A 141,147-nucleotide genomic window follows, 5' to 3' on the forward strand; every position below is an offset into this window, starting at 1 on the left:
CCCACTGATACTGTTATTACTCAGTGTCCTGTGTTCACCGGTAAACGCTTTCATTTCTTCAGTCATGTCCAAGCCACCTGCAGCATTTCCTCCACAGTCAGTAGTTTTTCTCTAGGTTTTCCGCTGGCTTCACCCCTCCTCATCTCCACGTTGTCTATCTTCTCCAAGTCTGCAAAAGTCACTGGTTTCACTCCTGCAAATGAGAGAATACAAATTGTTTTTTGGCATGTCGACCAAAATAAGATTTCAGAGAAGAACAATTGAAAGCGTTGCCAACATCTCAATCCCAGGGTGGTTTGGGAACTGTACTACTCAGGACAGGAAGGCTCTCCTGTTATAAAAGTCGCGTCGGCATAAACCGCCGTTTTTACTAACTGTGCATATGACAAACATCTTGAATCTTGTGCAACAGTCTTGAAATAAGGAAGTACAAGGACTTATTTAAATAGAAATTCGGTACGCTGCTGAACCAGAGTAAAGTAATACTTAACACACTGTTCACCCTTGTAAATTCAATCAAGATGACCATCCTTCCTTCCAGGCTCCACCACTCTTTATTCCTCGCCGCTGCCTTGAAAAGTACTGGAGGCATGTCTTCTACACACTATCCCTGGTGTTACACATTAAAATGGAACCAAATCTCACAATGCCTTTGTTTTGAGGTGGACGTGACCTTTTCAGGAGAATGGATCGTCTCTTCCACAACTGGACTCTTCGATTATTTAAGCTTTGTGGTGACTGGGGGATATTTTTCTCCCCTTGATGTGTGTCTGTTGTGGGTCGCTATTCATTTATACATTGTATTTCTGTAGAAACCACATAGCACTGCATTTTCTTTGTTGCTGGCTTCTTGTTGTATGACGTTTTAAAGCTCACTAAAAGGGATCTGAAATTAAAAGAAGTGTGCAATTAAGCAGTATTGTTGCAGACTCAGCAAACAGGTTTTCTGCAACAATATTCTTTTCAGTGGAAGTTGCCAGATAATGAAGGGATCTGTGTGTAATCCAAGTTAGAACTTGTAGTATTATTGTGTATAGGATTTAGGATTTTTTTTTATTCACATTATATCAATCCATTCTAATCTGTTTTTTAAAAAAAAGTGAATTTGAAAGAAATCCAAATCTTTTGTACACATGCACAAACGCAGAGTTGTTTTAAAGGTTTGCTAAAGTCGGTGTACTGCTACAAATTTTGGAATTACAAGGTCAAAATCTTATTACCCCAATCCGAGACGATATTTTGAACCTCTCTGTAGTCTTTTGTCACATATCTGTAGTCGTCTTGCGTGTCTCTGTAGAAGTTTAACCACTTTTTATCGTTGTTTTGAATATTTTTGCTTCTCTTATATAGTAGTATCATTAATGACCAAGCCCTGTGATAGACTGGCGACCTGCCCAGGGTGTACCCCGCCTCTCGCCCGATGACAGCTGGGATAGGCTCAAGCAGACCCCACGACCCTTAACAGGAATAAGCAGTTATAGAAGATGAATGAATGAATGAATGAATGAATGAATTAATGAATGAATGAATGAATGACCACAGTCCAGTTGCTTCCTCACAGGGAGGCACTGTAGAGTCTTATGACCTGAGGGACAAACGACCTCCTCAACCTGTCCGTGGAGCAGGACAGTTTTCCAACGACACATCTGTGAAATATGTCAGCATTTATATTAAGCTTGGTTCCCATTTAATCCTTAACCAAATAACTTAAGTTATTTTGCAGAACTACTCACATTCTCTTCAACTAAAACTAAGGCTATGAAAGTGGTCAACGTAACACCTGCTAAACATCTATAGAACATGCTACCTTCACCACTGTGGGCATGTTAGCACCCTGATGTTAGCGTTGGACCCTGGCAGCCCCTAACATGGCAGTGAACAGATTGATTTCATGTAAAATGAAAGCGGTGGAGTAAAACCTACAATATTTGTATCTGAAATGTAGTTGAGTTAAAGTGGAAATACTCAAGTGTAGTATAACCACCTCAGTTCACTCAAAATGTGTAAATGTGCTTCACCATATTGAATAGGACAGTTTGATCCATTACCTTGGAATATGGCCTTAGATACAGTTGACGTCACGAGAATTAGAGTTGGGTTCAGAGCCAGTGGGTGAAATGATAAAAATGTTCAGTGAGAACCTGTCCTTGTGCCTAACCCCAGGTTAATGGTAAGCTATTCAAATCACTGAAATAATCAAGAAATTACAAGTCTTATACATTACTATGAGTTTCAGAAAAGAAAAGTGACTTTAGCCAAGTGTCCGCTTGTTGCCTTGCCTCCTTTGCAATGATAAACACCTAAGTTTTGTCAGCGGCTTAAACAAGTTCTAGAAATCAGCAGCTGTACACAAGATAAGAGACTAATTCTGTAAGTAAAAGCAGCGCACGTTAATATTAACTTTATTTTTCTGAGAACAGGCACCACTGAAACCATTCCTGTTTTAAGACCCTGTTAATATTTAGCAGCCCCCCTCTTCTTAGATTCACGCTTACTTTTTCTCTGGACGGATAAATCAAGTACAATCAACTGGATACAAAGGAGTTTAGTAAAGTGATCGTTTCTATTCCATGCTCTACCAGATCTCTCTTCCTTTCAAGAGAGAGCCAATTAGTGGTGATGAGCAACAGTTGTGCAGCCTGCGTGATGAGCTTTTTAAACCCAGCATGATGGTTGCGTTCATACTTGGCAACTGGAACAATGGGAGCTGTTGGGGCCTTGGTTGTTTGCATGCTGACTGTTTTGCTTGCCAAAGGTTTTGTATGTTCTTTAAATCTGTTGGAAGGTTATGGGGAGTAAACTAGCAATGGGGAAAATGTATGATTAGGGTTGTATGGATTCAGCCAATATCTATAGGGTGAATGAAGGCTTTGGCTTAACTAGGAAAGTTCCTGAAAAGTCATTAAGCTCTAGCAATTAAGTGATTATGTTGCACGAAAAGTTTCCATTTTTATTAAAAGAAAATGCACTGTCTGCAGGTTCTTATTTGCCAGGTGGTGGTAAAAATCTAAGACATGACCAGAAGAGCGAGCAGGAAGGTAAGGACATTGCTGACAAGCTCTTTAGGTGCTACTATCTAATGCTAACTCCATATCTTCTGTCTTCTAGATGAGGATTCTGGTGTCTTCTCATGGATCGGTGCACTGATCAACTCAATAGGGTCCTTTCTTTCGGATGCTGAAGAAGGTAAGCATCTTCTGTGAAACCTTTTTAGCAAAATGGCAAATCCTTGTGAAGCCTTTGTCATCACAATAGCCACATGGAAACATCCATTTTTCTTTCAGTAAAACTGGAAAACAAACCCATTAAACTGATGCATCCGAAGAGCAAAGCCGAGAATCTAAAGTCTAAGAGTGATCTGGCGGCCAGCGACGTCCACGACCTGAACCTGAACGCCACGGCGGCCAGCGACGTCCAGGTCCCCAAGGCCACGGCGGCCACGGCGGCCACGGCGGCCAGCGACGTCCAGGTCCCCAAGGCCACGGCGGCCAGCGACGTCCAGGTCCCCAAGGCCACGGCGGCCACGGCGGCCACGGCGGCCAGCGACGTCCAGGTCCCCAAGGCCACGGCGGCCACGGCGGCCAGCGACGTCCAGGTCCCCAAGGCCACGGCGGCCACGGCGGCCAGCGACGTCCAGGTCCCCAAGGCCACGGCGGCCACGGCGGCCAGCGACGTCCAGGTCCCCAAGGCCACGGCGGCCACGGCGGCCAGCGACGTCCAGGTCCCCAAGGCCACGGCGGCCACGGCGGCCAGCGACGTCCAGGTCCCCAAGGCCACGGCGGCCACGGCGGCCAGCGACGTCCAGGTCCCCAAGGCCACGGCAGCCACGGCGGCCAGCGACGTCCAGGTCCCCAAGGCCACGGCAGCCAGCGACGTCCAGGTCCCCAAGGCCACGGCGGCCACGGCGGCCAGCGACGTCCAGGTCCCCAAGGCCACGGCGGCCACGGCGGCCAGCGACGTCCAGGTCCACAACCTCAACGCCACGGCAGCCAGCGATGCAGAATGGTTTTAAGAAACCACGCATGCCAGAAGTGCATCAAACATATTGGCATGTACCTGCTTTGAATAAAAGTCTTGACATACATTTGGTATTTGTGGTTTATTTATCTCAGAGCTAATGTAATTGAGGTAATTGTTTGACAGTCTGAACACAGAATATGGCTGTTGTCTAAAGTTTCTAAGGGGAAAATCATTCAAACGGCCAGCGTCGCATATGCGAGACCAGGATGGCATCTAAAGGCTACACACTGGCTGCAGCCTGGTCAAGTTGAGGCACCTTTAGACTTAAAACCTCGCACTGACTCAACTATGTCCATGTCATGGTCACATTGAGAGGAAGTAGAATGAAACTCCCATTTCTTCTTTTTGCATTTTGAAGCACTACTTACTAAGTAGTACTTAGAACCTTCTTAAGATCCAACAGTGCAAAATGTAAATTCTTGCAATTTTTCAACTGGTCTTAAAATTGTGATCAGGAGTGTATACACACACATACACACTGCCTGGCTAAAAAATAAAGTTGCCACCAAATAAAAAAGGTCAAGCACTCAAATATCTTGGATTACAGCACGCATTCACTGTGCCATTGTTTCGATAAGTTTCTGCAGTGTCACAAGATTTATTTCCATCCAGTGTTGCATTCATTTTTCACCAAGATCTTGTATTGATGATGGGAGAGTCCGACCACTGCACAAAGCCTTCTCCAGCACATCCCAAAGATTCTCAATGGGGTTAAGGTCTGGACTCTGTGGTGGCCAATCCATGTCTGACAATGATGTCTCATGCTCCCTGAACCACTCTTTCACAATTTGAGCCCCATGAATCCTGGCATTGTCAACTTGGAATATACCCGTGTCATCAGGGAAGAAAAAATCCATTGATGGAATAACCTGGTCATTCAGTATATTCAGGTAGTCAGCTGACCTCATTCTTTGGGCACATAATGTTGCTGAACCTAGACCTGAGCAACTGCAGCAACCCCAGATCATAGCACTGCCCCCACAGGCTTGTACAGTAGACACTAGGCATGATGGGTGCATCACTTCATCTGCCTCTCTTCTTACCCTGATGCCCCCATCACTCTGGAACAGGGTAAATCTGGACTCATCAGACCACATGACCTTCTTCCATTGCTCCAGAGTCCAATCTTTGTGCTCCCTAGCAAATTGAAGCCTTTTTTTCGGGTTAGCCTCACTGATGAGTGGTTTTCTTAAGGTTTACAGCTGTTCAGTCCCAATCCCTTGAGTTACCTTCACATTGCATGTGTGGAAATGCTCTTACTTTCACCATTAAACATAGTCCTGAACTCTACTGTTGTTTTTCTTCTATTTGATTTAACCAAATGTTTAAGTGATCACCAATCACGATGAGTCAGGAATTATTTTCCCATCAATATTAACTTTACTTTTCTGAGACCAGGCACCACTGAAACCATTCCTGTTTTAAGACCCTGTTAATAGTTTGCAGCCGTCCTCTTCTTAGATTCACGCTTATTTTTTGTCGGGACGGATAAATCAAGTACAATCAACTGGATACAAAGGAGTTTAGTAAAGTGATCGTTTCTATTCCATGCTCTACCAGATCTCTCTTCCTTTCAAGAGAGAGCCAATTAGTGGTGATGAGCAACAGTTGTGCAGCATGCATGATGAGCTTTTTAAACCCAGCATGATGGTTGCATTCATACTTGGCAACTGGAACAATGGGAGCTGTTGGAGCCTTGGTTGTTTGCATGCTGACTGTTTTGCTTGCCAAAGGTTTTGTATGTTCTTTAAATCTGTTGGAAGGTTATGGGGAGTGAACTAGAAATGAGGCAAATGTACGATTAGGGTTGTATGGATTCAGCCAATATCTTTGGGGTGAATGAAAGCTTTGGCTTAAGTAGGAAAGTTCCTGAAAAGTCATTAAGCTCTAGAAATTAAGTGATATGTTGGACAAAAAGTTTTCTTTTTTTATTAAAAGAAAATGCACTGTCTGCAGGTTCTTATTTGCCAGGTGGTGATAAAAATCAAAGACATGACCCGAAGAGCATGCAGAAAGGTAAGGACATTGCTGACAAGCTCTTTAGGTGCTACTATTTAATGCTAACTCCATATCTTCTGTCTTCCAGACCTGGCCACTGGTATCGCCACATTGGCCGCTTCAGTGTTCACGTCAGTATGGTCCTGGTTTTCGGATGCTGAAGAAGGTGAGCATCTTCTGTGAAACCTTTTTAGCAAAATGGCAAATCCTTGTGAAGCCTTTGTCATCACACTGGCCGCATGGAAACGTCCGTTTTTCTTTCAGTAAAACTGGAAAAAATGAAGTGGATGAGATATGTTGCCCACATTAAACTGATGCATCTGAAGAACAAATCAGAGAATCCAAAGTCTAAGAGTGACCTGGCGGCCAGCGACGTCCACGGCCTCGACGCCACGGCGGCCAGCGACGTCCGCAACCTCGTCCACGGCCTCAACGCCACGGCGGCCAGCGACGTCCACAACCTCAACGCCATAGCGGCAGCGACGTAGAATGGTTTTAAGAAGCCACACATGCCAGAAGTGCATCAAACATATTGGCATGTACCTGCTTTGAATAAAAGTTTCGACATGTATTTGTGTTATTTATGTCAGAGCTAATGTAATTGAGGTAATTGTTTGGAAGTCTGAACATGGAATATTGCTGTTCTCTAAAGTTTCTAAGGGAAAACATTCAAACACATGATGTGGCAGGGGTATGAAAGTCCTTGCACATGCAGTATTTAGAAAGTTTAATGCTAACATGTTAAGTAGCCTTGTCTAAGGTGAGAAACCACTGATTACAAGAAATGATGTTCAAAGACAAAAGGATAGTCAAGTTTTATTTTCTACAAAAGATATGCAAGATGGTAAAACATCTTGCATACAAATATTTCAGCCTTCAAATTGTTTATTTATTTTTTTTTTTATAAAGGTAAGCATCTAGTTTCTAACATGTGCCAAGGTTACAACATGAATTAAGTACACATTTGGCACTTCATAATACCGTTTCTATTCTGTGCATATTGCTGTAAGTAATATGGTCCCCACTGATACTGTTATTACTCAGTGTCCTGTGTTCACCGGTAAACGCTTTCATTTCTTCAGTCATGTCCAAGCCACCTGCAGCATTTCCTCCACAGTCAGTAGTTTTTCTCTAGGTTTTCCGCTGGCTTCACCCCTCCTCATCTCCACGTTGTCTATCTTCTCCAAGTCTGCAAAAGTCACTGGTTTCACTCCTGCAAATGAGAGAATACAAATTGTTTTTTGGCATGTCGACCAAAATAAGATTTCAGAGAAGAACAATTGAAAGCGTTGCCAACATCTCAATCCCAGGGTGGTTTGGGAACTGTACTACTCAGGACAGGAAGGCTCTCCTGTTATAAAAGTCGCGTCGGCATAAACCGCCGTTTTTACTAACTGTGCATATGACAAACATCTTGAATCTTGTGCAACAGTCTTGAAATAAGGAAGTACAAGGACTTATTTAAATAGAAATTCGGTACGCTGCTGAACCAGAGTAAAGTAATACTTAACACACTGTTCACCCTTGTAAATTCAATCAAGATGACCATCCTTCCTTCCAGGCTCCACCACTCTTTATTCCTCGCCGCTGCCTTGAAAAGTACTGGAGGCATGTCTTCTACACACTATCCCTGGTGTTACACATTAAAATGGAACCAAATCTCACAATGCCTTTGTTTTGAGGTGGACGTGACCTTTTCAGGAGAATGGATCGTCTCTTCCACAACTGGACTCTTCGATTATTTAAGCTTTGTGGTGACTGGGGGATATTTTTCTCCCCTTGATGTGTGTCTGTTGTGGGTCGCTATTCATTTATACATTGTATTTCTGTAGAAACCACATAGCACTGCATTTTCTTTGTTGCTGGCTTCTTGTTGTATGACGTTTTAAAGCTCACTAAAAGGGATCTGAAATTAAAAGAAGTGTGCAATTAAGCAGTATTGTTGCAGACTCAGCAAACAGGTTTTCTGCAACAATATTCTTTTCAGTGGAAGTTGCCAGATAATGAAGGGATCTGTGTGTAATCCAAGTTAGAACTTGTAGTATTATTGTGTATAGGATTTAGGATTTTTTTTTATTCACATTATATCAATCCATTCTAATCTGTTTTTTAAAAAAAAGTGAATTTGAAAGAAATCCAAATCTTTTGTACACATGCACAAACGCAGAGTTGTTTTAAAGGTTTGCTAAAGTCGGTGTACTGCTACAAATTTTGGAATTACAAGGTCAAAATCTTATTACCCCAATCCGAGACGATATTTTGAACCTCTCTGTAGTCTTTTGTCACATATCTGTAGTCGTCTTGCGTGTCTCTGTAGAAGTTTAACCACTTTTTATCGTTGTTTTGAATATTTTTGCTTCTCTTATATAGTAGTATCATTAATGACCAAGCCCTGTGATAGACTGGCGACCTGCCCAGGGTGTACCCCGCCTCTCGCCCGATGACAGCTGGGATAGGCTCAAGCAGACCCCACGACCCTTAACAGGAATAAGCAGTTATAGAAGATGAATGAATGAATGAATGAATGAATGAATTAATGAATGAATGAATGAATGACCACAGTCCAGTTGCTTCCTCACAGGGAGGCACTGTAGAGTCTTATGACCTGAGGGACAAACGACCTCCTCAACCTGTCCGTGGAGCAGGACAGTTTTCCAACGACACATCTGTGAAATATGTCAGCATTTATATTAAGCTTGGTTCCCATTTAATCCTTAACCAAATAACTTAAGTTATTTTGCAGAACTACTCACATTCTCTTCAACTAAAACTAAGGCTATGAAAGTGGTCAACGTAACACCTGCTAAACATCTATAGAACATGCTACCTTCACCACTGTGGGCATGTTAGCACCCTGATGTTAGCGTTGGACCCTGGCAGCCCCTAACATGGCAGTGAACAGATTGATTTCATGTAAAATGAAAGCGGTGGAGTAAAACCTACAATATTTGTATCTGAAATGTAGTTGAGTTAAAGTGGAAATACTCAAGTGTAGTATAACCACCTCAGTTCACTCAAAATGTGTAAATGTGCTTCACCATATTGAATAGGACAGTTTGATCCATTACCTTGGAATATGGCCTTAGATACAGTTGACGTCACGAGAATTAGAGTTGGGTTCAGAGCCAGTGGGTGAAATGATAAAAATGTTCAGTGAGAACCTGTCCTTGTGCCTAACCCCAGGTTAATGGTAAGCTATTCAAATCACTGAAATAATCAAGAAATTACAAGTCTTATACATTACTATGAGTTTCAGAAAAGAAAAGTGACTTTAGCCAAGTGTCCGCTTGTTGCCTTGCCTCCTTTGCAATGATAAACACCTAAGTTTTGTCAGCGGCTTAAACAAGTTCTAGAAATCAGCAGCTGTACACAAGATAAGAGACTAATTCTGTAAGTAAAAGCAGCGCACGTTAATATTAACTTTATTTTTCTGAGAACAGGCACCACTGAAACCATTCCTGTTTTAAGACCCTGTTAATATTTAGCAGCCCCCCTCTTCTTAGATTCACGCTTACTTTTTCTCTGGACGGATAAATCAAGTACAATCAACTGGATACAAAGGAGTTTAATAAAGTGATCGTTTCTATTCCATGCTCTACCAGATCTCTCTTCCTTTCAAGAGAGAGCCAATTAGTGGTGATGAGCAACAGTTGTGCAGCCTGCGTGATGAGCTTTTTAAACCCAGCATGATGGTTGCGTTCATACTTGGCAACTGGAACAATGGGAGCTGTTGGGGCCTTGGTTGTTTGCATGCTGACTGTTTTGCTTGCCAAAGGTTTTGTATGTTCTTTAAATCTGTTGGAAGGTTATGGGGAGTAAACTAGCAATGGGGAAAATGTATGATTAGGGTTGTATGGATTCAGCCAATATCTATAGGGTGAATGAAGGCTTTGGCTTAACTAGGAAAGTTCCTGAAAAGTCATTAAGCTCTAGCAATTAAGTGATTATGTTGCACGAAAAGTTTCCATTTTTATTAAAAGAAAATGCACTGTCTGCAGGTTCTTATTTGCCAGGTGGTGGTAAAAATCTAAGACATGACCAGAAGAGCGAGCAGGAAGGTAAGGACATTGCTGACAAGCTCTTTAGGTGCTACTATCTAATGCTAACTCCATATCTTCTGTCTTCTAGATGAGGATTCTGGTGTCTTCTCATGGATCGGTGCACTGATCAACTCAATAGGGTCCTTTCTTTCGGATGCTGAAGAAGGTAAGCATCTTCTGTGAAACCTTTTTAGCAAAATGGCAAATCCTTGTGAAGCCTTTGTCATCACAATAGCCACATGGAAACATCCATTTTTCTTTCAGTAAAACTGGAAAACAAACCCATTAAACTGATGCATCCGAAGAGCAAAGCCGAGAATCTAAAGTCTAAGAGTGATCTGGCGGCCAGCGACGTCCACGACCTGAACCTGAACGCCACGGCGGCCAGCGACGTCCAGGTCCCCAAGGCCACGGCGGCCACGGCGGCCACGGCGGCCAGCGACGTCCAGGTCCCCAAGGCCACGGCGGCCAGCGACGTCCAGGTCCCCAAGGCCACGGCGGCCACGGCGGCCACGGCGGCCAGCGACGTCCAGGTCCCCAAGGCCACGGCGGCCACGGCGGCCAGCGACGTCCAGGTCCCCAAGGCCACGGCGGCCACGGCGGCCAGCGACGTCCAGGTCCCCAAGGCCACGGCGGCCACGGCGGCCAGCGACGTCCAGGTCCCCAAGGCCACGGCGGCCAGCGACGTCCAGGTCCCCAAGGCCACGGCGGCCACGGCGGCCAGCGACGTCCAGGTCCCCAAGGCCACGGCGGCCAGCGACGTCCAGGTCCCCAAGGCCACGGCGGCCACGGCGGCCAGCGACGTCCAGGTCCCCAAGGCCACGGCGGCCACGGCGGCCAGCGACGTCCAGGTCCCCAAGGCCACGGCGGCCAGCGACGTCCAGGTCCCCAAGGCCACGGCGGCCACGGCGGCCACGGCGGCCAGCGACGTCCAGGTCCCCAAGGCCACGGCGGCCACGGCGGCCACGGCGGCCAGCGACGTCCAGGTCCCCAAGGCCACGGCGGCCACGGCGGCCACGGCGGCCACGGCGGCCACGGCGGCCACGGCGGCCACGGCGGCCAGCGACGTCCAGGTCCCCAAGGCCACGGCGGCCACGGCGGCCACGGCGGCCACGGCGGCCACGGCGGCCACGGCGGCCACGGCGGCCACGGCGGCCAGCGACGTCCAGGTCCCCAAGGCCACGCCGGCCACGGCGGCCAGCGACGTCCAGGTCCCCAAGGCCACGGCGGCCACGGCGGCCAGCGACGTCCAGGTCCCCAAGGCCACGGCGGCCACGGCGGCCAGCGACGTCCAGGTCCCCAAGGCCACGGCGGCCACGGCGGCCAGCGACGTCCAGGTCCCCAAGGCCACGGCAGCCAGCGACATCCAGGTCCCCAAGGCCACGGCGGCCACGGCGGCCACGGCGGCCACGGCGGCCAGCGATGTCCAGGTCCCCAAGGCCACGGCGGCCAGCGACGTCCAGGTCCCCAAGGCCACGGCAGCCACGGCGGCCAACGACGTCCAGGTCCCCAAGGCCACGGCGGCCAGCGACGTCCAGGTCCCCAAGGCCACGGCGGCCAGCGACGTCCAGGTCCCCAAGGCCACGGCGGCCAGCGACGTCCAGGTCCACAACCTCAACGCCACGGCAGCCAGCGATGCAGAATGGTTTTAAGAAACCACGCATGCCAGAAGTGCATCAAACATATTGGCATGTACCTGCTTTGAATAAAAGTCTTGACATACATTTGGTATTTGTGGTTTATTTATCTCAGAGCTAATGTAATTGAGGTAATTGTTTGACAGTCTGAACACAGAATATGGCTGTTGTCTAAAGTTTCTAAGGGGAAAATCATTCAAACGGCCAGCGTCGCATATGCGAGACCAGGATGGCATCTAAAGGCTACACACCGGCTGCAGCCTGGTCAAGTTGAGGCACCTTTAGACTTAAAACCTCGCACTGACTCAACTATGTCCATGTCATGGTCACATTGAGAGGAAGTAGAATGAAACTCCCATTTCTTCTTTTTGCATTTTGAAGCACTACTTACTAAGTAGTACTTAGAACCTTAAGATCCAACAGTGCAAAATGTAAATTCTTGCAATTTTTCAACTGGTCTTAAAATTGTGATCAGGAGTGTATACACACACATACACACTGCCTGGCTAAAAAATAAAGTTGCCACCAAATAAAAAAGGTCAAGCACTCTAATATCTTGGATTACAGCACGCATTCACTGTGCCATTGTTTCGATAAGTTTCTGCAGTGTCACAAGATTTATTTCCATCCAGTGTTGCATTCATTTTTCACCAAGATCTTGTATTGATGATGGGAGAGTCTGACTACTGCACAAAGCCTTCTCCAGCACATCCCAAAGATTCTCAATGGGGTTAAGGTCTGGACTCTGGTGGCCAATCCATGTCTGACAATGATGTCTCATGCTCCCTGAACCACTCTTTCACAATTTGAGCCCCATGAATCCTGGCATTGTCAACTTGGAATATACCCGTGTCATCAGGGAAGAAAAAATCCATTGATGGAATAACCTGGTCATTCAGTATATTCAGGTAGTCAGCTGACCTCATTCTTTGGGCACATAATGTTGCTGAACCTAGACCTGAGCAACTGCAGCAACCCCAGATCATAGCACTGCCCCCACAGGCTTGTACAGTAGACACTAGGCATGATGGGTGCATCACTTCATCTGCCTCTCTTCTTACCCTGATGCCCCCATCACTCTGGAACAGGGTAAATCTGGACTCATCAGACCACATGACCTTCTTCCATTGCTCCAGAGTCCAATCTTTGTGCTCCCTAGCAAATTGAAGCCTTTTTTTCGGGTTAGCCTCACTGATGAGTGGTTTTCTTAAGGTTTACAGCTGTTCAGTCCCAATCCCTTGAGTTACCTTCACATTGCATGTGTGGAAATGCTCTTACTTTCACCATTAAACATAGTCCTGAACTCTACTGTTGTTTTTCTTCTATTTGATTTAACCAAATGTTTAAGTGATCACCAATCACGATGAGTCAGGAATTATTTTCCCATCAATATTAACTTTACTTTTCTGAGACCAGGCACCACTGAAACCATTCCTGTTTTAAGACCCTGTTAATAGTTTGCAGCCGTCCTCTTCTTAGATTCACGCTTATTTTTTGTCGGGACGGATAAATCAAGTACAATCAACTGGATACAAAGGAGTTTAGTAAAGTGATCGTTTCTATTCCATGCTCTACCAGATCTCTCTTCCTTTCAAGAGAGAGCCAATTAGTGGTGATGAGCAACAGTTGTGCAGCCTGCATGATGAGCTTTTTAAACCCAGCATGATGGTTGCATTCATACTTGGCAACTGGAACAATGGGAGCTGTTGGAGCCTTGGTTGTTTGCATGCTGACTGTTTTGCTTGCCAAAGGTTTTGTATGTTCTTTAAATCTGTTGGAAGGTTATGGGGAGTGAACTAGAAATGAGGCAAATGTACGATTAGGGTTGTATGGATTTAGTCAATATCTTTGGGGTGAATGAAAGCTTTGGCTTAAGTAGGAAAGTTCCTGAAAAGTCATTAAGCTCTAGAAATTAAGTGATATGTTGGACAAAAAGTTTTCTTTTTTTATTAAAAGAAAATGCACTGTCTGCAGGTTCTTATTTGCCAGGTGGTGATAAAAATCAAAGACATGACCCGAAGAGCATGCAGAAAGGTAAGGACATTGCTGACAAGCTCTTTAGGTGCTACTATTTAATGCTAACTCCATATCTTCTGTCTTCCAGACCTGGCCACTGGTATCGCCACATTGGCCGCTTCAGTGTTCACGTCAGTATGGTCCTGGTTTTCGGATGCTGAAGAAGGTGAGCATCTTCTGTGAAACCTTTTTAGCAAAATGGCAAATCCTTGTGAAGCCTTTGTCATCACACTGGCCGCATGGAAACGTCCGTTTTTCTTTCAGTAAAACTGGAAAAAATGAAGTGGATGAGATATGTTGCCCACATTAAACTGATGCATCTGAAGAACAAATCAGAGAATCCAAAGTCTAAGAGTGACCTGGCGGCCAGCGACGTCCACGGCCTCGACGCCACGGCGGCCAGCGACGTCCGCAACCTCGTCCACGGCCTCAACGCCACGGCGGCCAGCGACGTCCGCAACCTCGTCCACGACCTCAACGCCACGGCGGCCAGCGACGTCCACAACCTCAACGCCACAGCGGCAGCGACGTAGAATGGTTTTAAGAAGCCACACATGCCAGAAGTGCATCAAACATATTGGCATGTACCTGCTTTGAATAAAAGTTTCGACATGTATTTGTGTTATTTATGTCAGAGCTAATGTAATTGAGGTAATTGTTTGGAAGTCTGAACATGGAATATTGCTGTTCTCTAAAGTTTCTAAGGGAAAACATTCAAACACATGATGTGGCAGGGGTATGAAAGTCCTTGCACATGCAGTATTTAGAAAGTTTAATGCTAACATGTTAAGTAGCCTTGTCTAAGGTGAGAAACCACTGATTACAAGAAATGATGTTCAAAGACAAAAGGATAGTCAAGTTTTATTTTCTACAAAAGATATGCAAGATGGTAAAACATCTTGCATACAAATATTTCAGCCTTCAAATTGTTTACTATTTTTTTTTTTTTTTTTTTTTAAAGGTAAGCATCTAGTTTCTAACATGTGCCAAGGTTACAACATGAATTAAGTACACATTTGGCACTTCATAATACCGTTTCTATTCTGTGCATATTGCTGTAAGTAATATGGTCCCCACTGATACTGTTATTACTCAGTGTCCTGTGTTCACCGGTAAACGCTTTCATTTCTTCAGTCATGTCCAAGCCACCTGCAGCATTTCCTCCACAGTCAGTAGTTTTTCTCTAGGTTTTCCGCTGGCTTCACCCCTCCTCATCTCCACGTTGTCTATCTTCTCCCAGTCTGCAAAAGTCACTGGTTTCACTCCTACAAATGAGAGAATACAAATTGTTTTTTGGCATGTCGACCAAAATAAGATTTCAGAGAAGAACAATTGAAAGCGTTGCCAACATCTCAATCCCAGGGTGGTTTGGGAACTGTACTACTCAGGACAGGAAGGCTCTCCTGTTATAAAAGTCGCGTCGGCATAAACCGCCGTTTTTACTAACTGTGCATATGACAAACATCTTGAATCTTGTGCAACAGTCTTGAAATAAGGAAGTACAAGGACTTATTTAAATAGAAATTCGGTACGCTGCTGAACCAGAGTAAAGTAATACTTAACACACTGTTCACCCTTGTAAATTCAATCAAGATGACCATCCTTCCTTCCAGGCTCCACCACTCTTTATTCCTTTCCAGCAGCTCGATTGTGTTATTTTTACATATGACGGGGTAAATGACCACATTTAACCAAGGGCCACTTTCAAAAGACAAACATTCCTTGAACATATGATCCCTTCTTTCAGCAACCGCATGGAAACAACCTTGTGTGGTTCAGAGATTTGTTTATTTGTTACGCACTGACATGATCTGCGCAACTATGTGAAACATTTCACCTCTCAAAGCCAGATTTCTTCAGACACCCCCAAGCAAGGCATTTCTTTTTTCCGCAAACTCCAACAGGCAACGCCATTGTCGATACAGTCATTTCTTTGAAACCATTTACGAAAAGCTTGAGTCACTTATTCTTGTGAGATAAAGTGCTGGAAATAAGCCGTCCCTTTGTTGAGAGGCTCAAATGGGAATGGCATGGGAGAAAACTCTTGTCTGAACTTGGGCTGACGCACTCAAGTCTATTTCTCTAAGTCCCTGCCACAGCTTGATTCAATTTAAAAAAGGTACTCGCCGCTGCCTTGAAAAGTACTGGAGGCATGTCTTCTACACACTATCCGTGGTGTTACAGATTAAAACGGAACCAAATCTCACAATGCCTTTCTTTTTTTTGGTGGACCTGACCTTTTCAGGAGAATGGATCGTCTCTTCCACAACTGGACTCTTTGATTATTTAAGCTTTGTGGTGACTGGGGGATATTTTTCTCCCCTTGATGTGTGTCTGTTGTGGGTCGCTATTCATTTATACATTGTATTTCTGTAGAAACCACATAGCACTGCATTTTCTTTGTTGCTGGTTTCTTGTTGTATGACGTTTTAAAGCTCACTAAAAGGGATCTGAAATTAAAAGAAGTGTGCAATTAAGCAGTATTGTTGCAGACTCAGCAAACAGGTTGTCTGCAACAATATTCCTTTCAGTGGAAGTTGCCGGATAATGAAGGGATCTGTGTGTAATCCAAGTTAGAACTTGTAGTATTATTGTGTATAGGATTTAGGATTTTTTTTTATTCACATTATATCAATCCATTTTAATCTGTTTTAAAAAAAAAAAAGTGAATTTGAAAGAAATGCAAATCTTTTGTACACATGCACAAACGCAGAGTTGTTTTAAAGGTTTGCTAAAGTCGGTGTACTGCTACAAATTTTGGAATTACAAGGTCAAAATCTTATTACCCCAATCCGAGACGATATTTTGAACCTCTCTGTAGTCTTTTGTCACATATCTGTAGTTGTCTTGCGTGTCTCTGTAGAAGTTTAACCACTTTTTATTGTTGTTTTGAATATTTTTGCTTCTCTTTCTAGTCAATTAATCAACTACCCAACTCCTACTTCAAAAATATGCCATTTGGTAGCCACTTGGGGGCATCCTTTCTCATTTTTTCCCCCTAACAACAGCTTGGCGTGACCGTCCTTACAAACAGTTAACAATCCCTTCAAAGAGAGCGGCTGGAGCCTCTGAAGATTTATTGGTGCACTGGAACGTTTCCAGACACTTTTTTTCTGTTGTGTTCATATAACGACAAACATGCACAAGCAGACTAACACGTTTTCTTTTTTTCCCCACTGACACAGATTAGTGGTAAGATAACAAGTCTCTACAAGGGATAACAAAAAAGCAAACAAGACGAGAAAGTACCTCTCTTTTCCAGCAGATTACTGATACTCTGTGAGCCAAGTCTGGCGGCAGATACATCCAACGTTCCCGTTTCCACGTCCTCCACCAGCGATCGTGCGGTGTCAAAGCTGTTGTTCATGGTGGTTGCTATCACACCTGTCGGGCCTGTTTTCAGCCAGCCACTGCAATAAAGACCTGAAGAGAAAGACGGATTTGTTGAATATTTTAAGCTAAGGAAAAATGTTCTTTAAGGTCTTATTTGAGTACCTGATGCTTGTTGAACCCGGCCATTAGTGCTTGGAACGATGGCTTTGTGGAGGTCAAATGGTAGAGAGGGGTCGATGGGGAGGCTTTTGTAACCGATACTGCTAATGACCAGGCCGCAGGGTACATCCTCTACTTCTCCAGTAAGCAGGGCCTTGGCTCGTTCACCTGAACCCTAGTTAGAGAGAGGTGCACTGAGTGGCTGCACGAGGCGACATCAACAGACAGGTTTTTAATTTTTTTTTGTTTACCTCCAGCTTGTTGACGGCCAGTCGGATGCCAGCTATTCTGTTGCGGTCGGGGTCGGCCAGAACTTCGATGGGGCTCCGGAAGAACCGAAAGCCCCACGTTCGGGTTGCCTGGTTTCGTCTCTCCTGTTCCTTCTCCCCGGGTGTCTCCAGGGCCGTCTTCAGCATCAGCTCCGTCAGACGCTTCCTGGGCCTTGGCAAGTCTGACACAGCAGAGACATTTCTGCTTCAAGTCCGCTTTGTTTTCATATCAGTTCTAGAAAACTTTCAAAAACTTGTTTTTGGCTATACCAGGACATGGATGACTGAGAACCTTCATAGACATCCTAACTTTCATCTTACATAAGTTACTGTCTATATCACTCTATAACTGTGTCTATATAAATGTCCATATTCATTCATTCATGTTCTGTAACCGCTTGTTCCTATGAAGGGTCGAGGCGTCTGCTGGAGCCTATCCCAGCTGTCATCGGGCGAGAGGCGGGTTACACCCTGGACAGGTTGACAGTCTATCGCAGGGCTAACACAGAGAGACAGACAACCACTCAAACTCACATTCACACCTACGGCCAGTTTAGAATCACCAATTAACCTAATGAGCATGTCTTGGGACGGTGGGAGGAAGCCAGAGTACCCGGAGAGAACCCACGCAGACACAGGGAGAACATGCAAACTCCACACAGAGAGTTAATAGCTGCGTACTGTACGTGCACATGTAAAAGCACACTTCTGCCAGATGTGTACATCTGTGACACTGAGCAAAGGAACAAATGGGTGAGAAATAAAACCTGTGTCAGGCTGCATCCTGCTGGGGATGGCTGCTGCCATCAAGCAGTGTCATTACTATGGGGTGGGGGTGCCCGGTCTGGTCTAGGTGGGTGGTACATGTCTAAGTAACATCCACATGAATGAATCCAAAAGTTTCCCAGTAGAACACTGAATTGTCACAAGACAGTCAAATTACTTCTTGCGTCATTCAGTGATCAGTGTATATAGTATTTGTGTGATACAACGGGCCACTGCATAGTGCATGCTTCTGATCAACCTCAATGGTGACACCAAAAAGCCACGAGTCGAGACTGAGCGAGCATGACATCTGGTTACCAAGCATTCACAAACAAATGGTTTAAATACATGGTGGCGTAATGGTTAGCACCGTTCCGTGTCCCCTGTTTTTAGGCAGATTACTCAAACTAAAACCAGTTGCCAAAATTACAAAAGTATTCATACATATTTTTAGCTGCGAACTGTACTTGCAGGTCGCTTCTGTCACGTATGCATCTGTGAAAATGTGTGAAGGTTAGGGTTAGGGTTAGGGTTTCCACGTAAGACAAACGTATTGAACGTCAGCTGTCTTCATAGATTTCCTGTCACTGCACTCTTTCTGATGTGGTGCTGTGACCACAACTCTGTCGGCCCAGCAGTGCAAGATTAGCAGCACTGACAACAGCGCGGACACGAATCTCCAGCTTCTAACATCTCCCCGTGGTCATTACTTTGAACAGACACAAGACCAAGGTTCTCATAATAACCTATGATAGAAGCAGGAACTGTTATCTGCACAAACGAGCACACGACCAGCACCATCAATCAACGCCTTGTGGCATCTTTGGCAAGGACGAGGACATCAAAAGGTCAACAGCACTGTGCATGGTGATGAGTAACTCTCAGAGTCAGGGTTACACTGTCACATGAAATCTGCTGTTTGACATCAGCTCAAAATGTAAAATAAATACACAAAATGTAGTGTCCTCCTTATCTAAGCATTAAAATGAGGAAAAATATTGAGATAAACTCCAATTTCATCCATTACCTTTAACAGCCTCTGTGACACCCTCAAAATCAGCCGCTAGCATCTCAGGTCTGGTGCCCGGCAGGTTCACCATTTCTCTGAGCTCCTGTAGACAGGAAGAGCATATTAGTTTGGAGAACATTCATATGTTAGTGAAGTTTCATGAGTTCACTCGGACTCAGCTCTAATCAGCTTTTTACCCTTATATCTGTCACTAATAAATAAGACCACCTTCCTAATATTGTGTACAGTTAGGTCCATATATATTTGGACACAGACCCAAGTTTTGTTATTTTAGCTGTTTACCAAAACATATAGAAGATACAGTTATATAATCAATATGGGCTAAAAGTGCAGACTCTCGGCTTCAATTTGATGGTATCCACATCCAAATTGGAGGAAGGGTTTAGGAATCACAGCTCTTTAATATGTAGCCACCCTTTTTCAAGGGACCAAAAGTAATTGGACAATTGACACAGAAGCTATTCCATGGGCTGCATGGACTATTCCCTCATTAGTCCTTCATCATTTAAACAGGCAAAAGATCTGGAGCTGATTCCAGGCGTGATGTTTTTATTCAGAAGCTGTTGCTGTGAACCCGCAACATGTGACTGCATCTCAGTGGAAGTGGCACAGACCATCCTTAGGCTGAAAAAAATCAGAAATCCTTCAGAGAGATCATGGAAATGTTAGGAGTGGCCATATCGCAGGATCGTTTCCATGGTGAAAAAAAAAACCCTTCACAACATCCACCCAAGTGAAGGACCCACTCCAGGAAGTAGGTGTATTTGTATCTAAGTCTAGAATAAACAGAAGACTTCATCACCGTAAATACAGAGGGTTCACCACAAGGAGCAAAGTTGATTAGACAGCAAACACTTTGCTGTACAAACACGCAGCAAAAGCAACCCAGGAGTGGAACATTCTGCAATGACCAAGTCAATCACCAGATGTCAACCTGAGGGAGCATGCATTTCACTTGCTTAAGACAAAACTTAGGGCAGAAACACCAACAAGCAAGGAACACAGCTGAAGACAGCTGCAGTAAAGGCCTGGCAAAGAATCACATAGGAGGAAACCTATTGTTTGGTGATGTCCGTGAGTCCCAGACTTCAGGCAGTCATTGTTTGCAAAGGATTATCAACAAATGATTACAAATAAACATTCTATTTATGGCAGTGTTAATTTGTCCAATTACTTTTGAGCCCCTGAAAGGAGGGGACTTTGTATAAAAACTGTTGCAATTCCTAAACGTTTCGTAGGATATTTTTGTTCAACCCCTTGAATTTGTGTCACTATTCAAATATTTCTGGGCCTAAGTGTAGGCCTCCTTTGTGGCTCCAAAACAGTTGTGACTCATCAGAGAATGGACATGGACCTTCTGAGGCTGTCCTGTGGTGTCTTCCAACAGGATGTCGTTAGTGGGGGCCTTTGGGTCCTATGGGTTGAGGAAAGCCGCCTCCGTGGATCAGGCTTGTTCCAGTGCATCCCACAGATACTTGATCAGTTTGGGATCTAGTGAATTTGGAGGCCAGGTCAACACCTGGTGCTGTTCTTTTATGTTTTTTTGAGTTGTTCTTAATGGGACTCCTGTCATCAAGGAGTGTCATTGCTATGGGGTGGGGGTGCCTGGTCTGGTCTAGGTGGGTGGTACATGTCTAAGTAACATCCACATGAATGCCAGGTCCAAAAGTTTCCCAGCAGAACATTGTGTATTGTCCCAAGATGGTCAATGTTAATACTTTTCCTATCAGTGGTTATAATGTTATGCTTGATGAGTGTATATAATATTTGTGTGTTACAACAGCCCACTACATGGTACATACTTCCGACCAACCTCAATAGTAACACCAGAAAGCCACGAGTCGTGACTGAGCGAGCATGACATCTGGTTTGCAAGCATTTACAAAAGTAAATGAACCAATAGTTTAAACACTTGGTGGTACAGTGGTTAGCTTTATTGGTGCACAGCAAGGATGTTCTTGGTTTCTGTGTGGTCCTTTTGGTGCTTCACACATTCCAAATAACCGTGGTTAACTGGTTTCTGTAAATTGCCTATTGGTCTGAATAACTGAAAAATGATTTGTCTCTATCCGCCTGTTACTGACTGGTGACCAGCCCTGGGTTCACACCACCTCTAGCCAAGTGTCAGCTGGAACTGCACCCCCAGAGACCCTATCATAGATAGCAGGTGTAGCTTATAGATGACAGCTACATCAAAGTGATTAACGTTTGAAATATTTATCCCCAAATTTCTGATCAGCTGATCAGCTGTAAAATTATGGCCACAGAAAGGTGAAGTGAATAACACTTATACCTTGTTATCATGCCACATGCCAGTAGGTGGAATTTATTAGGCAAGTAAGTATTTTTTCCACGATGATGTGTAACAAGCAGGGGAAATGGCCAAGTTGAAGGATTTGAGTGACTTTGACAAGAGCCACATTGTGATGACTAGACAACTGGGTCAAAGCATCTCCAACACTGCAGATCTTGTGGGCTGTTCCAGGTCGGCAGTGGTCAGTACCTATCAAAAGTGCTCCAAGGAAGGAGAAGTGGTGAACCAGTGCCAGGGTCATGGAAGACCATGGCTCTTTGATGACGTACTATACTATTAGTACTATAATGCACCCTGCCACAAAGCAAAAATGGTTTTAGGAATGGTTTGAGGGACACAACAACAATTCCCATGATTTCATTCCAATCCAGCATCTGCTGGATGAGCAAGTGCAATCCACCTTGCAATCTGCAGGGCTTAAAATTTTCTGCAGGTAAAGTCTTGGTGTCTAGAGGTCTAGAGGAGTCTATGTCTCTACAGGTCAGGGCTGTTTTGGTGGCAAAAGGAGGTCCTTCACAAAACAGTTAGGCCAGTAGGCAGGTCGTCATAATATTATGTCTGATCGGTTATCTAAATGTAATCGCTTCATAGTTGAAGTAATATGCTGAAACAAGACCAAACATGTCAAAGCATGTCAGAGTGACTTTAACAGAACATGATGATTTCAAAGTGAAGATGACCTTTCATAAAACAAGTCGTCACTTTATCCTACTTGACGTTTGTGTGAATTAGTGTACTGATTCTTGAGTAAGGGCTAAAAACTCGTTTTGTGAGTTAACAGTAACCTTTTACCATGACACTGTGATCAGTTTATCCTTAAATCTAGGATAAGGTTTGAGACATTCTTGAGTATCGCATTCACAACAATGGAATGGAGATGTCAAACAGACAACGCCTTCGGACTGTCGCTGTCAGATAATGACAGATATCTTGTGCAAAGATAGATGAATATATTAGCTGTGTGTTCAAGGAATCTCAAAGAAAACATGCCTGCATTGGCAGAGCTACAAAGGAGTAACACCTCAAAGATTTGGCCTTTCTCTTTAAAACTCCTCTGACACGTACCTTGATTGTGCAAGCGACCTGCATGGGTCCTCTCCTGCCAACAATAAGCACCCTGCGCACATGGCTCTTTGCCAGCACCTCCAGGGCAGGCTGGGTGATGTCCGTTTTCTGCAGAAGATAAAAAAAAAAGGTGAAAAGGGGAACAAAAAAGAAAAAAGAGAAAAGGTTCATATCAGCTTCTGGGCCACCACTTTGAAGCACTGCATTCGTGAGGTGAAGTTTATTTGATAACATCTGTGTCTGTGTATCTGTGTCATAGTCAGTGCTATATTGAAGTGGTGTAGCCAAACAAGGAATTGTGCTTTTCAAATTAATTCACTCGATAAGTCCATGAACAAACCGGCTTTTGTGCATGTTAGACCTATCACACCACTAACACACCACTAACACTAACACAAGGTGTGAGTTTCACCGGTAAACTCACACCTTTAGTTTTAGCCTCACCTTTAAAATGTCTATGGGGGATAGCAGGATTCTTGCTACATCCAAGGCCACGTTGCCTTGTCCCAGAATGACTGCCGTTTCACAACTCAGGTCTGGATTAAGCTGAATGAAAAATCACAGACATAAGATAAAATGAGCCTTTGTGAATCAAAACGCAGAACAGGGAGAAACATAATAAAACAACAGAAAGAATGAAATAACAGAAACAGCATGTGGAACAATAGAATAGTGGACATAGTAAAAAAAAATAAAGCTTTGTGTGCACACGTGCTAGAATATGTACAATCCTGTAAATCAGTGGTATTTTTATCAAAACCCAAAGCCATGGAGTGACAAAAGCTGCTGTTCCTCAAAAGGCCAAACAAGACTAGCTCCAAAAAAGAGTCAGTCGACACAGACCTCAATGTTAAAACATCCAGCTGAAATTAAATTTGTCAACAGCCTGGAACAAAAGCCTGTTTTATTAATGACCCCAACGACCAGGCCTGGCCAACCCACGGCTCCCTAGACGCATGCGGCTCTTTCTTTGAGCTTTTGGATGCCGTGAAACTGTTCATGGAAGAGAAGGACAAGCACTATCCCGAGCTTTCAGACCTCAAGTGGATTATGGATCTGGCTTTTTTGGTCGACATGCCGTGTCACTTGGACAGACTGAAGCTGTCTAAAATACTGCCTGACCTGGTGCAAAGTGCGTTTGTGTTTGCCAACAAACTGAAGCTGTTCAAGACGCATATTCAGAAGAGAGATTTAATGCATTTTCCCACTCTGTTCAGGCGCTGTCCTGAATAACCACATCCATGATATGCAACTATGGTTGAAAATCTGCACGAAAGCTTTGTGACCCGGTTCCGTGATCTTCAACTGAAAAGGCCACAGATTACATTCCTCATCAACCCGTTTAAGGCAGAGACAGGCTGTTTGAAAACCCCGCTGGTCACAGATGGCGCTGCGGCTGAGTTGGAGATGATTGATCTTTGTGAAGAGGACCAACTGAAATCTGCTTTGAGAGAAGGGACCATTGAATTCTGGAAAAGTGTGCCAATGGAAAAGTACCCAAATGTCAAACGGGCTGTGTTTAAGAAATTGTCAATGTTTGGATCAACATGCGCCTGCGAGTCTGCTTTTTCTACCCTGAAACACGTGAAATCAAAGCATCGATCTGTTCTGACAGACACACATGTGAAGGAATTGCTTCGAGTGGCAACAACTGACTAGAAACCAGATTTGAAAAGGATTGTTGAGGGCAAGGAATGCCAGAAGTCCCACTAAGCAACATGCATGGTAAGAGAAAAAATGCTATTGTAAATTATATTTTTGTTTGTAGACATGAACTGAACATTGAACTGAGAGTTTGTTTGTGAGACAGTGCACAAAGTGTTCATTGTTGAAAATGACTGGCCTGTGGTCTTACTTCTGTGGGAGTCAATTTTTGTCATTATCATGTTGATGTGTGACATTTACGGTAAATCTGGCTCTTTGCAGTAACACAGTAAAAATTGTGGCTCTTAGCCTCTGACTGGTTGGCTGAACCCTGCCCTAAGTGCATCTTTATACACAGTCAATAACTTGTACACATACGATATACAGTTGCAATCAAATTTCTTCAACCCCCACTGCAAATTATATTTACCGGCAAAATATACCAAGAGTTTTGCAATTTTGCAAATCAGGTGTGGTCTCAAGCACACCTAATGAAACCAATCAAGGACTTCATTAGTTGCATCTGGTGTGCTTGAGATAGAACACTTCAAATACCTGTACTGTTGGCGGTGACATTTGATCGCATGTTGGAAACGTGTCGAGAGAATTGTCAAAAAGGTCAGAGTAGAGATCATTGCCTTGCACAAACAAGGAAAAGGATACAAAAAGCTAGCAAAGACACTGAATGTTCCTAGAGATACAACTGGAAGCATATTTCGCAGTTTTATAGTTAAAGGAACAGTGGCTACACTACCTGGACGTGGCAGAAAAAGGAAGCTATCAACTGCTGCCACCAGATTGGGGAGGCAGGTGGTCAAAAACCCTCAAATGACCGCAAAAGATCTGCAGCAAGACTTGGTGGCAGCAGGTACTGAGGTAAGACGCATACTAAACGCTTAAGGGCTTCATGCCCGAACTCCAAGACATACACCACTACTGACCCAAAAGCAAAAGAAAAGACTTCTCGAATTTGCTCAAAACTATATAAATAAGCCAAAGAGATATTGGGATTCTGCTCTCTGGAGTGATGAAACAAAACTGTAACTTTTTGGGCCTATGGATCAGCGGTATGTCTGGAGGAGGAAGAATGAAGCACTGGAGATTGTTGATTTATTTATATTTGTTCTGCTTGTACAGCACTTTGGTTCAACTGAGGTTGCTTTTAAATGTGCTTTAGAAATTAACTTTGATTCAACTGCAGGACAGTGATCCCAAGTATACCTCAAAGTCCACCATTGCTTGGTTTCAGGAGAAGCTCTGGAAGGTACCAGAGCGGCCATCACAATGGCTTTGAAAAAGGCGGTTGCAGCTCCCAAGCCCGAGAATATTAGTGAACTGGAGGCCTTTGGCCATGAGGAATGGGCTCAGATTCCCCAGAGACACTCCCAGAAGCTGCTGTCCTGCTATGCATCACGTTCGCAGCGGGTCATAAAAGTAAAAGGGTGCTCTACCAAGTACTAAAAATGCTTGTCATGAAGGGGTTGAATCATTTTGAGACGACATTAGTCATTAAAAGTGGCATTTTGTGTTGAATTTGGAGAAACCTAATTGAAATTTGTGATATTAGTTGTGTTAGTTGCTATTTAAATTGTTCTTGTTTGTTTAGTGCAGACAGCTGCTAGTGGTGGTGAATGGGGTTGAACCATTTTGATTGCAACACATGTGCAACATCTGTGTTGTGTCATTTATTTGCAAGAAAGAGCCTTCAAAAAACGTGGCGTTGACCTTTCGGAGATAAAACCTCATTAGTGTATACATTCTTGAGCTTGGCTAAAAACATGTCTTGTGAGGTGACATTTTTATTTTTGAACTCCAAATTCAGATCAGCTCAAAACATTTTCCCAAAGAGTTCCTGAGACACTGTGTTTACAGGAACAGAACTGACAAATAGAAAGAAAAAGTAAATACATTACAGCTACGGTCACAGCTGGCGCCCGAGCAGAAGTATAAAGAGGAGACTGCTAATTCAGCAAATCGTGAAAACCAAAACAAGCAGAAGTAGTAGGAGGAAAAAGTACCCTCGGTAAGGAGAAACGAGGCAGACTGTAGATCAACAGACTGATTTTTGTTTCAGATTTACTTGTGCAAGCTGAGGCATACCTCTTGACAGCTGGGCAGCCCGTTGTACCAACCAACAAAGTCTTTGGCAGAGTAAACATCAGCTAAATCTTCCCCCGGTACTCCCATAGTCCTGTTTCCATCTGCCCCATAGCTCTGGGGAAAACAAAAGAAACGAAAGTGAGTAATGGAAGAATACACAAGCTGAAGACATGGAGATTATACAAGGTGCAGACATGGAGATTATACAAGGTGCAGACACGCCAGGGGGGTTTCATGTTCTCACCAGGATGACAGCATGGTAGGCTTGCTGTAGCTCCTTGATGCTCACGTCTCTCCCCACATTCACATTGCCATAGAAATGACAGCGTGAATGTTTCGCCGTCTGCGTGAATGTGTTGATGACGTTCTGGAGAGAAGTATAAAAATTTAAAAAAGAAAACAGTTTTATAGCTCTATTGGTGATGGTGATCACATGGTATTATATGACACTGTATTACAGTAGGAGCACAGATTTGTTATGGGCACACGATTTAAAGACTTCCCTACACCTTGGATGACTGCTGTGTAACCAAACCACTGAAAGTATGCCAGATTAGTCATCAGCTGTTCCGGTTTGTGTACATGCACAGACAACCGTCTATGACTTGAGTGAATACTGAAGAAAATGTGATTGTGTGATTTCAGTGCTCTGATTTCAAAATCGAAAGATGCTAGAAGATAAAGGGTTAGCTAGCTTAGTGGAAATGTCAGAGGAAGGCAGATACAGCTCATCTGTCTTCGTGGAAATTACTCATAAACACAATTAGAAAGCTCTTTGTTACCTGTCACACAAAAATGGAAAAACAACAAAATGTCGGTACAACTCGATACAAGTCAGTAGTACAACAAACCACAGCCTCCGACATGGTTTTATTTCAACAAATGCTTAGTATCATAAACTTCATGACGTTGAGATTTAGTGCAAGTCTGTTATATTATAATGCATTCCTTTTCAAAGGTGTACCTAATGAACTGGCAAGTGTGTGCACTACAGAGCTTTATAGATGTCTGTAGATGTGTTTTTTACTTGGCTAGCTGTTTTCTCAGGTAGTCTAACCACATCCTGGCTGGTGCTCTGTGTTAAGATAGAGCTACAGTGATTAGTTGATGGCATAAGTGACTCACAAGGAATTGGACTGCAAAAATGCAGATGACTGATCCGTTGGCGCCGACCAAAGACAGGCAGGATTGCCTCAAACTCTATAATCCATTTTCACCATATTTTCCACAGCAAGCCATAGATCTGCGTTCTTTCTCATGTCAGATGTCATGCAGGGTGAGGGAAAGTTGAGACATGTCTTTCATAAACACGTTTGCCTGAGGTGTTGACTGAGTTTATTTATAGTACTATTATTAGCTCAAAGCCAACAGGTATTCATGGCATCTTATTTACCAAAAGGTAGTTTATTTTCTCATTAGGAGCACACACCTTAACTTCAGGATGATCAGGGGCCACCCCAAACCTGACCAGGCCAAACGGGACAGGCAGGCGTTCATAAATGTCCACTTCAACATCTTGAAGAGCCTGGGGGGAAAAACAGACGCAAGATGTCAAATGGAGATCTTTTGTGCAACGATTGGAAAAATGTAACAGTGGTGTAGGTTGAGGATTTTGGAAGTGTTACAAAGAGCACAATCAGTTCTCAATGGAGCAACTCTGGACCACAGACTATATAAATATGGACAATGCGTCTCCACTTTGCGTTGGCAAAACTGGCGCCATTTTCCTGGGGACACTTGCAGCGCCGTTTTGCAACTTTGCAGCCAGAGTCTGCTCAGTACGGTCTGAGCAGCGATATCAATGACCCACCCACACTCGCATTTTCGTTTAATTAATACTACGCTCTGCTCTACCTCCACCAGTTAAAATGAAATGTTGGGTCAAAAATGAACGCTTGAATTTTCACCAGTATTATATTAACTACCTGAAATGACAGAAACCATCTTTGAAAAAAAATAATTTGAGTGTATTTTAGTGTTTTAGTTTGGCCTAAGTCCCGCCCACTAACATGGAGGAGGTGGAGCTTATGACCTATACTGCAGCCAGCCACCAGGGGGCGCTGTACTTGCTTTGGCTTCACTTTCAAGGAGCAGTTCAGCCGTCCATCTTTATACTGTTTATGCTCCGGAGGGGTTAAATGCAATGAACAAGCACATATTTAGATTTGATTTGGTTAGCACTGTTTTTGTAAGCTGTGCACACATTTAGAGTATGTAATCACCTAAATAGCTCACTGACTGCTACCGCTCACATCAGGCAGGTGCTTGTGCACTAGATGAAAATAAACACTTACCGCTGTCATGGCCACAACACAGATTCTATCTTCTAACACTTTATACCAGCCTACTCACTGACCAATAAACTACCATCATCACTGACATTTTTTATCTCAGTGCTCTTGTTTACCCTTATAACAGTAAATGTATGAGCACACTGCATACCAATCACCTGCTCTGAAATGAATAATGTTGAATGCCCATATAGCTCACCAGCCTGAGCCCTATAGAATGAGGCTATAGCCGTCACCGCAGCGGTGTAGGTTGCGCCATTACTTCCTGTCTCTCTCCGCTGAGAAGTATCTAGTACATGCAAACCAAATAACAGATGCATGTATGAATTTATCTGCCTGCATCTGCTGCTCTCTTCTCCTCTTCCCCTACTTCCTCTTTGGATTCTGTCTCTCCACATGGCCGGCCTCAAGTGGATCGTTCCACCATATAATCTGGGTTCTACTCAGTGTTTCCTCCGGTTAAAGGGGAGTCCCATCAAGGAGTGTCATTTCTATCGGGTGCGGGTGCCTGGTCTGGTCTAGGTGGGTGGTACATGACTATGTAACATCCACACAAATGCCAGGTCCAAAAGTTTCCCAGCAGAACATTGCATTGTCAGAAGTTCAAGTCAATATTTATTTATTTATTTCTACCTGTTTGTTGCTGTGGCCGATTGGTGTTTGTTAGACTGAGGATTACTTACAGTGGTGTATCAGATTCAGAATATATGAAGCTGTGAAATATTTATCCCTGCTTCTTGTTTTGGTATTTATTAAAGCGTATAAGTCACCAAATGCCTTCTGTTTCAACTGGCGAGAACCACGCTGCAATATGACAGAGACACGGGTCACAAGCAGGTAGGAGATACTGCCTAAGTAGAAAGCAACAAATCACTACACACCAAACACAACTTTAAAAGTGTTATGGGAGAGGGATTATAGTGAATATACAAAAAAAAAAAAAAACTTGAAGATGGGACTGAGAAACATTAAGTATTGCTGGGACACTCATTTGTCTGGTTGTGTGTGCACATATTTGTTGGGACAAAAAATAAATAAATCATCAAAATAGCCACATAAAACATCAAATAAAGGGACTTTATGCCTTGCTAACTCAAAAAACATCAATTATCCAACATCAAGGCAACTTTAAACATATGTGTTTGTTTACTGAGCGGGAAACATCAAACATCATCTCAAGGGTGCTTTATATATAATTATAGGGATTTTCCCCAGAGTGTGTCAAATCAGAGAAAATACTGCAATCGAATCCAGGCCAAATGGGGCCTTACTGGGTGGACTTTACATGTTCTCCCTCAGTCTGTGTGGGTTCTCTCCGTGTACCCAAGCTTCCTCCCACCATCCAAAGACATGATTGTTAGGTTAATAGGTGATTCTACATTGGCCATAGGTGTGAGTGTCTGTCTCTCTGTATTAGCCATGATAGACTGGCGACCTGTCCAAGGTGTACCCCGCCTGGGGTTGCCAACCGTCCCTTGAAAAACAAAAGGGGCTGCACTTTGTCCCGTATTACCATGAGAATCAAATAGAATCAAAATAGTTTGTAAAATGTCAATGGAATTAATGAATGACAGGGCGCTTTATATGAACATTTACGGTAAACTTATGCCCAGGCCGTCTCCTGCTCTGTGACCAATGAGCTGACAGTGGGAATCCCGCTGTCAGCTCATTGGTCGAGGTACTGGTGCTTGAGAAGAAGATACCGGAAGACAACAAAGCAACAACTTTTCCTCACACTTTATGTTTGCACTTATTATTCTTATTGCACTATTACAACAGGAATGTTCTGCTTTCTATTGTTTAATATTAATTTATACAGTTTTAAGTTAAGTAGGACAGGTTTCTGTTTAAGAAAGATATTTATTTTTTTTTCTGTTCATTTTGTTATTTGTATTAAAAATAAGTTGTTGAATAATAATTTGTTTTCCCTGTGATGTACTGGCGACCTGTCCAGGGTGTACCCCTGCCTCTCGCCCGATGACAGCTGGGATAGGCTCCAGCAGACCCCCGTGACCCTTAACAGGACTAAACGGGTATAGCAGATGAATGAATGAATGAATGAATTTGTTTTCCATGTGTTCACTCAAAATATTCATCTAATTCAATTCTGGTTCGAGTCAAATAGTTAAAAAATCGTTTCACACACACAAAAAAGGCCCTTTATTTATTTTTCAGGGAGTTGGCAACCCTAACCCCGCCTCTCCACCGATGACAGCTGAGATAGGCTCCAGGCTCCATAGGTTACAGAAGACGAATGAATGAAAGAATGAATGAATTAATGAAATTGTGTATCATGAGACGGTTAACCGGGATGCATGGGTGAAATTACACACACACAGGTGACAGATGCCACATCCACATAAAACAAGAACCATATACCTTGATGAGATGCTGCGCCGTGTAGAAACCGGCTGGTCCGCTTCCAACTACACACACCTTTGGGCTGCAAGGGGAAAAAGAAGCCTTCCCCCGCCCACTCATACCTGCAATGTAAATACAGCGAATCAAGTGGGTGGCACACGCCCAAGTCTGTCTGGAGTCACAGTTAATAATACAATTAAAGGAATGTGTGAACGTGTGAACTTTAATAAATTGGCTCAAACACTGCAATGGTAATCCTCCGAGCAGTGTTATGCTGCAGTGAGGGAAAGACTACCAGAGTCTGACATGAATACGTGTATTTGTTTATGAATGCTCTGTGGTGGTCTGGGACGTGTGCCGAATTGCTGAAGGAAGTCGGTTTTCCCAAACGGAAGCATATCTTCGAGCAGACGATGCGTTTTTTTCTGTGAGCGACTCCTGCGAATGTAAAACTAACCACGTTGTGTACTGGGTTTGGCTACGTGCACGTCGTTTGCGGGTGGCTCACCTGCTCGAAGTCGACCCATCCATCTGCTTCTTCCTGAGGTAAACAGCTTCAGCTCGGAGAACAGGAGTTTATAGCTCATCTTGTCCTGGATACAGACCACCCACAGACGAGCCGACCGGCGTGAAACGAATAAATACTTAAACCCTCAGCGTTGCTTTCTTGGTTCTGTGGGGCCGGCTGCGCATATCTGCCTCTGCCTTGAGCTTTGGACAGTCACTGAGCAGCACTGAGATCAAAAGCCAAGGTGGAAAACGTTTATAACTGGGTAGGTTTCACGGGCTGCGTGTCCTCGGCTCGCTGTGGCGTTAAGCGGTTCGTACCGCTTTTGGTTACTCTACAAATAAGAACTTAATTAACTTAATTACATGTTACGGTGCTGTTATAATAACAAACCCATTTCAAGGTTGCACTGTGTGTTACACACATAACAGCCCGTGGAGAGCCCATGATTCAAAGCGAAGGTTCCACACTCAACAACAGTATCACTAATAATATCTTCTTAGACTTTTTTTCGCCCTAAATATTTTGTCGAGGTGTTTCTCTGAATGTTTCAATATTATATATACACACAGATGAAGCATAACATTATGACCACTGTCAGGAGAAGTGAATAACATTGACCATCTTGTGACAATGCAGTGTTCTGCTGGGAAACTTTTGGGCCTGGCATTCATTCATGTGGGCTTTACTTAGACATGTAGCACAGACCTAGACCACACCAGGCACCCCCACCCCATAGCAATGACACTCCTTGATTGGCAGCAGCCATCCCCTGCAGTGGGATGCACTGGAACAAACCTGATCCACGGAGGCCCCTCCCCTTGATTCATAGCACCTAAAGGCCTCCACTAAACAACACTCTGTTACCACACACCACAGGACACCCATGTCCATTCTCCGATGAGTCGCAACTGTTTAAGTGGCACAATGAGGCCTACAGTTAGGCGCAGAAATATTTTTCTGCCAGGCATGACAAGGTCAGACTGCAGAGAACAGTCAGGTCTGCAGAGAGGATCATTGGTACCGATCTTCCCTCCATCCAGGACCTGTACCGGTCCCGGGTCGGGAAGCGGGCCAGGAAAATCACCACAGACCCCTCACACCCTGGTCACAACCTGTTTAGACTCCTCCCCTCAGGCCGGCGTTACAGAGCGCTGTACGCCAAAACCAGCCGTCACAAGGACAGTTTCTTCCCCCGGGCTGTCGCTCTGTTGAACTCTGAGCAGCCACAGAGTGTCAGACCATCCACATGAACATTAAACAATAACTCTGCACTGTTGTATATACTCACTGTACAATAATCCTTGGTGTATATATTATCCTATATTTTATGTGTACAGATTCAGATTTATTTGTATTTTTATCTTATTTTATTTTATTTTATTTATTTTAATTTTATTTCACTTATTTAAGCTGCTTCTGTACCAGAGAGAAAAGTTGCCGGAGTCAAATTCCTTGTATGTGTCATACTTGGCCATTAAAGCTGATTCTGATTCTGATTCTGATTCTGATTTGGACAGTGGCACAATCTTCTTGGGCTCTACATGCCACCACACTGGTTTTGAAAAGAAATCTCCTTTCAGGGGCTCAAAAATAATTGGACAAATTAACATAACCATAATCTTTGCAGACAATGACTGCCTGAAGTCTGGAACTCATCAACTCAACGCTGGGTTTCCTCCTATGTGATTCTTGGCCTTTACTGCAGCTGTCTGTCCCCATGTCCATTCTCTGATGAGTCAGAACTGTTTTAGAGGAACAAGGGAGACCTACACAATATTAGGAAGCTCGGTACAGATCGGTATAGCTAGAGACTGGAATAGACTGAAGCATTTAGAAGATACTGTAGATATTTCCTATTTCCCAGGGTAATGAACCATGGAATCTAATTATGTCACTAAAATATTAATAATAATATACTGTATAAATATTTTAAGTCATTTTTTTCTTCTTCCATTTTAAAATATGTATTTAAAAAGTCTTCAAAGAAACAATGAGACTGTGCAAAACCTTTTAGATTTAATGTGCTTATCAGATACATCAAAATACGTGTGTGAAAGTTCCACTTGTTCGTCATGAAAGGAACAGAAACAGCACAAAGCATCATGGAAACTCAGCAGGTCAGGACATCATCACAAAGAACAGGAAAAAACAAAACAAAAAAAATGCTTGCTTTTCAGTCTTTCTTCACCATTATCACAGCACGCCACATCAGCCAGGATGTGGTACCTGTACAGTTTTTCTGCAAACTAAACACTGATTTCTACAAAGCGTAGCACAAGGCGAGCTTCTTTATCGAAAGATCACTGCTGTCTCAGTCGACTGATACGGACCCCCTGTGAGGAAACTTTGCATTGTAAAAGTTCCAAGCATTACTCAATGTAGACAGTGCTCGCCGGTCTAACGGAGTATGGAGTGTGCAGGTGTTGATGCTGAGGATGGACACGGTGAGGCCTGCTAGGTCTTGGTGGATCTGGTGGAGCTCTGGCCGGTCTGAAGTTCTTATTAAACTGTAGGAACACATGGAAAGCATGCATTTGAGGATTTTTTTATTTATTGAATGGCTGCAGGATTGTCAGAGCGGGTTTCGTCTACTTAGCACTTACTCGCTTGCGCCTCTGAACCAGTGCTGCGATGGAGAGGAAAAATATGATGACAAATGCTGTAACGCTCAAGGCAATCAGGGTCAGATCCAATATGTAGTCTTTGCATTGGTTCTGGGGGACGGTCTCTGACAGGCAGAAACAGAGAAAGTTAAATAAAGGACAAAATAAGCTACTTTTTATGTGAGCAAACAAAAATACTCGACTCTTTCTCACCTCCGACGATGATGACGGTACCATTGCTGGACAGCTTTCCACTACTGTTTATCGTGAAGTAAGTCCAGCCGCAGTAATACAAGTCTGTGTCCTTCAGCCCCAGCAGAGACAGCTGCAAGGTGAAGGTAAGGCCCTCCTCAGTCTGCCCGGCAGGGGTTACATGAATTCGCCCCTTGAATTCCGTCGCTGTAGTATTTTTCTTGATTTGACCTTTATCCAAGGCCAGGTGCACAATGATCGTGTTGCTGCGGAAAAACCTGCGCAGTTCTAACCCCATTGGATCAGCCATGGTTGTGGAGCACGTGATTTCAGTAGATGAGTTGACACTCACATAAGAGATAGACGCAGGATTTTGAGAAGCTGTCAGGGAGAGATGGTGTTTTATTTTATACCTTTATTCCTTAACTCGACTACAAGTTCCCTGAAAATCATTTGATCACTTTTAGTTTTTACTTCATTTAATGTATTGTGTTGAATCAAGGAGGGTCACAAGTGTAAAGATTCAAATTGATCATCACATGATGCATCTCTGGACCACAGAAACAAGGAACCAAGCTACATGACAGTTCCTTGCTTCCCAAGCAAGTATTTACGAGCTGTGAGGAGCCAAAAAAACTCAAACTGTGCTCAGTAACTGTGTATAAATGGACTAAAACCATCTTTAGTTGCAAGAAAACACACACACACACGAAAATGCTAATATATCAGTCACAAAGTGCATTTTTTCTGAACGTGTACTGTAACTTTTGGCTTTGCTCGTAAAATTTATTTGAAACAAATAGGAATTTGAAATTTTTCCTGCAAGTCTTTGTTGTTTCTGTGCATTTACTTATCAAAAGACGCAAGTGTCATATTTTTTACTTTTCAAAGACAGCCGAACAGGATAAGGCTGCAGCAAGCAAACAGGAAAAGATGACTCAGTTTCATCTCTGAAGACGTCTATAATTTTTGCTTAAGTTCTTAAACGTAAAATGTATTCATCCCTTCTCTTACCCACGTAAACAAACTCACCTGTCCATGTGTGGTGTGTTGCCTCAGAAGGCATGCATAGTAATCCCAGCAAAAAGCTCCACCAGTGGCTCTTCATTCTGCAAGCCGGACCGCAGACGGTTCACCTCCACAGATGTAACAGACTGAGAGACTGACTGTAGCGTGAATGCGTGACAGCAGAAGTTTGTCTCACAAAGGAAATGTGGGTGGGTGTACATGGTACATGCTGTGCTTCTTGTTATTGACGAAATGTATTTGAAGAGATGATCCAGAAGGCAGGTTTACACGATTAGAGTCTGTTTCAGGTGTTAGGGGGTTGCCTCTGCACGTGTGGCTGCAACGGGAGCTCCACATTAGCCACTACTCTGCACACGTATTTCTGACTGGTCACGTTGCTATGCAAGTCACAAACTGTATGCTGATCAGCCACAACATTATGACCGCTTAGAAGGGAATAACATTGACCATCTAGTGACAATTCAGTGTTCTGCTGGGAAACTTTTGAACCTGGCACCCCCACCCCATAGCAATGACACTCCTTGATGGCAGCAGCCGTCCCCGGCAGGATGCAGCCTGACACAGGCACACACACAAAAACAGTTTAGAAACAACTAAAAAAAAAAAAATGAAAAAACAGGACAAGGTGTTGACCTGGCCTCCAAATTCACTCAAACCCAAACTGATCAAATATCTGTTTGATGATCCACAGAGGCCCCTCCCCTCAACCTATAGGAGCCAAAGGCCCCCCACTAACAACATCCTGTTGCCAGACACCACAGGACCCCCTCAGAAGGCCCACATCCATTCTCTGATGTGTCACAACTGTTTTGGAGGCACAAGGGAGACCTACGCAATATTGAGAATGTGGTCATAAAGTTATGCCTGAACCATGCAGTGGTAGTTTCTCAATGTACGTTGCAGTCACTTTTGCAGTCTCAAAGTAAATGCTGCAAGAGACGCAAACTGCAGCGTAGTTTAATGCTCAGGAAGGAAGACATGTCCCCCCCTTTCTCTTCCTCTACAGACCATGCAGCTCTACTCCTCTGCGTTCCCCCGCTGTCAAACCCACCCCATTTTCTCGACATCTGCGTCAGCACTCTCACCCACTAATCTCTTTATCTCGTCACCAATGCTTCACATTCGCAGTAAATCTGTCACTCTAATATCAGGCCATCTATTAAGCACCCCTCCTCCTCCCCATCTGCACCTCTTCCTGGTTGTCGCAGGAGTGTCAGCCACCTGCTAACTTCTTCTGCCCCCCCCCCCCCCCCCCCCACCTCCCCCAGTGCCCTGTCCCATCTACCCTGTCCCATCTACCCTCATCGCGTGTGACTACTCTCCACGATACCGTCTCTCCTGTCAGATTCAAACCGTTCTGTCCTCCCACTTGATTTTTTTAAATTTTTTTTAATCATTGAAACGAGATCTTGCGCTGGCATGATTTGCTCTGCTGCATCAGACTTAGACTTAGATAAACTTTATTCATCCACGAGGGAAATCGCTTGGTCACAGTAGCAGTAACACAACACATCTAACCGTTGTATTGTGATTGCTATTGGTCAGATGCACTTCAGGTGAGTTGTTTTGTGCTTTTTTTTTTTTTTTTTTTATTGAAAACAAATCATCACATTTACATGTACGTGGCTCAGCTCGTACAAACACACGTGGTTACATTTACAAGGATGTCAAAAAACTGGTGACTGAAAGGATCACAAAAGTTAAATAATAGACGGACGATGGTCTTCAGAAGTAAGAGGCTGCTGTCGTGAGGAGTACCCTTTAAAGACATCTCTGAAGTGCTTGTTGATTTTCGTCATTCTGTTGGTTTTAAACAGGAAAGCCAACATGCCCACAACAGTGACGACAAAAACACCCACTACGATGTATGACATGTGTGGCTTGGCCTCTGGGTCCATGTGCTGGTCGACATTGGATTGGATTGGGATTTGTTCTGTTGGGATTTCTGCAGTAAAACACACTTATTTTAATATGTGGATTAAATACAGCTGTAAGCCTGAACAAGACGTGCACAGACTAAGTAAGATGCTGAAAGCTTCTCACCAGTGACCTGCACTTCGATAGTTGATCCATCCATACCGCAGTCGGTCTGTAGAGTCACTGTCACGCTTTCTTCTTTCATCACTTTGTCCATGATTTCCGGCGACACATGGGTCTCATCATAACATGACCAGCTGTGGATTTCTGAGCCATTATTCAAGATAGAGCAGGGATGCTCCCAATCACTGCATTTGTTCTTCCAAATTACGAAGCAGTTTGGTTTGACCTGATCTCCACGTCTGACTGTGACATTTCTGGGGCAATCCAGGGAAACCGCTGAAAGAGAAAAGCAGCAACAGTTTACTGTATATGATTTAGATTCTTTCTTCTTATTATTATTATTGTATTTACAGTAGTTGCTCTCAATGTCTTTTCAGTGTCTTTCCGGGATGAAAATACCTTGGTCTCCTGAGACTCTGCACAGTAGAACATAGAGGACGCTCAAACACATCCACAGCTTGAACATCCCTGGTAGCTTTCACTTCACTCCTGAGAAACTGGAAGAATGAAGACCGGATATGAAGAAATGAGGGGAACCTGAATGGTTCACAGTCTGGTTGATTTATTGTGACATTGTTGTTTCTTTTCCAGTGATATTAACCTGCTCATCAGGAAATGACTCAGCAGTCCATTTACACCTAAAGGACAAAGGGCGCTCCTTTGAAGATACCGATGTCCATATCTTAGCCAGAGAAGGCCGGTGGTTTGAAAGAGGAGTAAAGGGAGCCAACTATGTCAGACTGGAAAAACCTTCTCTAAACAGAGGAGGTGGACTGAGATATAATCGGCCATTAATTTACAATCCTAACTTCTGTGCCCATGAAGTTTCAACCCCATTCACACTTTGAGACTGGTGTGAGACAGCCCCTGCCTGATAATGGCTCATTAGAGCACCAATCATAGATGACATGGACAAACAGTCCCCTCCTCAACGACAGGTAAGTATCGATTAAAGGACACTAGTTGTACCAGTTTCTGGTCATTAACAGGAACGAGTCAACAAGTTTTCCTATTTAAACCCCAGCTTCCCACCAGTCCCTTAGAACTGAAGAAGCTACTCAGATGAGTGGTGAAACGTCTTCTCAAGAAACTCCACGTCTCCACTTTTTTCAACAATTTCTGGATATACCATGACCTGGATGACTGAGAACCTTCACAGACATACCTTACAGGAGGCTATGAACTTTTGTAGAATTATTATCTATCTCCAAACATTATGCCAAAGATGTTGTATAAAAATTGTGGAAGTAAAAATGGTTTGTCTTTGAGCCCCTATAGGTTAAATTACACATGTGACAGAAGTGATTTGCAAATGAACAGTGCAATAACATGGGTCCTCACACGCATCTCCAGCTCCGATCTCGCTTTTGGGCCGCAGTAGAGTATTTTAACAGTGGACGTCTTTAACGGTTCTCTGCTTCTGTTTCAGAACCATGAACAGCGCTGTTTTGTGTGTGCGAGTCATGACTCTGGCACACAGGTTAAATAACTGACCCCCCCTTGTGACATTTTTGTTGTTTTTGAGACCTGCGCAAAACTCAGCTTATAACTCGAACCATGACAGTTTCCATACGCACCGCAATCTGCGTTATAAAAGGAAATAAAAGACATGGGTGATTGCTGAAATACTTAAGTTAACCACACTGGGCTCCTCATGTGTCATGATCATGTTAGTAAGGATCCACAGGCCAACAGCCTACGTTATTTAATGACAGAATCACACTCGTGGACTCCTACTCAGTCATTTCATTTGTTAATTTTTTTCTTTAGATTGATTCATTTTAGTTTTATATTTTAAAAGGCTCTCATTACCAATGAACAGACATCACCCATGGAGCCTTTTCCTTTGGAAGCGATCAGTCATGATAGCTGTAGTAGTTTATTGCTGAATGAATAATGAAAGAATCTGGTGATTCAAGAGCATCCTGTGAGTCAGGCGCAAGAGCCGTTGGGTGTTGACACCACAAAAGGAAAGCGATGTGTTCACACCCATGCTTTCATGCTTTCAGTGATTGGATTCCACAGGAGGAATGTCAATGCGAGGTCTGAACCATGTGCAGTAAATCGCTGCTGCATGAAAACAAAAACTGATTTGGCATATTTCCATATTTCCGTTATTCCCACAAGAACATGTACTGTATTCTTTACAAGACTAAAATGCAAAAACTACAGTGTTGGCTCCTGGAAAAGTTACCGCATATTTCCATTATTGCTACGATACTATGTACATTTAACAGCTACAAACTGTATTCTTTCTGAGAATTAAATGCAAATACTGCAGTATCTGCTACTAGAAAAAATTGCTGTATATATTTTTTGAAAGCAGTACAAGACTTTTATAACGGCAATTCCCCTGATTAACTTATTTATCGTGATTCAATGTTAAACAAACCGTTTTAAACCAATTTAGTTTACTTTTTTCTCTGTAAAATCTACAGATACTGACATAGTTTTATGCCACCCTGCTCCCGTTTATTCCTATAACTGTAACTTTATGAGCACTGCACACTAACATTCCTACAATTAATGCCTTGAATGTTACCTCGATCCATTCTTTATGTCCATTATCAACGCCCACTGTATCACCGAGTATCATGTCTGTGAAGGTTCTCAGTCATCCAGGTCATGGTACATCCAAAAAGGTTCAAAAAAGGCAAGTGGACTTGTAGAGTTTTTTGAGAAGACGTTTCACCACTCATCCGAGTGTTCTAGGGGACAGGTGGGAAGTTTTAGGTTTAAATAGGAACTCCTACTGACACTTCTTCGTTGCGTTAACAACCAGAAAACGGTTTCTGATTGTTAACACAACGAGCAAGTTTGTATCATGTTTATATGCTTTGTGTATGTTTTATCCAGATGGATGCATGAATTCATCTTCTCCTTATCTCACTCTTGAGACAGTAAAAGAGGATGCTTTTGCTTCTTGATAAACCGACACAGCGTAGTGACTTCTGCCATCCAAAACAATAGTTGGTCACATAAGCCAACCACAATATCTTGGAATGTGTTTATAAGTGAGCCAAGGAGGTTTGGCAGGAATATTTTGTCTCCTTCTGGGTGGTTAGTCCTAACCATACGTCTAATCTTGTATTTCTCTATGACGAGTACTCAGACTGGAGAGTGCAAGAAAACAAGCAGACAAGCCAGAATGGTTCACTAATAGACTAGATTTAGATTATGTAAATGCTGATTTAAATAGTCATCAAAAGATGAAGAAACTTATTAACAGAAGAAATATGCACCTGCAATGAATAAATGGAAAAAAATCAGCCCAAACACGTATGAGCAAGTATGAATAACTTACCAAAACTGTGACTAAGCAAAAGAAAACGAAAAAAAGTCCAAATAATTCCTCCAAAGCAGAAGAAAACAAGAGAAACTCAGAGAAGCCTCAACGCAGACAACTAATAGCTGTAGTAATTATTTTTTCTGAATGAATGACGCAAAATTCTGGATTCACAATCAATCTGTGCACGAACCACTTCATTATCAGGGTTTCACTTCCCCTGGACAAATCACAATGAGGCCTTTCAGCTCACCCAGAAACATGTAAGGGGAAGAAAAGAACTCATTAGAACATCATCAGGCAGACACGAGATAAAACAAAAACACCATCTATTCCAATTATTCGGGGCATTGTTGAGACACTAGGAGACAAGCGTTTTTCTTCTTTCCTTAAATGAAGCATGTTTTGTTACTTTGGTATTTTCCGAAACAGTGGCAAGCCTGAGCAGCTCCACGGAGACTGCTCAGACGGCATATGGCAAATATGTACTGATACATTGGAAACAGTGACTTCAGATTTGATTTAGAGTTACTGCGAAATTAATGTAGGACCTGTTTAGGTGTTTTTATTATGATACACTGACTCAATCTGATGTAACAATCTTGCCCTAAATCCTCCTTCATGACTGTTCAAATGTTCAGTTTATGTTGTAACGGCGCCAGAAAGGTGATGACTCAACTGGATGAGCACTTTGGAGGATGTAGTTTGTGAGGCTGTCAAACTGGATTGAATTAGATGACTTATATTTAGTATATACTGTGTGTGTGTGTGTGTGTGTGTGTGTCTATATATCTATATAAATATATAGATAAATATCTAGATATATATCTATATATTCAGTTCAATTCAATTCAATTTTATTTATATAGCGTCAATAACAATACAAATCGTCTCAAGACGCTTTACAAAAACCCGGCTTGAAACCCCCAGAGCAAGCCTGCAGGCGACGGTGGCAAGGAAAAACTCCCTTTTAACAGGAAGAAACCTGGAGCAGAACCCAGCTCATATGGAGGGACCCATCTGCCTAAGGCCAGCCAGGTAGAGACATATAGATATCTATCTATATCTATATCTCTATATACACACACACACACACAGACAGACAGACAGAGAGACAGACAGACAGACAGGGGTCCTAAGTTGAACATTATTACGCAACTTGGGTTTTACCCCCGCTCTAAGACAGCTGCTGCCTCTAATTTTATGCAGCCATTACCCAAACTGTGTCGACTCAAGGAGAACAAAGAGATTGCAGAAACTACTAAAACTGGGTCAAGAACGGTCCAAAAGTACTAAAAAAGTAAATTGTTGAACTTCCAAATACAAGAGTCATGGAAGCAAAACAGTTTGTAGAGTCAGCCGTTTACAGGTCAAGGTACTGGCTCGCCAAACCAGGAAGACCAAACCAGATGCACATCCAGACGACTTTAGTGTTATTATAATCTAATAGCTTCATGTGCTTCATTAACACTTTGAATCAGCAGGGATAATGCATCTGTAGCACAGTGAGGTTCCTTGTAGGGGTACAATATGTAAAGTCATTTCCAACAAGCCAGAATCCCAAGTTTGTTTCAAAAGGTAATATGGAAAAAAGATCCACTTTAGATAAAAGCTCCATCACTTAAGAACCATTTCGTTTATCTAAACTGACTTAACGATACGCCTTTCCATTATCCTGGCAAACCCATGCATCAAAAACATTCAAGGGACATCACATGTTCAGGTTTGTTTAATTTAGTTTTTAGTACTTACCACAGTTGATGGAGAACGTCTCCCTTAGGTGAGCATCGGTGAACGAGTGAAAATGACACTCACAATTCCCACACACGGAGAAAGTGTTTCTGCTGGAGCTGTCTGTATATAGAGGGAGACTGTCGCAAGGCAAAGCACCGCCTTGTACTTTCTCTTTCCTTTCGCTCAAAGATATACTGTGGACGTGTTTTGGAAAGTTGAAGTAATTGAAGAAAAAAAAAAACACAAAACAAACATCACTGGGTAAGTGGTATGCAGGTACGCAACAACGCACTGAGGCAGAACCTTGATCACCCACGAACAGAAAGTTACACAGTTCACTGGCGAGAGGAATGAGCAGACTTGTGGACTGGGAGACCTGCGCAAACCAAACAGGACGGCATGGCTCAATGCAGGAACACCTGCTCTCAATATGTCTAAAACTATCAGGATCATCGATCAGTGGGTTTCCACTGATTCTCCTGAGCAGTAACTTCAAAGCACGTGGTCACAGGACAATGATTTCTCTTATAACAAATTAGTCACCAGCTTTCCAGTTACGGAGCCGTTAAAGACTTGGTTAATCCACAGACTCTGTCTGAGAAGTGTCTATTATTAAATAGTGGGTTGGGTAAATAATTAGCAGGAAAAATGTCTGAAAGCTAATTACATACCTTCCAAAAATTCTTGCTGCCGCCTTGAACCTCGTAATCCTTTAACTCAAAGGTTTAGATATTAAAAGTTTTCATATCAGTCATCAACAGAGACTCTTCACAAAGGAGCCAACACTTTTAGTGTTTTACATTTATATGACATCTGAGCTTGTAAAACAAACAACAACAACAAAAACATATAAGTTAATAAAAATACTAGTCTGTAGAAGGGTGATAATACAAATGAAAGACGATCTCTCTCCCTCCACTGGGACGGGTAATCCAAACACAGGAGTCCAGTCATGCATACCGTCCAGTCCCTGTTGCATAGGTATCTGCTTTTTCATAATGGTGGATAGCAGTGGACATAAATTAGACGCAACGTAAAACAGAATGTTACGTAACGCACGATTAAGATTGGGAAAATATTAAACACACATTCAGGGTCCACAAGTTCAGCTCATGAGTTGTGACAATAGCATTTCATACATGAAGTGGCTTATTGCTCTTTAAATGTACACACAGGTAAGAAGTCCACACTTGCTACAGATGTTGTCATTTCTCATAACATCCGGCACATGAGGCCACTGTCTACATTACTCTTGTTTATTATTTTATTATCTGAACAACTCATTGACATTACTGCTACAATCAGCACAATGTTTTTGTGGACTCTGGACACTTATCTGTCTTCTCATGCTCAGGTTTAGGACGGCGCATCCACCACTTATTAAAATGCAGGCAGCGCTCTCTTGTGGTCAAATGGAAAAATGACTTTCACTCACTGGTCCATGAGATGCCCATCACAGGAGCAGCAGCAGCAGCATTAAAGATGAAATGGTCCAAGCAGAAAAACCATCACCAAACCATCACCAACCATTTGTTCATTCTACACCCCGTTTCTTCTCACCACTGCATGTGTGGGGGCTGTGTGTAGCTCTGACTCTGATTTCTGTACTCCGTGTGGAGCAGCTTGCTAGCCTGGCATGAGTCCTGGCCTTGCAGCCAGTCTTGGTAAAGGGTGTGCAGGGCAGGGTTGACCTCTGGGAGTCGGACCGGCAGGCTGCTGTAGGCTTCCTCCATCTGCTGGACCAGAGCTTTATCGACTCGCCCTCCTGCCTCGCTCTCTGCCTGACCGCGGCCGCTCAAGCACCCTGAACATGGGAGGAATGTATAAGGCTCAACACTGCATTTACAAATAATAATAAAAAAAAAAAACTGACACTAGTTTGAGCTGAAGGGTAAAACTAGGTGCTACCTCCTGGGCAGGACAGCACCTCCACCAGCTGGTAAGGCACCCGTCCTTTTCTCATACGATGCACCAGGGTCTGGATGTTCCTGAAACCGTAGACGGCAGCAAACTGCAGCAGAGTTTCTCCGTCCCGCTCCAGCGTCACTTCCTGGAAGTCCCGATTCCTGCAAAAACATATTAATTACATATTTGATGTCCTATTTAAAAATAATAAGCGGACACTACTGCAGTTAGTACAAAGAATTCATAAGAACAGATGACGACTCTACACCGAACTGTGCATCAGGTGAGGAAGATGCAGGTTAGGTGTAGTGTTACCAGAAGATGTTGGTATGTGCTAAGCTATGCGCGGCTATAAGAAATACACTAGAAAAAGGTAGAAGAAGAAGACACTGTAAGCAAAAAACAATGAAGAAGGAAAAACATGACCAAGCACCTTAGTCAAGTACATGAGACAAGTGGTAATTATTCTTTAAATTCAGGTAGCATGGGCCATGTTTAGCGTGGTCCAGGCCGCTGCCTCTCACCTGAGGGTCTTGTATGTGATCTCGTGGACGTCCAGACCAAAGAGCTCTTTAGCAGCATGTTTGAACACGTGTTCCAGGAAACCTTCAGAACCTCTTCCATCGTGCCTCACCAGCGCCACGTCTCCAGCGTCTCCCAGCCTGCAGTCACAAAATGAAAGCTACCGCAGTTATATTACTGCATCTACTACAAGCGTAATAGTTGCGTTAATAGTTTGAATACATTTTCAACTCACACTTGGTCCAGTGGAACCGAGTCCAGCTCCTCCACTGACACCTTCCTTTGCTCCATCAGGTAATAGATCTCCCCTGAAACATTAAACATCAGTGTTAATATCAACTGCTAGGTTTCACAGCCTTGCAAGAACAATCTTGGTACAGAGGAACTGAAAAAAGTGAAAGTAGAAGACATTTAGTTTTGTTTCTAGAGGGTGTCTTAGGGCACAGACACATCTGAAAACTAGTGGTAACAAAAGTCAACGGTGGCGTCACCTCACGTCTTCTGTGTCTGGACCACAAAGCTGTACTTGAATATACTGCAAAGACTACAACTAAAAGTCTAATAACTAAAAAGCATGTTCTGTGCATTTGTGAGAATGACTCTCCGTATGTTGCAGGTGGCGGTACTAAGTATTCATCAGTCAAAAGGACCAAGGACAGCAGAGGAGCTGGCCTCTCCTGATTCATGTTGATTCTATTTTTATTTTTTTTTTATTCCAGCCGGCTGTATCTTGAAAATGTTTGGCCCTGTCCCGATTTCAACATGCTCAAATGGTCAAAAAGTCGCCAGCAGGGGCCCGACTGGCGCCCACGGTGGAGCCAAAACCAAACTAGGGCCATATAAACCTGACAAACAGTCTGACTTCAGCTACCAACAGAGCGTGTGTGCAGAATTCTTTGTGTCACAGCTCTTCCCACATCACACTCTGATGTCAGGCATGAGCTGCAGTCAGTCCAGACGCAACGAGCTGGAACTCAACAGGACAGAAGAAATAGGGAATGCATCCTGTTGTGATGAAATATTAACTGGACCTGGATAGCGGGGTAGGAGATGGCCCTGCATGACTTACCTGAGGTGAGAACACAGTCCACGTCCCTGGTCTCCAGCAGACTGTTGTAAAACTCTTCTCTGACTGCCTCTAGTTTCTTATCGAAGCAGGGAGCCACCACCATGTGGTAGACTTTCTCTGGACTCAGCTTCTGTTAGGAGAGAAAGTAAAGAGGATAGACAACTTCAAAAGGCTGATTTCTTCTTAAGCAGAGGTAGAAGAGAACTGACAGTTGTCATGCGTTACGGATATTCCAGTGAGAGTGGTAAGCTTTTACTCAGTTAACATCTTCTTAAAAGACAGAGTTATATTATAAAACCACTTAGAGAACTGAAACTGATACAGGAAGGATGCTTCTTACTTTTTAGTGACGTGGGACTCGGTGTCCCCATCTAAAGGAGCTGCATACTTTTATTGTGTCTGTGTCAGTGATGAGCTGAAACCTTACCGACATGAAATAACAAGGGAGATGATGCTCTGTCACTTAGCACGTGGCAAGCTTAGCTACCGTGTAAAGCAGTGCAAATAAACACAGATTCATAATGCGGACACGTGGTTAACTGGTTGCAACCACTCAAAACAAAACAAGCACAGGCAAATCTGAACTGCAGCTAAACTGGTTGCATTCCTGCTAAAGACAAAAGGCATTCCTAAAGCATCTTAACTCTTAAGAGTGCTCCTAAGGTGAGATCTGTTAAGGGCAGAGAGGAGGACTTTTAAGTGGAATAAAATGGCAGAAAGGAAGCATTTATCTGTTGTGCTATATTTTCTCATACCTGCTTCTTGGCTTGTAGCGTGACACTGGGGCCAAATCTACCTCTCTCAAAACACTTTTATTCTCATTGACCAACTGAGCCAGAAGCAAACACTATTCCTCTCTCCAGTTGGGTTTCCTGCTTCTTTTCTTCTCCATTGCTGTTCGGCTTGTGGAAGATTTGAACGCCAACCAACACTGCTTCTTACAGGCCGGTTAGCAATCACGGAAACCGATGAAAGCTGAGCCACTTTACCCTTGTTAATATCAAAATTGCCAGCATTTTGTAGCATAATTTTAAAGTATAGCTCAGTATTTATTTAACAAAGAATTTTATCACCAAAAGTGTATTTTTATCTAGGATCAACCAGTCACACCTTTTGTAATGATGACTCATACCAAGCAACAGGGTCAACCACAACAACCACACCTCCTCACTAAGATAAGAGTTCCTATCCGTTCCTTGCTCAGAGTTCTCTGAGAACGTTCTGAAATCACCCCTAAGCCAAGACTCCTTGCTAGGAATTTTTAGGCTAAGTTAGGAGCTCTCTGAGAGGATTCTTACAGTCTTTAGAAATACGGGCCCAGATCCTTCCTTGAGGCTGTAACATGCTCTGCGAGAAGTGAGAAATTTGTTCTCGCAGCCCTCGTTTGGGAGTTCTCGCAGAAATTATGCCAATATTCGCAGCGTGACCACTAATCTCTCCTGGGTAGAGATCGGCATACTGTGTATGAGTGCATGCTGAATGAACGCCGTGATCCGACGGACATTGTCGGCAAAACGACTGGCCAATATCCATAAATAATAAGAAAAGTGCCTCTCGTTGTCTGTCTCCCGCATCTCCCACAATGCTTAGCGCGTGTGACGTGGGCTGCAATGAGAGGGGCCTAAAGGACTTCCCCTGAGTTTGGCACTTGAGCTTCTCGTGAAGTTACCTAGCCAGAACGAACTTTTTTCTTGTTCTCGCCTCTCACAGAGCAGCAGGTTTATGTTAGATTATGCTTCCATCAACAAAGGGTTAAACACAGCTAAGATAACAGCAAAGCAACGGCCTTTATCTGATGATTAAAGATGTCACCTTTGCAATATTAGAATCGGTACTGGGTCCAAGATGTCAGTCTATGTAAATAGTCGGACATTTTAAGTATTCTGTATGTCCTTACTCCTGCCATGGAGACATTGAGGGGTGGCTCAACCAGCCTCCAGAAAAATGTACGGACGTGGTGGAACGGCATGTAGTATTTAATAGCAGCATGATGCCATGTTCTCATCACAGCAAGTTTCGAGGTGTAATCACTTCAAGTTGATCATGTTAGAAAAAAAAAATGTTACTGCTGCAGCACTTGTGCCTCAAAGCAAGAAGATTTGGGTTCGAAACTGACTGGGGCTTTTGTTTGCATGTTCTCCCTGTGTCTGCGTGGGTTCTCTCAAGGTACTACGGCTTCCTCCCACCGTCCAGAGACATGCTCGTGATTCTAAATTGGCCGTAGGTGTGAGTGTGAATAGTTGTCCGTCTCTCTGTGTTAGCCCTGTGATAGACTGGCGACCTGTCCAGGGTTTGCCCTGCCTCATGCCCAGTGACAGCTGGGGTAGACTCCAGCCCCCCCGTAACCCTCCAGAGGACAAGCGGTTATAGAAAATGAATGAATGATTGTGACAGTGAAGAACACCTGCTCACCTGCTGTTTACAGAAGTAGTCTTTGACCAGACAGCCCATGATCTGTTGTGGAGACCTGGCTGTGCAGATATGAGGAGCGACCAGACTGCCCAGGACGCGCTCTGAATAGCGGATCCACCCTGTACACACAGAGGATTCAAATAATGAATAAAAAAAGCACGATGTGCTCCAGATCTTAAATGTTGCCACGTATTGTTTTGAAACAATACACTTCTTAAACGGTGAACACGTGAATTCAAGGTTGCCAAGTGCACATGACGTAACATTTTCAAAAACTTTCAAAAATCCTCCACACACAAATGTTTTATACTTTCACAGTTAGTTGTCATGATTGGTGAACATAAACACTGCCATTTCTTTTAAAAGAAACCACCAACAAGCACCAAACATTATTGATTTTAAACCAATTTTGGTATATTCCTGAAAGCTTGTCTATTACTAAACCTTCCTTACAAGCCCACTCGCCCAGAAATTGAAAGCAATTTCCCCGACATTCCCCAGTTGGTGCTGAACTGCGCCATCCTCCATAACAAACCATGAGTAACCTGAATGCGCATGAGTGTCGTGTTTTAACAGTATTGAAGGCAGAGAACGTTCTTGGGTCATATCTCAGATGAAGGGAGTGGTGAAGAAAGAAGTTTCTATCTTTCCCCACCAGCTCTCCTCTGCTATCTGTACTTCTAAAACAAGCTTGTTCTCCCCCTGTACAGCCCACGGGACACAAATGAACTCATTGTACCGTAAGAAACCTTAAGAGCAGGAGAATGATGCAAAAAAAAAAAAGCTGACTACAATATCAGTTGGGGGGAAACTGCGAGGAAAGAATATGATGGATGACAAGCGGTGAAGACGAAGGCAGTTTACCTGGGCAGGAGGAGGTGAACATGGGGAGGGCGTGGGAGTCATGGTGCCTCCTGCGGTACCTCTGAATAAACTCCTTCTGGCTCTCTAAGATGCTGAAGCCTGCCGCCAGAGTGGTGTCAAACACGTACTTCACTCCTGCAGGGAAAAGCCAGAAAAGTGGAGACAGTCAGTGGAAAAAGAAGAAAGGGAGAATGTTGAGCATCTGTGACAGATACCGATGAGTAGGTGGCGATTTCTACACACCAATGAAAGAATCACTTAAATTTTAAAAAGGTACATTTAAAAACTATTTAGCAGCAAAACATGTCCAGTTAAGAAAAGAAAAAGGTATGTACAGTCTGTCAGTCAGTCTGTTTCTTATTAAATGATGTAGAGGAGACTGTAAGAAACCAACTGTTAAGGGACAACTGTGATTAAACATGAAACCATCTCACCCAGGCTCTTGAGGAAACCGCAGAGTCTGTGGGTGGCTTCGGTGATGTCCACGCCAAACTTGACAGCGAAGAAAGGCAGAGACTGCGGACACACGGACGCAACCAGCACCTTGTGCTTCGACACGTCACACTTCTGAACAGGCACAGAGAAGGAATTCGGACAATGTGAGCTGTTGTTCAAAGTGCAACGAGGCAGCCCTCTGGCTTTCAAAGGCTTCTGATGCCAGCTTTGGGTGGAGCGCACCTTGTTGAGTGCCAAAACTCGCTCCACTTCCTCCAAGTTCTGCTGAGAGATCTTGAGGCTGTCTTCATCTGACAAACAGCCGTCACATGACAGACACGCGCTCAGCAACAACTGGGATCCTCCGTTCACCTGAAGGAAAAGAAAGAGTGTGTCAAGTGAAAGAGACTCAGTGGACTGAGACAAAAAAGACTTTAAAAACATTAAAGCTTGGTCAAGTCAAAGCAACAGATTCTTTTTCGACTAGATCCCGCATTAGTTTCTTCATAGTTTCGTTTAAATCAGAAATATCTTTAACTCCACACCTGCGGTACAGATTTCTGTAACAAATTTAGCCTCTGAACCCAGAGGTACTTTTTAGACTTTAGGAAGCTCCAGTTTCTCTTTCACAACCCGAACAGGAAACGGGGGGAAGTTCGTTCTCTGAATCTAGCCCATCTTAGCGGTTAGGTGCTTTTCTCAAAGGTTCTTCAGTCACAGATGTAGACGGGAGTCAAACCACTCACCCTAGCCGCAACTCCATCGCATTACCCACTACACCACAGCTCCCAACCCGACGACCTGCCTCTCAAAACTAACCAACAATAAAAACTTCCAAGTAAGCAGACACTACCTGTCCGTTGACTTCTTCTCCCTCCTGGTTAGAGATGGCACCGTCCTCACTCTGCTTCTTGTTGCACTACGTGAGAAAGATCAATACTTCAGGTCGGCACGAGGCCTTTCAATCTCAGCACTCACAGAGCAGGAGCAGCTGACTTGACGCGGCGACACAAACCTACCTGTTTGGTGCAGTTCTCGCACTTCTCCTTGCGCTTTGCTACGCTGACCTCTGACATTTTCCTCAGCGGTTGTCTTTAAATTCAGAGTGACATAGAGGTTAAAGAGCGTCTCTTGTCTGTGTTGATCATTTCCTCGAAGCATGTTCCCTGTGCAGCAGTGGCATGGTGACTGTGCATGCAGCCTGCTCCTGCTCCTGCTGCTGCTGAGTGCTGTCTTGTCAACTCCACCCTCCTCCCACTGTCCCCATTGACCTATCACAAGCTACCCTCTTATCATAAACACAACAGCCAGCAGTATAACGGTGGGAAAATTGATAATGAACATAAACTAGTATCCTGTAATTGAAATTAAATGACTGGCGCTAATTACATACACAGCGCCAACCCAAACATCCGCAAATTACACCGCATCATTACATCATATTAAGCGGCTTTGAGGCAAACACAGGCTGGGGTGGGGTGGGGGGGGCTAATATAAGGATACAACATGTTCATTTGCGGTGATTAAAAGGACAAAACATGTTTAATTACAGCTTCAGATAAAGACAGGCTAGAGCAGCTGAAACGTGAACGTTAATTAACTGTGCGGCGTTTTGATTTGGTTAGCTTCAACTGTGCGGTTTTAACACATGCTAACGTGCTGTTGAAGGCCGGCACCTTTTTTTTTTTTTTTTTTTTTCCTCCTGTGTTCAGGCCTTAAATGTCAAACTATTTGCTGGTTTAATGGTGAGTTAATTAACACGGCAAGGTCTAATTTCAACGGAACTCACCGGACGGTTTGACTATTTCGCTGCTCTTACGGACAAAGGCATGGGGAACCGCAGAGGACAATCACAGGGTCCTCGGCTGCTAAAGAAGACTGCGGCGCAGCAGGTGAGCTCAGCCGTTGCTCAGCCGTTGCTCAGCCGTTACTCTGCAGTCCTTTCACTTTCCAGTCAAGTCGTGTGTGGACGGCGTCTCCGCCACTCTCCGCGGTTATTTCATAATACACCAACTAGGGCTTCTCCTGGCGACGGAGCTTCTAGTGTTCATATCAGTCGTGTCTATGTACGTCCGACTCCATTGTGTACCCCCGGCGCGTCCCGGGCGCATGCGCAAACAAGGTTGCGGTCTGCTCCGGAAGCTGAGTTTTCGCTCCTTTTCTTTTAATTTTGCGGCGTCTATAGACAGAAATATACTTAAAAAAAAATATCTCATCATGACTTTATGGCCACATAAGAGTAACAAGCCATGACACTTTCATTATTAAAAAGTTCAAATACACATGAAATCGTTTTATTTAAATATTTATTATTTTAATTTTATTTCACAATTTGTTTTTTGTTTTTAAGATATGATACAGTAACAACAAAAGTTGTGTTACTCTGTTGTAGAGTGAACAGGAAAAATAATATTTTATGTAATACTGTAATTAAAGATACGTTCAGGGCTTTTATTTTGAAGGCAGCGTGAAGTTGGGCCCGTCCAATCAGAGCCGGCGGTCCCAGGAAGGAAGCGTCACCCATTAAGGGCAGTTGCTGGCTGCAGTTGTTGCAATAATATGAATTGTACTTCCTTATAATTCAGTGCACGCGTTACCTTGTGGCTTTCTTGAATTTTCTGGGCTAACGTGAACAGGAAAAAGCGACGGCTTTAAGGTAAGCGATTCAAAAGCTCATGTTATTGGTATCTTCCACAGCTCTGGTGAGTCAGTGTTGTGTGGACAGGTCTCACACATGACACCCATTCATTATCCTCATCTTCAACAACATCAGAAGCAGCAGCAGGAGGGGCATCATCTTTTTTGTCTTGTAGGGGTTTGGAGGATTAACTCAAATATACCCAAATGTAGAGCAATGGCAGAAAAGCAGAAGTGTGTATGAAGTATTTCTTTTACTTCTAGTACCCGAGGACTTCTCAAGAGGACTAAACGTCTTAAAACAGCATAAAAACAGATTAACAGATTTCCCGCTCTATTATTTTTTTTTTTCTTCAAATAGAAAAGTGTTCCAATAGCTAACAGCAATGAACCAGGATTGTATGTAGATCTAGATCTAGTTCCTGGACAGAGCATGGCTGGATTAACCTGCCAGGGAGGCTCCGGAGAGAGAGAGGAAACAAAAGAGGAAAAAAGGTGTCGGGCCGCTGTCGTCACACTCACTTTTGTGTGCATTTTACAGATGTAGAATGCTAAACTGTGACAGATTTTGCACAGATTGTTTAAATCTAACCTCTCTGGCAAGCAGGGCATTATTTGTGCACGCCCTTCCAGGGTGCCTCTTCACAGAAGATAATTTGACTGAATTTTGAGAAAATAGAATATTATGAGTGTTTTATTATGAGAATTTTCAGCTTTTTTATTGAAGGGAGGCTAAAAATGAATCTATGCAACAGATAATCTTGTAGCGATCTTTCAGGACAGGGCCACAAGATTAGGGAGGTAAGCAAATTCAGAATGCTTTCTGCAAAAAAAATAAAAAATAAATAAATGGAAAAAAACAAGTGAAATCCTGGGCCCCATTCTTGTCACTCTACTTTTGCATGGTTAGAAATCCAGACCAAGATAGATTTAATTACAGCATGCATTCGCTGTGGCATTGTTTCAATAAGCTTCTTCAGTGTCACAAGATTTATTTCCATCCACTGTTGCGTTCATTTTTCACCAAGATCTTGTATTGATGATGGGAGAGTCTGACCACTGCGCAAAGCCTTCTCCAGCACATCCCAAAGATTCTCAATGGGGTTAAGGTCTGGACTCTGTGGTGGCCAATCCATGTCTGACAATGATGTCTCATGCTCCCTGAACCACTCTTTCACAATATGAGCCCCATGAATCCTGGCATTGTCATCTTGGAATATGCCCCAAATCCAGTGATGGAATAACCTGGTCATTCAGTATATTCAGGTAGTCAGCTGACCTCATTCTTTGGGCACAATGTTGCTGAACCTAGACCTGACCAACTGCAGCAATCAGGATTGTTTTCCGACCACATTTCTTCCTCGAAGATGATGGTTCTCCACTATCCTTCCAGTTTTTAATAATGCGTTGGACAGTTCTTAACCCAGTTTTAGTAGTTTCTACAATCTCCTTAGATGTTTTCTCTGCTTGATGCATGCCAATGATTTGACCCTTCTCAAACAGACTAACATCTTTTCCACGACCACAGGATGTGTCTTTCGACATGGTTGTTTAAGAAATGAGAAGCTACTCATTGCATCAGTTGGGGTTAAATAACTTGTTGCGAGCAGAAATATAACCATGCAGTAATTATCCAATAGGAGGCTCGTACCTATTTGCCTAGTTAAATCCAGGTTTCGACTTTCTTTTTGGCCAGGCAGTGTATATGTTGATTTTTGTCCTCCATCAATCTTGGTTAATCTATTGGGGTGGCAGCTTAAATCACAGAGGCAGATATTACTGGTTCCCATTAGCAAAAGTGATGAAAAAAAGCTCAAATTATTTGAATTATTTTATTGGGTATACATAAACAGGATTCTTATACTTCCCTTTTTTCAGATGGGATACATGAGAGTAGAGGAGCACAGCCCCAACCTGCTCCACCTCAAAAGATCCCCGGGCATTCGTTCATGGTCTCTTCTAGTTGGTAAGTTTGTGTTTTGGGGCAGATGTTGTGCACATGATCATCCCACCGTAAGTCATCCACTACCATGTATACACCTTAATCACCTCTTTCAGAGAATTGCCTCCAAAATAAAAAGCCTATCCTTTTAATTGCAGGTATAGCATCTGTTGGGCTGGCGGCTGCATACTATAGCTCAGGTAGACAAGCTGAATTTCCATAATTTCTCAACACAACTCAACCCACATTTACTTACAGCAACCTCTATCACGGTCTCTTCTTTTCTTGTGTGGATCCAACAGACAGCATCCTGTGGAAGCTTTTCTACGTGACCGGCTGTGTGTTTGTGGCCATTCAGAACATGGAGGAGTGGGAGGAGGCCATGTTCGACAAAACCAAGAATCTGATCGAGCTCAAGACCATTAGCCTGTACGCTCTGGTCCTGACGTTATGGAGGAAGGGTCAAGAGAAAGGTCAGTAAAACCATCTCCATTATGAGCTGAGAGCATGGAATATGAGATTTCATTGTTGTTTTTTTCCCCTTTCTCTCTCAGTTGTGTTGGATCTGACCCAGCTGTGTGACATCTGCGTCCAGGAAGAGAGGGTGCGTTACTTGGGGAAGGGTTATCTGCTGATGCTGCGGCTGGCTGCAGGCTTCTCCTACCCCCTCACTCAGAGCGCCACACTGGGGGGACGCAGGTAGGTTCCAACTCATTCACATTATAACCATTTACACCGATCAGACATAACATTCTGACCACCTTCCTAATATTGTGTAGGTCTCCCTTGTGCTTCCAAAACAGTTGTGACTCATCAGAGAATGGACATGGGCCTTCTGAGGGTGTCCCGTGGTGTCTGCCAACAAAATGTTGTTAGTGGGGGTCCTTTGGGTTGAGGGGAGGAGCCTCTGTGGATCATCCCACAGATACTTGATCAGTTTGGGATCTAGGGAATTTGGAGGCCAGGTCAACACCTTGTGATGTTTTTCATGAGTGAAAGTGAAAATGGTGCAAAGACAACATACAAAATGGTGAAACTGAGAAATTTTATTGAGAAAAAAAAAATAAAAAAATGCTTATTGTGGCACGTTTGCAACTGTGTTGTATCACCTCTTATTTTACCAACAGTCTATTGCTGTGGGCAGAACCATCATGTAGCATAACTAATTTATCTCTTATTCGTGATAATTAAAGCCTATTAGGAAAAAAGCAATACAAATATTCTTTTAGACGAAACAAAAAAATAACATCTGCATTGCTGCTCCCTTTCTGTTCCCCTCTACCCGTCAGCGACGTGGAGGCACTGGCCGCACTACTGAAGCGATTCCTGGATCTGGAGAAGCTGCAGCAACGCAGGCAGCAGGAGTTCGAGGCCGAGTACGGAGGGGAGGAGGAGGAGGAGGAGGGGGAAGGCTCTCTGGACCACAGCACTGACTCAAATGATGAAGCTGACTGACTCTAGTCTCTGCGTGGCATGCGGCCTCACTGTAACTTTGGGTGGTTTGATTTAAGGGCATTATTACCATATAAAAGCATTGCAGAGGGCGCGTTTTAGCTTCATGTTAAACTGTAAGCATGTGCATGGAGCGTCATGGGTTACTGATTCTTTTAGTCTCTGCTCACAGACTTCCTTCATTGTGTTTTTTTTTTTTATTTGCCAGGTTAAATACATCTTTTTAGAATCTAATGCCCATGCCCGTCCTGCAACCTTCTGAGAATGACGTCAATCATTCATTTCTTTGAAGTAATTACTATTTGAGACAACACTCTAGATTACACTGTGCCTTACTACTGAACTCTAATAAGTGTTTATGCGTGTGAGACAATGGAAAGTGCTTTTCTCACCGTCTTTTGACCACCCGCCTTATAATCTCCTCTTTGCATGTTTATTTCATACACAGTCCGCAACCTGGATGAATGCATGTGCAGACAATAATCAAGCATGGAGGATTTTCTGAGCTCAGTCAAGAGGGGATTATATGGAATGCTTGATGCTTGGGGCTGCTGCTTTTCTGTCTTTCCTGTTAAATACTTTTCTGTGAACCAAAGACTGAATCTCAGGCACATACCTTTTTTTTTTTTCTTTCTGTCCAATGTATTTAATCGGGGCTTTGTTACAGTCGGTTGTGGATGCTAATGCCTGGCACAACTAGACTCATCTGAATATGAATCTGGTAACACACCATTTGGATCTCTGCAACAACCAATCAGAGCTATTTTGTTGTAACTCAAATCAGCTCCACAGTGCTTGTATGACTGTGTCGCTGTTACTCTTCACTCCAAGATTTTCACTAAATGTGATTAATTCCAAATGGAGCAATACCCTCCACTGAAATTTTGTTGGTGGGGGAACTTCAGGCTGGCTTCCAGGCTTAATGTGTGCAGCATGAAAGGAATAATCATAAGATTAATGTAAACTGTTGGTTCATTGATTTTATTGTCTTTGTTTACTTTGATACATTTGCTAAACTTATATAAAGCCGTTTTGTATGTTAGCTGTAGTTCTTCAGTTCTTCCTTTCTTTGCAACACTTACCTCCATTCACACCACTTGCTCTTGGATAAGTGCAGAATCACATGTAAACCTTTAGCGCTGAGGTTTGGCAGAAACTAAGGGGCCAGTGTCCGAACTGATAGGAATAAGCCGCTCGATGCCGAAGCGGAGCAATTTCCTACGGCCCCATCTCCTTCACGCAGGCCCCGATATCCTCTGTCAGCTTCTGTAGAGGAGCCACTACGGGGCGGACGTGCTCCTCTAGCCACTCCTGGACTGTTGCGTCTGGGTAAAGGTGCACCATCTCCTCTCTCACGGCCTCCGCCTTCTGCTGTAGCATAGCCAAATACCTGAGATGTGATCAGATGGGGCTCCGGTTAGAAAACACAAGAAAGTTATGCTATAACAGCAGCACAGCAAGGCCTTAGTGTTACTGAATTGTGCTCTGCGCTAAATGCTACCTTTTGCACACCAAGATGCTCACAATGTTAACTTGCTGATATTTAGCAGGTATCCTGTGCATTCACAGCATATAAAGTGATACACAAATGTCAACGTCATGGTGTACCAAAGCAGCTGACAACCAGAGATTCGACTGGCTAGAGGTGTGCCAGATTTTAAGAATTGAGCTTAAATATTTTAAAAGAAGAGCAAAAATTTGAAAAAAGTGACATTTCCAAAAACCATATGAAAATAAAAATCATACAAATTGTCTTGAAAAAAATAAATAGTAATGTCATGTAAAAGTTTAAACTTGATTATCTGACTGCATGCTTTTAGATCTAATGACTGGAGCCAACCTGAAGGGGGCGCCAAAGTTCAACAGTGGGTGCCTGATGCTTCACTTTGAATTTGTGAAGTTGTCAAATTGAAATAAAATCATAATGGCATATGGGATAACCCAAAGTGTGTATTTATAAATACTTAAAAAAAATATATATATATTTTTTGGTTCTCACTAAAGCAGTCAAGTGGTCAGAACAAGACACTAGGCGAAACTGAAGTTCCGATTTTTACGTGCTGATAATGGGTTCAACTTGTCTTAGATACAACTAACGGGGGCTCCTCATGAAGAAAGAGTGGGAACCACTGGTTTAGAAACATATGCACAATTTTTTTGGTTTTATACTGACCTACAGTGTACGTGTATTCTGAAATGCTTTTGCTGAAGGGCTTACACTGAGGCTTGGCTGTGAATCTGCATGGTGATTAGCGGGTTCACAGTCTTCCTCTGCTGGTGGTAGGGGCTGAACCATCCTCTTACATACCTGAAGTAGTACAAGCATACAGTTACTCAGATCTAAGGAGTAAAAATGTTAAAAGGAACAGTGTGCCATTTTGGGAACAAAACAGATTTGCTTCATATCTGGACGTTAATTACGAAGGTATTGTTTCACGTTTGCAGATTATATTAAACACTTTGTTAAATCTGTGCCAAAATCGAAGGGCCAACAACTCACATGTTGTTATCAAAATATCGTATGTCCTTCGAGTTAAGGAGTGAGTCGAGTTCCACGATCAGCTCGGCCAGCCTCCTTCCTGGGAACAGCGAGTCGTCTGCTGACGTTCTGAAGGACACATCACAAACTTCTGTTAACCTGGAGATACTCTGACACAATGAGTTATTCAGTAAAACAGTGTTGGACCTCACCTCCCCATTGCCTCCACCTCCACCGAGGAAATCCCCAGCCTGTCGGCTGCTTTGCTGTGAGCCTCGGCACTGAACTGACCGTGGAGGAGAGTCTGGAGGCAGGCCGCTAGCGATGGGATTGCCACAGGCATCAGCTCACACAGCACTGACAGGTGGTCGTACCTGCACAGAGAAAACAACTTTGAATTCAGTTCAATTCAGTTGTGGCTTAGCTGGTACTTCTAACCTGGAGAGAATGAGCCGACTCCTACCTTTGCCAGCCTGTGATGGCGATGCCCTTCAGGTTAACACCAGCTGACAGAGACGCAGCCACTTGCAGCCACTGCAGATGATTATCCACGTGTCTCTGTGTGTTGGTCACACATGTGTAAACACTAGTGGAACCTTTAAAAGAGCTGGCCGCCCACAGGTCTGCCATGCCGGCGCTGCTGTACTTCTCCAGCAGGGACACTGGAAAGCACAGAATATATATTTAACACTGTGCATGTTCTGCTGTTTCATAATGTACGTGCAAGAGCCTAGACTTTACCAGTTTTGTCCACATCCAGGTTAGGGGTGTAGTCCCACAACATGGGCTGGACAAGTCCGACTAGTCCGCAAGCTGTCACATGGATAACAAAAGGAAACATTCAAATCAAGAAGTATTTGAGTGCAGTGATGCATAAAGACAGCAGTGGTTCTAAATTACAGCCTCATGGTTGTATGCGTCCACTGACCAGTCAAGTTATGCTTTACATCCACCTCTGTCGGACCTTTAACCGTTCCGATAAAAATGTCATCACTTGATCATTTTATCCTTTTAGACATTTGTGTGAAATCCTAATTGGCACATGAATTCTTAAATAATGCCCCCAAAAATAGTTTCAGCGTCCTTTGACCATCAAATAGTAATCACTTCATACTCGAGTTTGCATTTAAGTGGTACAATCAGAGCTACGTTTATACAAATATTCCCGAACTATTCTGGATTTAAAAAATATATAAGTGTACTTCAACCATCAAAGGTAGTGCTGATTGATGCAAAAACAAAAACAGCCGTGGATATTAGATCACAGCAGTATTAATAACTAGAACAGTTCTTGTTGTTACAGACTTGTTAGCATTAGTCAGTGGATACACACTGATGTCTATGATCTTTTACAGTCTAGGACTCTTCCTGCCTAAAATTATGAGTTAGGCATTAAGATTTAAGAAACATTTATAACTGTAGTTGAGCCGGGGTGAAAGTAAATGTAATTCTATTGAAATCAGTGGTTGATTTTAGCGTTACAAGCATCATCAGCTACCCCATCACACAAAATGTAGCACCAAAGGGTTTCTAAAGGACCCAAATTCTGTTTCTTTTCTGCTTCTGAAGATACTTAAAACTCCTTTAGCACCTTTCAGCGTGTCCTGGCTCATGCTTCTCATCATGTCATCCCACATTATGATGGTCATGTGAGGCCACGCGTCCTTGATGGCCTTGGCCACCTTGGTCACATGACCCAGGAAAAGTTCCTCCACCGTGCGTCCGGGCGAAGCCAGCCACGTCGTGGACTCCTCGCCCTCGCCGAGCATGTACACCTTGGGACAGTGGAGACGCGAACTTCAGCAGTGAAAATGCGACTAATCGACCAAAGGGCCGATCCTTACCTCGTCTGCTCCGATGTGCAGCGTGTTCAGATCGGGGTGCAGCTCCACCACTTGCCTCAGCATCTCCATAACCACCTTCACCCCGTCTTCTTTGTGGGGATTCAGGGTGCCGACGCACTGCGCCACCTCTCTCAGGTGCCACATGGGCCGATGCTTTAGCACGAACTATGACAGAGACAGGATAAAAGCAAGGCATGCAGATCTCAGACACATGTGATACAGAACTCTATCCAAAAATTGGGCAGTTATAGCCATATATAATTAGAAAGAAACAGCAGGACAGCAGGGAGTTGGCCTCACCTCCATGTGACCAAATGTCTGCACAAGGGGGATCACCTCCATCCCCTTAGATCTGGCAAACTCCTGCATGGACAGTACTTCCTCCCGACTGTAAAAGAAAGCACAGAGTAGTCACAAAACAAACCAAAGCGTTTTTTATAGCACAGCAGACTTGCACATAAAGTGTTACTAGTATCTAACACAGGAAGGGCTTTTATTACAGGATCTCAGGACATGATAACGCACACGGGAAATAGAGGAAGGACTGATTTAAGCATCTGATGTTTACCACCTTACTGCACCTGTAAGCGGGTTGAGCTGTGGCCTGCAGCAGCTTCAGCTCCCCCTCATAAGGAAACATATCCTCGTACTCCACCAGCAGGCCATCAACTCCCAGCTGAGAGAAGAGCTCAATCAGCTGAGGAGGTGAAAGACTCATTAGAAGACACCAGACAAGAATAGCTCTGTTTAAGCCGAAGGGCAAGAGTGTAAACACAGTGCATGCTTTGTCTTACCCTGTGAAGGTATTCCACTCGTGGCGGTGCACCTTTCAAATCCAGGTGAACCAGTTTCTTCCCTTTAGGCCAAGGTGGACACTTCATTCTGCTTGATGCGCAGAGCTTCACCGTATCAACAGCAGCCACAGGTATTTGTTTATGTTTGTGAAGGAACGCTTGCCTCACCTTGGCAGCTGAAACAGAGCCAGATCCAGATGCGCGAAACTGGGAGGACTGGTATCTATTCTGCACACTAAACGCCTCTTTACGTCGCAATCGATTAATTTAGTCTAAAAGCCCAAAGTAATGGATGATAGAATGCACGCTGCATGCTAAAATCACGGCTAAGACGCGAGTCTGCGCATACTGAGAGAAAAAGGATCAAACAGAAGACTAGAAATTAGCCACATACACCGTAGCACGGCTGTGTTTGGGTTTAAGCAGCAGTGCTAGCAGTAGTGGAAAGCAATTGGACCCGGACGTGGTCCAATCAAAACGATGCTTTCTCTTCCTGCGAGCCAATCGCGTTGGCCGATACGCGGACACCCGGAAGTGGACGGATTCAGGTGGTGGTACAAGCAGTTGGCGGGTGCACGGTATGGTTGGTCAAAAGCAAACAACTTTCTAAATGCAACGTAGCGGTTGTTTGGCGGCGAAATGGCTTTACTGCGACTGAGGAACCCGAAGGGCCCGAATGCCTCAGAGATAGAGAAGAAAATCAAAAGGTAAGCTAGTAATGCGATGCTAATGCCCTGCCTGCGCGCTGCTGAGCAGGGTGAAAGGAAGGGGTTTTGCCACTCAGGTGCTGTTAGCATGCACAATGAGGAGGGCATTACAGCTAGCTAATGGCATGATAGGCTAATATTAAACTAATATTACAAATAAAGCTGTGTGTTTAGTCTGGACAAAGTGCATGCTAATATTTAAATTGTGGTTTTCTTTACTCTGTTGTAGATACATCTCAGTGTGCCCATCTTTTTTCGCAAATAATAAAAAATAAATTCACAAATACTGATACAGCAGAGTCGTTTTTAACAGTGAATTGCATAAATGAGTGCATAAGAAAACGTATTTTGGTAATTTAATCGGAAAATATAATAAATGGCTTCAGTTTCTCCACGTGTATCTTTTATGAATGCATTTATTTCACCTGTGTATCAGGTGCCAATTTCACCTCACAGGTTTGAGGTGGTTGCTGCAAGATGTGTCATTTACGCACAGTTTTTAAGATCACATCACACGTTTATTAATAGGCTTCTGTGAGATTAGCTACTGCATATTTGCTGCTGAATGTAGAAAACGTCACCATATGCAAAGCCCAGTTTGGTGCTCTAGGTCTAGAAATAGATCGGGCCTGCTGTGTGGAGGTGTTGCTGAACAGGACGCAGACTTTCCCGTCGCTGCTCTCGTGTTAGACCTATTTTTTTAGCCTCTGATGTGGCATGTGTTTTATCACGTATGAAACCAGAAAGGTGACTGATTATTAATCTGGTTTATGCACTGACATTAGTAATTATTTCAACAGTTCATTGTGCAGTTAACCAGCCCAACTGGTTATTTATTTCAACATTCATTTTAGGCACTTGACCTAAATATTTCAATCATTTTCTTTTACTGTATGCCAATTCTAATAATAATAATAATAATCTGCTGATGCTAACACATTGTCATTGCTTGTGAATACTAACACATTTTAACAGGGATCTCCTTTCTACAGATAGTCAAACTCAGCCTGATCTGTACCTTTTTTCCCCCCTGTCTTGCTTAGAGGTAATGCGCTGAGGCAGGGCTCTTCGTGGCGTGGTTCCCGTGGGCTTGTGGCCTTGGTGCTGGTTGCTTTGTCAGTGTGCTCGGTGGCCGCGTGGCTCTACGTGATTTCCCTGGACAGTGAGATTACGGAAACTTTGGTCAGCCAAAGGGAGCTGGTTTCTCCTGAGCCCAGAGTCTACACCGTCCAGTGCTCTGAAGACTATGAAAACTACAAACGCTATCCAGGTGAGGCACCGCTCTTTACAGTGAACTTTGTCAGTTAATCTCTCCGTTGTGTAAACATGAGTCGGGTGGGTTAAGGCCAAACCTCCTTGATAAATTGCGGGTTTGACTAGTGGCACATTTCTGGTGTGGATTCTGGCTCGCCTGTTGGCATATGAAAACTAGAGCTCAAAGGCCATATTATTAAGTCATTATATTTTTCAAGTAATGTTTAAAAAAAATAAAAAAATAAATACAAACCAATTTTCTATGATTTCTGCAAGGTTTTGACTATGAGACGGCATAAATCCACTAGATGGCAATACTACACAAGTCTACTTGATCAGAAAATCACTTGCATTGCGGCAGGAACACGTTTGACCTGTGGTTTCACTGAGTTCATCCTCTGTAACTTTAGCAGTCAACCTCCTTCTGCTTTAGAATTATTGAGACATTTTGTGAAACCAGTTTTAACTAGAACAGAACCAATCAGAGTGAGTAGTGCATCAAATGTGACCTTGTGAAGTCAAGCCTGGAGGCCAGACCAAGTTCCTCTCCTGTGGCGGAAAGTTGGCCTGGAAGCTCTTAGTTGGGAATTGATTATTCTCCGTCTCCGAGACAGTCAAATAGTTTTGGGCAGACAGAAGAGTAACAGCGACATAGTCATATGTGTTTTGTTTACAACAAATTGACGGGAAGCGAGCTGTTTAGTGTCGGCTATCGCGTCTTAACATATTGACATCAAAATCATTTTTCTAAAGGACAAACGGGTAACAGCAATTAAGGCATTTGTGGAAAACACCTTAATCGCTTAACATCACATATTTTGCTTCTCTAAATTAGTTGTAGGACTATCCAATTGCGCGCAGAAGTATTTTTTTTTGTTATTATTGGTTGAAAAACGCCCCATAATAAAGCTAGATAGTGTGTTACCAAACTCCAAACTCCTCTGATGAGAATGAGTATGGCTATGCCAGACTAAGAGCCAATAAATAAATAAATGTAAATAATTAATCTATGATACAGTGACTGTTATCTTTTTCCGTAAGCATTTAAGAGTGAGAGGAATCCTAGTCATATGAGAGGCACACGTTCACTTGATATAATTGTCCATACCTGTAGATGGCAGTCGTGATTCAAACCGAGAAACGGGAAGAGCTAGGACCGCGCGATCAGATGGCCACGTCTGGGATTAGGTTGGAAAGACGAGAAGATCATTTGCGTTTTTCCTCTTTTGCTTTTGTTGTCTTCTTGTGTTCGTCACTTCCGTTTCTCTGCGCTTGTGCTCTGCCACGCATGTCATCATGCTCAGTTGGCTGAAATGCCACCAACAACTAGTGCCATCTGTGTGGGACACTCCACAAAAACTAGGACTGCAGAAACACACTGATGACCTGATATTGGCCAGGAGCCGACCATCGGCTCGGTGAGCCATGGCCCTAAGGTGAGCGGGCAGACCGTGGTCAGATGGCTGAAGACAAAGGCAGATTTCTTATTGGCCACTAATATTCACACTTTTTCACTGTTCATTGCAATTTCCTAAATAGAAATGAAGGGAATATTCTACTCAAAGAAGAATGTTCCCTAGCGTGCATGTCTTTCCTTTCATTGTCCTATTAGGAAACCATGTTCCTGATTCTCTAAAACTCATCACTGACTGCATTACTTATTCTAATGCAGCTGTCTGCCTAATCTCATGTGAAAACACGTTTGATCCCAGTCTTGGCAGAAAGAACAGTACAAATTCAAAATTTGTCTTAATAACGCGATTGCTGCCAGAAGCACAGGCTGTGCATCCCCAGTCTCTAAAGAAAACACAGCGGGAGGCTTAGGCTTCGAGCAGAAAAAAAAAAAAAAAAAAAAAAAGATAATCTGCAAGAAGTTGGAGGGAGATGAACTGAATTATGTGACCTTAATGCACAGCGAACTCGTTGCACTTGGTTTCTCTGTGAGGAACTTTATCTCTTTGCTGTGGAGGCTGTTCCCTTTAAAATCCTCTCTTGCATGTCTCCCGTCTAGGATGCACCCCTCAGAAGTGTGGGCGTGCAGTCACAGACGGCGTGGTGACGAGGGAGGAGGCTCAGGTTCTCAGGAGGTAAACAGTCTCATGCGGAGGGCATTGTGTCTTATCTCCTCCTCCTCCTCCTCCTCCTCCTCTTCTTGCTCTGAAGCTTTTCCATTCATCCGTTCCTGTCTGTGCAATGTGGCTGAATTATTATTTTTTTAATGCCTTTGTCTCTGGCACACAGGCTGGCTGAGAGGGGGCTGGCGCTGGCTGGATCAGAGGGAGGCGTGAGTATACATCAACAAATTAAACTGTTGGAATAATGTTACAGTGAAGCAGGGACTGACATTTAATGAGTGGATTCTCAATGCATGAATGTATAAGAACTTGGCAGTCAGCGTTGCTCACAATTTTTCAAAGTACAGGATACATTTCAGAATAACCTGTCAGCCGACCATCATTACTTAATGCAGTGGTTCTTAAAGTATTTCTGCAAGCCCCAACTTCATAGATAAGGATATTATGAGGCGAGTTGAGCATTTAAAGACACAGATGTAGCTTTTATAAATCGATTCTGTTGTGCACAACAGTTAATTTGCATTTACTGAAGAAAACTGGCTTGACCCGGCGCTGTCTCCGAGTGGCGTCTTAGCTTGCCAGAAGCTACAACACTATGGTTTCTTCTCGTTACTGGTAAAACAGAAGGCGATATCACATTGTCTTTTCTTTGCTTTGGAAGTTGGGTTTTGAGTTGACGAAGACTCATCTTCTGCTCTACGTTTAGCTGGGAACCCGCTGATAAACCTCTCCATGGTGTGCTAGCAAAACTCTGGCTAGCCCCCCCACTGACAAATCATATAAACTTGAAAAAATGGTAGCCTGCCAAAGTCAGACTCAATTCTTATGAGAATATGAGGCTGGTAGCACTCCATTTGGATTTCTATTCAGATTCTACGGTGTCGCCCAAATGATTTGATTGGCCTGGCAGTTTTTTGGCGGTGCATGAGCAGTTCCCAACAAAGCGACTCCAGAACAACTTTCACACACACAAGATTTGTGGGCAAGGACATTTGTCCGGCTTCCAGGCTTGTGATACACTCCACAGGAAGCAACTGAATTCTAGCGTTGGTGCATTCATGAACACCTAGAATACTTGCAGATGAAGAACTGAATTGAATTGAATTTCAGGCGTTTCTTGCTTTAGGGAAGTTTGTCTAGAACCTTTTAAAAGTAAAATGAATTAAATTCTTAACCCGAATGAAATAGTTAATTAACTCCACTATCTATAACCACGTATCCTGGAGGGTTGAGGGGGAATAGAGCCTATCCCAGTGTATTTGTAGCTAATTAAAAACCCCACTGAATTACCAAAACCAACATATCTGAGTGCCACTGTGCCTCTAACCAGACCAGTTTGTTCTTACAAACGCTCATCGTGTGTATACACACTGAACCATACTTTATTTTTATCTGGACAAAGCGTAGGGCGGTGCTAAACACACCCAAGGCCGTTTTACGGCCGAAGCGTGAGACCACGCTTGCAGGAAGAGCAAAATGTGCTCTCACTTTGTGCATGGCATGATTTCTTTACTGTATTTCCATTCTCATTTCTGGTCTTGTTAAGCAGTTTGGCACACCGTTTCCTTTTTCTTTTCAATCTTTTCCAGGTTGTTCATTGAACAAAGGTGCCTTTCTTCTCACTGTGAAGAAGTAGGAGCGCTTGGCAATATATTTTCTAGTGCGCAAATGTGCTTATGTATAGAAGAAGCTGCCTGGCCAAGTCGCTTTGCGTAACCCATTGCTGATGTACACGAAGACGTTGACAACTCCGGATAGTCTCGAATCAATGTGGTCCCTTCTACAATTTTGGTATCCTCGAGCATTTTAAGAGCATAAATGCTTATGTACCAATTTCCGATCTGGATCTACTACCTCTCTGTAGTTTTAGGAATATATGAATGTGTACTCTTGCAGTTGAGTCACCCAGTTTATCGGTGCGGTTTATGTTTTTTATAGTTTTTGGGCAACTATGGAGCGTTCTTAGCATCAACAGCAACCAGTTCACTCACAAAACAGTTCAAACTAATAGAGCTTCATTCTCTACACAAAATTGCACCTCAAATAGGGCAATATTACCACTCATATCAGTCTTGAAAGTCATGTTTTATCCATATTATGCTTCATGATGTTCAGATGCTTTGCTGTAAAGAGCTGTCTCAGCACTAGATGGCAGGCCGGCACAATAACCAGAGCTCTGGCTCAATGACGCTCTGTGTGACAAAACTGGAAGTCGTACTCTCGTCTAAGTGTCCATGGCATGCCGTACTAATGCTCTCTGTCCCCATCGGGCCTGGTCCTCTGCCAATGGAGGAACTGTTTATGTAGTGTTAGGACACTTAAGCGATCCGAGGGGAAGCAACAGGGAGACTTCTGAGAAAATTTTCAGAGCAGTGTCCCAAAGGAGTTGACAAGCAATAACAAGTAAAGGGCATGGGGAGAATGCCACAGAAAAAAAAAAAAAAAAGGCAACAGAGGGATCAGCGCTGAACCTTGAAACAATCACGGTGTCGTGAATGTACCAGTGTGCGTCAACAGGTGGGAATCGTTGGTCCAGTCGATTTTTTTTCATTTGCGCTAATTCCTGTTTTTCTTTCCAACGCTGCAGGCCTCCATACTGGACCTGCACTCTGGAGCGCTGTCAATGGGAAAACAATTTGTCAACATATACAGGTGGGAAAGTACACCATGTTCTTCTCTGTCCTTCTCTGTGCCCATACTGTTGTTACTGTCTGTGATTGCACGAGTGTCATCCAGCACAGTATGCAACATTTTCAGAATTCACCTAACTATGGAGTTAGTCATCTGTCTTGCTGATGCCACTCTTTGTGAGCTGTCTTCTCTGGGTCCAGCGACCTGTACGACCCTCATTCATCACTCCTGGCAGAGCCCACCATTATTTGGATCATCTGCTCCTCTGTCCTTCCCTACCTCCTCTCTTCACTCATCTCTCCCACAGTTTCCTCCTGTGTCTCTCTTGTCCCTGCTCAGGTGGCTGACATGGGATCCTCAGGGACCGTCTGGCTGATGTTAATAAGGAAGCGGTGATGCTGGCACCAACCTTTCGCCCTCCCCTCGCCCACTGGGGACTTCCTCTTGTGAAGCAGCAAAATGTTTAGAATTGGCTGTGTTTGGCTCTTCGGTTGGCACACCCGTTTGGGTAATGGTGTGCTGTGTTGTTGTTGCGAAACGTTAATTTATGCTAATAGATCCCATTTCCTCTCCTCTCTCTCGCCCCCCACTGCTGCGTCTGTGCTTGTGCCTGCGTGCTTGTGTGTCTCTGATTGGCGTTGTCTGCGTCTGGAACTGCCTGTGTGTGATTGGGATGCGGCGGCAGGTATTTTGGGGAACAGATCGGGGATGTGTTCACGCAAGAGGATTTCCAGCTTTACAGGTGACTAAGGAACTGTAATTAAAAATCAGTCATGCATTTATTATACATTCGTAGAGTTTTGTTCCAAAGTGACAAAAACTGTTTGTTTTTTGAAAAGTGACACACACAGAAATGATAGTGCACAGTAGCATCCAATTTAATTTCTTATTAAAATGCATTTTGTCTCATTCTCTTTTGTTCAAAAAGGTTTTGTTCCATCAATATACAAAATATATGAATGGATTTTGGTTTTAAACCTGTTCCGCTGACTTAATCACGTATACATATTATTAGACATCGGATAAAAATCAAGCCACAAATGCGGTAATATTGAATACTGTCACAAACCATTTGGCAGTTTGATAAAGCCTTTTTATATCTGTCCAAATTCACTTCTTTTGAAATCATGCTGCCTGAAAGAATAAAATTGGAGTTGTCAACCTGACACATTCTGTCTCTTTTCCATTGCAAGAAATGTGCGAAACCGAATCCAGGCAGTGATTGCCGAGACGTTTGGTTTGAACCCAACTCTGATGTACCTCACCAAGCCCACCTTCTTCTCCAGAATCAACAGCACGGCAGCAAAGACCCAGCACGACGAGTACTGGCATCCACACATTGACAAGGTGAATCACAAAAACAGTTCTTGTTGTACCTCAGGTAACAGGGGTGCAGAATAGTGTTTGAATATTGAGTGATTCTGACTTCATCAAACATAATGTAGAGATGAATAGATGTGAGAAGTTTTAGAACAGGTATTGGAAGCCAAAAGAATCAATTGGTGGATCCCTAAAGGCAAGGCTAAGATGAAGTCTGCATACACTAAATGGGCTGGTGGGAGTCATCTTGATATCTTTGATCGATTGGATGACCCTGGAAGCAAAGCCGCAGATGTATCGGTCGATCTACCTTCAACCCTCACCTCTGTCTGTAAGGTTTGTGTGGTGACCGAGGACTTCGATTTCAGATATGAGCTGCAGAAATTAATTTCTGCAATGTGGTTGGGCTCATCCGCAGATAAAGGGTGTGTGTGTTGTGTGCGTAGGGAGTGTCATGTGTTCTAGATACCTATGGATCAATTAAGATTAAGATTTCACTCACAATTTTTTATTTTTTTACATTTCATAAAGCCCTGCTGTCTTGTGATTCTCTGTAACCCAAGAAATCAGCTCTGATTAGTTCGGTCCCATCATGGCTGCCAAGGAGATGAAATATTCAGGAAAGTTGCCACACTTTTACAAAATGTGAGGACATTTTAAGATCACGATTGTCCACCGTTCAATAGGAGCACTGCAAGGAAATCAGTGAAGTAGGTTTGGTTGTGGATTTCTGAGTTATGATGCCAGAAGCCTACAAAGCCCCAAAGAGCTACAGGTCGACAGTACCAGTATTAATGATCTGGGACAGATCAAGATTCATTTTCATTTTCCAGCACAGAAAGAGCAGAAAATGAAAACATCATGTGCTTTGAGTCTACATTGATTCCAGTCAAGATCCAAAGTGAGTGCTCCTTTGCTTTGATAAGTGGCTGTGCCCGCATCAAGAGTCTGATTAGGATGCCTGCTGATACTCCCCATGGAGGATTTCTTGCAGAGGAGGTCTTTGCAACATCAAAGCAGCACTGAATTGCGTCTCAGTCCCTCTACCCCTATAACTTTCCATCTTCAGGAAATCACATCTGGCAGTTGTTCCAGATTTGAACCTTTTGGTTCATCCATTTTATCCGCATAAATGAAAGCATCAGTCTGACTCTCTCTGTAAAAATACCACCCAAATGCTAGTCGATGCTGTGTCTTTTTTGCCAGTCGGGTTCATTTTTGTCTCTACTTCCTGCTCTCTACTTTCAACAATGGCGTCTGAAACTTTCGCCTTTCCTCGATGTGTTCCATCTTTATTGATCCAAAACACTCAATTCGAAAATTGCGGAGATGGAGAAGCAGCCGGAAATATTAAAGCGGAAATATGCTGCTACCAAGCGGACCAATCACAGCTCTTGCGGTCTGCGGCGCGTAGTTACATTTCTGGGGAGGTGCATGTCAGCTACGGCGCTAGGGTCTGCGTAGGGGTCTGCATTGTTGCCGTAGCCTCTGCGTCAACTTCATGCAGAAGTATAAGCCGCCTATAACTCCTGGGAGACAAGGTGGTGCCTGAGTTAAGCTGAGGGTGATGGCAGCGGGCTTGTAACCATCTGTCCCTTGGAGCATCATTGCTATTAATTTTGCATAATTGTAAGCCTCAATATAATTTACATGGGTGAGTTATATGAAATTTGACACCGTACAGTTGTCATGAATGTGGAAATTGGGTATAGAGACCAAAACTGTTTTGTTGTACCAGCCTGTAGGCTCGGATTTGTTAACATGACTCGAATTTAGAGCCAGCCTCAAGTTGCTACTTCTAGGAACTGCAGTTTTTTTTGCCCTATGCGTTGGCTTCATTTTTCAGTAGTGATTGCCCGACCTAGTGCAACATTTGGATTTATCTTGCTCCTAGAAATACTTATTCATAGATAATTTAGAAGTTACATTGACCTTTTAAGCTTATTTGCAGTTTCATTAAAAACATCGGTTTGTATTCTGAAAGTAAGTATACCGGTTCTTTTGGGGAGATTGTTCTTAATAAAGAGCCCTGAAGTGCTGCTTTAAAGTAGGACTGCAGTGACTCATCAATGTCATTGACGATGATGCTAATGGCAGCACTGCTTTCCAGCGCATTCACAAACAACGTCCTGGGTCCTAACCTGTTGTAGTCGATAGATTAGTTGACTAATTGAAAAAACAAAAACGTAGATTAATCGATTGAAAAAACAATCGTTTGTTGCAGCCCTACTTTAAAGATTGCTGCCTTAAACGGTCATTTTACATTTGAATCATCAGACATTAGTTGCACTTAGATTGAGAGAAGACTTTGAGGCAAGTTCAAACAAACAAGTGCCTGTAATTGACTTATTTAGTTAAAGGAGGAAATGATTATTCATCATTGCTCATTAAATCGATATAGTATCTGTCTCAAATTGATCTACAGTCCTCTCGCTAAATGAGAGAAAAGGTCAGTCACAAAGAGATTGGTACGTGTTGACTTTGCTGGTGCGATGTATTTCTAGTTTGGTGTCTCTTCATCCTTATTCAGTAACATTTAATATGACTTTTGCGACCGTATTAATCACATCATGCTCTCCTGCTGGCTCCCCGACAGCTGGAAAAATGTAATCAGAAAAGAATCACTTCTCCTCCCCATCTGTCTCTGCCGCCATTTTGGGGCTAATTGACTAACTCAGCCCTCATTTAAATGTAAATGGCCTCTGACGACTTAGGTGGTGAATTTTCTTCCCATCCATCAAATTGCTGATATGGGCTGATTGCAGTTGTTGTAGTGTGACAGCAATGAACGCCATGAATGTTTTCTCATTAATGGCGAAGTATACCTGGTCTACGTAATGAAACTGAATTATTGTTGACACTAATGTCAAATGTGGTATTTTTTTATGTCCTGTCTCTCTCCTGAAAATAGGTAGTACACTAACTTGCTAATATAGTAGTCATGGCATTAAAAATAGCCTCCATCCTACATTTGAAGAAGCTTGGACTACCACTGAACCAATGTAAGAGCTGGTTTGTCCACTATATTTTCTTCTATAGTTGTAGTTTCAGATCGATAGTTGTAGTTTTTCATATTTTTTTAGTTGTTCCTAAATCGTTTTTGTGTGTGTGCATCCTGGTGGGGATGGCTGCTGCCATCAAGGAGTGTCATTGCTATGAGGTGGGGGTCTGGTCTGGTCTAGATGGGTGGTACATGTCTAAGTAACATCCACACGAATGCCAGGTCCAAAGGTTTCCCAGCAGAACACTGAATTGTCACAAGATGGTCAATGTTAATAACTTCTCCAGTGTGTACATAAAGTGTGCAAACAGCTCCGATCTGTGAGCAACAAAGCTGCCTCTAAATGGCCAGAAACGAACACCTTATTCAGCACCACACATATAGCAGAGTACGTTCTAACTCTACGCTGCTTCTTACCGTCCGTTTACAACCGAAAAGCAGTAACAATTAAATGAGGCACTGAGGCAGGCAGAGAGACTTTCAGAGACTCATACGGATTATTTAGATCGATAAATCTTTGCTCTGTAGAAAAGACGGAGCTCGGTTGGAAACACTTTTGAGTGCTTTGTGAACCTTGGTGGTTTGAAGTTGTTTCATAGATTCATAAAAGTCTCAGCAGAGCTTTTTTTTCTTTCTGTCTTTGTGGTTCAGTCAGTTGGGCAGCAACCTGTGGTTCCCTTTCAATATACAGAGTGCAGCATGTTAAGACTTAAGGCCATATGCAGCTGTTTATCTTAGCGCAAAGTCCTTTTACATTAGTTTGCTTCTCTTCTACTCCCCTACCCCTCAGTTAAGTTGTTCTCATTCACATATTTTTCAGTTTCCATTGTGAAGAATCGTTGTTAACTAGCAGCCACTACCAATGCCTTGCAAAGCTGATACGCTGATCCACACAAAATCACTCTACATTTAAATTAAAGACAACAGCTGCACTGTAAATTTGGCTATGTTTGTGTGTAAAGTTACCAGCCAGATGACTCGCATGTGTAGCTCATTGAAATTGTGGCTACCACAGTATTCTGCAGCGACATGCCGCTCCATCTGGTTTGTGTTTATTACATAATTCCATATGTGTTCCTTCATAGTTTTGTATACATATAGTATTAAACTTTAACGTAGAAAATAATAAAAATAAAGAAGAAGCTGTGTCCAATCTTAAGTATATATTTTATTTATTTTTTTTTTTTACTTCTAAGCTATTTTCTATTTCTTGTGTGAGGAGCTACAGTGAATGTGTTGAGTTGAGGGCTCTAACTCAATACTGCCCCTGAACCAATGACCTTAAAGCCTTCAGACACACAGGAAGGCATGGTTAATGCCTCTGCAAGGGGAGGCCTTCATGTGGGCTTTATGATATTAAAAAAAATTGCAAATTAAGAATAAAATATTCTGGTGAACTGATTGTACCCCAGATTCACTTGTTGTTTGTTTGTTTGTTTTTTTTATTTCCGATCAAATGTTCACCAAATTAATGTCTTACGAATTAATTTCTTCACATAGGCTTTCACCTAACCCTTACAGTAGAACAAACCTGTCAGACCTTAACGTTTAACTAATTTCATAACTCACACTACCTTCTTTTCACTCTGTCTGCTAGGTGACTTACGGCTCTTTTGACTACACCTCTCTCCTGTACCTGTCTGACTACGGCTCTGACTTCGGTGGAGGAAGATTCATCTTCATGGACCAAAACGGCAACCGGACAGTGGAACCACGAGCAGGTACTCCTCGGAGACTAAAGACTTAATCTGCCTAACACAGGGTCGCATTGTGCCTTTTTCCCAGGTCAGCGTCTAACACAGTCATGCTGACACAGATCAGTAGTAACACCTTGCTTCCTCTATATAAGCCTATTAGCCCAAACTTGCAAGAAAGATAAAGGATTTCATTATCACAGCTGTGTTTGAAATAATTGCTATACTCAGCTGCATTAGGGAGTCTGGAGATGGTTTTAGCATGCTAAATTGTGTAGCGAAGTGGGCGTAATCCTGTGTAAGTGGGTAATCAGCAGCACAGGCCACTGCACAGTGAAGGTGCAGAGGATTTAGGGTTTATCTCGCTTCTAATACCCAGAGGGTTAGACATAACATCTTGATCTTTGAGGAAATAATGTGATCTGTGTCAGTACTGTATGCATGTACACATAACATGCGGGTAAGACAGTGACTAAATGGATATTTTGAAGTGGACTGTGCTAAAAGCGCACTGCACAATAACCTGGACGGACAATTTCCTAAAGTACCTTGGAGAAAGCTTGTGGAATAAGGGACGTTTTCAAGCTGGTCACTTCAAAGCAATGTGCCAGAATGAATCTGTCAACTTGTTTGAGACATCCAGTGAATGGTGGATGGTCCATTTCCATCCATATTACTCTACTTTCGCTGAACTTTTCAACTTTTATTATCCCTTAGTTAGAATTTGCCATGCAGCTGCAGCCAGGGGCAACACAAAACACACACTGAAAAACAACACTGTGGTGAACTGGCAGTAACTCCGAAAAGTTAAGGAATATAACATGTGGGTCAAGGTGGCAATGTTTTGTGTGAAGGCTGTGACAAACCAAGCCGAACGTTTCTGCCAGGTGGGGATGTGTTGAATTGGCGGTGGGAGAAACTATTCTGACAGATGAACTTAACATAAAAGTACACTTCAACGGAAATGAACAGTCAAATGCATGGATGTTTTCAGTATAATTCAACGTCAATAAACTGTATATCAACTGATCAACACGATTCAGGAGAGGTCAGCTTGACGTTTTGTGGCTCTTACATACATTTCAGCTGAACTTTAAATGCTGGGGAGACCTAGCTTTCAGGAGCAATAGAAAAAAACATGACATAAGCACAGCATTGTTTGAAACGTGCAAAAATATTTCCAATTCATTGACCATTTGAGACTAATGGTGGAGTAAATTAGACAGGCATGCAAACTCCTCACCTTTCGGCGAAATTCGCCGTTTTCAATCCAAATTGGGTGACTTATGTGATTCGTGCAAATCCGAGGAGAAAATATTTGGGGGGGGGGGGGTCTGGTCTCCAACATTGGCCGGTCTCGCTGTCAGCGGAGGTAAATAAAGGCCGGTCTCTAATAGCGGCCGGGGCTATTATTAGAACCATCTCGGCGGGTCAGGGTTTCGGCGGCACGGTGTGGGAGGATCCCCTCAGCGGGACCTCTCCCCGGCGTCGGCCGGCCCCCGCCAGGCGCATTTCCTCCGTGGCGGTGCACGGCCTGTAAGTGCTCGGGGCGAAGGTGGCTCGTCGGCTCCGGCCGCGAGCTTTACAGCGACCCCCCGCATCTCACCTCACCGCTTCCCTGGGGTCGTGGAATCAGTGCTCACTGCGCCCTCTCTCCCTGCGGGGAGGGACGGGTCCCACTCGCTCCCGGCGCGACTGCCGACCGGCAGCGGACTCACTGTCCTCAGTGCGCTCCGACCGCGTCGCGCCGCTCATTTGTTGTTAATGTTCTGTATGCATACCATGTTATGGTAACTGTACGTTTTCAATAAATGAACCTAGTATTTTATAGGTTCAAATAGACACAAAATCTTGTTTTTATTAATTCTACTCGTAGTTCGTTTTGCTCAAATAGAAATTAAGGCCTGCCTCTAATTCTGGCCTCCTTCCAATAAAGGCCTGGACCGCTATGCGCTTGAGTAAAATAAAGGCCCGGGCCTGTATTAGAGGAAATACGGTATATATAACCGCTGACTTTATTTACAGACGCGAACACATATTGAAATGTGTTGTCAGAGCCCCATGCGTAGCCCCTATGTGTTTATTAAACATGCACAGACTTTACCCGCCACTTGCAAGCGCTATGCACGTCACCGATCAATACCGCAGTACGTTACAGCAATTCATTAATTCAGTCTTCGACAAGGGAGAAGCAAAAGAAGACGTTCAGACGCCGGAAATCTCTCTGTTTTTCACGGCCCCAGAGTTGAATCCTCGTTCAGTCTCATGAATGAGATTATTGACGGAAGAAGTGGAAACATGAAAATTGGCACATTCAACTCCATTCAGACAGTGAAATATGCCCTTCAGGCCCGAGGAAAAACAGCCATTGAGCTGTCCAGGCTCAATGGCTCAAAAGTTTTTTTTTTGGTAAAAATTAGTGAATTTGTAGTCTGTTGTCTTTGTAAATCTCTGTTTACCAAGCGGGGGGGGGGGGGGGGGGGGTTCGTGGCCATTTCCCTCTTCGCGCACTCTTCTCACCTTTTTGACCCCTGACCAGTTTGCATGCCTGTTAGACTCTGGTGGGCCGCCATAGTATGGGAAACCCTGGGTAGTTTACCTAAACTCCCCACCAATCCTTAATAACTGAAACGGCTACTTGGATGAATGACATAAGGTCTTCAAGAAACCTAACAAGTCTTAACTTGTTTTAGCTTCGTTTGTTATATATTTTATGACCTGGATGACTGAGAACCTTGGCAGACTTTTTGGATCATCTACTTTGCTTCATTCATGGCCTGTGTAAATGATGTACCTCCTAAATGTTTGAGGGCTTTGTGTATCTGTTCAGAAATGGCAGCGTCTCCTGAGGCTGTTCCCTCTTCCTGACAGTGTAACGTTCTCTCTATTATATCTGACAGCAAACCATCCCATGCTGTCTCTGTTCACCTTGTCACTTCACTTTATCCTTTGAAGGACCAGCCCTAATCCAACTCCTGCGCCACATTTAATCAAGAGCAGTTAAAAAAAAAAAAAGCAATCTTTCCTTTTCTTCACCGGCGATATTCGGTTCAACGTCCTTTTCCTTGTGTCATCTCGATTGTGGTACATCTAACTCCCCATGTTCCACTCTGGCACAAACCTCATACCCTTTCAGTAAGTACACTGAAGCATCCTGTGCCGCTGACGGTGTCCTATGGTGGAGCAGCAAGGGACATTGACAGAAGGACATATGATGATAGAGACCTGCCTCCTCGTCTCTTGTGACAGGTGTCTGTGATAAGCGCATCAGTGAAGTGAGAATAACCTTCACATGACACATAGGATTGTATCAGCGTGATCTTATACCCTGTGAAACCTGCAGGGTGAAGAAGAAGGACGATGAAAGGATAGGACAGAGAAGTAGGACAAGTACTCTCTCCCTGAGGTCTCTTCTTGATGGATTTGTAATTCTCAGCAGAGTTGGGGTGTGCTCAAGAATATAAAAAGCTACCAGTAAACCTAACCAGTGTGTTTGCACCTGTCACAGAGATTTTTACTTGGAGCAGTGCATCAAGTCATAGCGCAAATTCATGCATAATGCATCAGCAGCCCGGATCATTTGATTTTCTCTTCAAAACGCGCTCTCACCTCATTGAGAAACTCTTTGGGGTGGCATGCTGGGCAGTTGACAGACATGTTTTGACTTGGCAAGAGTCTGATCCTGGTGTCTGGACGGATGATTAGTTTGCTAAGATAATCGTGGCTCTCTCAGGCAACGGCAATGGAAAATGTGTAATTATAGCACCAGGGAAGACAATCAGGACTTGCTGTCAAAGAGAGCAAAAGTCAAGAATGGTCATGACTCAGAGCACATGTTGTACAAGTGTGGTTCGTGCTGTGGAGGATTAGACGAGAGGTAGAGAAATGAGTGATGGATTAGCGGAATGGGAAAATGTCATCTATAGAAAATGAGAGGCAGACTCAGAGGGGGTGTCAGATACAGAAAATGGCTGGGAGATCGAGCAGATTTGTGATTGCAAGATAGTGTGTTGGCTGGGAATGGCAGGTACAAACGATGCAGTGTAAGGACAGAGCGTGAAGAATCACTCCTGTGAGTCAGAAGGGTTAACCGACCAGCTTAGACAACCACAGGGGAATTGGATAACCTCTTGCTGGGCTGCTGCCTTAAAACCACCAGCCTGACCTTGATATTTTTGGTGTCTGCAAATAAACAGGCGCTGAATGTCTGGATTTATTTGAGACACTCAACAACGTTGGCAATTAAAGTTGCTGTAAGTATTGTTATAGTTAGTGGCTGTTAATGGCATTGTTTTTTTGTTTTTTTTTTCATTTATCCACACATGGTGGATATGTTTAGACCTTGCATTAACATCCGTCCTGGGAAATCAGAGGTGGTCTGGGGTGCATGGGACTGCATTGGTAGTGTGAACACACAAGGCATCCTGGGACACATTGAAAAAAGCCTGCTCAGCTGGGGTGCTCTTGCATTAGCATAGCTTTGCCTCATTCAAAATGTAATTCTGTCACTATAAAACATAAAAAATCGACGTGTGGTGCACATCTGATGTGATCATGTTGATGTACAAGGAGCTGCGTGGGGTTAAGTTCCATGTTTCCACATTCACGTGTCTTTAATTATCGGTTATGACATATAATATATCATATGGAACTTCCAGGGTTCTGTTATAATCTAAGCTTTGTTCAAGTCTCTTGACTTTGCAGATTGGTCTAAAATATACATTTCCCCAAGTCATAACACGCACACACACAACAAACATCTGTTTGTGGTTCAGTAACAGCAGAAGAGATCCATTAGAGACAGCTGCTGTTCTACTGCGCCCCAATTGATGTCGGTGCTTATTTGCATACAGGGCGCAAAACTAAAATCAGATCTCGAGTGTCGTCTGAGGACGCGTGTGGAGATGCGTTTTAATGCCAGGTGTGAACATAGGCACTTAAAGCTGGACAGTTGTGATCGGATCGCTCAGAACGGATGTTCATATGAGGTCTGAACCTATGGTCAACAGAACGATCAAAGGAACGGTCGGTAGGTTGGTTTAAAGTTATATTTAAGTTCCTATTATGGATCAAGCTCCGATTATGTAGCCAGTAGCACTTGTTTTGTATTTGTCGGTGTATTTATATTTGACAGTTGACAGTTGACAGACAGACAAAGTGGTCTACCTCTACTATAAAACTCTCTAAACCCCCCAAGGAGTAAACGGATATTCAAAACAAGATGTGACATCCTCTGACGTGAGCCTGTCCAGGTTTTCAATTATAGCCACTCTCAATGTAATGCGGGTAATTGCAACTGGGAAAGCATTTTCCACTTAAGATTTATCCCAAACATTACCCTACGTCATCTGTCATCATCTTGGATTCCAAGAGACACGATACAGCGCGTGTGACACATCCTGAGCTAATTAATGATCAGGCTGTGGGAGTAATCAATAAACTGACCGGACAGTGTGTTGCTGAGCCGTTCGCCTCGTGGCTGCGTTGGTTGTGTTTTCTGTGGCCGTGTCACACCAGCAGCAGACTTGGTGTCGGCATCGGATGAGTCACGCTCCACTTGGGATCTTGTTAGCGCTGCGCTCTCGGCCCTGTTGGGTCTCTGAAGTTAAAGACCTCATTAAGGGAGAATCACTGACGTGGGGCTGTTTATTGGAAGCAAAAGCAGACTGGAGGCTCGACTTGAAGAGCAGGACACGGTGTTTAGCTGGTGACAAAGTTAACAAGCGTGACGGAATATAGACTTAGAAGTCAGCGACTGCAAATCATTGTTTGTGTTAATGGTGGTTAAAATAGTGGAAAAGGGCATGAAGTAGAAAGATACTGAATCATAATCTAGGATGGAATAAAACCAGGTGGTATCTTGTGTTTGTAGATAACACTGAAATACTGCCATTGCACTTGGCAAAGACAATGCCTCAATGTCAATGTGAAAATCTCAAAAGCCAAAGGCAGTCGTACACAAGGTCAACAAAGTGACCGGTATATTTGCTCTGAGGCATCAGTAGAAACGGACAACACATCTCTCCACCCTGATTATTTCCAGGCACAAACTACAAGCGAAACAACGCGTTTGCAGCTGCAAGTCTGAGTCCTGCAAGCCACACTCTCAAAAGTTTCTGGTCCCTCAAGATGTGCAACCTTTTGGGGATAAACTATCCCCCAACTTAATGTAGACTTTAGGTTCTTCTGGTGCAAATGCAGATGCAGGAACTAAGTTTTCTCAAGTTTCCTGTTCTCTTAGGAAAGTTGCTGCTCTCCCCTCTCCTACTGGCGGCAAATTCAGCATTGCACACTATGCTACTTTATTTTTAGTTTTAACTCGACTCACTTCATTTTTTTTCCTTTTTTGTATTGTAACCCCCTTTCTGAAAGTAGATGTGATGCATTCTTTAAAACCTCATCTTGATGCCCTTTTTATGAAGACAATGCAATTTGCGGTCTGACAGAAACCGGCAGAGCGGATGCTTCCAGACAGTTTTAATACATCACAAGTGTATAGAAATATGCATGTGGAAGAAATGCTTTAAAATAAGCTGAATGTATTAGGCTACTCATTTATTTTTATTCATTACACCATCATTATCAGAAATGTTTTGTTTATCAGATAATTAGGTTCAAGACGAGATGTTTAATGGGTGTGTATAGGACCACCTGAGCGATAATTTTATATTTTATATCATCGGGACCCCGTCTCCTAAAATAGTTATCTACCACCCAAACAAAGTCTGTTCTTTATAAATAAGGAAAACTCCAAATCATGTCCCAGATGCAAAATAGAAACAGGGACCGTCATACACAAATGAAATGGTGCCTGGATTCAAGAGTTCGTGGACTTGTTCATCCAAACTTGTCCTGTGAGTTGAAAGCTCCCCTATGCCTTTTCAGAGGAAGCATAGTTTATTAAAACATAAGTGAATTGCTATGTCTCAGGGGAATGAAGAGAACGTCTCCCCTTCTTTGTAGCTCAGCAAGATTATTATATATGTGTATATATATATATATACGGCTTCAATAAAAACTCTGGTCTCCCAAAGGGGAAACTGGAGCATCTTGGATATAGCCTAAGGTAAATCACATTAGGCGTATTCCATAGATACATACTGTACATAAGATTACAGTGGGTGTGACCATCTTTTGCGTTAACGTAAATTACCTTTATGGGACAATGTTTTCTACGGTGGAATAATTTATTGAATTATTTTTTTGATTTTTATCATCGGATGACTTTTCCCTGAATTGCAGTGATTAAATGAAGAGCCTACATCCTTCCACAATATTTTAAATTGAAAAGCTTCAGTATCCTATAAAAATTTTAAACCTTGTACATAAACTAGACTAAAATGTCCCTGACTGCCAGTATAATGAAAGGGACACTGCTACAGTTATTGTTTTTTAATTCAGTCGATTTTCAGTCGATTAGTCTGATAGATTAATGTAGCAATTTTTAGTACTTGATTCATCATTGCCACTTTTCTCATAATAACATTTCATTGTGGAATCTATGAATAAAACACATTTTAAACTTTAACTCTTGCCAAATGATATCATTCATCACAATTGTTATAATCTGCTCAGGGTGAACCTAATTAGGAAATATGTTCTTCATTACATTATATTATCTTATTTATCTTATCGTAGATAGCTTTGAGAATGATTTAACTCCAGTCACTTGTACTGATTATATTCGGAAATTGGGCTGTTCCGTCTGCTAAAGGTTGCTGAGAGTGTCACATAAACGCAAATCTATGATGTTTAGATTTATAGGTGTACATTATACGTGCAATATTCCATATTAGCCATTAGCATCTGGTCCAGGGAGTCTTTGTGGAGTTATTGTATGTAACACAACTGATGAGGTTGCAGCTCCCAGGCACTGACCACAAAGCTAATCAGACAAAACCCACTGTAATTACTGTAATAGTCTAAATACTGCTGCTGCTGCTGCTGCTGCTGCTGTTGCTGTTTTGTTTTGAGTTTGGAAAGCCGATAGATCATTGTATCATCATTGCAGATTGCAACAGTGGTTTTGCTGTGGTAGGCTGTTTCATTTTACAGAATCTGTCTTAAAAATTCCTACACATTGACAATGAGTTCTGCGCTTTTTTTTTTTTTTTGTCATCTAAGTAGAAAACAGTGAGGTGCATCTCTGTGCAAATTTACATACTTATGTAATCAACTTCATTAATTACACAGGTACCTCACTGCTGCCCTAAATTAAACACTGCATCAATGTCAACTTGTACAGTTTGAACTGACTGATGACAGTTTTTAGTCCTTAATCTTTTTCCAAGATGGGCATCAACCAAGTGCAACCATAAAATTACGGTGTTGCTCTAGATTGTACATTCAAGGCAGGCCCTGAAAATATGACCAGTTTTATTGCAATGTTTTGATGATTTTAAAAAATTATCCACCTCTCTACACTGAGGTTTTAAAAATCATCTACATGTGATAGAAAAATAACAAAATGTGTGTGAGGGCTTGTCAGTATGATAGAACCCAGCTGTCCCTGGTAGTGTCCTATATGCCCCTTGGAAAATTATTTCTCTAGGAATATAATAACTGTTGTATTCCTTTGTGAATACAATCTTTTGTTTTGGTGCTTATCCACTTTGCTGACTTGTGAATTCAATGGGTCCTTAACAGTTTGAAGGTTCATGGTAAAAATGCAAGGGATTATTTTCCAAGATTAATCAATTCTGAAGCTATCTAAAGCTGCATGGCTAATTTCAGCTCTTAACAATGTCCTTGTTTCTCAATGACATAAACTAAGCACACCACCACTTATTGTCTTGCTGCTCACACTCCTTTGTTTGTGCGTTTATTCTCTTTCTTCTTATTTCCCCGCTCTCTGTGTTTTCAGTGTAAATTCCATTGTTTAACAGCAAGCACTAATTTCCCCCGACGCTCTCGGCTAATGGGGATTTAACTTCACACACACAGACACAAGTCGACAGTATAGCAAACAGACTGGGGAACAACCGTTCCAGCTTTTTTAATACATATGCACATAATGAGATAACCCATGAAAAGGTCAAACAACTAGAAGTTTAGCAACCAAACAAGTCTGAAAACTTTTTAAATATGAAAATTGATCTTAATTGTGGGCTACAACCACTGACTAGCTATTTAAACATTAATGTCCATGTCTGAGACGGAGTAGGTTGCATTTCAAAGGAACCAGTCTGCCTTGGAGTAGTAATAGCCCATTAATGGACCCGGCAACGCAAATGAAAATTTAAACCAAGACAACTTCACCAGACTGCACTGTGAGTTTTAGTCCAAGAATGTTTTGTAAAAATGTTTAAATGAGACAGTCTTAAGAATCCATTTCGCTAAAATACTGTCCTGTAATACTGTTTAGTCAAGCATGTCCGCCGCTTCTCACAGTTCCATCCCCTTTCTATTCCTTGGTGTTGTGTTCCCCTTCAGTTCCGCCTGCAGTACTTCTTCTTTAAATGAATTATTCAACATAACTTTCCACGAGTGATAACAGAATATTATTACCACTCTAATGTCTGTGCTTGAAGTACCCAGCAGGAGTGAGGACGTGGCTCGCCTAGCTTAGCATGTTGGCTGCAAAAGGAAAACATTTAGTTTGCTTCTTTTAAAAAAACAAAAAACTAATTCAAGACTCAAACCTTCAAAACTCACTAGTTAATACAGTGTTGCTTGCTTGTTTAAGGTATAGCCTACATGAAATGACATGTTGAACATATGTGATTTCAAGGAGAACGATTTAGCTGGATTCAGGGGGTGTTTAAGCTAGTTTAGCTTGAAACTGCAGTTATGGGTGAACAGCTAGCGAAGTAAAAGATGTAGGCTTACGTATCAGCACCTCTAAATCTTTGTAAATAACACTGATATAATCCGTACATGGGCATGGATTTGAGGCAGACTTGCATATTTGAGCTTTTTTTTTTTTTTTTTTCAACAAACAGCCGTTTAGCCAGAACGGAGAACAGCTAGTCTGGCTATGTCAGGTTAATTAAATTATGCCAGCTCTAAATCCCAGTAATTAACACCATATTTTACATGCTGAAAATACATTTTAAAGGGGATAATTTGGGATTTTGGTGAGTTTTACATGTTGGAACTGGAAAATAAGGTCCTAGCTTAGCATAACAACTTAAGACTAAAGGGAGCTGCTAGCTTAGTAGCGGTTTTGCTAAAGCAAACGGCTAATATGTATGCAAACATTTTTTTTAAAGCCATGTTTATTCATATAAAAGCATTTTTGTTCATGTACAAATAGGGAAATATGTGTGGTTGTATAGGCAAACAGCAGTTGCAACTTGTAAATGAATAGCCTCCACCTCACCCTGCAACTGTGGCAGTTTTTACATTACTATTAACTGACGAGAGGTTTTTAGCCATGCTTTTCCCTGTCTGACTCCATGTTGTTTGCTAAGCTATGCAAGCCATGTCACTTCTGCATTTAACAGTCATATAATTAATATCAGTCTTCTCTCACTTTCAGAGCTGCGTATGTAACGCGAGCACTGTATTAATGCCAGTTGCTCTTCACAGTCTTTTCTGAAATTGTGAAATTTCCTGTCTCCTAAAGAGTCTCTCTCATTCCTCCCTTGCCCAGGACGAGTCTCTTTCTTCTCCTCTGGCTCGGAGAACCTGCACCGCGTGGAGAGGGTAACGTGGGGGACGCGTTTCGCCATCACTGTGTCCTTCACCTGCGACCCCGCACACGCCATCTCTGACCCCACCCTGCCCTGAGGCATCCATGGATGAAGGATGGCGACGCCTTCCACTGGCTTGGAGGAGCCCTGCGACACAGAGGGGGAACAGGAAGGAAGGACAAGGGGAAAGATGAGAAAGGGGGGGGAGGAGAAAAGTGGGATTCTACACAGAGGTCTTACGTCTAACCTTTGCATACTGAGGCTGCACAGTCAATATCTGTAATGCTCTTTTCATTTTCAGATATTGACTTTGTTCCCCGTACTAAAAAAGCTACATCTCCCCGTCTTTTGTGGAGGTGTGCCCTTATTTGTGCCTGGCCCTTACATTTTTGTCCAATTTTCTACATCAGCTTCTTTTTCCCTTACCATCGTAATCACTAGGATCAGGGGGGGTTTGGTTATCTCATTGGGTTTCCTGAGAAACTGAGTTTTCTGCTCTTCTTGAACATTCAGGGGACGTCTTTGCGGAAACAGATTTAAGAGGCTAAAGTAGTATGTTTGTGATTTTAAGGAGCGCTCCGGACTTCTTGAAGGAGGATCATAAATATGGTGAAACATCTGCTTAATCAACCCCGCACTGGCTATCTCCAAGAGGCATTTATCTTCTAAGAAGAACCCTCTCCTTATCCAAAAGTGATTGCTTTTTTTAGTATGCTACCATTTGATTTTGTGTGGTCGGTGAGAACGGTTTGAGGTAAAACCTGAGGATTCCTCGTTTCTTCGCCTCGTTTTAGCTCTCAAAATTCTTGCTTGTCTTATGTCTTCTAGGAAACTACCTATCCAATTTTAATTAAATCAACCGATATTATTCACATGCGTACCTCTGTTGATTGATATCAGTCTTACCTGCACTTCCTTTGTGAACACTCAAGGATATGCTTGATTGATCAAACACTATCATCTGTTTAAGAATTCATTGCCTTTCTTATTTTCCACTCAGCTGCTCTTAACCGTCCACCGTTTCCATCCCCATTTCTCCCTCAAATACTCTGAAGATTGAATTTAGAAGCCATCATTTCATGTATATTTTATACACCAAACAGCCACTTCAGTCTTCAGCTTTACAGTCATGTTAAATGTTTCTTGTTTTATGAGCTCATCAATGAAATAACTTGATGTATCAAGATTCAGCAGCAGGTCGAGTTCCAGTAATTAAAATCTTCTGTTTATTCTGGTGGCATGGAATTCTGATTACTTTCCATGACATGGAGCCATTTTTCAGTAAACATAACAAAACCAAGTCAGCTGTTTATTCTATATAACAGAGCTCCACACATGATTATGGATAAACAGTCACACAGTGAATCTTAGCTATATCTGTTTTCTTTGGCTCTTTAACACAGGACATCGTTTGGGTACATTTTGTTTATAAAGGCAGCTGTATTATGAAAGCCAGTTTAAAATACTTACTTCCATTTAAAGACCATGCCAGTGCTTTTGCATGATTTTTTCCCAGCTTACATTTCACGTGCAAATCATGCCACAATTTAGTGAAGCTATTGTTAATTTTAATACAATATGTCAGTGTTTTCACACACTATAGAAATGAGTTTTGTAATATCTTACAGTGCATTAAATTTTGTTAAAGTACCATTTATGAGAAAAAAGGTTTTATCACTAATAGCTCCTAAATTTGAACATGCTAGCAAACTGTTGCTTATTTGAACATCTGTCAGTAGAGTTTCTGAATTTTTTTAAAGCTCTGTTTGGGTCTCCACCACCCCCGAGAGAAATATCTGCCTTTTTATCTGATAAAAACTCAAATGCTGATTGCATTTTATTAGCATTTTTTTCTTCTTTTTTTTAAAACAAAAAACAAAAAAAAACAACTATATTTTACAGCTGAAAATGAGGATGGTAAGACCAAACCAGTACAGCAAAGCTACCGGCCATGAAACCAAAAACAAATGGCTGAATGCTAAAGCCACCAGCTAAACCAGTTCTGCAAGTTAACACTGACACATTACACGGTAATTTGACACATTATTAAGATGAAATAACTGAATGATACAGCTTAACGTCTTTACAATAGCACACTTGTATTCACTGATGGATTACACAACAATTACACAACCAAGGCGTCATCAACAACACTTGTTAAACTTTTAGCCATAGAGTAGAGCTCCCCCTGGTGACTGGCTCATTACCTTCACCTCCATGGATGGGACTTGGGCCACTAGACACACATCAAATATATATATATATTAGGGCCGGGACTTTAACGCGTTAATTAAGATTAATTAATTACACAAAAATAACGCGTTATTTTTTTTTAACGCATTTTAATCACACTTATTTTTGCACCGCGGAACGTTTCTCACTGGATGAGTTTCGGCGGACCGATTATACTGGAGCACCAACTAGCGTTCATTACCAGTGTCCTCAACAAGCAGCGGGTGCTGCCGTGAGCCCCTCTCCCGTCCCAAAGCACTCACAGGCGGTCAGTCTCACAGTAGCCCCGCGCAGCAGCGGTCAGAGCAGAGAGGGAGAACCACGCCACCGCGTCCAGACTGCAAACGAATGACGCATGCGCAAAGCTGCCGCTGATCGCGCCCTGGTTTACAGAGCGGGATGTAAATGTTTCTTCACTGTCACACTAAAATAAATAATAAAATAATAATCCATTTAGATTGTTAATTTTGTCAAGTAAAAACCGTTTGTACAAAAAATGTTAAAAATATTCTAGTTATGGCAAAAAATGCTCATGTTCTTCTGTGCCTGTGACTTGTAGGCTAGAAACTAAACCAAACTTAAGAAAAACAAAAAAAAAAAAAAGAAAAAACTTAAGTTACTGTGCCAGAGTGTCTCTTTAGAGTCATTTTGCCAATACCAAGCCCTGATAAAGGAGGCGCGTTAATAATACAGCGTCCATCACAATTACATCCAAAAGGTAAATTATGCAAATTAGCCGATGACGTCATTTAGCGACTTCTAGCGACTTTTAGGACAGCCAATAGCTACTTTCCTTTCCTGAAGAGTTGGCAACACTGTTCATTACTTCAGACAACAACAAACCACAGTGAACATGAAAGAAGAAGCTGATGAGACCGCTTTGGTTGGCCCCGTGGATGGGAAATTTAGTCATTATTCAATGGTATACTAAAAATCCATATGAAAAAAATTACTTCTCACTGTTCTCAGGTCAAATATTTATATGCGATTAAAATGCGATTAATTTCGATTAATTAATTACAAAGCCTCTAATTAATTAGATCAATTTTTTTAATCGAGTCCCGGCCCTAATATATATATATATATATATATATATAAAAAAAAAAAAAATATATATATATATATATATATATATATATATATTTTTTTTTTTTTTTTTCAAGGATGGTTTCTGTCATTTTAGTGTAATTCTTTTGGATAAGTTTCGTTTCAGTAGTTATGGAAACAGGATGTGACATAATTGCGACTACCAATTGCCATGAAAACAGCTCCATAAACCAATCCCGTGGGACCGTGAAAGTTGTAAGAAAGAAATTATAAAAAGAAGTACAGTGTATAATCCAACATTTCCCTGTAACTGGGGGAGTAGAGCAGAGCGCAGTATTAAATAAACGAAAACGTGAGCGAGTCTGGTGGAAGTGTGGGTGGGTCATTGATGTCGCAGGACCGTGTGATTCCACTCTCGGACCGTACTGCGCAGACTCTGGCTCCAAAGTCGCAAGATGGAGCTGGTCGTACCCCCGGAAAAATAGTGTCAGTTTTGAGCAATGCAAGGAAGTGGCGACATATGGTCCATATTTATATACAGTCTATGCTTTTAGTGATTTGTTGATTTCCAAACATGCAGGTGGAACATTTCTGCTGTGCTTGTAAAATATCTGACTATATATAGAGAGAACTACTGCACATACACTGCAACTACTGTGCCCACAGCACAATATTGCTCTTCTTAGCTCCTCAGGGACCCGTTATATTCATTAGTGATGACAGGAGCATAGCTGTAGGCCTACGTGTGCTGGAGAACTGTGTGGGAGGGATGCCAGTTTCTGTGAAATAAGGATGGTGCTGAATTGGTCAATGTATAGGTTTCAGTGTGACAAGGTCATTCACTGCTGTCAGGTGTGGCAGCACCTTTTCTAGAGTTTTTATCTGATCAGATAATGACGTCAGTGTGGGGTGCTCCCATCAAGTCAGACATTAATCACATTTAACCTTCAAAGTGGTTTTACACGGGTCAATGTAAAACATGGTCATGCTGTATGTTGTGATGTATTGATCAGCAAAGGTCTCTACAGGTATAAAGCTCAAATGACCACTCTAATCTATTACCACACCTTTAATGCTTTCAAGATTAATGATTTCTTTACACTAGACTAAGCTGCATGCAATCTAGGATATTGTATAACCTACTGTTGCTATCCCTGCCGTGACTTGCTTTTACAAGAATTACATTTCCACGGATCCACAGATCGGTTGTTGAGACTTTCCACACAGAAATTTTGGGGAAGTTTTTGAAACCACTTCAGGCAAGGGCAGGACAGTCAATTCTAGCTAACAAATGTCAGTATTGCTATCTTAAAATGCTTCATCACCTTTGGTTAGCAAGTAAATTCAGCCAAGAATACCTATAAAGTTCTAAATGCTGTATGCAGTTGATAGCTGATGACACTAAAAGACCAGATAAAAATTCTGCTTCCTTGTAGTAACGTCCAATGCAAAGACCTGTTAATAAAAGAAACTGCATTGTTCTTTTACTACAAGATGCAATAAAAGAACTTGTAAACTTCTCCAAAGCTAATAAAGACGACCCTCAATGTTCAGTCATGGTATATCCAAAAGCATTATAGAAAGGCAACTGGACGTGTACAGTTTCCTGAAGATGTTTTATCCAAGTAGCTTCTGCATTTCTGCACGACTGCCGGGGAGTTCAGGTTTAAACAGGAACATCTGTGGGTGTTACCCATCAGAAACTCATTCGACAAGTGTCCGTTAATGACCAGATACTTGCCTGTCATTGAAGGACACCGTTTGACCCTATCCTCTTTCTCCAATGAATGGTACTCTAAAGACCCACTGTCACTCCAAGCCTCCAGTCTCAAGGTGTGAATGGGGATGAAATTGGCCAAGGTTTGTTTATACCCTTTCTCTTGTTACTGTCATTTTTTTTTGCCACACAGCTTCCCGAATAGACACACGAGGCTGGCTCCAAAAATGAATCGATAGAGCCCCATGTTAAAATGTCAAAGCAGCAGAAAATATGCACCGATCAGGTATAACATTATGACCACCTTCCTAATATTGTGTAGGTCTCCCCTTGTGCCTCCAAAACAGTTGTGTCTCATCAGAGAATGGACATGGGCCTACTGAGGGTGTCCTGTGGTGTCTGGCAACACAATGTTGATAGTGGGGGCCTTTGGGTCCTAAGGGTTGAGGGAAATGGCCTCTGTGGATCAGGCTTGTTGATCAGTCGTTGAGCTGCTGGAATTTGGAGGCCAGGTCAACACCTTGTGCCGTTTTTCATGCTTTTTTGGGTTGTTCCTAAACCGTTTTTGTGTGTGTGCCTGTGTCAGGCTGCATCCTGCTGGGGGTGGCTGCTGCCATCAAGGAGTGTCATTGCTATGGGGTGGGGGTGCCTGGTCTGGTCTAGGTGGGTGCTACATGTCTAAGTAACATCTGCACGAGTGCCAGGTCCAAAAGTTTCCCAGCAGGACATTGCATTGTCACAAGATGTTATTCACTTCTCCTGTCAGTGGTTTTAATGTTGTGGCTCTTTGGCCATTTTTGTTCTAGCGGAGAGTTAGGTACTACCAAAATGGCAGTGGTCAAATCCACCACACAGGGCAGTGTGACTAAGGGTTTGTCCATCTTTCTTTACACAAATGTCTCTTACCACAGCTCCAAGCAATTTCTTTAAGTTGTGCTTTGGTAAGCTAAACTGTTTGCATATAATTAATCCTAAATTACCTGCGGCAAAGCCTTGTCTAGAAGTAATACAATAAACAGCTTTTAGTGACTCTAACTCGATTGTCTTAATTGTCTGGACAAAACTTTGCAAATGAGTATAATTGGAGCGCTCACTAACTGGTAAACTGCCCGAAATGTACGTTGCATGCGTTGCCTGCAGTCAGAGGCAGTGATTCAGCGTCAATTAGGGGATTTGTTCGGTTATCTTAATAAATAATAATAGACTCAAGATGCAGCGTCTCACTTAATGTGTAATTAATTGCTCTGGTGGGACTGATTGCCAACTGGCCCCGTTACACAGCAGCATCCACAGGGCGTAGTGAGGAGTCTGACTCTGCAGACTCCACTAATCCCTGTTTAATGAAACTCTCGGAAGTGTCTGCCACAGTGTCAGGATTTCACACGCAACTGTGGAATCACAGGAAGTGAGTGCAACACCAAAATATTCCAAAGAGAACTGACCGGATGAGGAAGATGAGGTTTGAACAGCACATGAAAGCAGATTCAACTATGTCTTTACAGTATATAAATACAGTATCTCAAACTGTAAGAATGCATTTCGGGTTACTTATGAGGAAGTTGTTTTCTCCAAAGTAACATAGAAATATCCTCCATTCACAGGCTCAGACACCAGCTCATATTTAGATGGGGATCAAGCACAGAATCTCAACTTTACCAAAGTTGAAATTAGGAGCTGAAAGCACAAGAGGGCTATTAGCTTAACAGATGAGGGAGAAACCGCCAGTTTCCGCTCGACAAAGGTGATTTGACACATCGTCTGATTTGTATTTTTTATAGCGCCTGAGGGGGATGACACACTTTGGCACCTTGTTCTTTCACTGAAAGGTCACCTCCTGAACAGGAAATGGTGTATTTATATCTGGTTTAACACCTCTTTCGCAGCACAATGCGCGAAAGAGGTCAGCATGGTAGTCACAAGGATTCTAGCCTTTAAACTATTTTATAATGGGAAGAGCCCCGTTGTTATGACAGAAAGTCTGAGTTATAAAATACAGACATGGCGTTTGAACGATGCTGGTGTTTGCAGGACAGCGAGTCTGCGATGAAAAGGGGTGTTTGGATGCAAGCGTTTCAGCGGTTGGCCCCGATTCTGCCCTGCCACTTCAGTTTTAACGAGTCATTTTGATCGGTCTCTTGCGAGTATTGTTCATTCAAGGTGCTCATTAGTGTGAAAAAAGCATTCATTAACAAAAACATTTAATTTACTGTATGCTGCTTGCCCAGTACCAAATGACTTAAATGTATCATGGTGAAGTTATTGTAATTGTATTGTAATAGTTAAGTATTCCGATATTTCGCGCAGGAGTCGGTGGAGACCAAAAACAGAGCTAAAAGACTTTTGACTGAATGAATGCTGATGTTGCCCCGTGTCTGTTGGTGTGTGTATTGGCTCTTGACAAGACCTCTTAACTTAAAAAGGCGACACTTTGTGCTTTGTTGTTGTTTGTTGTACGCTGGCAGACAAATAGACTTCCAGACTACAATACTGAATCACTGGCGTACTCTGCTTTGCACCGAGCTAAACTAAGTGAAGCTGCAAAAGATAATGACACAATCTAAAACATAATAGATGTTTCTCTATGTACTGCAAATATGCAAGTAAACGATAATTAACTGTTTTTGCTGAAGCAGAACTGGTTTATGTTGATCAGTGGTTTGATCAGGAGTGGGTCCAAAATTCCTGATTATTAAAGCTGCTATGAGCAATATTTTTACGAATCAGTTGGGACACGTGTAATGTGGAAGTGGACTCTTGAAGTGAAACACCCACATGCAAATTATTACACAACTGCCGTTCTCCTCATGGATTTTAAAGCATCTTTCTTGTACAGTTTCTCATGTTGCTTTAAAAGAAAGCTTTCATCAGAAAAATTTAAATTCACTCTATGCTGCTTGGCCAGTACTTAAATTTAGCATCTATTTGGTGAAATTGCCGTCAAATGTAGTAGCTAAGTATTCCGATATTTGGCAAAGGAGTTGGTGGAGACCAAAAACGGAGCCAAAAGAATCTTAGCTAAACAAATGCTGATGTTGCACCGTGTCTGGTGGAGGTGTAAATTGGCAACCATTTGATGCCTGACTTAAAAAGGTGATAGTGTTGTGTTATGGGTTGTTGCATTGCCCAAAGGTAGCCAAATTTAGTGCAGCTTTAACGGAATACTACACTTCGTTACAGATTGGTCAAAACACGAGTACTTGTCATTCGGTTGGAATGGTCTGCTTGGTGTTTTAACCGACAAGCCCAAGAGTTTGTCAGTTTGACGTTTGGATGAGATTTTTAGCATCACCTTGCAGTCATCAATCAATGAGCAAAATTAGCAGAATATCATTATTATATTCATCTGTCTACTATTGTCAGTTCTCTTTTGGGATTAAAGTAAAATGGCTACATATGCTGAACAGGGATGAACAGATTTTGCAGGCAGGGGAAAGAAATCAAAGACATTTCTCATGATTCAGAGATGTATGCCGTCATAAACCGACGAGTCCCACAGAGACCATAATGTACCAGGTATAAGCATAGTGGAAGTGCTACAAAGTGCTGTCAGATTATGCACAGAGGAAGGAGGAAAAAAAGAAAAGAGGGTGCCGTGACTGTGCCTGCAGCGCCAAGGGACCGCCTGCAATGAATTTATACAAACGTCTGGGACATTCGACATGCGGACCATATCCCACTGGGCACTGGGGGGAAACAAATAGTTTGAAAATGTCACACCTCTTGATATCATTCAGATCATTTTCATAAATGCAGGAAGTCGCAGAGCCGAGGACATTTTTCCGTCGGAGTGTGTGTTTGAGGAACACAGCCGCTGTGTCCGTGCATAATATCACCATCTGTCTTGCTCTATACACACAGTTTGTTTTCATGTCTCCGCGCCTGGTGAATCTAAAGAGGACAGAGTGGCTGAAGACTTCAATAAGGCAGATTAAAGTGAAAAGGCTCCCTCTCAGTGCTATATCTTAATTAGAGAGTTATGAATGCTCCATAAAACATGAGGCGCGATCATGCATCACTCATTAAGACACCTGCCTTTGTCACCTTGTTCCCTTAATTCTTACAGGGTGCAGATCAGGTGATCCGCTGTTTGGGATATAATAAACCAGCTTTCCTGATTCAGGTAAGCGGGCCACAGTGGGGGTTTTAGTAAACGGAGCACACAGAGCGTAGTTAAAGCAGTAGGTGTTTTGGCATGGTCTAGTGGAAGTGGTGTGTTTGCCTCTGAGGGTGGATGCATGAAAATTCAGCACAAGTAATTGGCCATGCAGGTGGATTTATTTTTATTTTTTTCAATTTCTTTTCCCCACATCTCCCCCCAGAGTCCAGATGTGGGCTTAGATTATTTCCCGCGGGCTAAATTCACTCAAAAAGCAAAACACCCACCTGGCTTAACTCACCGTGCTACTGCTGAGGAGATGATTAGCATTATGATGAGCTTTAATCAGGAAAGGGATGGTTCATAAAACGTAAATGGCCACCCATGTATGAACCACCAACAGGGCAGACCCTGAGGGACCCTAAAAGCCCCATGCCCAATCCATGTCAGTCGATTAATTTGAGTAACTACAAATTTGTTAAGGTATTTGCACATTATTCGCTAACATGGCTTTATGAACTGCCTAAAATAGCTTTCTTCTGTAAAAGTCTCTTTCTTTAAAATCTGATTTTAAAAGCTTTGTTATTTAATGTTGTGCTCCCATGGTGCTTTATTCCTGTTTATTCAAGAGGCCTTTTATGCCTTTATTAGAGACCTCACCCAGACTGGAACCAGAGATGCAGCAGAGCTCGGGATCGAGCAATTTGTACTTAACCATCTAAAGCAGGGTTGTCAAACTCGTTTTAGTTCAGGGGCCATATTAGCCCAATTTGATCTCAATGGGGGCGGACCATAATAAGAGCATAATAACCTAAAAATAACGACGACTGCAATTGTTTCCCTTTGTTTTAGTTCAAAGAAGTAAAATGTTTACATTTAATCAACTATTCTCAGACAAAACCTGAAATTTATTTCTAATATTTCTTTCCTCAACTCTGACTAAAACAGTGCGTACTAGTGGACAAAGTAGGAATAGCAGTTGCTTTTATTGATTTATTTTTATTTTTTTTTATTTTATTTTTTTTAGTTTAGTCACACTTTTCCTCCTGCAGGCCAGATCAGAACCTCTAACGAGCCGGTTTTGGCCCACGGGCCGTATGTTTGATACCCCCAATCTAAAGTATCTCTCCTGCTCTCCTATGCCCATTTTTTTCTATGAGTGTAATCTCACAATTTGGGAGCATCGGAATATGATAATCTCGGCTTCAGTTTTAATTTTATTTACAAGGATATCAACTAATCATTACAATTATCACTAAGAGACAACTTTCAGATATAGTGGTGATTAAAACAATCTTCATATACTTCTGTGATATAGTAATTAGGGTTGGGGCTCAGCATAAACCAAAATAGAGCTCCTAAATCTTGATTATGAGTCCTTCAATAAGTTTAATTTCTTCTGCGGTCGTTTCCTAGATAATATATAATGATAGCAATTGGAGCTCTTTAAAGGGAGACAGATCTTATGTTCCTTCACTGTTCATTTTTCTTCTTGTCTGGACAGCAACACCGGATGCCTGACTGAGTGATGAAGTTACACCATTGCTTGGTAACCGTTTCCCATTGTCTGTTGCTCTTTCAAAATGATCGGCTCCAACGCTGATTCCATATTTCTGACGCACAAAAATAATACATCACTGTCACTAGATAGATTTCACTAAGTTTATCACTATGCTGATACACTTTTAAAATAAAACACCTCGCCTGTTCAATTCTTTTTGCACATGCGTTTAGTAACACTAAACTAGATAAGTTGCACCTGTTCACTCTGCTTTGCAGTGAATTTGGTCCTTTGACTTTACCCCCTGAATGAATACTATTGAAACCGAGCTATGTAAATAAAGTTGTCTTGAATCCAATTCGTTGGCAAGCTGAATTTAACATTCATTGGCTTAAATAAAGAATCCTTTTTATTTTGCCAATGAACAGATTTTGGCAATAATTAGACAGATAAACAATGGTCTGAAAAACATTTTGTATACATTGTGTAAAAGGCCCTCAGTAAGCCAGCCTCTGAACAACATTTCAGTTATCACAGAAACAGAAATACAAATAAAAGGGAGAAAATCTATAAAATGCTACAAGTATAAACCTGGCAATACGCCAGTGAAGTGTCCCAGGGTTGGCACACCTGAGCTGCTTAACTAAAAGAACATCAGCTCCGAGCCTGCGAGGCTCATAGCTAATCCTCAACCTGTGAGAAACACTTGCACTGAAAGTTTGGCACAATGACAAAAAAAGAACAACTCTCACCAGGTATGACTCTGTTACTTTTGTTTCTACCAAGGAGCTCTTGAGAAGAACCGGATCATTCTCAAACACAGCATCTCCAACAGTATGGAGTAAACCTGGGGCTCTGGGGGCCCACTTTGTCTGGTGCAGTCAGGGATGGAGGTGCACTAAGGCCTGATGTTAAATGAATGTGGGCCCCTTACGAAACCTTCAGTGTCATATATTGTGATAACTTAAATAAACACTATCACAATGTGCTGTATATTAAGGACCATATCGAAAACACAGTTGACAAACCCCTTTCTAAAGCGGGCCCCTGAGAATAGGCAGGGCCGAGTTTAACCAAAACAAACACACAAGGCCTCCTGAGGCCCCTGGGCAGTTGGTTGTTTAGTAATCCAGCCTGGGCAGTGGACTGCTCCGGCCATGATTTTTTTATTTACATGTTTTCCTGTCAGAACAAATCATTCATCTAGACTGAGCACACTGCTGTCATACCTTCTGCTTTACTGTGCGCTGATTTTTAAAAAAAGAAAACCACACGCATCACTTCTGACTCTCACAGAGATTTCAGCTTGTGTAATTAGCACGTCGGCCTTGTGTTTAACACAGCACTGTAAGGATCAATTTCTCCGCTGAGCGCAGCAGAGAGATGTCAGAGTGCTAATGGGGCTCGGTGGGATTTAGGACGAAAACGGTCAGGCATGGCTGGAATATCATTAAGATTCTCTCTGGCAACAAGTGTTCACTCTGTCCAGAGGGCAGCAATGCTAAAAAAAAATAAAAATAATACCCCACCATGAAATATAAATGCCACACTCTTGACTTTTGTCACCTTGGCGCGTGCTTTTACGCACGGTGCCAGCGTGGGATAGAGAGGTTAGGCTTCCACCTACCTACTGTAGTTCCGGTTCCAGAAACTTTCTCCTCTCTTCCGCACGGATCACTAGTCACTTCAGTGCCCCCATGACCAGCGTCTCTGAGTTAAACTCGAACTGGTTGCTGGAGGACGCAGACTTCCCCCAGGAGTAGAGGCTGGGCGGCCGCTGTTTAAACGAGGACGTGTACCTGTAGAAGCTCCTGTGCCTGTTCTTTAGGTACTCCCTGTAGTTCTTGGTGAGGAGCGTGTAGAGGAACGGGTTGATGCAGCTGTTGCTGTACGTGAGACTCGCCACCAGGTAGTTGATGCAGGTGTGCGTCTGCGAGGCCAGGCTCAGCGGCTTGGTGTGGTACAGGGGCAGCAGCTGCCAGATCCAGAAGGGCAGGAAGCACGCCCAGAACACCAGCACGATGGTGAAAATCATGACCAGCACTTTCTGTTTGGGCGACCGCTTGCCCCCCTTGCTGATCACGGAGTTGCGCTGGGACTCTAGATAAGTGCGGGCCAGCTTGACGTACAGGTAGCCGATGACGAGCCCCGGGGCCATGATGCTGGTGCCAAACAGGACGGTCACGTATACTTTGTAAGCCAGGGGTGCCCAGGTGGGCGCGCACATCCTCTTTACGCCCCCGTCCGGAGTGTTCTTGGTGGTCTGAGCGACCATTATCATCATGGGCAAAGTGAGCACCAGGGAGAGCAGCCATACCCCCCACGCCAGAGCCTTGCGGTAACTCTTGGAGCGCCTCACCGTGTCCAGCGGCTTGGTGACGGCTAGGTAGCGCTCCGTGCACATGACGGTGAGGGTGAAGATGCTGGCGTGCATGGTGAGGAGGTCCAGGCTGAGCAGGATGCGGCACCCGACGTCCCCGAAGTACCAGTCCTTCAGGAAGTAGGTGGACACCACGAAGGGGATGGTGGAGAGGTAGAGCAGGTCCGCCAGAGCCAGGTTGATGATGGAGATGTACATGGAAGTGGCGAAGCGGATGGAGTGACACATCACCACCAGCGTGTACACATTCCCGGACACTCCGATTATGTAGACGATGGAGAGAAGCGTCCCGAAAGTGGAGGTGATGACGAGCTCGTGATCCACGCTCCCGGAGACCCGCGGGGGACTCGCGTTCAGATTCAAAGACTTGTTATTCATGGTGCGCGCCGAAGACCTCCGGGACCGGGCGTGTGGCTCCGTGCTCTTGGACAGCGCCGGGCAAGTTTGGAAAAGATGCGCACCGGCACAGGTTGAGTGTCGCTTATCCGCCTCTCCGCTCACCGCCTGACTGCACGCTCCTCACTGTGCCCCTGACGTCACCACTGTAACCCTCAGTGAACATCTTATATCAAAAGTAAATAAGACGTTGTGTCTCCCGGGCACAGCTGGAAACGCCGTGCACACTGGGGGGAAAGAAATCCGCGACACGTGGGGCGGAAAAGATGAGTGCGCGGCTGTCTGGGCTCCGAACGGAGGTTTTTACGCAGAGATGAGTGAACCAAACGCTTTGTTAAAACTTCGGCCACCTCCGAGTGCTGCGCCTGATTTGAAAAGTCACAATGACACGATTTTACGCACAGACCTGCATTGCGAGTTCTTTAAAAATCGCTTTCTTAAATCTTCCTCTTGCCGTTTCTTCCTCGCTGCAAATGAGACGGACAAGGTCGAGCCCAGTCTGCGCAGACAATTAACTTATTCTCTTGCTGTGGTCACGTTTAGATAATGTCATCAGCGTTCAGGCACAGTGTCTTTGTACCACAAATTCAATTAGTTTCTTTCTTTCTTTCATGCTCTTGAAAGTTATTATAGCACCAATTAACACTTTCATGACTGGAACGGGGTTATGCGGGAAGGTCACCTCAAAATGTTGAGATCTGAAAAGGCCAGGGAATCATTTTATAGCTGAACACATCTCCATTGTGTTGTTTTTTTTTTTACAGGTGCTGTAATACTGCAGCACCAGGTCTCCTTTAAAGCTCTCTTCTCTTGTCTTTTATCTTCAAGGACCTGTAAAAGAAATAAAATGCCACCTGCTTTTATAAAAGTACTTGGGTTGCCAAGATTAATTTGTTTGGAATTTTAAGCATCAAGTATTTGGAAGCAAAAGAGCCAGATGTGTTTCTTTTATATCTCCCATTATTCACAAAGTTGTCATATGACCTTTTTTTTCCCTTCACACTTTAGTTTTGGATGTTGCTCTCTTGCAGCCCCTCTTGTCTTCCCAAATCGATGAGTGTGTTCCGAGCCAGCAGTGATGAGCCAATAATCTTTCCCAGACAGCGTTCGTGTCCTCGGACTCATCCATCCACGGCTGATTGAGCTCAGAGTTCAGCTACGATGCTGTACCATCCATCCCCGTAGCTGAAAAAAGACACCCAGAGCAGCAGCGTAGCCAGAAATACGACAGTCATTAGCCGGGTCACGCCGGGCTGCGAGTGCGGTGGTGAAAGGCGACGAAGGGGGTAAGAGAGGTGGCAGTTAACACGCCGACACTCGGTGCGTTTCTGTAAAGCAAAGCCTATTTCCAGTGCAGCATAAAAACACACACGCTCCTCATCCCTTGAGATTCCACAAGGCACGATTTCAGATGTAAAATTAAACCCCCTACCTGCGCTGTTACAGCAGGAACATCACACTTACATTTGTTCTGCTCTGTACTTGTCAGACAGATTCTTACAGACGATTACAATCAGAGAAATCTGAATCTTTGAGAAGCGCACACATTGTAGAAAACACAGGAGATGTGAGCCTTCCTGATTTGCTGTTACACCACGCTGTCGTCTCCCGTGTCCTTCACATGATGCAGATCACCTCAGAGCAGAGTCTTTTGTTGAAGGTGTAGGGCCTCAGAGTATCTCAGAGGGCGTGCAAAGCTGGAAGGCCGAAGAAGGTGAAATACACAGAGGTCAATATGCGATTAAATTTAAAGTTACCCTTTCTTAAACATTCACAATCATGTTTACATTCAGTTTTTATCACCCAAAACTGCTGAAAGTGTCTGTGAGTGTGTTTCCTTTGCCGCCAAACAATGTAAAGTTTATTTTAAAGCTGCATTATCAAACGTTTTACATTAATAGTGGATCTAAATAAAAGAAATGGTCAATCTTACCAAGCCGACATAACAGCACCAGGTTGTGATGTTGCCACTGAAGTGAAAACTGGAGGACGCGGGACGGTTATTCTGGAACTGGAACGGCAGTGTGCTTAATGATTCCTGCAAAATGCATCCTGGGATACCTGGCTGTCCTACGCCCACACAAGTAACCTCCCAGTGCATTGTTAATAAAATGGATGGGGCAAGAACACATGTGGGTATCTGGACTGAACTTGGTCACATGCATAGACCACCAGGAATTGGAACAGTACTTGGACAGCGAATGATTAAGGTTCTCAACAACACAAGTACAGAAAAGTTTGCATACTGATAAAACCCCAAGTGCTATCTAGTCACCTGTACCTGTATGAAACGAAATAGCTCTCCATACCAGCACGGGGCAGTAGTCCGTATTTGTAATTCAAAAGGTGAAACCAGACAAAGTAGGGCTGGGTTTAAAAAATAAAAATAAAATAAAAAATTCAATTTCAAATCGATATTGATTTGTAAGATCCAATATCAATTTATAAAGTCCTCAGATCGATTTTTTATAATGCCACTGACTGTAATTAGATATAGGCTACTTCCTGGTCTTTCTCGTTAGAAATCTTGCTGCGGTATCGCGAGACAGAGATCGCTCAAAGAGATTAGCCCACGTAGGAGGGAGATCCAAAACACGACAGATGCTACAACCCTGAGACGACAGAACAGAGCTGCACAAGGCAAGATGTCCCAACTAGAGGAGAAATATTGTGTAAAATGCCACAAGTCTTGACAACGTAACCAATGACAACGTAAGTTTTGTTTCAGAACTTAAATATCTCTAAATGAACTGATATCAGGGACCCTGTAAATGAGAATGAAATACTCAAGCCTACTAGGAAACTGGGTGACTATTAAGAGCAACAACTCACTGTACAGAGATAGCCTCTCTCGAATTATGCTGATCAGTGGGTTATGCAGTTTTTTCTTTGCATATGACCATCTCTTTGTGAAAATATTTGTGTATTTTGTGTGCTCTCTTGACTTTGTGTGGGTACTTTTGTCGACTCCAAACCACTACCAGGTCCGACTAGTGCCACTGGCGTGGGATGCGCAGCAAAAAAGAAGCACGATGCACAGACACCAACCGTTGGCTTTGTGTGGCACATAGAGAGAGCCCTCACCCCACGCTGCAGTTTGTATCAGCATGAAGCGTCGGAGACAATATCCCCCCCGTAGCACCCTCCGACCACTGTCCCCATCTTTTGACCTTTCGCTGCACTCACTGATGACTGCTTCTAAGGTTATTAAAAACCTGCAAGCCCATCAGATCTCCCCAGGTGGGAGAGCCAGCAAAGATAAGTGGTTATAACCAGTGCAGCTTCCCTAGACAGGTTGTCTTGAGGCTCATTTCAGATGTGACAAATTGTGGTAAAGATGCGCACATGCGTTCAAAATGTAATTTTTTACAATAACAAAAAAAAACAAACAGTAGAGAAAATAAGATTTTAAGAAAATATCTCAGTGCCTGGTGAGTTTGTAGCAGCCTGGTATCACCGAAGACTAATAGGTCAAATCAGTGTTGGCTCAATCTCTCAAGAAGGCTAACTACTGCAATAATGTTTAAGTTAACCTGTTGAATTGGTAAATTAGCAGTGGGATACATTATCATATTGCATTAAACCAGTACTTCTCAAATAGGGGGGCGTGGTGAGGTGTCATGGGGGGTGTGAGAGGCAGGGGGGACTTTCAGTATTAATGTCTTTGTTCATGCTGGAACAATAAACAAGCCTCCAGTCACTAGGTTGCAGCAGTGCTCAAACTAATCAACAGGCTGCCTGTTCAACTCAGTAGAAGAAGTACACAGGAACACTGGGGTACAGGAGGAGGGTATTGCCAACAGGCCGCTTATTTTGTGAGCGCGACATCAGTAAAAAAAAAAAAAAAAAAAAAAAAGAGCATTGTTGGCCTCATACAAAGTTGCCCACCACATCGCAAGGGGCAAAAAAACTCACACAGTGAAGCATTTGCACTTTTTTTCCTCTGTTTTGAGATTCACACAGACTGAGCAGTCTTGTTTAAATATTTCAAACCAAGTTAATAAACTGAATGGCAAAACGCATTTCCTTGTTCGCATGTCGCCATCTAGCTGCCCTGTGGCACTTGCGCCCATGAACCCGTGACCCTTCTGACCAATTTCTAAAATGGTGACTGAAAATAAGAAAAGGAAAGTTGACTGTGAGGGCCGCCGTTTCTAGAACAAGTGGAAACTGGAGTATTTTACTGTGGTTGCCTGATTTGTCAAGAGACTGTGGCTGTTCATAAGGAATTCAATGTCAAGCGACCCTACCAGTCGAAACATGCTAACAGCTACGACGGGCTAGCAGGGAGCAACCACAGCCAAAAACTGATGCAACTCGAAGCTGTTTTAATGTCGCAGCAGCGCTTTTTCACAAGGGCCCATGAGTCAAATGAAAATCCCACAAAGGCGAACTACGAGGTGGCGGCGTTAATTGCAAAGCCCTGCAAATCTTGATGAATTCACCACATAGGGTGAATTCATCAAAGACTGTGCTATGAAAATGGTTGAGAATATCTGCCCCAGAAGAAGCAAGAGTTTGCTAACGTTTGCCTGGCTCGTAACGCTGTAGTGCGGCGAATTGAAGATATTTCAGCAGATATTAAGAGACAGTTGGGGGCCAAAGGAGTGAATTTTGACTTATTTTCAGCAGTCTGTGATGAAAGCAAGGACTCATCTGACACCGCTTGGTTGCTTATTTGTTTGAGAGGGATGGACGATGAGATGAACGTGACTGAAGAGCTACTTGACCTCCAGAGCCTTAAGGACAAAACAAGAGGAACGGATTTATTTGTTTCTGTTAGTTCCGCTGTGGATGACATGAAACTACCCTGGAAAAAAGGACTATTCGTTTTATTCGCTCCAAAGCCCTGTCCCACCTCCAGTTTAAACAGTTTCTACTCGACATCCAGGCTGAATATGAGAAGTGTTGTATCACACGGATGTAAGATGGCTCAGTCGGGGGTCTGCGGATCAGCTGCGGCTCGAGTTCATTGAGCTGCAGTGTGACAGCGAGTGGTGCAGTCGTCACCAGCAGCTCTCTCTTGTGAACTTTTACTGTCAACTGGAAAAAGGCAGGTTTTGAGAGATTCAAACGTTTCCGAAGAAAATGCTGAGTTTGTTTGGCTCAACGTATCTGTGTAAGAAAACATTCTCCGTTATGAACTTTAACAAGAACCGCGTGAGGACAAGAGTAAGTGACTCTCACTTGTTACATCTTATATGACCTTCAGATATTAAAGACAGAGTGATTTTGGTTAGACCTGTATAGATTTGCCATACATGTACGAAATGAAAAATACCCTTTTCTCTCCCTTTGGTGGGACAGTGCCCGATTACTCAATCTAGAAACTGCCCATGGTAAGTATTCATTATGTGTTTTTGGTGCATTATTTCCTTGTGTAACAGAGTTAATGTGACTCCACTTGCCACCTCTCATACTGTTCGTCAATTACGATTTTGTTTTAAGGTATTTGAACGCAGCACCCCTGCGGACTAGAGTCGTGCACCCTGGGAGACAGTAACAGTTTTCCTGCGCTGTCTCCCTGGTGAGTGCACATATTGCCAGCTCCGTAATTATTCTCTGTTATTCCTTTTAATTTCATATTTAAGTGGGTGTTTTATCTTATGTTTTTGGGAAGTTTTACGATGAGACTGATTGTGTACTCTCCAGCCAGGTACGCCGAATAAACGGCCAGTGAAAGCAGTGGTTCGGTCTCTGTTGGTCCTACTTAACGCACAAACACTACCGCTACAGTTGCTGTGCAGTCCCATTGAATTACCACCTCTGCCGTCCTTAGTCCTAACCTTAATCATCTCATCTGTCATTTAATGTATGAAAGATTAAAGATTAAGTGTCTGTCGGCCAAGTATACTTGTGTATACTTGACATCCAGAAAGAAAATGGCTAACATTGACATGCTGGGGAACCTTTGGATGTATTTAGTCTGGTGGTAGTGTACTTCTTGTTCACAGCAGCCTTTCTTGAGGAACTAAAGTTAAGTTACTGTTTTTGGTAGAGGCACATATTTAAATCCATTTCCCCACTGTATTGCTAAAACTGCTAATGGCTGTATTATAATGCTGATGACATTATTTCTAAAAAAGCAAGCCTCAAACCCGACAGCACAGGATGTAGACCGACTTAATATTTGTGATGCTGTAGGATCGAGCCAAGCACTGAATTTTTACAATGTATCAGCATATCAGTACTTTAGGCAAAGAGGATAGCTGATTTAAAAAAAAAAAAAAAAAAATTTTTTTGCCACTTACGGACTTGATATACAGAAAACTTAAAACACATATTTAGTAAAATTTGAATGGAATGGGGCGAACAAATCATGTGCATCAGGTCAAAGGTGGAAGAGAGGAGGAAAGTAGAATCGTATGATATTTTTCTGCTGAAGAAGAAGAAGAAGAAATCTAATTTTTATGTGCATGATTGAGAAAGGTGTAAAACCAAGAGAGAGCTGCGTACAGAATGTACAGAGATGACTTTGTGCATTAAAGTCCAGGCTCTATTTTCTGCCACTGTACACTTGAGAAGTCTTATGCAAGAGGCAAAGCTTTCTGTAAATTATCCACAAGGGAGAGACGTGTAATGGCACGAAGACAGTTCCACTGTGCAACAGGAAAACGAAGACTCCTCTAATTAAAATGGTCATCTGTAGAAACAGCGAGTGAAAACAGAAAATGACAACACATCTGATGCTTCCTCTGAGTTTTCCAGAAGAAGGATCAACCCCGGCTGTTTGATCGCGTTAGACACACACTTAGATTCGCAGCAGCGCAGATGGAAATGAGAGCGAGTCTTTGATCCATTATTTACAAGGTGCTTTACATCCAGATTGTGTGATAACATACGAGTATGTAGATGTGGAATGGTCAGGCTCATTAGTCGACTTCTGCCTCGTCTTTTTTTTCTGCTGAACTCACTTTTGTTCTAGAAAACTTGGGAGATAGGATTCTAATGTTACATAACCTCAGAGGTACAGTATCCCAGATATAGTGCATGTGCCTGTTTATTTTAGTTGCGTGTCAACCCTGTCTAGTTTCCATAGTGATCTTCTGCTGCAAACACCTTATAGTGACAGAAATAAGAAGTGTGTTTTTGACACATGGCACGGTGGGGATTGTGGTGGGGTCAGAACTGGGGTTGTATCAGGCTGGTAGTAATTCTTTGTGCTCTCTTTTTCGCTGATTGCAATTACACACAAATCAACACTGCCTCCCACAAGGACCAGGACACTGGATTATTTTACTTCTTGACCTGATTATGAATCAGCTTGACCTCTTGAGCAGATTTGGTTCCCAGCTAGGAGTAAAGTGAATAAACTTGCATCATGTTAGTCCACTGTGTTGTTTAGTGCAACGACAAGAACAAAAGAAGTTAAAGTTTATCAGTTTATCACTATGTGCCTTCATAGTGCTATTAGTGGTCAAAGATGTGTTAAAAAAAATATGCTGCCCAAAACAAAAAGTCACCACCAAAAAAACAGGTCACACACTCTAATATTTCGTTGGACCGCCTTTAACTTTGACTGCAGCATGCATTCTCTGTGGCATTGTTCCCATAAGCTTCTGCAATGTCACAAGATTTATTTCCATCCAGTGTTGCTTTAATTTTTCACCAAGATCTTGTATTGATGATGGGAGAGTCTGAACACTGCGCAAAGCCTTCTCCAGCACATCCCAAAGATTCTCAATGGGGTTAAAGTCTGGACTCTGTGGAGGCCAATCCATTTGTGAAAGTGATGTCTCATGCTCCCTGAACCACTCTTTCACAATTTGAGTCCAATGAATAATGGCATTGTCATCTTGCAATATGCCCGTGCCATCAGGGACCAATTTGACCAACTGCAGCAACCCCAGATCATAGCACTGCCCCCACAGGCTTGTACAGTAGGCACTAGGCATGATGGGTGCATTATTTCATCTGCCTCTTCTTAAGGCTACACAACTGTTCAGTCCCAATCCCTTGAGTTCCCTTCGCATTGTACGTGTGGAAATGCTCTTACTTTCACTATTAAACATAGCCCTGAGTGCTACTGTTATTTTTCTTCGATTTGATTTCACCAAATGTTAACGTGATCACTGATCATGATCAATTAGAATTTTTTTTTTCCAACCACATTTCTTCTTCAAAGACAATGGTTCCCATCCCATGGTTAAACCCAGGTGGCGACTTTTTTCTTTTTTTTTTTTTTTTTTCAGCCAGGCAGTGTATGTATATGGGGTTTTTGTGGGGTCCCACAGGATTACTCATCTGACATCTACGAATGGATGAGCAGATTTGAATTCCCAGTATTTCCCTTCAGTCATAAGATTTGATGGAGACTCTTGGATGATTCATCGAAATTTGTACAAATCCTGGTTGTCTCGAGAAAACCAGTCTAATCCTCAAGTTAACTTCAGCCTTGTTTTCAGGACAGTCCTAAAAGTGCTGCTTAGCTTCATTTGTGCAAAGTGAACTAATTAAAAAAAAAAAAAAAAAAAAAAGTAGCAACAATGTTGGCTCCCCTTGAAGCTTAATACGCCTAATTCTATGTTTAACATAAAATGTAATTATTTCTTTTGAGATTAGTGAAAACATTCTCATGGAAAGTTTTGTAATTACTTGGAAAACCTAATTATAAACATGTTAATTTACCTTCATGCTCATTACGCTTACCGGAAATGTTGATTAATTTTAAATAAATTATATGTTTTAGGCAGTTTGTTAAAAAAGACAAATATATCAGTACTAACTTATAAATATCAGAACAAAATGATTTTACCAATATTACATCTCATGAAAACAATTTAAGGCTGGCATTTCGTCAATGTTACCAAGTTTGTTTGCAACAAAGGGTCTCAAATTAAATTCCAAAATACGTTTGCCCATGCCCTCCAGACTAGGTTCCAAAGCACATTGATATTATTACTTTATTTGCATTTTATATTGTGACAAGCATAGGGTTACGTTTAGGCCCAAGACTAAATAAACTGTCGGGTTTTCATTGGGTTAAAATGTCTTATTTGTTTTCAGGGTTACATTAATAACCACCCTATAGTGCCATTACCATGCTGTGTCTGTTCCTATAGTGTAACCTGGGGCCAATAATAGAAATTTGCAGAGCGTGGCACATTAAGCAAAGAGGACAAATTTTCCCAAGTGTTCATTCTGGCCTTAAAGATGTGAAGCTGTTCGTAAGCGTACATTTTAAAAGTTAGTCTATTGTTATCAAGGTTATGGTCTTGTAACCATCAGGGTCATGACTGTCAGGAAAGGAACAGTTTCCCATCACGTAGCCTTTTTGTTTTGTTGACCCATCCATCCACCTCAGCATCTTTATCTATCCAATTTACTTGTCATATTGCAATGGCAAGAAACGCATTAGTGAAAACTAAACTGAGCAACTGATGCTGTTTTTACTTCTTAGGAGGACAGTTTTCTTTGCTGGCAATAATTTAGAAACTTACAATGACACTATAGGGACAAACCTACTATAACACATATAGTGGAAAGATCAAATAATACACTTAAGCAGATAACGGGACAGAACACTCCACTCCCCATCTCCTTAACACATCTGACCATTTAACGGATTATGCATCAAGCCATGCTGTGATAACGCTTCCTAAACACAGCACGGTCACTCTGTACTAACTTTCTCTGTGGTCACCATGTTCAGGGTTTTGACACGTCAACATGTGTCAATAGACTAGACACTTTTTGGTCTTTGATTGAGTGTTTCCCTACCTACAAAGCAGTGTCTCAGTTTAAAAATACAATAAGCTCTTGAAAATGTAATGTCCAGATTTATTGGGTGAGTAAAAGTCAGACCCCCGTGTTAATTTATTCAAATTAATGGCAGAAGAAACACAACTGAATTGATCAGCTGGAGGGAAAAAATACCGTGATGCCTAAAACTAACCAAATCAATTCACATTGATTCAAAACTGTGACTGCAGCCAAATGTGCCTCTTGTGACTGTTGCTTTAACGGGAGCTGATATTTATGCAATCTCTGTATTGCATTCAGCTCAAGAGCTTAGAGATATATTTTCACTTTGACATTCTTAATCGGTGTCAAACAAGAATGATGTCTTGTAAATGCTTACTGCAGTTTTCCTTCAGCTGCAATCAGCGATTATTTAGTCTGTGATTTACTTCAACAGCATCTCATTATTATAGTGAGTGCCTCAAATGTCTTAACCAAGAAAGGCTCATTTATAGTACTGTGGGACTAGACGCCGTAACCTACGCACGTAGCCTACGCCGGTGTGAGCCATTTATACTTGCATGCTCAGTCTGGCCTTGCCAGTTGGGTTCATTTTAGTTTCTTTTTTTTTTTCCAGTGCAAAGGGCCCCTGAAAATTTTACACTAAGAAAGAGTTTAACATTTTCCCTGTACACCCACTCTACCTACTGGTTCTCTTTTAATGAGAAACTTGTGGCTTTGTCTGCTGGTTTACAACTGACTGGAAATCGGTGTCAATCTTTCTGCATCAGATGAAAAAGTGTGTCATCCGTGACCCTGTTTCTCTCTTTTGACTTGATGTGCTTCATTGTTGAAAAACTGCTCTCACAAATATACGTGCTCCCAAACATACTGGTCGTAGAGAGTACAAACTCTCGAAGGAGTGGAAAGCAGCGGGACTGTGGAAGCAGACTCCAAAACGAAACGAACAATTTCACCATCTGACAAGGGCTTCTTTGCTTTGGCGAGCTCAAGCGCAACGGCATAACATGCCTTGAGTGCAGACTCCTGTGTGGTTGTGGCACTGGTAAAAAGTCGCTGTTCATTGTGTACTTTTGATTTGAGGTCGACTACGATAGCAGCCCTTGCAGCTTCAGTATACTTCTCGTATTAAGCTTTGTGCAACGTGCTGTAGTGGCAAATTAAATTGAAATCTTTCATGGCAGATAGCGTCTCTAAGCAGACTAAGCACATAGGTTTGCCTTTAAATTCTGTGAACAGATAATTTTCTTCGCATTTCACCTGAAATGCACGATTATCTTGATCAAATTTTCTTTTTCCTCTGCTCTTACCCATGGCTCAACGTCTCTTCCTCACTGGTGAAGATCTAGTGGAAGTGTGCACGAGGCGGCGCCTGCATTGGAGGCGCCATCAAGTGGCCAACTGTGTCATTACAACGGATTCCGTGCCGCAGAGGACACATTTTTTAATTTTCAAAAATTAATCTAAGGGCCACTTTGAGTGAGGTTGCGGGCCGTGTCCGTCTGCTGTTGTAAAAGATACTGACAAAAAAATAACTTTATAGGACTAAGAGTTATCACTGATTAAGGCATTTGTGGAGAATGCTTTAATTGCTTCATAATTGCTTCTGCGCTGTGGTGTGCTGGGGAGGCAGCACTAAGAAGAAGGGCACCTCGCAGCTGGAGTCCCTGACATCCGTGTCAGATGCAAAGACTTTGAACAAAATCAGTACCTGCATTTTCCCAGCTCAGTCTGAACAATAGACACAAGTTAATACCCACATGAAGGCCCTGATTTCCTCGCCTTAACCAGTCAAAAGTTCATCTGTTCATTTGTCTCTCTTCAAATTTACAGTTTGCTGATGAAAACAACTATGTGATTTGTATAAATGTGGCTGATTCATCAAGATAACCAAAAACGTACTCTTGCTTTCAGAGATGTGCTGTATCGCCGGCTTTATGAACCCTAAATGTTGAGCTGGTCAATTTCCACGGTTGTTCCAGAGGAGGGCTTTTATCTCTCCGATTCCTTTCGTAAATTAGCAGTGGCAGTTACATACATAAGTCTCTGTTTAAACATGGGATACAGTTACCATTGGGAGGTCAAACGGGTTGAACTGCAGATAAAGTTTATGTCCAGTCATTGTTGTTGCAAGCTCAGAGTAAGTGCTTTTTCTTTGAGTATCTTTGTATCTTTGAGCTGAGATTCATTTATTGGACAAAGGGTGTGGACAGTGCAGTTGTGTTGACATGTATTCACCAGAGGCTGGGTGAGTTGATTATATCAGTAAGAATGCTGTTATCTCCATTGCAAATGGAGCGTATAGCTTCCTCTTGCTCAGTGTCTTATGTGCAAAGTCCCATGTACGCAAATTCTGGCTAATTGTAAAGGCTCGTTATAGTCTGGCAGGCCACACTGGCTTTAAAGCAGTGGTCTAAAGATCCTGTCCTTCAAGCTTCAAACATTAAATCTAACTTGGCTTAGCTGATACTTCTCCAAGTCTGGAATTTCGTAATATAAACTTTAGACCATGGAGTTCTGACCGTCACATACACAGATCAGACATAACATTAAAACCACTGACGAGAGAAGTAAATAACATTGACCATCTTGTGAGAATTCCAATTTCTGCTGGAAAACCTTTGGGCCTTGCATTCATGTGGCTCTTACTTAGAGATGTACCACCCACCTAGACTAGACCAGACCAGGCACCCCCTTCCCATAGCAATGACATTCCTCGATGGCAGCAGCCATCCTCAACAGGATGCAGCCTGACACAGTCACACACAAAAACGGTTTAGGAACAACTCAAAAAAACAGAAAAACAGGACAAGGTGTTGACCTGGCCTCCAAATTTACTAGATCCCAAACTGATCAAGTATCTGTGGGAGGCACTTCCCCTCAACCTACAGTTGCCAGACACCACAGGACACCCTCAGAAGACCCATGTCCATTCTCTGATTAGTCACAAATTTTTGGAGGCCTACACAATATTAGGAAGGTGGTCATAATGTTATGCCTGGTTGATGTACCTTTCAGTGTCTGTGTCACTTGAAGTCTATGGAGTCCTGGTTGTGCTTTATTTGTTAGGGGGCTCACGTTGCAGCCCAGACTTCTCCACAGAATTGCCATTGTTTACTGGGACGAAAGAGGCGATTGCTGTGCTCAAAGCTAATAGGAAATGACCACATTCCAGGTCTTTAGGAACACCACAACCAGGCCATGTTTCAAAAGAGAGCAGTTTGATTCTTCATAATTGCTCATCTCTAATGGCCGACATGAAAACGTACCACAATTTTAACCACATTCATTATGTGGTAGAAAGCTATACAACTTTTCCATTTCAGATCGAAGAAGAAATGCAATGGAATGAGAAAATAATGCAACTGTTGGCAGCTTCACTCTGATATGAAGTAGCTCTTTTTCTCTTAACTTTTGTGCCAGTGAGAGTGAAGCGTTTTCACAGCCCCCCTGCGGTTGGTAAACATGTCGGCCCTGCCTCAAAATCAATGCAGGAAGAGCGATAGAGCCTTCAGCTGAAGCTGACGCACTGCAAGCTCAGCGACTAAGATCCTGCAAAGCTGAATAATATTTGGGCTGAGAGCTTTTCATATTGAAGCAAAGGGCATTATCAGTCCTCTTCAGGCCTTCTATTATAAACTGAGAGAAAATATTAGGAGCCAGATAAGCGATGAAATGGAATACATTAGAGAATACATGATTTATTTTGAGGAGTCGCTTGAAGCTTGGCTTGAGAGAGAGTGTCAGTGAACCTGTCATCCAGCCTGCATGACTCAGACGCTGCGCTGGTCAGTTGGTAGCGGGAAACATTATCCGTTCATGTAGGGCTGAAGTTTGGCAGTTTGACAGCTCAGAATGAACTCGGCTGATTTGGCAACCGTCCTCTGGCTGAACCGGTGGCCACCGTGAATAATTTCAGCATCGCTGCAGTCAAGAGCGCATGTGAAACTTGTTGAAAAACTATTGTACAACTGTCCCTGAAATAATATCATATAAAACACTGTGGTTTGAAGGTGGTGGTCCAAGTGGGAAACATTCAAACGCTTTATCTCGACAACTTCAGATCAATGTGAAATACTGTGCAATTACCCCAGGGGGCTACACATGCTTGATGGATTGGCACAAAATCTTCATTGTGCCCAGATGATATATGCTAATGCAACATCATGAGGTTAACAACTCAGGGTTCAGTGTCTTGCTCAAGGATATTTCGACATGTGGTCCATGCACCACATGAATTGAACCGCTAACCCTCTTGTTTGTCGTCAACCTGCCCATACTGCTGAGTCGCAGCAGCCCCAATGTGCTGACGATACCTCATGCCCCATTGGGAGGTTGAACTTCTGCTTTTTAGGGAACTATCTTGACAGCTTAAGGAGACAGTTTAAACATAAATGAAAACCACTGCAGATATTAACCATAGGATTTTATCTTCAAAACTTTTGGTGGTGCCCTGACTCTTCATTTAGCGCCAACAATTGGCCAAATGTTATGTTATCCATCACCTTAGTGATGCTTGTATTTATCCTCTAGATCCATCATCAGTTTAAAGTCTTACTTCGTCCAGTACTTTGTGATTTGTCTAGCGTGCTAGATGTTCCGAGGGGAGGCAGGGTGATGTACCTGCCCTGGTCAGCGCCTGGGATGCTGTCTTGTTTGGCTAATTTTCCACCCCCTTCCCGTTACACGTGAAATGAAAGTGTACCTCTTGTTTCTCAACGAAGATCGCCTTTCCTTCGACAGCGTTTTCCCAGCTCAGTCTGAAATTTGGTTTTGTCATAGTTCTTGAAATATATTCATTTAATTTTAGTTTTATTATTGTGATGAAAAAAAAAGTCATAAACAAATATTTTCTTCAAGGTTTTGTTGATTGTATTAACACTGGTGGAGAAAGGATGAAAGGTGTGTAACATGTGTGGCCAGTGAGCTATCATACATTCATTCATTTGCTTTTGTGTTGGTTGATCTATTTAAAAAATTAAACCAATGCTTAACTTGTGTTTTAACTACTGGTCATTACTCACAACATTAACAATTTCATGTTTCACGGTTACATAAATACCCATTTTGATATGTTTTTGTTGCTTGTTTTTCAGGCAATGAATTATGTTCCTATCAGGGTTTTATTTTTGGCTTTTAATCATTCAATTCTCTGTTAAAAACAAACTAATTCTCGCCACCAACAACCTGTAGGAGCTTGGCTGACATTAACACTTTGTTTGTCCCCGTCATTGCTATTCTGTGCGCCTTACAGTGTGACGGCAACAATTATCTGAAGGCACAGTTTGTAATATCAGTATGACATCAACCCACTGGTTTAATCAGTCCCCTCGGATAACCAATCATTGCTCTGCAGTGATTGCAAATATGGAGAGTGTGAAGTTACACTTTTTGACACCGCTTTGCATCATTCACATATTTTACCAAGAGAAGAACATGATCCGCAGATTTTTTTATCTTTACTTTTCTTTCAAGCACAATCATACTGCAGTGATGCATCATACACTATACATGTACTTCAGAATTATAAGCCTAATGACTCCTTAGTCCTTCTGTTCAGGCCTGACCAATAATGACTGCACAACAAATACTCATCTCATCATGTACAAGCAGGTTGCTGCATAAATATGAGGTTTAATCACATCGTATTAGAGGGGTGACTTTTCTTAAAAAAAAAAAAACACTTTTCAAACTAACACTAGCATCATAAATCATTGATCATAAAATGCCAATCACAGTTTGGTCGCACCATTTTCTTCTTAAAGCAGCAAGGAGTAAACGTGGAGAATGATTCTAATGACTTTGTGGGTAAAGGGAGCAAAACATATTGTGATTTTTAATGGTTTATGAAGCTATGAAAGATTATTAGACCCGTTTTTACCAGGAGATAATGTGGGCAGTTTGATTGAGGTATTTACATAAGCAGTCAAGTGCTTTTCCAGTGAGCTATTTTTGGGTTATATACTATGACATATCAGCGTCATATTTTTCACTTAGACATATAAGAGGTTTCTCTTTTTCCACAATTATTCCTGTATTTTTATTTTACTTTTGCTTTAGTCAGATGTTTGAAGGACATCATTTCCAATTTGCACTTGCAGGTTTTGAAAAAGTCCCCAAACCTGATTGCTTTTAAACTATCTCCAACAGCTTTGTCACTGAGTGTCAGTACATTTTTAATCACACATATAGCGGTAGATGGAGTGTATGAGGGTGTTATCCACTGAGGTGTCTAATTTAAGAGGCGCGATCGACAGAAAAACAGACAGTTCCGGCAGGTTCATTTGAATCTGACGAAGCCTTAGTAGGGACTGTGGAGTACTCAAGTAAAAGTAACACAACAGAACCATAAAACGGCACGCAGTATGACTTGAAGTGCTTCTCATAAATGATTTGATGATACCAGGTCATACTCTGGCACAAATGGAGCATAGTGGGGTTTTTCTGTGCGTGCGTGACCAATCAAAAACTCATGTGCAAGCGCACTGACTCAAACACACTCAAATCAGATTTATGCTTGGGCACATGACACTATTGGTGAAGGAAAAGTAATGTAAAAAAAAATAAACATTTTTCCCCCTACACCTGTCTTGCGACCCCCAGCAAGTGATCTCGAGACCCCGTTGGGGGTTAGAACCCCCGGGTTTAGAAACCCAGATTTAAAGCACAAGCAGAGGAACTAAGTTTCTCTGAAGGTTCTTAGTTGACAGGGAATGATGGATGAATGGATCACTTGTCAGCATTTGCATCATAAGCAGAACGGCAGAATATTTGCACCTCAAACTTCCCTCGACTTCCTCCACAGTCTCTGTCATTCGTCATAAATCTGATGTGGCGGTGCTTGGAATGCTTAATGGTGTGTATCATGGGGTCAGATGTCATATTACTGCATAATGTATGGCAGCGATTCACCAGCTGGCCGCCAGGAGCTTGATAAAAAGTCGACATTCCCAGTCAGTTTCTGAAGGTGTTGAGTAGACACGCAGAAACCATGAAAAGATGATTTGCAGGCTGCACACGGACAGCTATATGGGCACGAGGTTGCCCATATAGCTGTCCGTGTGCAAACCTTTTTCATTACTCTTTCATTACAGGGACAATTCTGTAGAAATTCCCTTTTCTTATATAAAAAACAATGCAGACGTACAAGTCTTTTCACGCACACACTCCCGGCACCCTTCTCATCTAAGGTAGTCATGTTCCTTGGCTAACTGTGACAACAGCTGTGAAAGAATTCAGACAAAAACTTGAATAATAGACAAGCTAGAGTTCACAGTTCACAGAAGTTGGATCAGAAATTGGATCAACTAAAATAAATGAATCAATAAATGAATCATAAATATGCAGAATCTTCTGGTCTTTACATTTTTACAGTAATACCCTGTTCTTTTGACTCTGTCATGGTCAGTAGACAGGTAGACAAGTGATTTATTCCCATGGTATGATCATAATATCTTGACAACATATTCCCACTTAAGCAGACCTTACATGATAGGTTAGAACTGCCCCTTTTTACTCTCTCTTATTATTCTTAGCCTAATTTTAGTTGATTTTTTTCTACCATGCATATCAGTCAATCTGACCATTCTAGACCGAGAAAAAGAGACTCCATGGCATGATCCATTGAAGACAACAGTACGTGAGAGAGAATCATTGCCTCGTCCAAGTGCCACTGTTAGATGGAGCCTGGTTGCAGCCCTATTTTGGGAAATATTGTGTGGTGGTGTGCCCTACGCAGGTGTCACCCCAGTCTCGTGTCTTTCTTGGAACCTGTTTCAGACAAGCTTGGCTGCCACTGGCCTTTGGGATGCCAGGTGAGACAGGCCATAGAGAGCATTAAAACATGCCACCTCCACCCCATGGAAACGATGGGCCTTAGCTGACCTGTAAAGATGTTGCACAGTAGTATAGTGCCAGCATTGTCAAAAAACACCTACGCCAACTACAGCACAGTGACAGCCATCCTGAAAGCCCCCATATCTGGGTGGACAACCTGGTATGTTGCCATACAAGTAGTCAATGTGATTGGCTTTGCCAGCCACATATTGTATGTCCATGAGCCTAGGAAAGCTGTTGCTGGCAGGTGGACCACAGCTTGAGCACCTTGTCAAACACGAATGCCTTGTTGTCCACAGAAGTGGAAGTGTCAAATGGTGACACAGAGGGTGGGAACCCCAACATAAAGCATGCATCTTCACCCACTGGAGCACAACAACTGTCGGAAGAAAGACACCAGACACCATTCACCCACTGCCCATACAACAGCATATGTCAACAGCATAGTCCGAAGTATCTGTGGTTATGGCAGTCAGAGCGTTGCTCTGGTGCTCCGGCATCACTGACAATTACATTCTCCCTCTGGCCATCTGAGTTTGGGGGCAATACCTTTCATAAATATGGTAAGTTTACCATGCCAAGGAACTCCGGCAAGGCGGGGAGAACTTGTAATGGCATCCGACATGATGTTAATCCTATGGTGGCCTGCCAGGGTTTAATTTACTCCGCCATGGTCTCATACCGAATCGGAAATATTTTTGCACGTCTCAAACAACATTGTGCTTGTGTTGTGTCTTTCCTATTGCTCCCGGAATCATCTCTCACCATTAGTTAGATCGTCTCTCCTTCCCTCCCCTCTCCTCCCCAAAGCCGCCTCCCCCCAGATCCCTCTCCAGCCACTCACCGCTCAATTTAACTTAACCTGACCGAGAAAACGGGTCGAACAATGTACGGGACTCCCGTAATGTCAAGCTATTTATATTGTTCACTAGTATTTGTCGCCAACGACGTTACCGCCACTGTTTAAAATCCGAAGTTTGTGCTCTTGATTTTTTACACCATGGAGATTTAAAATAATTTTAAGAGAGTTGGTCAAAACCTGAAAGGAACGACTCCAGACGTAATGTGAACTAGCTTAACTTGGGAGACACTAGACTGATATTGCTACCTTATTATGATGTAACCAGCAGCTTACCTGATGCATCTTTGGAAGAGTGCACACTCAACAGTGTATCCGACAGAGGAGTCTGCCAACGATTTCTTTTTTTCCAGATTTCCTGAAATCCTATTTTTACACGAAAACTTTGACCAAACACAAAACCGTTTACAAGAATGTAGTGTTGAAAATGTGTCAGAACTCAATTGTTTTTAATACAACAGGTCTTTGCATTAGAACAGCAATTATTTCCATTTTCCATTTGTCTATATTAAATATTCATGCTTAGCTTCAACATTCCACCATAGTTCTTGTTTTCAAAGGTGTCATCTAATATTTTTTTTTTTCTTATTTTGTAACTGAAAAATAGGTTCAGTTCTTTTGGCTTATTTTCTATGACAAAAACTTTGCATCTGTCTCGGGGAAGCAGTAGCGACAAGGGCTTGCAGTGCAGCGTCCTTGGATTTACAAATGGAAAGAAAGTGATGTAAATTCTGTGGAATAAAACATCTAAATAACAAACTGAAAATAGCAGTAGTTGACCTCTGCTGTGGCTTATAATGAGACAAACCAAGCTTTAGTTCATTTTATTAGTTGCAAATGTTGTTCCAGTTTTTCGGTGACACCAAGAAGACAAAGACTTTAAGTGTATATAATTACATATTGTATAATTAACAATGTGGCAGAGATCTCTTCTTCACCTTGTGAAAAGGTATTGTTTAGAGGGTAAAATGAGTTTTCATCATGGTTTGCATATATATTGTGTATAAAATGGTAGAATGTCAGTGTTTGTGAAATAATTATGACTATAATTAGCATAACGCAGTGAAAATTGGCTTTGTCGTGGGAGTTCAATGGTGATTATTTGCCTCCATGTCCTCTCTCCTTTACATCAGGTAATTGCCTCCGCAGTCTGTTAAAATGAGCATAGCATCCTAGAAATGTGTGGGTGCAATGTGATCAATAGTGTGGAAAGAAGACACTGACTGCAAATATACACCCTGTCATTATACCGTCGTAGTTACACTACATACGTCTGGTTTATAACTGACAGGAGTTTTCATCATGAAAAAATGTAGAAACGCTGAGCTTCATAATTTAATTTGACGTGAAATGAAAAAGAAGACGTAAGAAGCAAGGAAAAGTTGGATTAGTCACGTAATGAGGCTTAAGTTATGCATTAACTTATGCAGACAGCTGATTAGCTATTGAAGGGAGGGCATGGATGGTTAAGCATGATCAATAAGGCATGAACACGGAGACAGCCATGCAATAATCTGGAGCAGTTAGCTTGCAGGTGTGGCCCCACAGGGAACAAGCCCGCCCAGTGATGACTTCTTGTCTGTACTCCCTGTCAGCGATGAGGTCGAAGCGAGGTTATGAACTAAATTGTTTGGAAATAAGATGGTACAGATTGTTCAGATTTGTTAAGAGGGTAAATGAGGGAAGATCAGCTGACGTGACTTTGAGCATGCAGGTTGTGGAAGGGCTTCTCAAGCAGATCTTTGCGCACACTACTGTATTTAAGTGTGTTTACTTTAGCTAAATTGAAGCTGGTTGCACTGAACATTAACACCATTGTTTATTGCTGTTTATTGTAGAACTTATGGAAGAAGGTTTAAATTGTCCATTAAAACCTTCCATTGACACCTCTTACCCATGGAATTATATTGCATTGCAACAGTAAGTGCACGATCATGTTGCCAAATACAAGTGATAGTATCCAGCAAAATGCTTGCAAAACCGCCCAGAAGATTAGATCAGTATTTTGTTTAGTACTTTGACCACCCAGATTGCCTACTCTAGTGTATCCTGTCATTAAAAGCAAAGTAGTAACAGCAAAGAAATAATCCAGCAACAAACGGCAGCAGCAAACCACCACGTCTACTCACATCTGGCTGCTACAAAGCCATTTGATGAAGACATGTAGTCCACTGAGCAGATGGAGCGCTTTAGAAATACGCACACAGTGCCCACACACACACAAGTAGCTGAAATGTTATCAGAGGGCCGTTTCATAAAGTGAGATAATCACTAAGGATGTTTGCAAACTGAAAAATCTCAGAGTGAAAACAGGAAGTTTGAACACAAAGTAGAATTTTTATAATATCTATAATCTCAACCCTGCAACCTTCCATACCATACCTTATATACCTTGCCTGCTATACAGGTAAGCTGTAAAATACATTAATTACACTTCCTAATAAAGTAACAAAAATGTTGTTAGTGGGGGGCCTTTGGGTCCTATGGGTTGAGGGAAGGGGCCTCTGGATCATTCCACAGATGCTTGATCAGTTTGGGATCTAGTGAATTTGGAGGCCACGTCAAAGCCTTTTTTTTTAGTTGTTCCTAAAGCGTTTTTGTGTATGTGCCTGTATCAGGCTGCATCCTGCTGGGAATGGCTGCTGCCATCAAGGAGTGTCATTGCTATGGGGTGGGGGTGCCTGGTCTGGTCTAGGTGGGTGGTACATGTCTGAGTAACATCCACATGAATGACAGGTCCAGAAGTTTTCCAGCAGAACACTGAATTGTCACAAGATGGTCGATGTTATTCACTTCTCCTGTCAGTGGTCATAACGTTATGCCTGACCAGTGTATGTAGCCCGATCACAAGCGGCGGGGCAGAACACAAAACAAAGTTCTTTGACTTGGATGTTGGCGTAAATGTTATTTACATTTGGTTTCTATTACAACCTCAACTCCCCATCAGTCTCTTAGAATGGATGAGTGGTGAAACATCTTCAAGATACTCTACAAGCCCTTCTGCCATTGTTTCAGATTCTTTTTGGATATACAAATGGGAACATTATCTCTCTAATATGTACATGGTATAAATTACACTCGGAATTTTGACAAGTAAAATAAACTTGTGGTGGGTTAATATAGCCCGCTAGTGAATGAGGACAGATTATAGAAATAAACAGTGACCACTGAGAGTGTGAGGGAAGAAAGACAAAGAAATGAACACACACAGTATGACAGGATTATAATAAACATCGAGTAATGAGCCTGTAATGGTGGAGTACATAAAACTGAACTCTATTTATTCTCCATATACGTTTCTTTTATCTCATTATAATGAACTGTACCATGACTGATAAAAGCCATGAGTCCTGAGCAACTCAGGCCTTGTGTTTGTAACAGCTAATGCAGTGTCACCAGGCTTCAAATAAATATTCATTCACCAGTTCTAACCTATATTAATAGCAGTAATTATTCTTGCAAATTACAGTACCTGAACTATTTTGTGCAATTGTCTGGAGTAGGGTGCCGCATGCTTCCTCTGGACCTTAACATTAAGTTAATCACCGACCCGTGCGTGTCATTTATTTGCGGCAGATAAATCAGTGATGATTTCAGTATTTAAATAACTGCATTATGTATGAAAGTAAATCCTCTGGAATTCTGTTTGAAGTGGCACAGTCCTGTTTGTGCCGAGCAGATAGAATAATGAAATAAAAATGAGCTTTACGTCGCTTTCGCGTTCTGTGCTTGAATGTCACAGAACAAGAATCTTAAAAGGCCACGCGAGTAAGGCGGCTGCACTGCTCAGGTTATCTGAATGTCGGGATAATTACTTCTTCTTTAGTAGACATTTTTTCAATTACAACCTTGAATCAGTTATTTTATGGTTTGACTCCACTATTCTCTGCATTAGAGAGCAAGGAGTCGAAGCGGCTGGGAAGGTGAATTGACTTTCTTATAGTTTTTATAGAGATTAAAAAAAAATGTGCAGAGCTGACATCCATTCTACACTCACAGTGAAAAGAAAGCAAAGCTAAAGAAGCGTGGTGGACATTTGTGTGTACAGTATGTCCTTGCGCTGTCTATCAGTCGCTGTGCATTGAGTGTGGTGCCATCACCATTCCTTTCATGTTTCAACTTCCTTTCCCCAGTTTTCTCCTTGAGGGAGAGATCCGGTTTGAAAAGAAAGCAGCTCTAGCGCACCTCAACTGATTTAAATGCTCACCCTTGCTGACCTCACTTTCAGACAGGGTCCGCGGTGGATCATTTGTGAACTGTAACAAGTGAAGGGGACTTGGCCACTTACGATGTGCGTCACACACCCTGCTTGTCAGTCGCGATGAAGGCTTTATTTAGAGGAAGTTGTGGAGGTGTAAGGTCTGCTCTGCGTCTGGGAGGTGGAAATTAAAAGATAATTGTGTACACTCCGGTATGGAGAGCCTGTTTTGCATCGGAACATGAATCACAGGTTGGACCTTTGTGAAATGACGTGGCAGGGAGCAGTATTTGGAGACACTCAAAAAGGTCATTCTGATATATACCACAACCATGCTTACAAATACACACAGCACATACACATGAACGCTAACATCAACACTAGTCTACAGCTGGGCCATACAGAAAGATTTTATGGAAAAATTGATAAAAAGAGAGAGAGAGAGAAAGATCAATACGTGTTACACTGTACACATTGATGGGGATTCAACTGGACAGAAAAGGTTGTTTGACCTTTTACAAATATTTCCTGAGCCAAAAGTATGTCCAAAATAACTGAAGCAAGGGCAACTCGACTTTTAAAGTTTCTTGAAGATGTTTCGCTACTTATAGTAGCGCCTTCAGTTCTAAAAGACTCCCGGCTACATTATCCTCTCTTACAACACCCTGTGAAGTGCTATTAAATCAGCGGTTCCCAAAGTGGGGGGCGCGACCCCTGAGGGGGGGCAGAGCCACTGCAGGGGGGGGTGCAGGGTGCGGATGGAATTAGAGGGTGACAATTTTTCGGGACTCCCGCGGGTCACGGTATTCCCGTGGGAGTCCCGCGGTACGGGAGTCAATTTCACTGTTGGTAACGTGATAGGGACGGGATAGCGGAAATAATCAACGGGAGCCGGCGGGAGTGGGATGGAGCCAGAGATTAAATTCAGAAATTACGCTGCAATGCGGTGAGTGCGCCCAACTTTAGATAACAACATAGGGAGCGTGAAGATTTTCTTATGCACAGATGAGAACTGCTTCCAATGTCATTTCCCTATGTAGTTTGGGAACCACTGTATTAAATGCTGTTGATGGTGCCTATTTATATAGACTATATCTGCAGCCCACAGTATTGATAAGCTCATGTGTTCATATTCAGTGTTGTGTTCTGATGGTGATGTTCCTGCGTTTACGGTGTTTATGGTGTTGACATGGGCTACGGCCGACAGTAGCCCCTGTTGCAGGAATGCCTCTTTGTTTTTACAATATGTATTCAGATCAAGATTTCACTGATGCAAAGCATTACTTTCTACTGTGTTTATATGTGTGACATCATCGACTAGTCGTCGTCAACCCGACTTTCACCACATATTGAAAATCGGCAGTTGTTCGACTCCTGCCATACACTACTGTGCAGTGACAAACCTTTTAGGGAAAGCATTGCTGGCGATGTTAGACGATGTTGCGATGATGTCTGAGGTGACCCATTCAATAGGTAAATTAACAGCAGATTAACTAGACATTGTCATATTGCATTGAACAATTGTTTTTGCTTTTCAGCTAAGGTAACAATACCACCAGTGACCACTAGACAGGTGCTACTTTAGTACTAATATAAAATACATCGACTACTCACAATCATCTGATTCAGAAAATCATGTGTGTTTCATTTTGGGTGCAGCAAATCCAGATTAAAGAGCACTGGCACTAGGTTAATTTAGATGATATTGTGCATTAAAATACTAACTATTGTACTTAATATACAAGACAAACCATGACCAGTGCATTCAGACATTAGCAGGAGCGTCATGATCACTAAAAAAACAGTTGCATCCCAACTCCACTCTCATCTGTCCAACATCAACCTTTATGAACAGTTCCAGTCCGGTTTCCGTCCCCATCACAGCACTGAAACAGCGCTACTCAAAAAAACCAACGACCTCCTCCTGGCAGCAGACTCTGGACTCCTATCTATTCTCATCCTCCTTGACCTGACCGCAGCTTTCGATACTATCTCCCACTCCATCCTTCTCCATAGACTGGCATCCATTGGATTATCTGGCACACCTCTGGACTGGTTCCACTCATATCTTACTGGCCGAACCCAATTCATTCAATCAAAAACTTTTGCATCACAGCCATCTCCCATCTCCTCTGGTGTACCACAAGGTTCTGTCCTCGGTCCAGTCCTCTTTATCATTTACCTCCTCCCCCTTGGTCACATATTCCATAAATACAATATTCACTTTCATTGCTATGTGGACAACACCCAGCTCTACCTTTCCTCTATTCCACCCATACTGAAATTGCCCTAATGGGGTGGGCCAGCAGTAGTCCATAGAATATGGCTTGACAGAACACTGTGGTTGAATATGGTACAAACAAAATCCCTTCCTTCCTTCCTTTTTGTAGGGCGTTGCCCCGTCTCCCCTATGGAGAAACTGGACTACCAAGAGTTAGGTTGGCAGAACACTAGAGACATTTCACCTTTTTGAAGTGGGCCAGTGCTGAAGCAGTTATCTCTCCAGCTGTTCTGCGGAGCCCCAGCAGATTAGGAGATTTTCTTTTCCCACAAAACGTCTGTCTTGTTGGAGGAAGTTAGACTACACTCAACTAAGCTAAATTAAACAAACAGTGCCAGCAGACATCCCTACGCTTTAATAAGGTCCTTCACAAATCCACACCTACACCTTTCTTTTTAGTTATTGACATTGAATTTGCTTAAATTTGTCACTTGTCATAATGATACCACACACCGCTGTCGGTTTAGCTTTAGTTTCCTCATGCTACCAGACCATTCTTGACACGACAAATCAGCACAGACCATGGATGGATGAAGACCCAGTAATTTTGTGTCTCTTTAGAGTTGGAACTTGCAGGAACTTGGTAGACATGTTCACTCATCAGTCAATTACTCCGATAAATGATTACAGGCCCTCTGTAATTAAAAGACTTCCCACGGCTCAGGCCGAAGGAATTGCATTTCGACGCCTTAACTGTTGCGTCAGTCAACAATGGTTAGTGAAAACTTTCCTCAGCACTCACAATTTATTTACTTACTGTGCAGCAGGTGGGTGACACGGTGATGCAGTGGTTAGCACTTCAAACCTGCATGCTGGCTGGGGTCTTTTGTTGCCCCGGCCTTCCTGTGTCAGCGTGGGTTTTCTCCCACATTCCAAATAACATGCTTGTTAAATGAAGTGGTGGTTCGAAATTGGTCGTAGGTGTGAGTGTGAATGGCTGTTCGGCTTTCTGCGTTAGCCTTCTCGCCGAACGATAGCTGGGATAAGGATAAGCGGTTTATAGATAATGGATGGATGGATGCCTTGCAGCAGGTGCACCGATTCATCATTAATGCATCACCACCCACCCCCTCTCCAAACACTGGCTGTCGTATAAAACCTTGACTTACAGCATTGCTCTTTTGGTTCTGATTCGCCTTAATATGTAAATGTATTCCTTTGCATGCCCTGTATGTGTAAAAGGTGATTTTAGAGAAAGACAACTGAAGGAGAAAGTGACGCAAAGACGCAAAGTTTTCATATAACGTAAGACATACGGCCCACCCCCCACACTGCCGCCCTTTCAAACTCTGTTTCTGTCTTTTATCTCCTCCTCCTGTCAAATTCTGTGAGGATTCTGCTCAGTGTATCAGTTGGTGTTTTGAAAAGAAAGGGGAAAAAAACAACACCAATTCTCTGTGGACATAGTTGGAATCCTTATGTATGAAGCATCACATCAGAATTTACAATTAGATCGTTTTTTTCTGATCTTTTGTTACAGACCGCCCACATTATCGGAGTCCTGTTAACTGTAATTGGATCTCCCTCCAGCCATAACAATAAGACGGGGTATGTGAGAAAAATGTGAGGAAAAGAGAATTATATCAAAGCAGGGGAAGATATAAACCCACATTTAAAAATATTTCAGGAGCGCTCTGTTTATTTTCCGTTATTAGAGGAGGCGTTTTCCTCGCAGCAGTTTTCTTTTATGTGAATTAATATCGCACGTCGTCAAAGGTTCTCGCAATTTAGTTTATACATTATGCAGCGGGTCATATCCAAGTTTTTTTTTTTTTATTATTACATCATTTAACATGATTTCTAAATGTGTAATATTTAGTGCATTAACTTAATCGCTAACACTTCCTGGTCACCTGGTCACACTTCATGTGTGTTACGGGTGGGACTTTAATGCGTTAATTACGATTAATTAATTACAAAGAAATGAATGCATTTTATTACAGTTTGCATTCCAAACAACGCAGAACTTTTGTCAGTGCACGATTTCCTGGTACACCGATTACACTAATGCACATATCAGAGCTCGTCTAACAGCTACCAAAATGGAGGAATCGGATGAAAGCACGCTGCTAGGACTGATGGAAGGCAAATTATATTAAAAAAAAACAACCCGATGGAAGCCTTGATAAAAGCGGGGTTTTGTGCAAATTGTGCAAAGAAAGAGTTTGCATACCACCAAAGCACTTCCAACCTACGGTGCCATCTAAATCCAAAGCATGTTGCAGTGAGCACAGAAACTGCCGGAGCTGTTAGCGCTAGGAGTCCCGGTCCAAGTACGGACAAGACGTGTCAGCAGCACAAACTTTTATTTTTTATTTTTTACCATTTAAAGTCAATACTGTTCTGAAAAAGTACTTAAAGTACTTACAGTGGCACTGTAACTTTAGGTCTGTTTAGTTTTGGCCAGGGATATTTTATTTCTTTTTCTACTGTTTTGAATTGAAACGCAATTAAATGCATTTTTCCAGACTTTAAAAGAGCTTGAGTTTACAATAGTCATGTCTGTGTCTATTATTTGATTCAGTCATCCACTAAAATCCATTTAAATTAAAAAATTTTGTTTTTTGGGGCAAATATTGTTATGCGATTAAAATGTGATTAATCGAGCTTAATTAATTACAAAGCCTCTAACTAATTAGATTAATCTTTCTAATCGAGTCCCACCCTTAATATTTATATACACACTTATTGGTGATGGTGTTGCTGGTAGTGCTCAGTAGTTGAGAACGTACTGATTGTTTGGGGGTTATTGTTCAAGTTTGTTTTGTTTAGATTTAGCATGGTGTGTACTGTGACTTTAATCCATTTTTATTCACGGATTTTAAATGTGTAACCCAGAACAGAACAGAGACCACAGGTGAAAATGAGCTTTTAGCTATCCTATCGTGTACAATCGCTGCTAATAAAGCAATAAATTGAAACCGGTTACGATGATTAGCTCTAGATGAAACTCTATTGTAGAGGTGTATTTTGGAGGCTGTGTTGCTGCTGAATTGTGCTGTGTCATACAGAGAGCAGTCTCTAATGAACTCTACAGCCATTGAGATAATTTTTTCACATTTGCTGTTTTAAAAAGGCAATCGTTAATGCTTTGTATACGTCCTAATTACGGCTAAAAGTTTTTTTTTTGTTTTTTACACACAACTCACAACATCACGCTAAGTGACACATGGTTGTCACTTGCTGGTCTTAGCACAGATGAGAACTGCTTCCAATGTCATTTCCCTGAGCTGAAATGACAACAATGCCCTTGAGCGGCCGTATGATGCCCCGTGCTGTTTCACGTGATGTACAGTTATGTATGCAATATGAAGATGTATGCTAATCCTGACTGACTGCTTGAGAGCTTGTGCGTATCATCAACACACAGAGTCAGTGTACACCCTCCTCTTGTCCCTCCGCAGTTTAAATTACCCTCAGAAACAATGTTAGGTTTTCATGACACAGTGTTGATGAGCTGCTGCAATTAAAACTTGTGCTTGTTTCTGCACTGTAGTATAATGAGACAAGTTTACACAGACGTCAGCCGGACTGGTGAAAGTGACTGATGCATGAATGATGGATGTACGCCGTCCTCATTCAAGCTGCTATAATCGGAACAATGAACAGCAGACTAGTGCACACGGTGCATCTGTGTGTCGAAGAAGGAAAGAGGAAAGTGAGCTGAAATGAAAAAGAAATGCAAGGCTTGCGCAGTGACTTCAGGGAAATCAGCGCGGATTAGGAAGAGGTTTGGACACGTAGGATAACAGGTGAACCGTTCGATGTAATCTTTCTATCAACCGTTCTTTCACTGACATAAACAAGGTGAGAGGGTTGGGGTGCTGTATACATTATAGCCTGTACTTTATTTTTCATAACACCGAAGAAAATGAAAACATTATGCACCCGACAACACTGACTTTGCATGGGATTACACTACATCCTTATGAGAAACTAGCCTTGCACTGAACCGGCAGTCAGTTTTACACTTTATAGTTGTTGCCCCGTAATATCTGTGTCAGTTTCAGTGGATAACTAATCTTCCCCGTCTAATTAGATGGACTTCTTGTTTCTCAGTGGTTGGTGTTGCTTCCTGTCCTGCCAATCAACTAGATCAACTCAATCACAGGGTACAGCGGGTTAACCACCGTGCTGCAGTTTTGGCTGTGAGATGGAAACTCAACATTATTTAAACCTCAAACTTCAGCGCTCTGGCATGAATGAACGTCTTTGAGTGTGACTTCACTCTGCTCTGGTAGCTAAGAAATTCCACGACCCTTCCATCAAATGAAACAGCTTTCCTGTCTATACATTGTGTGCTTGGGCATTTCTTAACGCAGTTTCGTCCTCCTCCTCCTGGGGATGATTGTCTACATTCCTGGGCATCAAGGTGATCCACTGGGCTTAATTCACAGCAGGTGGAGGCTGCTTAATGGATTTGGGACCAATTAACTGCCTGCTGAGGTTCCCCCTTTGAAGGATGTGACCTTCCGAACACAGATAACCTCAGATGTAGTCAGCTGTGGAGCGGCAGCTGAAGATGAATAGCTGCCATTATTCACCAAGGGTGCTTATGATTCTTATGTACCTGCAGAGTGATCAGCGAGCTTTAGCTGTCTGATAGAGGAGAAGCGCTTCTAATAAAAGGCCTCTATAAAGACCACAGCCCTGTGAGGTGCATTAAATGAAAATAAACCTTTTCTTTTTGCACTTCAACTCCTCCTTTTGTGGCAGGAAAGTCTTTAAAAGCAGTTCCAAGAAGTGTTTTAAGCTAATAGTCTTTTGATTATGTGTTACTTCACATTTCCAGAAATCAGAAGAAAAGAAAGAAAGAAAGAAAGAAAGAAAATAGTTTTCTTGACATACTCAGAACTTGACAACCACGCTCTCATTTGCTTGAGAGCCGGCACTGACTTAATTACCTTTTATTTTGTTTGTGACTGACCTGACACCGGTAAATAACCATTTAAATAACATTTTTCTCTTCCTAGTAACCAGCAGTAGGTCATGAATCTGATGATGGCCCTACCTCCCTGACTCATCTGTCTGACAACCTGTTATTAAAACTTTTGAATCTCATATGGCGTGATTACGGCAACCAAAGTTGCTTTGGTTTGTGACATTCTCTTCAATTAGTTCTTTCTGCCGCTTCGGGCTGAACTTAAGAGGTTTCTGAAGTACGTTTTTTTTTTTTTTTTTTTTTTTAATTGATCGCACATAATTGGCTTGTAATACTTCAAGCAAGGCTGCTGGGTGATAGAAGCTGCAGTAATTAAAACACAAACATCGACACAGCCACTAAAGACTAACTTAAATGAAACGTAAAGTACGTATTATTGATTTATGATCTAGAAATTGCCTCTGTTTGGAATATAGCCCTGGTGCATGTAATTATAACAAAATGGCATCTTAGAATAGTTAACACAGACAGTCATGAGGGTTGGTGTTCGAAGCAGTGCTGAGTTTGTGCAGATTTAATGAAATGCCATCCCAAGTAACATGTCTTTTTCAATTGACCACACACGTTTACAGGGCGGGGACAAAACAACTGGTACAGAACATCTACAAAACATAGGATGTCATGTACGTTGTGTGTGTAAGGGTGTGCTGTGTTGTGTGGGTGCATGTTAAGTATACACCGATCAAGCATAACATTATGACTACCTTCCTAATATTGTGTGGGTCTCCCTTGTGCCTCCAAAACAGTTGTGACTCATCAGAGAATGGACATGGGCCTTCTGAGGGTGTCCTGTGGTGTCTGGCAACAGGATGTTGTTAGTGGGGGCCTTTGGGTCCTATGGGTTGAGGGGAGGGGCCTCTGTGAATCATCCCACAGATACTTGGTCAGTTTTGGATCTGGTGAATTTGGAAAAACAACACCTTGTGCTATTTTTCACGTTTTTTGGGTTGTTCCTGAACCGTTTTTGTGTGTGTCTGCATCAGGCTGCATCCTGCTGGGGATGGCTGCTGCCATCAAGGAGTGTCATTGCTATGGGGTGGGGGTGCCTGGTCTGGTCTAGGTGGGTGGTGCATGTCTGAGTAACATCCACACAAATGCCAGGTCCAAAAGTTTCCCAGCAGAACATCGTATTGTCACAAGATGGTCAATGTTATTTAAGTCTCCTGTCAGTGGTTTTAATGTAGTGGCTGATTGGTGTACAGTATGTAAAGGAGGAAAAAGAGTGAAAAAAAAAGAAAAGAGTACATCAATGCATAAAAGAGTGAGAAAAACAACATTTCAACTTTGGTATGTTAACAATTAACAATAGTTATAAAGATTCTGATAATAGTAATGATGTTGTGGTATTTCTTTAGTTCCCCACTAAGTGTTTGCAATTTCTGAGGGTCAAACTTTTAGCAAAACAACTTTAGTATTAAAGGTGTTTGATAATTTCCTTTTAATGGAACAATAAATTTCAATAAAACACCCAAGGGGTTCATCAGAAAAAGTGACATCAACAACTAAAAACAAACAGTTAACATTTTGATTTTAAGTATAGTATCGCATAGGTAGCCTTGTTCGCACAGACTTAGGAGCTCAGAAAAAGCCAAATGTGTGCCAAAAAAAAGAAAATAAAAAAGCAGGACATATCCAGGAATATTCTCGTTTTCAGTCCAATCAGATCTGAGAGAATGAGGTCAGAAGATGTAGGCTGCCAAGTGTCAAAATTGTGTTGAAAATCCGCTTCTCTCTCCTGGGCCTGTTGGACACGGTGTTCAGGAATTAGATGGAGGAAACTAATGTTTTTCTGTGACTGTGGCCCAAAATACCTTGGCCGTTTTCCCTCAATTCTCTGTCAATTTCCTGTTCCGGAGTGCATCGGCTGAGTGGGTGATGAAGCAGGTAATTGGCAGTCAATGTATGTTATGGTGAAATCAGGCCTTCTGCTGGGATCAGTTGTGACAGCAGGAAATGACATAGAGTTAAGAACAGAGAGCCACGTTGTGTCAGCATGCTCTTGCCAGTTCCATTTGCTGCTGAGTATTGTTCACCTGCTCCTTATTCTTAACTTTTAGCAGACTTTTCCAGACTTGGTCTGATTAGTTTTCAGTACAGATAAACTCATTATAGTGGGCGACTTTAAAGGGGAACTACTGTTTTTTACAACCTGGACCTTATTTCTGGCATAAAATATGATCGTTTACTCACCCATATAACTTTTGTGAAATTTGTAGTCGTTGGGGAGATAATTAGATCAGCGTATATCCATGTAGTGGGAGTGATCAGGGCACCGCAACACAGCCTCTAAATAACGCATTATCTGCCGCGAAACTCGTTCATTTCACCAATATTTTGTTATGATACGCTAGTGCTATTCCCCGTTGAGTCCGGAGTTACCTGTTATCATCATCTGGGGTCTGTAGATTAACCTATAGACCCCGGATGATGTCTTCTGACCTGGATGATATCATCTCTGAACGCCGCGCGCACCCGCGGCGGTCGCCTTGTTTACCTGTAATTCGCTACTGCTAGACGAACCATAGCAGTAGCAAATTACAGGCAAACAAGCCGACCGTCGTGGGTGCGTGCTGCACTCAGAGACGACGACGTCAGATAACAGGTAACTCTGGACTCAACGGGGAATAGCACTAGCATACAATAACAAAATATTGGTGAAATGAACGAGTTTCGCAGCAGATAATACGTTATTTAGAGGCTGTGTTCCGGTGTCCCGGTCACTCCCACTATATGGCTATACGCTGATCTAATTATCTCCTGAACGACTACAAATTACACAAAAGTTAAATGGGTGAGTAAACGATCGTATTTCATGCCAGAAATAAGGTCCAGGTTGTAAAAAACAGTAGTTCCCCTTTAACAATCATGTAGATGTAGGCAGTGACAGCCTTTAAATTTTCACTCAATTCAGCTTTTCTCGGAACGTAAACAAACCAGCTCATTGTTATAATCACCCCGTTCGATATTGTTCTGTCATACCTCATAGAAACTGAACATCTGACAGTACTTCCTCAAGACCCGCTAATGACTGACCACAATAATGGACTATACAGCAATTAGAAATGAATTTCATTACAGCAGATGCCTTTCTGATAAGGCTGTAACCAAATTTAAGGAAGTAATTTCTTTATTATTGACTTCGGTGACGTCTGCCAATACGGTGGAGGCAGCTACCACAAATTTACTCGCACTCAAATTGATTATCTGTATAACCCCAGAGTTACATTTCATGACAGAACTTGATCTACGTTTTCTACGCTTCCTATGCCAGCCTTCTCCTTCACAGGTGTTGGGATCTGAACCTGGTGGGGAGCTATGGAAGCTCACCACGCATAATCAAGTTAACCACATGGCTGCCTTTGTCTTGGAAACAAAGGGAAGCACCAGATTCCCACAATCCTCCAGGTGTGAAACTGACCAAGCAGCTCACTGGCTGACAGTGGCATGTGACCTCTGAGGTCATCAGGTCATATAAAATGCGCTGTTTTGCCAGTGTTCCCTCTCTTACTCTCTTATTTCTCTTACCTCTTCTCCTCCACTCCACACCTCCCCGGTGGAGACCCCCAGCTGCTAAGCTGCAGCTGGGCGCCAGGTAGTCTGCTAACAAAGAGCAACTACTTGCAGGCCTGTTCTCCATACAGCAGCGAAGCGAGTTCCTGCTGAGGAATCTACACCAGCTCTTTAGCCAACAAACCAAAGGTTTTGCAGGCTAAACTCTCAAAGGACAGGAGCCACACGGCTAGTTAGCACCGAGCTGCTAACCAGCCACTTCAAAGGACTTCAAGGAGCGGCCGGTTTCCCTCCAACGTTTGCTATCAGGAAAACACAGCAAGGACTTCAACTTTTCCCAGCTCGGCCCTTCCATCAGCCAGCTTAAGGAGCAACACACCAGAAATGGACTTTCCACCAACTGGTAGTATGACCTGGGCCTAGTCAAGCTAAGCTAAGCTACGCATAGAACTTTGATTGAATGTGATATTTGTGTTATTGAGTTGTTTATAGTATAGTGGTTTGATGTTAGTTTAGATTATGCAACACATAGACTCAGGGTCTCGCATGCTTAACTAACCACTCTTCCTCTTACCTGGCACCTCATAAAACCCTTATCACATTCCACACATCTACTGGCCAGCACATGGTCTGAGTGTCCCCACTCAGCAGCCATTGTTTCCTTTGTGTTCAAGACCTCAAGGCCCAGCGGCCATCTTGACACACCCACAACCGGCGGCCATCTTGGCACGCCCACAACCGGCGGCCATTTTGGCTCACACACAACCAGCGGCCATTTTGGCTCACACACACACACACACACACACACACACACACACCTGTATTGAGTACACTGTAGTTAGCTTGTATGTTTACTTTTATTCTTGTTAATAAATGTCTTTTAAACATACCTGCCTGTTTAATGTTGCACAAGAGTGAATATTGCCAACCTCTACACTGTCAAGAACTCCAAATTCCTTCAACTGTAACTAGTTGTTAACGTGGTAATTTTGGTTATAGTTATTAAGTTAATTATTAATCTGAACTCCAAATTGACAATTTAGTATAATTTATGAGACTGTTTTGATTAATTGGCTATCTTTTCCCTTCCTAGAAGGGTGGTGCCCCGAGGTGATCTAGTAATTCAGATCCAATTATTTAATAATAAATAATTATTTTTGATAATTATTAATTATTCATGATAGCCAAACCCCAATACTGAGTGCCTTAGTACCAGGCCCAACACAGGTATTGAGTAACATGCGTTAAATGCCGATAGACTGGTGCATATTATAAATAAGAGGATTCTTTAATGTATTTATAGGCTGTTAATCTTGTTAACGCTCGATATGCCAGTGTAACATAAAATTTATCGCATTATAAAGCGCAACATGGATGTAATTTTTCTAAGCATGTTAATTAACAGTGGTGGACCGTTGCGCTGGGAATGGTATGTCTTTCACACATTAATGACATTCCTAAATAAAAACTATGTTAGCTCCTCAGGAACCAGAGGCATACAGAATACGATGGCCACCAGCTTCATATCTGGAAAGGAAGTCTGAGAATGGAGAACCCTGTGCATGGGTACATTTAATGAGATGGAGTTTCATTAATCTAATCCTTGCTGGGGTAAATATGACGCTTAATCGCAAAAACCTATTTCAGGTGATATTGCCCAGCCTGAATGTATTAATCTGCCACCATAAACAGGGCAAATTAGATTTCATCAGCAGAGCACAATTCAATCACAAGCAGAAATTTGATCTTACATTCCATAGCCAATGTAAGATTGTTAACATTAGCTATAATGAGCATGAATGTTATACTAAGCAACCGTTGTGACCCAGCAACACGGCGTGCGTGCATAATATTTTTGTGAACAGGCTGCTATAATGTGAAATATTAATGGCGAGTTCACCCAAATGACAGAGAAAAAAAAGTTTCTATTTACCCGTAGTGGTGTCGGGTTGTATACATGCAGATGGGTGACACATGGAGCAGAAAAAGCAGAACAAAGGAGTGGGGAATCATAATGAATGCAGATGATTCCATGCAGGTCACAGATGGGGTCAATGAATGGTTTGATGAGCATAAAAATTGGATGAATAATAAACGATGACCTTCGCTGTCACCAGATCTCAACCCATCTGAAAACCAGTGAAGGGTTTTGGAGCCAGGTGTTAGAGTGCCTTCACTCTTAATTATCAGGAATATATCTAGGAAGAATGATAACCCCAAGTAGGTCCATGGACTTGTAGAGTCCACTGACTGTCAGCAAGTGACTGGAATGAATCAGTCGCACAGTACTTGTAGTTATGAGATATCTTCATTGTCAGTACATTTTAGCGTGATAGAGTTGGTTAAAAAAAAGTAGTTCCAGTAAGAACACAACATTAGCATTTAAATATCACCAAAATCAATTTGAACCTGACAGTTTGGCTAAATGTGCTATTCTTCGTGGTAAGGAGCCAAACGCTGTACCGGACAAATATTGCAAAACAAAATGTTCTCGAACCGTTAATTAGGTTTTGGCCCGCTTTTCAAAAAGCCCAGAGTAAAGCCAAAAACAGGACTGTCAGAGCCTCCAGCTCGGCTTCTCAGCGGTGGAAATTGGAGCCTTGAGCTAAGCTTTTCCAGGCACTTCCTTGTTCATTTTCTCCTCTTTTTCCTCTGACTTCCAAAGCCAGGCCTGGAGACTCATCGTCCAGTCATGACCCGACCGAAGCTGTTACAGCAGGTCAGCAAATAGCTCAACACCCATAATAAATAATCCCAGCTTGGTGACAACTTCCCACACACAAATAATGTCACGTAATACCAGAAGAAGACGGAAGATTAAGTCACTTTTATATACTCTGAGCATTAATTACTGCATGTGTGTGGTCCACATGGCCTTTGTACACTGCCATTACTGGACCGTGCTTTCAAAGTAGTAAAATGACACTGGCAACATTTCTCACTTCATCACTAAAAGTGTGCTCTTTATGTTTAACTAGTGACCACGGTCGTAGCTCTTGAATCTATAGGATGCAATTTGACATGGACATGGGGCAAGTTTACATTGGAAATATTCTTTACATTCTTTGACAAACATCATTGTATCTCGCGTGATAAGCAACAGTAACCTTCCATTTGCATAATTACAAACTGTATTAAAAATGAGTGCTGTAATTTGGGGTGCTTTAACACCTAGTTTGTTGTTACGAAAACGTGAGATTTCCTCCCCACTGGCTTTTGTAAACACACCAATAGGACTCCACTCCAGAGCAAATGAACCAAGCTGAGACTGGTTAGAGAGGATTGTTGCTCCCAAAAGCGTTTCATTTGCAGTGACAACCTGCAAATGAAACGCTTACTTGCCCTAGCCAGACGAAATTCTTATCAGAATATGAGTCTGGTAACACTCCATTTGGATTTCATCATGGGATGTGTTGCAACACAACAAAATACAACAAAAATCCCAACAGAGCAACTCCAGACCAACTTTCCACCACAAAGAAATTTGGGCAGCGAATTTGTTCCGTAGGTAATGTATTGGTCTGACTGTTATGAAAGTGAGAACACATAACTATTATACCATCATTAGAACTATTTTAATTACATAGCTGTTTACCTGGTGCTTCTTTGGAAGAGAAACTGTCGGGTGAACAGGTCATTGTGTCCAAGCTCAAAGCTGTCTGCAAGCGCGTAGTGTCAAGTTCTGCAGTGTGCGGACCATTGTTTCGTGTCTGGAGCCGTAGGAGTCCTGTCAGCAGTTCTGCAGATGTCTCTTTAATAATGGCGGTCAATGGGAAAGTCTTCTTTCATTTTAATACCACATGTGGGAAATTAACATTTAACGCAACATTTTCCAAAAATGCTTTGTGGAAAAACAGCATGCCCTCTCGTTATTGAAGCTCACGCTCATCACACATTTAGGACGAACAATTAAATTAGTTTCATAATGATTTTGACCTCTGGAGTGGCCGTGATTGATAATCACCTTAACCTTTTCTAATAATTCTGAGGCGCTTTCTCATAATTATGACAACCGGATCCTGTCATAATTAGATAAGAGATACGCTGGTTTGTCTTTTGTGAATCCAGTGCATTTCCATGTTGTCCTTTCAATGGGGTAGCAGAAGAAAATTCCACTTGTATCTCTGTCTCTGCTCTTACTGTGTACCTTTCTATACATCCCTTCATCAAAAATTTATCTCACTCTCTTCTTGAACTTTCTCTAGTCTACCCAGTTCTTCTTAGTCGGTCCTTTTCATATCCTGGCTCACATGTATTTACTTGTTTCTGAAAGTAGAACATCCTACTTCCTCCTTTGGACCTCCAGTTCCCTGCATTCACTACATGGGACCATAACCCTAGCCCTAACCCTAACCCTAACCCTAGCTAAAGCTGACATATAAATGTAGTAGAGTAGTACTAAAAGGCTATTCTAAAATACCGTTTAGAACTCCACACAATACATTTTTTCTGTCAGTCTTGTTGTCATGACACCTGCTTTGGCCTCCGCTCCCTGCAAGAACTCACTCTCTCTTTTCTTGTGAGCGCTTGATTACATTAGTTGTTACAGGAGGTGAAGCCAGGGCAGCTCTTCACCTGCTGCACAGCAACACACTCGTCTAGTGCGCTACATGTATTCTGCTATTGCCATTTCCATGCAGAACGTAGAGTCTGTTTGAGCATTTTCCTTGAATGCCCTAGCACTTGTTTTCCCGGGACTGTGGCCTCAACGGCTCGCTCAGCACTCAGCTCCCTGGCCCCCAATCTCCCTGGCTCCCCGTCCTTCTCATCTCTCAACATAAGTACCAGCTCAAGCCCATGCCTTTGGCTCTCGGCCACCACACCCTGCCTCAGTCCTACTAGTAAAAAAAAGTCAATTTTTTTTGTCTTTCTGCACATGGGTTCATCTTAAAATGTGACATTTTTGGTCAGGCACTGGCACACAGAGGAAGTTTTAAGGTATAGTACTTCGGTAGATGTTACATTCCACCACCAGATGCAGAAAGTAGGTCCTGCAATCAGAGGCAACAAATGAGTGCATGGTGCTGGCCCCCCTCTCCGTTATCCAGAGAAGATGAGCTACGTCAACTAAATAAAAGGAAAAACAATATGTTTCAAAATATTGCTGCAATAAAAGGCTTTAGCTGTACGAAGCACCTGGTAGGAAAAGCAACAAGTTAAAATTAGTATTCAGAATTAATTTGATTAATTTCTGCGTGAATACTTGGTGTGCACCAAATTCCGTGCATACATACATTAGATCCTTTAACTTTTGGGAAGCAGGTGACCAAGTTGCCACACTCCCACTTGTTTTTGGAAGTGTATCATGGGAGCTAAGCTTGTAATGCTGAAGCATTGTGAACCAAAGTACCATGTTGTGAACCAGCTGCATTTCCACCGATTTGTGCATCACTTGTACAGCAAAATTGCACGTTCATTGGCTTTTACCGTATGATTGCAAATATTTCCTCCAGTCCAACTATTCTGAGCAGAGCTATCCCTTAATGTCATCCAGATTTTGAGGAGGCCATGCTTAATATAGAAAAGCTCTCCAGGTCTAGACACTGGTGGTGGTAAAAACAAGAGGAGAGGGTTGGAGCTCTGAATGTGATGCGGAATGGACTCAGGTGAACTTGACCTGGGCCCTGGACGTGAAGACCGGAGGTGGACGGGGAGGAGGAGGGTCACAACACTTCAGTTGGAGTGACATTTGACAGCAGCAGCAGCAGCCGCAGAGGCGGATATATTTAGAGTTTGACAGCACTGACGTGACTGGATGAATGAGAATGAGGCAGAATCTGAATGGATTGTCTAGAAACACACCTAGTTAGCTGATTAAAGAAGCAGGAAGAGCGAGGGAAGGAATAGTGAAAGGGTGAGGGGAAAATAACAGTCTTGGAAAATAACAGTCTCCCTGATTGCACTTACGCTGAGCTTCGTCAGTATGTGCAAGATGAGAGGTAATCACATACACAAAGCCTTTTCTTTGTGTTTAATGTCAGGTTGTACTGTTTCACAGCTGCCCACGCGGGCCAACATTTTGGATCTTGAAACCCATAAATTTGATGTAACCATGCAACTGCTAATGATTTGTTTTTTTATTGTGTTTCATTTCCGTCTCTTGTGCGCCTGATTGATCAGTCCAGCTGTCTACACAAACGTTTGGTTACAGCACACGTTTCACTGGTGTTGTACACCCGTAAATGTGACCTGAAGGGTTTTTATATCCCTCTTAACTAATTTCCTGCGTTTTACGTCTGACTGTAATTAATTTGCACTGAGCTCTGAGGACTTCCATCCACTCTGTCGCCCAAGTGTTTGTTGCAGCAGCAGGTGCCTACTGTCAGAGACGCCTTTTTGCTATTATTTGATATCGCGGACGCTCCCAAATCAGTTTGTTCACATTATGGTAATCGCGGCGCATCCCCTATTCTCAAAACGTGTACCGTCAATTTAAAAAGATGGAGACGGTTAGCAGAGAATGACATGTAAAGAGTCACCCAGCTGTCTGTTAAGCCTTGAACAATCACCAATCTAGTTGGAAAAAGGCAGCGTAGTGCTTCTGAAAGGTAAGAATGACATCCATGCTTGATTTGCACCTCACACGTCAACCTTTTCACTGTAATTACAGCGGTGATGAGTGTCAGGTAGAACATTTTACTCGCCAGTATGAATATAAAACAGAGGCCATTTGAGGAAAGGAACGTTCGGCTTTCCAAGTGAGAGCGTTGCCTTTTACATTGTGGGAAGGTTCTGCACAAACTGGCTGAATCGCAAATTTCCTTATTTGGCTGTAGTGTTTGTGTTGTTTTTGAAATCTTTAGTTCAGAGCTTCCATACTTTCAGCTGCACAATTCAAGGAACACGAACTTCTGTGCTTCAAGATTGTCTTTTCATTCAGTGGACACTTCTTTCTTCACTATCATGTCTTTTCCCGCAACTGCTGCACCCTACAAAACGGCCATGTGCGTCTTAAGGTCAAAAAACTAAAAAGATTGTAACCCACAGACTGTGCTTTGTGTGTACTGTGTTGTGAGGTGGAGATAAAGCGTTACGTGGGTGCACAAAAGAGATCTGAATAGTGTTTACTGTGTTTCGAAGAGCAGCTGATGTTTTTGCATATGCTGTACAGAGCTACAAGGCCACCACCACACAGCTCTTACCGCTTGTCCAGTAAGAGGTATGTGTGTGTATGGCTTTATATTTTTTTCTCCTTAGCTTTCCATCCACCATGCATGATGTCCTCCCATCATTCAACTAGACAAGTCTGTTCAAAGGATCGTTAAAAGCTCATCAGCACTAATCAGGTGCCAGCGACGTGACGCTATTTCTTTTTGTTCTCGTACAGTTGTGCTCTTCTGCGGAGCTCAAACGAAAAAGTGCACGCGTTAATTGGAACGTTCTTGTGGATGGAGCACATGTAATTTCTCCTAAAATGGAGCCGTTTCATATATGCCGTGGCTTATAATGGGGCCTCGTTAGAGCAGGTTTAAATCCGTCCTCGCGGAAAGCCGCTTACGCAACTGGTGGAAAGTTATTGTGTGATGTTCGAGGCTGAAATAACCATAGCTGATTATTGTGTGACGGTGAATACAGAGACACTCGGAGTAAATTCAAAAGCACGCGAGCTTTCAGTGTTTTCTCGACATGCTTCAACTATTCTTTCCTCTCAGATGTTTGTCTATCTTGTACTCAGCATGTTGGATTTTTGACTGATATTACCATATCAGTCTTAAACTGAGTTATTCTTTCTTCTTTTTTATTTTTTTAAACAGCAGACGTGGTGACTTGTGACTGCAGGAGAACCACAGGTGGGACCAAGAATATCAATTTTCCAGCTCCAGTAAGTATTGCAAATCAATGAAGCAATTACGTCAAAATGTCAACAGGGAATATCTCCAGTTAAGATAAATGGTATTAGCCTGAAAGCCAGCCCGACTTCCCCCATCCACAAAATTGGTCTGGAGTTGCTCTGTTGGGAGCTGATTATGCTCCGGGAAAGTCTGTCGGGCACAATCAAACCGTTTGGGTGGGCTTTACGTGGTGATGGACAGAAGAGTAACAGCAGTGTAGTCATACACGTCATCTGAACACAGTGGATTTGAACTTGAGGGTTTACACATTCCAATCAGTAACATGTACTGTGTACTTGGTAGTTTGGCCTTGACAAGTCCAGTTCCAAAGTACAGACTCTGGAGGACGGGAGGACGCTTACTCTGGAAATGGAACACCAATGTACTTGAAGATGCCTATGTAATGCATTCTGGGATACCTGGCGGTACCAAGTCTACACCAAACAATAAAACAGGCAAGGCAAAAAGAAGGAAAAGAAAAAAATGTACTTGGACTGTTTTTAAATTAGAACAGTATTGGGATGTTTCACAAAAACAGACAACACATATATTCAGAAAAGGATTGAGTATAGCTACTGCCCCTTGATTTGATAGAAAATAGCGAGAATCATACCCCTGGACCAACGAGCCACCTTCAATGGGCTGCCATGATGTCGCAATCCTAGAAATACCATAAACTATATACATCTATATATATGTAAAGATAGATAGATAGATAGATACTTTATTTGTCCCGTGGGAAATTCAGTGTCTAGTCGTTTCCTCACAGGGAGGCGTTGTACAGTTGTATGGCTTGATGGACGAACGACCTCCTCAATCTGACGGTGGAGGACAGAGACAGCAGCCTGTCACTGAAAGAGCTTCTCTGCCTGACTGTGGTGTCGTGCAAAGGGTGGTGGACATTGTTCATAAATGTCATCATTTTGTTCAAGGTCCTTGCATCTGCCACCGATGTCAGGGACTCCAGCTCTGCCCCTACCACAGAGCCTGTCCTCTGTATCAGTTTGTCCAGCCTCAAGGTGTCCTTCTCCTTAGTGCTGTCTCCTACCCTAAAATACTAATATCTCCAGCCAGGAGTGTTTGTGCCTGTGCTCATTGCTTACAGTTATCTGTTCATAATTCTCCAACCTGCTCATGATACCTCATATATTTGTACATTATGCCAGCCAACTCACTTGTAATAGAACTACTAAGCTCTGTATCCTTGCGCTTTTCTCTTTTTCAGCCCTCACCCACCAGTCAGTTTATGACTTTTTTAAGAACACAGTACGTCTGCTAAGCCTTTCTACAATGAACACTTTGAATTCTAGCTCAATCCATCCATTTTATACATTATCAGTCTCTCATGTAACATTCATTCATTAACTGTTACCGCTTATCCTCTAGAGGATCGCGGCAGGCTGGAGCTTATCCTAGCTTATACGGCTCATAATTGGGACTGTGGCAGGAAGCTGGAGCACCCGGAGAAAAATCCACATCGACACCGAACCTTCGGACTGTGAGGTGTCAGTGCTAACCACTGCACCCCTCATATAAATGCATGTATGAATTGATCTGCGTCTTTCTGTTGCCCCCATCCCTTCTCCTCTCTCTCTCTCTCTCTTATCCTGTCTCTATCCGGCCAGCCTCAAGCAGACGGGTCCCCCACATAAGTTTGGTTCCGCTCAAGTTTTCTTCCTGTTTGAAGGGGAGTTTTTTCCTGCCACCGTCGCCTTAGTGCTTGCTCTGGCAGTTTCAGATTCTGGGCTATGCAACGTGTCTTGAGACAGTTGGTATTGCTATTAACACTATATAAATAAACTCGAACTGAAGTGAACTAAATGACGTTCATATTATCCAGCGCCTCCTTTGGCATTATTTTTGGTATCATAGAAAAACAAGTCCCGTCATATGTTTTGAATTTTGAAATCATCTTGGAAGCACAGATTCTTTTGGCACTCCTTCTGCAACCACCTGCTAAAATCTGGCCTGACACAAAAGTTGAGACTGTCACAAAAGCACAAAATCTTTCAGATCCAGTGTTCAGATGTCATTGTGTACTACTTGCCAACCTTTACTTTGTGTCTATCCCAAGCTGCTTTTCAATATGTGAACGTATTTCCTTCAAATTGTCACTCCTAATCCAAAATATCGCATAATAGATTCCTTGCCCATGGATTAGAAAGATGGTCCATGCTGTTTTGCATTAGTTAAATAAACCCTAATACATTTCCCCGTAAAATAGTTTGTATTTGTGTATTTTTCTGCACGTGTGTGCAGTTTTCTGAGCGTGCATGGAAAACAGAGACAATCTGAAAAAGCTTTAAACCGGCTTAAGGGAGATAAAAAGCGACGGCGGAACAGATAATTCCACACTGTAGATTCCTAGTGCAGAGGGAAAACTGATTGTTAGGCGTCGAAGGGCGTAGATAAGGTGGTGAAACGAGCCAGACGCCCGTCCGAATGCAACTTCTATCTCAAAGCGGGGAGATGAAGTCGGCACTAAATCATCAAGCAAATTAGCACATGCT

General features: G+C 42.7%; 11 protein-coding genes and 1 long non-coding RNA gene across 16 annotated transcripts; 6 read left to right on the top strand and 6 right to left on the bottom strand.

Moving 5' to 3' along the window:
• The first annotated feature begins 2,648 nt into the window (after window positions 1–2,648).
• Window positions 2,649–4,084, top strand: LOC311504615 (uncharacterized protein). Its single transcript, XM_084567811.1, has 5 exons — window positions 2,649–2,755; window positions 2,979–3,038; window positions 3,109–3,186; window positions 3,285–3,502; window positions 3,806–4,084. Exons 1-5 carry the CDS (start codon window positions 2,701–2,703, stop codon window positions 4,010–4,012), a joined length of 618 nt encoding a protein of 205 aa, XP_084423937.1. The 5' UTR covers window positions 2,649–2,700; the 3' UTR covers window positions 4,013–4,084.
• Window positions 4,085–5,662: 1,578 nt separating this feature from the next.
• Window positions 5,663–6,589, top strand: LOC311504657 (uncharacterized protein). Its single transcript, XM_084567877.1, has 4 exons — window positions 5,663–5,753; window positions 5,977–6,036; window positions 6,107–6,184; window positions 6,283–6,589. Exons 1-4 carry the CDS (start codon window positions 5,699–5,701, stop codon window positions 6,504–6,506), a joined length of 417 nt encoding a protein of 138 aa, XP_084424003.1. The 5' UTR covers window positions 5,663–5,698; the 3' UTR covers window positions 6,507–6,589.
• A 3,095-nt stretch (window positions 6,590–9,684) lies between these two features.
• On the top strand, window positions 9,685–11,782 carry LOC311504773 (uncharacterized protein). 4 transcript variants are annotated; one of them, XM_084568046.1, is made up of 6 exons: window positions 9,685–9,793; window positions 10,017–10,076; window positions 10,147–10,224; window positions 10,323–11,044; window positions 11,489–11,563; window positions 11,597–11,782. In XM_084568046.1, the coding sequence occupies exons 1-6, from the start codon at window positions 9,739–9,741 to the stop codon at window positions 11,708–11,710; spliced, it is 1,104 nt and encodes a 367-aa protein (XP_084424172.1). In that variant the 5' UTR covers window positions 9,685–9,738; the 3' UTR covers window positions 11,711–11,782. The 4 variants fall into 4 exon arrangements, with proteins under 4 accessions (XP_084424172.1, XP_084424174.1, XP_084424173.1 ...); XM_084568048.1 differs by having other exon boundaries at window positions 10,323–10,825; window positions 10,910–11,044; window positions 11,489–11,782; XM_084568047.1 differs by having other exon boundaries at window positions 10,323–10,507; window positions 10,541–11,044; window positions 11,489–11,782.
• A 1,568-nt stretch (window positions 11,783–13,350) lies between these two features.
• LOC311504379 (uncharacterized protein) lies at window positions 13,351–14,327 on the top strand. The gene is made up of 4 exons (XM_084567415.1): window positions 13,351–13,446; window positions 13,670–13,729; window positions 13,800–13,877; window positions 13,976–14,327. The coding sequence occupies exons 1-4, from the start codon at window positions 13,392–13,394 to the stop codon at window positions 14,242–14,244; spliced, it is 462 nt and encodes a 153-aa protein (XP_084423541.1). The 5' UTR covers window positions 13,351–13,391; the 3' UTR covers window positions 14,245–14,327.
• A 156-nt stretch (window positions 14,328–14,483) lies between these two features.
• fdxr (ferredoxin reductase) lies at window positions 14,484–32,538 on the bottom strand. Its single transcript, XM_084567414.1, has 12 exons — window positions 31,551–32,538; window positions 31,061–31,164; window positions 27,820–27,915; window positions 26,635–26,757; window positions 26,391–26,504; window positions 23,091–23,192; window positions 22,647–22,754; window positions 19,265–19,349; window positions 17,455–17,654; window positions 17,207–17,378; window positions 16,961–17,134; window positions 14,484–14,976 (listed from the first exon to the last, which is right to left on the bottom strand). Exons 1-12 carry the CDS (start codon window positions 31,627–31,629, stop codon window positions 14,846–14,848), a joined length of 1,488 nt encoding a protein of 495 aa, XP_084423540.1. The 5' UTR covers window positions 31,630–32,538; the 3' UTR covers window positions 14,484–14,845.
• A 1,012-nt stretch (window positions 32,539–33,550) lies between these two features.
• Window positions 33,551–35,898, bottom strand: LOC311503985 (uncharacterized protein). The gene is made up of 4 exons (XM_084566926.1): window positions 35,381–35,898; window positions 34,370–34,729; window positions 34,157–34,281; window positions 33,551–34,060 (listed from the first exon to the last, which is right to left on the bottom strand). The coding sequence occupies exons 1-4, from the start codon at window positions 35,454–35,456 to the stop codon at window positions 33,923–33,925; spliced, it is 699 nt and encodes a 232-aa protein (XP_084423052.1). The 5' UTR covers window positions 35,457–35,898; the 3' UTR covers window positions 33,551–33,922.
• Window positions 35,899–36,802: 904 nt separating this feature from the next.
• On the bottom strand, window positions 36,803–43,034 carry LOC311504124. The gene is made up of 4 exons (XR_014699618.1): window positions 42,456–43,034; window positions 37,817–37,914; window positions 37,421–37,693; window positions 36,803–37,322 (listed from the first exon to the last, which is right to left on the bottom strand). It is a non-coding gene; the product is annotated as an uncharacterized lncRNA (long non-coding RNA).
• A 176-nt stretch (window positions 43,035–43,210) lies between these two features.
• narf (nuclear prelamin A recognition factor) lies at window positions 43,211–51,881 on the bottom strand. The gene is made up of 12 exons (XM_084568049.1): window positions 51,434–51,881; window positions 50,664–50,736; window positions 50,498–50,563; window positions 49,888–50,016; window positions 49,644–49,776; window positions 49,210–49,344; window positions 48,346–48,464; window positions 45,934–46,063; window positions 45,100–45,172; window positions 44,867–45,004; window positions 44,346–44,503; window positions 43,211–44,241 (listed from the first exon to the last, which is right to left on the bottom strand). Exons 2-12 carry the CDS (start codon window positions 50,718–50,720, stop codon window positions 43,994–43,996), a joined length of 1,386 nt encoding a protein of 461 aa, XP_084424175.1. The 5' UTR covers window positions 50,721–50,736; window positions 51,434–51,881; the 3' UTR covers window positions 43,211–43,993.
• A 298-nt stretch (window positions 51,882–52,179) lies between these two features.
• cybc1 (cytochrome b-245 chaperone 1) lies at window positions 52,180–56,717 on the top strand. 2 transcript variants are annotated; one of them, XM_084567174.1, is made up of 6 exons: window positions 52,180–52,300; window positions 54,135–54,247; window positions 54,382–54,423; window positions 54,526–54,696; window positions 54,778–54,922; window positions 55,513–56,717. In XM_084567174.1, the coding sequence occupies exons 2-6, from the start codon at window positions 54,160–54,162 to the stop codon at window positions 55,676–55,678; spliced, it is 612 nt and encodes a 203-aa protein (XP_084423300.1). In that variant the 5' UTR covers window positions 52,180–52,300; window positions 54,135–54,159; the 3' UTR covers window positions 55,679–56,717. The 2 variants fall into 2 exon arrangements, with proteins under 2 accessions (XP_084423300.1, XP_084423299.1); XM_084567173.1 differs by having other exon boundaries at window positions 54,160–54,247.
• Window positions 56,718–56,844: 127 nt separating this feature from the next.
• On the bottom strand, window positions 56,845–61,246 carry hexd (hexosaminidase d). The gene is made up of 11 exons (XM_084567171.1): window positions 60,793–61,246; window positions 60,580–60,695; window positions 60,299–60,386; window positions 59,999–60,163; window positions 59,746–59,929; window positions 58,896–58,967; window positions 58,618–58,816; window positions 58,367–58,528; window positions 58,176–58,283; window positions 57,894–57,983; window positions 56,845–57,065 (listed from the first exon to the last, which is right to left on the bottom strand). Exons 1-11 carry the CDS (start codon window positions 60,877–60,879, stop codon window positions 56,894–56,896), a joined length of 1,443 nt encoding a protein of 480 aa, XP_084423297.1. The 5' UTR covers window positions 60,880–61,246; the 3' UTR covers window positions 56,845–56,893.
• Window positions 61,247–61,326: 80 nt separating this feature from the next.
• Window positions 61,327–86,198, top strand: ogfod3 (2-oxoglutarate and iron dependent oxygenase domain containing 3). The gene is made up of 9 exons (XM_084567172.1): window positions 61,327–61,499; window positions 62,543–62,769; window positions 64,765–64,840; window positions 64,995–65,037; window positions 67,416–67,480; window positions 68,145–68,201; window positions 68,653–68,806; window positions 73,378–73,501; window positions 84,069–86,198. The coding sequence occupies exons 1-9, from the start codon at window positions 61,432–61,434 to the stop codon at window positions 84,203–84,205; spliced, it is 951 nt and encodes a 316-aa protein (XP_084423298.1). The 5' UTR covers window positions 61,327–61,431; the 3' UTR covers window positions 84,206–86,198.
• Window positions 86,199–96,190: 9,992 nt separating this feature from the next.
• LOC311503918 (urotensin-2 receptor) lies at window positions 96,191–97,459 on the bottom strand (the record flags this gene model as incomplete). Its single annotated transcript, XM_084566828.1, has 1 exon — window positions 96,191–97,459. The coding sequence occupies one exon, from the start codon at window positions 97,457–97,459 to the stop codon at window positions 96,383–96,385; it is 1,077 nt and encodes a 358-aa protein (XP_084422954.1). The 3' UTR covers window positions 96,191–96,382.
• Window positions 97,460–141,147: the final 43,688 nt, after the last annotated feature.

The sequence above is a fragment of the Chelon labrosus genome, assembly GCF_963514085.1.
Source record: "Chelon labrosus genome assembly, chromosome: 19".
NCBI classification, from domain to species: domain Eukaryota; kingdom Metazoa; phylum Chordata; class Actinopteri; order Mugiliformes; family Mugilidae; genus Chelon; species Chelon labrosus.

Excerpts from the sequence above, each read along its gene's own strand:
- LOC311504379 (XM_084567415.1), top strand. The coding sequence starts at position 13,392 with ATGGGAGCTGTTGGAGCCTTGGTTGTTTGCATGCTGACTGTTTTGCTT. Across the intron at positions 13,447-13,669 it reads GACTGTTTTGCTTGCCAAAG|GTTCTTATTTGCCAGGTGGT; the intron begins GTTTTGTATGTT and ends CACTGTCTGCAG. Across the intron at positions 13,730-13,799 it reads CCCGAAGAGCATGCAGAAAG|ACCTGGCCACTGGTATCGCC; the intron begins GTAAGGACATTG and ends TCTGTCTTCCAG.
- fdxr (XM_084567414.1), bottom strand. The coding sequence starts at position 31,629 with ATGAGCTATAAACTCCTGTTCTCCGAGCTGAAGCTGTTTACCTCAGGA. Across the intron at positions 17,655-19,264 it reads TGTCACAGAGGCTGTTAAAG|ACTTGCCAAGGCCCAGGAAG; the intron begins GTAATGGATGAA and ends CTGCTGTGTCAG. Across the intron at positions 17,379-17,454 it reads TGGCCGTCAACAAGCTGGAG|GGTTCAGGTGAACGAGCCAA; the intron begins GTAAACAAAAAA and ends CTCTCTAACTAG.
- narf (XM_084568049.1), bottom strand. The coding sequence starts at position 50,720 with ATGTCAGAGGTCAGCGTAGCAAAGCGCAAGGAGAAGTGCGAGAACTGC. Across the intron at positions 50,564-50,663 it reads GCGAGAACTGCACCAAACAG|TGCAACAAGAAGCAGAGTGA; the intron begins GTAGGTTTGTGT and ends TTTCTCACGTAG. Across the intron at positions 49,345-49,643 it reads CGGTTTCCTCAAGAGCCTGG|GAGTGAAGTACGTGTTTGAC; the intron begins GTGAGATGGTTT and ends TTTTCCCTGCAG.
- LOC311504773 (XM_084568045.1), top strand. The coding sequence starts at position 9,739 with ATGGGAGCTGTTGGGGCCTTGGTTGTTTGCATGCTGACTGTTTTGCTT. Across the intron at positions 10,225-10,322 it reads TCTTTCGGATGCTGAAGAAG|TAAAACTGGAAAACAAACCC; the intron begins GTAAGCATCTTC and ends TTTTTCTTTCAG. Across the intron at positions 11,045-11,488 it reads CGGCGGCCAGCGACGTCCAG|GTCCCCAAGGCCACGGCGGC; the intron begins GTCCCCAAGGCC and ends AGCGATGTCCAG.
- hexd (XM_084567171.1), bottom strand. The coding sequence starts at position 60,879 with ATGAAGTGTCCACCTTGGCCTAAAGGGAAGAAACTGGTTCACCTGGAT. Across the intron at positions 58,284-58,366 it reads GAGGTGGAGGCAATGGGGAG|AACGTCAGCAGACGACTCGC; the intron begins GTGAGGTCCAAC and ends TGTGTCCTTCAG. Across the intron at positions 57,066-57,893 it reads ATTCACAGCCAAGCCTCAGT|GTATTTGGCTATGCTACAGC; the intron begins GTAAGCCCTTCA and ends ATCACATCTCAG.
- LOC311504615 (XM_084567811.1), top strand. The coding sequence starts at position 2,701 with ATGGGAGCTGTTGGGGCCTTGGTTGTTTGCATGCTGACTGTTTTGCTT. Across the intron at positions 3,187-3,284 it reads TCTTTCGGATGCTGAAGAAG|TAAAACTGGAAAACAAACCC; the intron begins GTAAGCATCTTC and ends TTTTTCTTTCAG. Across the intron at positions 3,503-3,805 it reads CGGCGGCCAGCGACGTCCAG|GTCCCCAAGGCCACGGCAGC; the intron begins GTCCCCAAGGCC and ends AGCGACGTCCAG.
- LOC311504657 (XM_084567877.1), top strand. The coding sequence starts at position 5,699 with ATGGGAGCTGTTGGAGCCTTGGTTGTTTGCATGCTGACTGTTTTGCTT. Across the intron at positions 6,037-6,106 it reads CCCGAAGAGCATGCAGAAAG|ACCTGGCCACTGGTATCGCC; the intron begins GTAAGGACATTG and ends TCTGTCTTCCAG. Across the intron at positions 6,185-6,282 it reads GTTTTCGGATGCTGAAGAAG|TAAAACTGGAAAAAATGAAG; the intron begins GTGAGCATCTTC and ends TTTTTCTTTCAG.
- LOC311503985 (XM_084566926.1), bottom strand. The coding sequence starts at position 35,456 with ATGAAGAGCCACTGGTGGAGCTTTTTGCTGGGATTACTATGCATGCCT. Across the intron at positions 34,730-35,380 it reads AACACACCACACATGGACAG|CTTCTCAAAATCCTGCGTCT; the intron begins GTGAGTTTGTTT and ends TCTCCCTGACAG. Across the intron at positions 34,282-34,369 it reads TACCGTCATCATCGTCGGAG|AGACCGTCCCCCAGAACCAA; the intron begins GTGAGAAAGAGT and ends TCTGCCTGTCAG.
- ogfod3 (XM_084567172.1), top strand. The coding sequence starts at position 61,432 with ATGGCTTTACTGCGACTGAGGAACCCGAAGGGCCCGAATGCCTCAGAG. Across the intron at positions 64,841-64,994 it reads GAGGCTCAGGTTCTCAGGAG|GCTGGCTGAGAGGGGGCTGG; the intron begins GTAAACAGTCTC and ends TCTGGCACACAG. Across the intron at positions 65,038-67,415 it reads TGGCTGGATCAGAGGGAGGC|GCCTCCATACTGGACCTGCA; the intron begins GTGAGTATACAT and ends CCAACGCTGCAG.
- cybc1 (XM_084567174.1), top strand. The coding sequence starts at position 54,160 with ATGGGATACATGAGAGTAGAGGAGCACAGCCCCAACCTGCTCCACCTC. Across the intron at positions 54,424-54,525 it reads GGCTGCATACTATAGCTCAG|ACAGCATCCTGTGGAAGCTT; the intron begins GTAGACAAGCTG and ends TGGATCCAACAG. Across the intron at positions 54,697-54,777 it reads GAGGAAGGGTCAAGAGAAAG|TTGTGTTGGATCTGACCCAG; the intron begins GTCAGTAAAACC and ends TTTCTCTCTCAG.